At 49.5% G+C, this 144,179-nt stretch overlaps 2 protein-coding genes across 4 annotated transcripts; both read left to right on the forward strand.

Moving 5' to 3' along the window:
- The first annotated feature begins 3,997 nt into the window (after positions 1-3,997).
- Positions 3,998-46,487, forward strand: LOC149340755 (uncharacterized). Its single transcript, XM_089551176.1, has 5 exons — positions 3,998-5,135; positions 23,419-23,577; positions 25,439-27,765; positions 28,448-28,632; positions 46,425-46,487. The coding sequence occupies exons 2-5, from the start codon at positions 23,429-23,431 to the stop codon at positions 46,485-46,487; spliced, it is 2,724 nt and encodes a 907-aa protein (XP_089407302.1). The 5' UTR covers positions 3,998-5,135; positions 23,419-23,428.
- A 4,130-nt stretch (positions 46,488-50,617) lies between these two features.
- On the forward strand, positions 50,618-120,808 carry LOC149340756 (dixin-A-like). 3 transcript variants are annotated; one of them, XR_016283646.1, is made up of 11 exons: positions 50,618-50,830; positions 100,920-101,009; positions 101,784-101,849; positions 102,376-102,456; positions 108,805-108,858; positions 109,732-109,815; positions 112,868-113,041; positions 116,008-116,084; positions 117,029-117,152; positions 119,216-119,324; positions 119,557-120,808. XR_016283646.1 is itself a non-coding variant. In XM_089549604.1 (11 exons), the coding sequence occupies exons 1-11, from the start codon at positions 50,819-50,821 to the stop codon at positions 119,626-119,628; spliced, it is 951 nt and encodes a 316-aa protein (XP_089405730.1). In that variant the 5' UTR covers positions 50,618-50,818; the 3' UTR covers positions 119,629-120,808. The 3 variants fall into 3 exon arrangements, 2 of the variants coding, with proteins under 2 accessions (XP_089405730.1, XP_089405731.1); XM_089549604.1 differs by having other exon boundaries at positions 116,008-116,092; XM_089549605.1 differs by having other exon boundaries at positions 112,871-113,041; positions 116,008-116,092.
- Positions 120,809-144,179: the final 23,371 nt, after the last annotated feature.

The raw sequence follows: 144,179 nt of genomic DNA on the forward strand, positions 1-144,179 counted from the left end.
TGGGCGGCCAGCGAAGCGAACCCTGCCACATCCGCCACCAGTTCCGCGCGCACGGCACGTGGGTCGAGGCACGGCGAAGGCACGGCGACCGTCGCGTGCGGAGTCGCCGATAAGGCACCCGCACAGCTTCTTGCGCTTGCAACACGGCGAGTTGCACAATGGCCATCCGTTTTGGGCGTAGTCAGGCTTAGGCCGAGGGCATTATCCCCCGGCAACTGTGAGAAGAAAAAAAGCAATCGATGTCAAGGACATTAAAGGGACTGCGAACAAACCTCCTAAGCATTTCCCCCCTTTTTTTTTTTGCCAGCACAGATCATATCAATTGTTTCCTCGTCTGTTTGGTGTTCCCTTGAACACAAAATTGCGCCCAGCGTGCGTCCAAAAGGATAGCTTGGCCCAAGAGAAGAGAACGAAAAATTTTGGCATTCGAGAGAACAGCTCAGATGCAAAATTGCGCCCAAGCTGTTAAGTTCTAGACGGACTCAAAATATGCGGCTCAATGAACAAGTTCCTATATCCCTCCGGAGGGCGGGGAGGGGGGAGGAGATTGTGTTCTTATTATATTCCCCAGATGGCGAGCGGCTTTTGAAAAAATGACGGTAGCTGTCTTTTTTTTCTCTCCCTCTCTCTGATTTTATGCTTGCGATTTTAGACGGTGGGCCAAGACTGTTCCGCTAAAATCTAGACAGCAGCCATGGCATAGATCTTCCGGCTCCCTTTTGGCACCATAGTCATTTTTAAACTGATGTCCCAGTAACGATGGGAGGAACTGGAACATATCGTGCCGCATTCGAGGTTGAACCGACAACCAGCAGCCCGCACGGAGATCTGGACCTCCTTGTGAAGCATTAGACTGGTGGCAACCATGGGCAAGAAATACCAGTGTTGAAATCGTAAAGCCTTCTCTTGCGTATCTCTGCCTGCCAGGGTAATGGAGGCGCAGCTGATTCTGAGCATTCTGAGCGTAAGTATAGCCGGCAGCAAAATCTTTAGCTGGCGTGCGCAACGGCCACATTTTCCGTGCTCCTGCCGCTTATGACGGAGGAAACTTGCGAAAATATCAACTCTAAGCACAGGCTCACTAAGCCCGTGCTTAATACTGAGCTTTCCGCAAGTTTTCTTCGTCGCAAAGCGCAACAGCGCAGAAAAAGCGGCCGTCACGCACGCCAGCTAAAGATTTGGCCGGCTGTACTGCGACATGTGAGGAATTGACTCGCGATTTGATCACGTCCATTCGCCAGGCGAAATGGTACAGGGAGAACGTGCCCTTTTTAATGATGCGCATGCAGCTAAGAGATTAAGAGATTACCGTACAGCAGTGTGAGCAAGCTAACCAATGAAAGCAACAGAGTTGGAAGTACAAAGCGTTCTTGCCGGAGCGATTTAAGATTCACCTCAGATTCTGCTCCTCTACTGAGGTCCCATGAGCCAGCCATCGTAGCTGGGATACCCGAGCTCATGAGGAACCTTTTATGATACAACGAGGACAAAAGCCGACCTCCACCAATTATTTTGTTTAAACTAAAATCGTGGTCGTCGTTACAGCGTTCTGGTTACACATTGTTGGTATTTATTCAACTTAAGTACTTTTTCCCTGGTTAAAATGCAGAATATAGATTAAACCAAGCGCAGTGTAAACGGTAGTCCAAAAGCAAGAGCCTCCCACAAACACATCCAACTTGGCCTTTGGCTCCAGACGTCTCGGCTTCCCAGACATAAATCTCACAAACGGGCCGGCAGCACCTGCTGACCGTCAGCCCACGCTATCACGGAGGGCAAACTGCACTGCGTGCCGACGCAACACTGCAGGTAGCGTTTGGCTTCCTGAGCTCGCTAACACAGGCGCAGCGAGACCAAGAGAATCAGCCTCTCCAGCACGTTGGCGAGAAAGCCAAGATCCGCCGCATTGGACACACGTGCACGCACGCGCAGCACGTGAGCGCACACGTAAATACGTAAAGGGAAGCTCGGAAGACGCTGGTGGAGTAGAGGCACAGAAAAGGGGGGAGGGGGTGCCTCCGCGCAGCTTATGTATGTACGTACGCTTCTGGTGTGCCGTGCATGTATATACATAAACGAATGCACGCCTCGAAACAGCTCAGGAGAGCGTTTTATCGCTGCGTGCGCTTCGTGCTCCCCGGCAATTAGGGCGCGCTTCGCTCTTCTAGAATGCCCCAACTGCCCCCCTCCCCTGCTGTCCTGAAGCTTCGGGGGGCATCGGGAGTGCCCTCACTTTTACCCCCCTCCCACTTTCATCTCCTCCGCCCAACCCCTGTGCCCACCACCCGGGGAGGCACCTGTAGCATGGCCGAGGCAGCCTAATCGCGGCTTCCCCTGGTGTAGGGGGGCAGACTGGGGGGATCCGATCCGCGACAGGTGCCCTAATTATGGCCTTGGACCCCCCCGTCCTGACCCCTTCCCCCTCCCTTCGGGACCCCACCTTTTCGGACAGCGTGCAGCTTCCTTCCTGGCCTTTAAGAAAACTTTCTGTGGACCTGATCCCCCCGGAGCTCCGGCACTCCGACAGCGGCTCGACTGTTGATTTCTACGCTTTAGCTCTCTCTTCAGTCTTTGCGCAAGTCTTTTGTTCTTGACATTTTGTCGCTCTTTTGTTTGGGGGACTCAACTCGCGAAGTGTACCCCGTCTAAGCGGCTCATTTTGTCTGGTTTTACATTAAACGGAATCAGATGAAGAGATGTGCTTGCGTCATAGAGCTCCGTGAAGTGAGGAACAGATCCACAAATTGCGACAGTGAAATTGAGTGTAGGCAGTATGCAAGCTCTCAATGCCTTCTCTGAACTGTGACGTCAGGACTGGAAGAGTCAGCAGTCCAATAATCGAAAACCTTTACCTAGTATCCCATTGGGCAACATTCAGGTCACAATCTTCCGGCATCACAAAAGCGCCGATCTAGAAGGCGGGTTTCTCTTTTCAGAAGTCACAATGGCAGGAAGTTTCCTCAAATCAAAATTTCAGAAACTAATGTCCCGCACTTTAACAAGCCTTTTTTAACCGACTAGGCCTAATCTTCGAAGTATCTTATCTAAAGGAAATAAAGAAAGATAATGTGTCCAGAGGAGAAGAGAGCTGAGCGAAGACACAAAGGCCATCCATCCCTACGTCTTCTATGGCGTCTAGCGTTAAACTCGCAACCCGTTTAAAAGCCGTGCGGGCAAAGCAAAGGCTATATACCTAACATGATGTACGATGCCTTGCTTCAAACGAGCACCTTCTTAAAAACATCTCCGACGGTCTGCTGCGCGCAAGCATCTACGAAGCTCGTTAGAAGTTCACTTTTTTCTCTCGCTTTTTTTCTGCTCCTTCCTGTTCGTCTACAATGGAAATGAAGTCGTCGTAACGTCCGTGGCATCCTTAGTTCGGACGCTTTTCCTTTCGTTGTTTGCTTCATTTCCTACTCCGCTTCATCAACGCCGCTTTCGTTTGCCTTGCATACAGAACCACAATTAGGAAAGGAACACTTTCGTTCATACATCTCTCGGGAACCATAAATAGCCAAACATCCGTGAACCGGAGGACAAAGAAAAAGAGAGAATAACAGCAACGAGTGTGAGGAAGACGGGTCTTCGTTGTCCAGAGCCGACATGGAAACTCGCATGCGAACTCTGCCGCCTGGAGAGAACGAGAGGGAAAAGAAAAAGGAAAGCCAGAGGCTGCTAATGAACAGATAGAGAGAGATTCTCGTAAAATGATGTAAAAAAAAAATGAGAAGAAGAAAAAGGCGAGATTTCCTCAGGCAGGCAGACAGCAGCAACACCAGCAGGTGGACGCAGCCACGCGAAGGAGAGGCTGAGCGAGAATGAAGGAGAGGAGGAGAGCAACAAAAGAGCGGCCGACGACGCGGCAGCCTCCGCGTTGCACGCGGGTGGCGCAGCGCCGAGGAGTGGACACGACGCCCCGCTGCTGCCGCTGGCGCACGGGGCACCGTCATCATCCGCCACCCGAAAGAAACAGAAGAGAACAGAGAGTAGCCGAGAGAGAGTGGGTCTTCCTCCTCTCCCGCCCTGGTACAGCTTCCTCTCTCCCCTTCCGATGAAGAGGAGAGGGGCGTCTCCTCGGAGGACGGCTCGTTGGCTGCCTGCCCCTCAAAGGAAGCTCCACGGGAATCACGTGCAAATCGTGAGAACGCCGGACGAAGACGACGGCCGCTGGTGTGTTGCGCCGGCAGCGCTTGGACGTCGCCTCTGCCGTCGCCCTGAGCAGCGCCGACGACAGTGACCGATATAGACGCCGCCGACGCAGGACCCACGAGGAGTGCGCCGGAGGACCTCTCCTGAGAAGAGGCACAGCGTGTCAGTGAGGACAGCGATCGAATCGCTTGCTTGCCGTGTGACGTTGTCTTGGTCGAGCGACGAGGACATCTTACTTGACATGCTGAGGAGTGGGTGATTGTTAGTTCCGTTGTATTGTGTGCCCGCTTTAAGCACTGACATTTTCTGCCCTGCGCATACCTAAGTAGAAGGAAATGACTCTTTGAGAGCGGTTGCTATCAGTGGAAACCTATGTGGCGGCGTCCGTAACAACTGCCAGTATCTTAGCCTTGAGATAGTCAGACCCAGCGTGCCATTGATCATCACCCACCTATTCAACCGTTTGTCTGGAGATATGGAAATGTTGACCTATCAGCTTTATTACGCTGTTGCTGAAACCACGAGCGACGGGTGTGCTGCAAAGCTCAGCTTTTATCGCCACTTCCTCCGCTGTTTTTTCTCGATCACTGCAATGACGCAGCGCTGCTTCTGACGTCAAGAACGGGAGAAAACGTCTTTCGCCTGTTCGCCGAAGCAATTTTGCGAGTGAAGACAAACACTCTTGCGAAGTCACAAAGAACAGAAGCTCATTGTCTTTGGTTGATTTCCTTAACCGAGGCTTCCGTCGAGAGTAAATGCTCGAGCATAGTCACTTGCTTGTGCAAGATTACTGGTTGCCAGTTTGTCGCCTTGTGAACTGTGTACTGGTAGACCTAATTGAAGGCAAGGCTGAAGGACTCTTTGGTCATTTGTTGTGCGCTGAAGAAAGTCCCGGCGGCACCTGATCGAGAGAAGCAAGTCGTGCAGCTTTTGTGCAGTGACGACATGTGAAACAATGGGACTCAACGAGCTTTCCGTCAAGAAGGGTAAGTTATCTTCCTGGGTACAAACAATTTACGTATGAAGTGGAGGCTATATGTAGTCAGGCAAGCGCGTCTTTTCATATGTACTATCAGCGTCAAATGAAATGCGAACAAAACACCTGAAAGGCGAGCCCAAAAAATCAAGCATATTAGCGGTTGGAGGTGAAATACAGGCGTGGCCTATTAACATTTCAGAAGAGCGGTCTTTTCGGCTTCGATGGGGAAATCAACTGCTCATGTATTTTGCCTCCCTAGTATAATATCTGCGAATTGTGCTGTTCGCGTTTCAATTGGCTTGTTCGCGTTTCAATTGACGCTGATAGTACACACTTTACTTATGCGTGTGATATTCTTTAAAACAAAAAGCTAGAGTTATTGCGCCAAAATTGCTACCGCGAATATTATTGAGTCTCTTCGTTTCATTCACGTTGGACTGCACGGTTCCTGAGGTCTACGATATGCGAAGAACTATTTGTGCGAATTTTTTCGGGATTTCTCAACAAGCATCCTTCCTTCCCTAAATGGGTAATAACTTCATATCTGAAATTACAACTTACACCAGTGTTCTATCAGGCGCATGCAACTGATAACTAATCACAGCTGCGTAGTGGAGGCCGGTGTTAATATGAAACTGCTTTAAAAGCAGCTGCAAGTAGACACTACCTATGATCATTAAGAGTGTTTGAATTGGGTTAGTTGGTTATCATCACGGTTTTGCACTGTTGGGCTTCTGAAAAAACTTTTTCAAAAGCTCAATAATGCAAGACCTTGACTGGCTATGATGAATGCGCAAACGACATCTTTCTGAAGCTAGTTTATTTTTTATCGTCCTTGCTTAAAAATACTGCCATGATCATGATCAATGCGCAAGCACGCCAAAGACGTCTAATGAACAAAAGAATACATTCATGTTTTTGGGTGATCGTGGAGGCCGAGGTAAATCCGTCACATCCTGGCCTGCTTGCTGCGTCGAATACATTCTTCCTATTTCTTAAAGCAAAGAATGCTGGGTGGAACGAAGGCAGTTTTGTCTTATCTGTTTTATTAAATCATAGTCAACGGCACCATTCGGGTAGTGTTCGCTGAAATAGATGCAATTTGTTCTTTTTTGGTGAACGCTGACGCGAGTTTTGAGGAGGGTCGCTAAACAACGTAGGAGATGCCACTGCAGCACACATACGGCGCCTTGCGAAATAAACGTACAAAACAAATAGTCTGCTCCAAACCGGCGTGCTTTACGACCTTCTTATCTATAAAAGAAACGAACACGTGAACTGTTTGTTTAAACGTTGTCCGTCATGGCTGGTCGCCAGATGACGCCGTATCTTTGCCGAAACGTCTCCGTAGTATATGCCCTCCCCCAGCATTCTTTTCTGCTCTTCGCTCCGGATGCCAGACAGCACGCGTCATAGTAGTTCCACCTGGTGGTGAGCGTGAAACATCTGCCGCGCTGTGAAGGTAGCAGATGCCTCCATCGCCCAGCAGGGGGGAAGAGGCCCCGCATACACCGCAAAAGCAGTTTCTTCGCCGGGCGCGCTCACCTCCAAGGAACTACGTATTCCAGGACAAACGTTGAATCACAGCACGTAGAAAGCGTACCTGTACATGTAATGCTTAAACAGCGACTTGGCACCAGGGACCTTAGTGGCAGGAAGTGGCGGCAGGCTTTCTTTTGTGGTGACGGCCACCGTCGTAGTAACTAAAAAAAATAAATAGGGGAGTTCGCGCTTCTCACGCGCGGCGAGAGTAGTCAAGGCAAATGAGGAAATAATACGTATCCTCGCGCCAACGATGTAATGACAGCTAAGCGAGTACTGAGGACAAAAAAGCAGCAGCGCAACGCATTGAGTGCGGTCTACCGTATCCAAAAATTTTGGACAAAAACATTTTTCAGTGGGAAACCGTCTATATGCACAATTTTTTCATATAATGTAAGATTTCACTATAACAATCATTATATCCGCAGATCACCTGACGGCATTCGAATTTTTTTTTCTATTACTGTTCTTGCTATCTTCAAAAGCGTTCGCCATTGGTTTTCTATTAGAGACTTAACTGTTTTTTTTGTTTTTTTTTTAATGCGATGTTTATTGCCTCAGGGCATAAAACGGCATGTAATGATAAATGAGGATGCCTAAATAAATGAGTAAAGGTTCGCTGATCTAATGAAATCGAGCAGTGAACGATGATGAGGTCCTTGTGTCCAAGCGGTGTATGACGCACTGTTCTCGGGCGAAAGACCCGCTGCCGCCAGGTGCCGAATTCTTGTAGGCTTCAGCGCCGGGCAAACCCACAGCAGGTGGTGAATGTCGGCCTCAAGATTTCTGTTCTTGCAGACTGGACACCCGGGGCGGGGAAATACACCTTCAAATTGCGGCCACTTTCGTGTAACGGCTGGAGTTAGGGCAACCCCGGCCCGGATCCTCCGAAGCGCAACCTCCTCTGCACGGGTAAGACCACGGGGGAGGGTTACCGCACACGGAGACTTAACTGTTCGATGCGGTTGATGAAAACACTATAAAATTAAGATTTTGATACATATCAGAAGAATGACCATTACCTTGAATGTATCCGCAACAGTACCTTAAAATTTTCTAATTTTAAAATGTTTGCCCGAGAATGTGGGACATGTATGAAACCGACCGCTCACCTTTCTCCTGTTTTAAACTATAATTAATGTTTGCTTGGGTGTAGAAGAAAAAGAAACGGGTTCTTAACCGCTGTCTGGTCACACTGCGAGCTGTATGAGATCGTCGACGTCGGCTCGTCGGAGTCAAACACATAGTCTAACGCGATTTGGAGATGATCACTTCAGGCTTAACCTTTTCCATTAAACTGCTGTAACGTGGTTTATTTTCGCAAGAACGCTTCGTCGAATACATGAGCTTAGTTAGCCGAAGGATTCCTATATTTTGCACCGTCTTGTTTGTAGCGGACTGAGTGACCGTCACTACAGGAAAAATTTCTTCGTCCGTTACAGCCGGGACGAACGTGATAACCTTCACATCGCGCTAGACTGTACTTTAGAACGCGAACTCCTCAAATGAGAGGAAAGTGCCCTCTACAAACATGACTGAGCTTTCCTTCATTGATGCGCAACTTCCACGGTGGGCAAACTCGTGGCGGCTCTATGGTCGTGGCTTAAGACAGGGCCATCGTATTTTCAGTAATCCTATTCAAACAGCTGCTCTTTGTTCTTTCTGTTTGTACCAGGTACTCATCTTCGCCTTAGTTGTTTGTCACGAGCCTCATGGGCGGCAGGTTCCCAGGCAACACACCTGCTGTCTCGTGCACCGCTTCCTTGCACGCCGCGCGGCAAGAGGATTCATTTACCCCGGTCGGTCAGGAGTACGGAGATACGCCGGCACCCCACGGTGAGGCGGTAGTACGCGTGTGCGGCATGGGAACGGAGGAGCAACGTGCTCTGCTCGCCAATCGGGGAGTCCCCCCCCAAACCTTGCGAGAACATCGCACGGGGCGATCTGACTAAAATGCAATGCACTACGTGTGTGTGCTCCGGTCTTGCGCGAGGCGTATGAAACATGCAACGAGAACCAGGATGATTAACGTTCCTCGGCGGTTTCTCTTTCCTGTGCTTCCGCTGGAACAGCGTGTACGTGAAAGTTTAGGAGAAAGCGAGCAGCCTTTGAAGATGGGGAAGCAGCGAGGACTATCCTGAATTCTCGACTTGTTGAAGTGCTATCCTCAATGACGCTGCACACAGTTTCTTCCATATATAGCCGCTTTATTGTCTGTGAGAAGAAAATGGCTGGCATAATTATATTGCTTCCTGTGGTCCTGCTGTTGTACTGCTGTTTTATCCTGAACGCTCTTGCACAAGTGTGAAGTCACGAAGAAACAACTGATGGTACCAACAAACCCCTCATCGTCAAAAATAGAGGAATGTCTGGGGTCATCGAAAAAAAAAAAAGAAACAGAACCTGAAAGTGAGAAGAAAGCGCCAATGCCCTTTGATGAATGGTAACATAACTATGATGGATATTTATCGCGATTCTGATGCCCTAGATAAGCACCATCGACACTTCTGGGAAGCGAAGCCAAACGTTGACAGATGTCCAGCAGCGTTCATTCGCTTGACTCAAGCAATTACGCATTTCAGGAGCATATATCCCTGAACAGCATTATCACTTCACGGAGTTAATCTTTAATAGTTAATTCTTAATGAGTTTCTACTCGTTAGTGCAACACAGTGGTAAGAGGCATGTCATACAGTATAATGGAGAACTCATCACTTTTACAGACGACCTGGGGTTCTTCAGCGTTAACGGAAATTTGGGCCACACGGGTGTCTTCGCATTTCGCTTCCACCGAAATGCGGATGCCGCCGCCAGGACTGGTCCCACGAACTCGTACCCAAAAGCCGAACGCCATAAGACGCCGAGCCACCGCGGCGGGTCAGAACCATTCCGCTTGTCAAACCGGCCGGTTGCTCCGTTCGCTCGTGAAGTCGTTACACCTCGTTTCGCGGCGAAACAGCGGCGTGGAAGGCGCCGAATGGAGTCCGCATAACGTGAAGCGGGACACCTGGTAACAACGCGACCGTTTCCGCGCCGTTATTACGCGTCCAGGGCACATGCCGCGCCGCGTCGCTTCCTTCCGCGAGGCGTTCGGTCACGACTCGCGGCGACGGCGGGGCGCGTTATGGAAATCATTTCCCCCATACGAGAGCGAGAACCCCGCGCGGTCTTTTTTTACCACACGCACTCGAGTCGTGCGCGGACACGAGCAGCAAGCTGCACTCGCGTGTGCGAAGCCACATTGGGTGCGCCTCGAATTTATGCGTGTATAAGGGGCGAGTCGCAACGCCTCAACACTGGGCCGCAGACCACGGAAAGAGACCGTAGTTGCATGCCGATATAACGGAATTGCTCACCCCATGGTCACGGAATGCCCCACGACTAGATGTTGAGAATGTCAATTTGCTAATGACGAGGTATATTTATATTTGCCAAGCCACTCAGGCAGAACTCTCGCTACACAAGACACTATGGCCTCTACACCCTGCAGGAGTCTCAAACTACGAGAACCGCATCAGCAACCTTTCTGCCTCACGTGGGCCCACAGACAGAAAGAACAGAAGAAGGCAATGGGGAAAGGACAGCGCACCCATCACGTCGCATATATGACCACTGCAATTCTTCTGACGCCTTGGAAGTAGAGGAACTCAAACGATGACTCACAGGCGGGGATAATACGAAGGAAATAATCCACGACCCTTCATTTACACACTTTGTATGCTTAGTTGGTGACTTGGAAGACACGGTGATCAATCGGCATTCGTAAAACCCTGAACAACGATAAAGAGATGGAGCACGGATGGAAAGGAAACCGCGATGTTCCTGGCACCACGCTTCCTAAACAGAGGTTAAAATATTTAGGGTTTGCGGGCCCCAAGTATAGGAGTAACAGATCGGAAGCGCCCCAGGCAACGTTGCATTCGACGATGGCGCCCATCCAACTAAACACCATGCAGACAGTATTAGTGTAGATACCGAGAGCCCTCTTAGGCGAAAAGAACTAAACGTGTCGCAGGGTTACTCTGGAAACTACCTGTGTTGACACAGCCAATAGTCCCTGAAAGGACTAACCGTTACTCCCTTAAAAGCTAACCCCCGCTGTATGTACATTAGCCGCAGTGAGTCTTCCTGCTGACTAACAGTTCTTCGCGAGGACTAAGTGTTGCAGTTAGGGCCACTTTTTACGGTTTCGACTCACAGGAAACCGTCATCGCGGCTCATCGACCTGCTGCAAACACATGGCGCCGTCTGATTGGAAGTCAGTGAGAGCCGCCTCTGTCTTGCAGTAGGCTTCACACGGCTGCTGCTGATGATGATGTTTCGGGAATAATGGAGATGATAATGACAACGACGAAGATAATGTCAGCAGGAATGAGTACAACAGCTGCGGCGGCAATTATGCGCACTCGGAGCTTTCTCTCAACAAACGTTCTCGATTACCAGCAATAACACTGTCCTTCCATATGGAGTTTTCAAAATCTGCCTCGATATGATATCAGTTAAAAGCTACGTTTCGTCAATGTCTTCGTTCGCTTGTGTTAACATGCTTTGCTTGAAAAATTATTCGGCCGCAAGCAAATGGTGGTATACAAAGTTTTTGCTGCTTTCTGTGCGCCTTTGTGTTTATACCTGTGTGTACAGGTATATCTTACATAAAATGGAATAAAGTGCGAGCCTTCAACCAATTGTTAGTAAAAAAATAGGAGTGACACGCACGCTTCTTTTTGTTTGCTAAGTATTTTTCCGCTGGTGTTAAAATAACCACAAGACAGTTTCAACTTTGCAGAAATAAGAACAACCACGTTCTTGTGCGCCAACTGAGCGTTCCCTTTAATACTGGAGCAGACTGTACGCGCGTGAGCGCACAGCCATGTATGCGGCATGCGTGCTACCTGCTTTTCTTAACGCTGGACAAGCACTATCTCGCTTAGTTTTTTGCACTTGTGCACTGCGAATGATACCTCGCTCGTAATGACTGGTATGGAGGCGGCAAACAGGTTAAAATATCGCGCATAAATCGCGCAAAAAAAAAAAAACTGTGGTGACATTAAAGCGTTTCGATCGAGCTTTAAGTCGTATATATCTCTGCGCATTACTGCGTTTTGAGGAAAGATTATTATGACGACTTTTGCCAAAGGACAACATACCACGCTCAGCTCAGCAAGTATGCGAACTCCTCAGGTTAAACTTCCTGGGTGGATGCGAAGGAGGCTGTAAAGAAAGCAAATGCCCGGTATCTGTCTCGCTCTGGATAAACACCTTAAGAGACTATTCATAAGACACACTTTTCATGTTTCAAAGGTTGCGGACGAAGCCAATGTTATAAGGTGCGAGGCAGGTAAACTGCGCCCTTTTCATTCCTGCCTTTTACTTAACAGCCAAACTTGCATATTTTTGCTTCTGGCGTATATATGATTTCATTCTAATGGCGTTTATAGGGTGTAAATTATGCTATTATGCTTGTTCTTTAACAGTTGTAAATTTTTTAGAAGTCTAGCTACCCTAAAACCACATGCAGAAACTTTGCGAACAAAATCTCAACACGTCCAAAGTGCCGGTTTGCAAGTACTTCAGGCAGCGATTGAAACGACAATAAGAGAAAAAAAAATATGCTTTTTTTTGTGTGTAGAATATATGTAAGCTTGTGGAAAAAAAAAACAGCGCAGAATTAAAAAGCAGGGTTGGCCCATTTGCAGCGCCTCCTATTTGGAAGGCAACAGCTGCATCTCAGGATCATGGGGATGTGCGCAAGCTATTTTATTTCTTTTTGTTGAATGTAAGCAGTAGCTTTACTCTCACGATAATGTTATAAGGTTTCTCTTTTTTTATTATTATTTCTGGGACAAGGATATATTGCTGGTGATTCCAAGATCACAGCTGTGGTGTATGTCCTTTGCGCGCCCCATTAAGATGGTTGCGAAGTGCAAAACCGCCCGTATACTCCCATTTCATTGCGCGTTAAATAACCCGCCATGGTGGTCCAATATGGCCGTCCTAATGGTACCTCGGCTTGCACAAGACGACATGGCCCATAGAAATGTAACTACTCATGTGGAATAAAAAATAGCCCTATAGAGCTAAGCCGCTGTACGTAACGCATAGCGGGATCAGGCAGAAACACAATAAATACATACCAAAACGGCCGTCCGGCGTGAGTCGCACATAAAAAGCAATTGGCGGCCGCCGTTCAGGACGGCGCGAACCCCATTGGCACCGGTCGTTCTCTCTGTCGGTCAATCCCCGTGCCCAGCGACATGGTCCGCCTCTGCTGCGGACTATTACACTTGAAATCGATGATGATACCACTCACTCCCTCCTCCCAGAACCATGTACAGTCTGCCACGCGCTCGTTCTCAAAGTCATGCCGGTCCGATTCGTGCTCGCGAGTACGCAGACGCATACTGCGCCTTATTAAAATGGTGCAGCGCTTTCGAAGCCACAGCTAGCCATAGCCAGTCAAGGGCCGGATGCGCATATCAGCTGGCGAGTTAGAAGGGGTCATGATTGGTCGGCGCACTGACTAATGTGTAACACTGGTTTTCTACGCCGTGGCCAGCTCACCAGCGCGGGTTAACCACGACTAGCTGTTAAGTGTGAACGGCTCTGTAAATTCGGCGCCTGGTTAGCGAGGCCGGCTGTGGCTTCAACACCGCTGCATGGATTTGTTGAGGCGTTTGGACACAACTGCACAGGCGGAGTGTGGCATCTTAGTGTGGGTAACGATCTGGCGTGCATTTTTGGCCTACCCTTGCGTCGTGAATTGCTGATATATACGATACAAGTGAGAGGGTGTGGTGTGTGACGAATGACGACTGCTTCAGGTTAGTTTCTCACGACCTCTGGAGATCGGCGGGGGTGACTTTCCTGAGGCACCTTCGCGCCGCTGTCACTACTGCAGTGAAGGAGCGGAAAGGTGTTCAGCGAACACGTGTGCTCCGGGAACACCTCCACTCGACCTTTTTCGGTGGCAAACGCTGCGATTGCCCGATTGTTTACATTTATTCGTTGCATCATGCAGTAAGCTACTTTCCACGCGCCTAGATGTCCTCTCCGGTTGTTTCCCTTCTCTTCCAAATGGTTTTCTTGAGGTAATTCATATATAAAAGAAACGCCGATCACTGACTCCTCACATAATAATGATCTGTGAGAGCGGGCCATGCGTTCAAATGCAATTTAATGACTTTCAGACTGCTTATCTGGCGCCGGATGATAAAGTGATATCCTACGAGCAAAAAAAAAATGAAAATGACAACAGGGGCTGTTTTTAAGCTGAGTAAGCTCTCGAATGTGATTCCTATCAAGCCTAGTTGCAATGCTATTACTTCAAATGGGCGAGAACGCTGCTTGCAAGTCCAGTGTTTCGCCACAAACTTGTGATTTTCATAAATAATTCTAGTACGGTACAAATATTTTCTTGTTGTTCCGCTCTGTGGCTCTGCCGGTTCCCTTACTATCATTGCAACCTTAAGAAACAACACGCAACTAATATTTTAGAAGCTGGCGACTTTTTAACTTCACGAAAAAAAAAAGTTAGAAATGCGAGGATTAGAATACCACGCCTTAGGGGTGCGCTCCCGAACCCGACCTTCAAATCAGCTAGCGTTGTTTCGGCCAACATAGAGAGTTAAAGCTGCCCGCCGAGTTTTAATGGTGAATTTCATGAATCGTCTAGACTAAATTCTCGACTCAAGGAGAACGTTGTGTGCGATGTGTACTTGACAGCTAGTTCCTACAATCTCGCCAGGTCTTAGTCAGGCGCCTAGTTCGCACTGTACGCTTAGACACTTCTCTATTTTGACAGCGATGCACATTCATTGTGTGGGCTCATCAAACTGGTAAATAGGTAATTTTTTTTAAAATTAAATTGAGGACAACGCAGCGAGTTATGGAAAGTAAAATGACAGGTATAACGTTAAGAGACAGGAAGAGGTCAGAGTGGGTCAGGGAACAAACGCGGGTTAATGACACCGTGTTCGAAATCAATTTGAAGAAATGGGCCTGGGCAGGGCATGTAATCAGAAGGCAAGATAACATATGGTCCTTATGAGTAACAGAATGAATTCGAAGAGAAGGCAAGCGCAGTAAGGAGCCACAGAACTTTAGTGGGCGGATGAGATTTAAAAGTCTGCAGGGATAAGGTTACATGGCACAGGAGATGGTTAATTGTAGTGGTATGGGAGAGGGTGTTGCTCTACAGTGAGCGTAGTCCCGCTGATAGTGAAAAAGATGATGATGATATAGAGTGCGTACTCTCAGACCACATCCGAAACATGGCTACTCCTGAACACTAAGCTATATATATATATATATATATATATATATATATATATATATATATATATATATATATATATATATATTGCCAAATCCAAATCGCGCGTTACACGCGAACACTGAGAGCGGCTCCTTAGGGTGCGGTTGTGTACACAGCCACTCTGCGGCCGGCGATCTGAATTCCAAGATCGCAGCGAGCGCGCCGCTGCTTGCGTGTCACCGTACACTGCATATACATCCGAGAAGGGGAGGACGTCAGCCCGGGCGCCGCGTACAACAATGGCATATCTCGTACGCACGCCGCGCCGCTGCCACCGCCCCGCCCAACGGCCCGCATCCATGCGAGGAGCAGGGCTGCCTTTCATTCCGTACGGTGGCAGCCCGCGCGACGTCTCGTTCGCGCCCCTTTTATTTCCTATCTCGCTTTGTTTCTTTCGTCTCAGCCTTATCTCGGCGGTGGTGGCGTTGATGATCCACGCACGCTGCGTCGCGTCGCCGTTTATAGACGGAGGAGGCGGCGGCGTTTTCTGGATGCACGTTGAAGATTGCGCTGCGCGTCGAGGGCATTGTGTACGCCCTTCGTTCGTTCCCCCAAGCACGGCTCCGTTATGTTGAAGGGACGGTGAAAGAAACGATGGCCAGAGAAAGGGGTCGGTGCCACGGACCGCCTCGTTTTTATTCGTCGGATTTCATTAATGGTGAGCTCGATGCTATGAAAAGCACTACTACGATCTCGGTGGTCCGTGAAGGCAACAGCTTCGAAAAGACAATCGTGGATGCGGTGTTTATACAGTTGCAAAATTCGTTTGGTTCATGCCCAGGATCTTCAGAGGATGGAGGTGGGAGCCGAGTGTTTTTGCAGAGAATAAAAAGCTGTTTTACACGAACAATTCAGTGAAATGCTGTCCTCGCGTTGGCTTTCCCGCTGCTGTTCGACGCCTGCATAACGGCCGCGGCTTCCAAAGGCCGACCAGAACCCGCTGCCTTCTTCGCACGGAAGAAATTAGAAGAGGAGCGATGAACAACAGTGACCCCTACTAAATTCGGCAAATCAGGTTCAAACCACGACCAAGAGTGCTCATTACAGCGGCAAAGAGTGACTGCAGCTCTAAACATTATCGCTTGATTTAGCACAGCGTTCACATGGTAACAGCGGGATTTTGGCGCCCAAGTGAAGAGGCGCATTTAGCGCAGTCAGCTGCTCTGCAGTGCCAGCCCACATCCTCCTGACCAGCACGTTCAAGGAACATACACTCTGAGGCGCGCCGGTAGCGGCGTCGGCTAGCGGACCGCAAATGAGCCAGTAGCAGCCGCAGAGTAACGCGCGGTGTCTCGTCCTGTTCGCCGAGGCTGCCTGTTCCTCCCGTATTAGGGAAGTAAGGAGGAGTGCTCTGAAACGAAGGCCCCTAAACATTCGAGCCTCCCTCAGCGAGAGGATGGGGAGCGCGGGGGATACGGAAGCACGCCGGCCTGGCCGATGCCACGACTGCGGCTAATTTATACCGAAAGCCTGTGTCGCAGTGTCGGTTCCTGCGACATCCATCCCCTCTCTTTTGCAGTTGGCAGTTCGCGCCAAAGGCGCGCGGAATGGCAGGGTGAGCGCGCCTGTGACGGGACCGAACTTCCGTCGTAGGTGAGCTCCCTAAAGCAGCTTTTCGCTGTATATACGAGTAGGTGCCGAAGAAAGTCGAAGACATACCGTTCTCTAGTTGATCGCTAGCTGGGATTTTCAAATAGGACATCATTCCGACTGTTGCCCAGAACGCGTACGATGATGTTACGAAGTTACAAATAGAACCAATATATCTGCTCTCTATTTCACCCCAAAGCCTATAGGTGTGCGCATAAACTGCTTTGCAAGACCGGCTCTACATATTCTAGGACTTGCTGCACTCTCTGAGTACTGCACTCTCTGAGGCTACACCCTCTGAGTATTGGCTATACTGTCTGATTAAAGTCACTACAACTGTGCCTTTATTTTTGAATAGGCCTCGGCCAGGTCGAATACGTGTTTAACAGCGTTTGCTAAGTTTTCTTCTCTTCTTCGACCTTAGCGGCGCGTTCGCCCGCCCTGACTGACTTCACACGCAGCCGCGTAAATCTTCCCTATGCGAATCAGTTCGGCGCTTTTCTGCGCCGGTACCGAACGCATGCAGCCTCACAGCCACTACTAGCCTAGCGGGGCGCCATATCAGTGTGCCCACTTAGTTCCTATCTAGTGGCGTGTCCAGACACAAGTGCGCGTACCATAGTTTCGATTGCAAAGTGGCCTAAGGGGTCAGGTCAGTTGCTCGCTCCATGCCAGTGTTGGTTCTAGAGTGCTCCACTTGTTCGCCCCAGCTTCCGTGCGCACATCGACTCCCAAACAAACAAGCAAGCAAACCTTGTACTCTCTTCTTTCTCTCTTGTGAACTGTAGGGTAGTACTGACCTTTCTGTGCGACGCGGACATGTTTGTTTCGATGCTCATATTTCTACAAACATGTCACCGTTGACAAACGAACAACAGAACATAAAACGACAAGGACGTGCGCTGACTCAAATTTAAGGACCGTGATCACCCTTCTTGAGTGGCACCAAGAAGGCTCTACAAGTCAAAACAAGATATAGTCTTCAAGCAGAATCATCTTTGTATCAAGACAGAAGGAAAGGATTCGGCAGTAACATGCATTGACGGGGAAGAGGTTGATGTCGATACAGCAGAGTTGCGCTTGGACTGGAAAACAAAGAAATAGCCTATTGTAGCAGAAATCTCGCGATACAGGAGTCTAGAGTTGCTTTTTATTTGCGCCGCAGCTTTTCCCAGTTGAGATGAACCAGTTTTCCAAATACATACTCCTGCTTCAGCGTACTTCTACACTGGACTCTTTCCTTGCTCTCCAATCCAAGTACATCTGTGCCGACGCCTGTGTCAACCTCATTGTCATCAAGACATGCCTCCGGGGTCCTCTCCTGTCAGGGAAGAAGTGGCTTTCAAATAGCAAGAAATGGCCAAAAATTCGATTTTCCAAAAGGAAAAGTATCCGCTTGCATGACTCATTTTCTATGCGGTACCAAAGTTTCTTCGCTGTGGTGAACTGGAAACTAAAATAATATATATTATTTTATCGACCTCGGGGGTGCTGCATAACTTCAAGCGGTCTAAAATCGTCATTTCCCGAACCACGATATCTATGTGGTGCTTCGACCGAGTGTCGCTACATATTGGACTTGGCGGAAATCTTGTTTCGTCTAGAAATCTAGCGCTTCAGCCCGATTCCACTTGCAGAAGCAAACACACAAAAAGCAAACGTTTCAAGGTCTCGCTAGTGACCGTCATGCCCCAATGTTGTCCTTCTCCTCGGTTGCCCCTAGGCAACCGGTGTAGTTGGAGCAGGAGCCAACGCAGCGACGTCTAATCTTGCGCGCGGTTAGCTACATGCTTGATAGTCACGCGTTACTTTGTTTTATGTTCGGACTTCTACGATCGTGGGCCGACGCTCCCCAAAACGAAGTACAAAATGGTACATTTTTACGGTGGTCGCAAGTGAAAGCCGGCAACAGCCAAGCCTGTTATGAAGACCTCTTTGCGGGCTGCAGCGCGTGAATTTGTCGCGGAGAATGTCTTGGACTCGCGTCCGAGCACTTCAGGCTGTACTGGTAGTGCATATGCAGAAAGTGACTCGGTGGCGGCGATGCAAACCGCACTATGGATGCGCAGCCTCGCTCTTCGGAAGCTGTCTCTACACTCTAAACACGAATACACCTATATGGGAGTAAAAAGGGAGTAGTAAGTTGTCCACTAGTTGCAAATCCCTTTTAAAGAAGGGTGTTTTTTACTCCGTTCTGTTTAGACTGTAAGCACGCATCAGCCGAATACAACTAATTCAAGAGGGGCGCCATGCACAGAAAGAGGAAGCTAAAAAACTTCGTTCAGAAAGACAACGACTGCCATCCTGGAGCCTTCTAGGGGAGTAAATGTGATCCTCAACTTTGAATGCGGTTCTCTCAAATATTGTTTTTCTGGCATGTGGCTGACAATGTGAAACCGATTTCTTCGTCCAGGTTCGTTTTTTTTTTATCGCGTTCATTTTATTGCCCTTTTAGAAGCACACTTCAGGTGAATGCGTTCTATATATTTCGGTTTTGAGAATTATAAATTCCTCGTATAAAATTTTGTTTTCATTCTAGAGATGCCTGCAGGAACTATACACCACATCAAGTGAAAACTAAGAATCAGTTTTGTTACCGAAAGAAGAATTAAGCATGTCGTACCCTGTGCATGCAGAAATCCACTAAATGTTAATCCAATTTTCTAACATATTCTGTCAGTCTGCAGGCTTTGAGCAAGGTTCAGGCTAAGAAAAAGTCGAAAAAATTTCCAAGAATTTTATTCATACATAATACGGAAATCGTGTATAAATAGTCATAAAAGCATTACTAACCAGCCTGGGAATTTTTTTTTGTCTAAATTCATCCGAAAACAAAAACATGTTTCCTGAAAGCTAATGATGTACTGGCGTCGCACTGACGATTTATAGTAAGGGAGTAATTACTCATTGACGTCCACCCAAGCGTAGCCATACGGCTACAAACACGGCTACAAACACTGACGATTTAAGTTTCACTATTAACCATTTAGTTCCCTCAAAAAACAAATAATTAAGTGCGAATTATGGTGATGGCAGTTAAAGAATCGAGATGTAATATCTGGACGTCTCAGGAAGTGTTGGTGGGCTAGTGCTTTAGGATGAAGGTTCGAGCTGTGTCATTTAAGTTGCTCATGCATACTGTACAAGGCATGCCCTTTCTGAGCATGCGTGATTGCAGAAACCAATGGCCGTTGCGGTGCATGCGACTAGCAAAATCCGCAGAAGCAAGAAGACCCGATCGAAATCGTCATGGATATCCTGTCACTCAATCAAACGGTACCTCGTCAACGTGAATTAAAGGCATTCAAAATTACTTTTGCACAAGATTTTGCACAGTGCTCCCGACCTGCAGAGACACCTGATAATAGAGCATGTTTGTGGCGGAGGTAAACATGGCTAAGAAAGGGACAGCCAACGGGTAAAGGAGGGGAGGGAACAAGGCGCGTAACAAAAGGTCCGAGCGGTGAGAAGCTATTCTAAAATGTGTCGATACTGAAAGCGATAACCGAAGGAAGAGATAACAACACGAAAAGCGCTAGGAAAACTTGGAGAAAGAAAGGAGGGACAAACGTTCCCAGACACAGTAAAGCCTTGCCTGAAAGAGAGAGAGAGAGAGAGGCGTGGCGGAGGTGTCTTTCTTGGCTGAGGAGGAGGAGGATGAAGGAAAGGAGTGTCCCGGCTGGTCATGCGGCAACGACGGCTCGCTGGGCGCGTGGGAAAACCTCCTCCCTGATGAACTTCGGCCGCCACTGCCGCCGTCATTTTCGCTCTCTTTGCAAACGTGCGTGAGTATGCAGGCAAGCAGCAGCCCGTTTTCTTTTATGGGGCGCAAAATCCACTGGGGCGCGAGCGACGTGGGAACAGAAAGAGAGCACACGCGGAGGAGGGCTGCGCCGAAGCTGCCGGACAAGGCGTCCCTGTGGGCGCATCCTTTGTTTCACCTTTCTCCAAGAGCTGACCATTCACGAAGTTCACCGGGCTCCTGTCTATTCCTCTTTTTATTTGCATCCTTTGCCTATTTTTTTACGAAGCCCCCTGAGAGCCTCGCACGCAGTCACTCAGCCAGGTCTCAGCTTGGACGTTAACCCACATGTCAGACGCGGCGTGGCTGGCTCGCACCTGCCGCGGGGCTACGGCACGCTCAACTGTCGGAAAAAAAGGCGCCGAACAGGGTCTGTCGTTCAAACTAGAGCACGTCGCTGTTGCCGGGTGAAGAGCCGGGGTTTGTGAGCCGTAGTGCAGTCTGCACGGATTGATCACGACGAGCTGGCTTCGTCGGTGGCGCTCCGTTGGTCGAACACCGGGCTCTGCCTTCGCAGTGGTGAGTCTCATGGTACGTCGTTGTTCTGTCCTCGTATACGTGTCAATAGATCTTCGAGCAGTGAGTACGCTTCGTTGTCTGCTGGTCATCTTCGCCGCTCAGAGGATAACGTTCGGTGAGTTATGGCTCCTTGTATGTCTGTCAGGGTGTTAGGGGTTCGGGTGATGTAGGTTTCCGGGTCCTGGGGATCTAGGACGTCCAGATGGGTCACCGTGGCTTCCGGAAGGCGTGCAGGTTCTCACAGTCTGTGTGTTTCGTTGGTGTAGTCTCCTTTTTGTGCTGGTTTGACTGAACATGGTGCTTTTTGGAGGGGGAGGGGAGGGGGGCTTTTTGGGGACCACCCACGGCGTATCGTCTCCGCTCTTTTTTCTATTTGTGAACGACAGCGCCTTTTATGTTTCAGCGCAGTTCTGCATGCTTGTGTTTGTATTCGATGACTACAGCATACTGCTACGTTGCGTTCATACAGAATGCCTCATGACGTCCCCAAGCGGCGCTCCTGTATTGCTTGAAGGAAATACAATGCCTATATGATACACGCATCCTGATAACAGCTGCGAGCCCCCGCAATGAGTGAATAAATCAGCCGCCGTCTTAGCGGAAAACAGCTCCCACGTCGCGTCTCTGGAGAATCTGGGTCGAATTTATCCTACTGAGAGGACTGGCCTGTATTTTCCAGCTTTTTTTTTTATCAGCTGAGAAGCGATCCCACGCTATTTATAAGGCTACGTCTAGTTTACTCGCTTTACCTGCAAGCGTACGGAGATTTCTGGCTAACGTGCACAAATGAAGAAGTGCTTGGTCTATGCTTATGGGTTAGCATTGTGCTATTTAGAACCAACAGATGGTTAAGGACTGAACATAAGGTGTCCATGACAAATATGAGCTAATTATAACGTTCTCGGCATTCTGTGTGACTCATTGACATCATAGTCGTCGGGAAACAAGAAAGGACGTACAAAGGGCATAAGACTATGCCTGCATTCATAACGGGTGACCCAAAAATGACTGACGGATTTTGAAAATCAATAAAAAAAAAAGACGAAATGAGATAGAATTGTATTGTTTGCGGCCTTACGCTTAAGAAATCAGGGAATTTTGTCCCTTCAAAATTCAAATTTAGTTTACATTTCCACCAACAGGTGGCGGGTATTTTCTTTGGAAACTGCGCCTCATTTCAACAAAACTGTCTTCCAGGCGGTGGAACTCTAACACAATAAACACCCACTGCTCAACGGAATAAACCATTTTGGAACAGCGGAATTGCAATCTCAATAGCACACGCTATCAGCTTGACCACGAACAACGGAATGACGAGCTCAAATATGCTCCGTTTTAGCTATACCTGTTCCAGATCGCCTGCAGCGCACCTGTTGGTGGAAATGTACACTAAATTTGAATTTTGAAGGGATAAAATTCCACGATTTCTTAAGCGTAAGGCCGCAAACAATACAATTCTATCTCATTCCGTCTTTTTTTTATTGATTTTAAAAATCCATCAGTCATTTTTGGGACACATGGTAAGATGTCCAGTGCTAGCCACGCCTTCAACGACGCCAGTACGTTTGTGAGCGATGCAAGGCGATCCACGATAGGCGTATGAGTTAGCGGCAATTGTAACAACATCCAGTCGCCCCAGTGGAACATACTGGATATATTAATAATCGCCTGACTGAGCGCTGCTGAGAGCATATGCACTCTCGTTCGCAGACATCATGCATGCTGAGTGGCTGGGTTCGATGTGAGCTGTTCTTGTCTGCGCACCTCGTAAATTTCTATGCGACTGCACTCGCGAGCAGACATTGCCCCCCAGACTCAGCAGCTGGGGACAGAGTTTCCTTTATTTGTAACCAGGAAACCATTACAACGCTCTGGACAGGTGTGATTGGGTCCGTCTGTCCTTGTGATGTTTTGACACGCAGAAGAAATGCTATAGTATACGACCGGCTTTTCTATTGACCTTTAATACTTCTTTGAAGAACTGATGATCTAAATCTTTCGGGCTATGCTGGCGGCGTTTTTCCGGCAGCAATTGCAACATTTATAGCCGAGAAAATTATTTTAAAAATCCTCCCTCCATTCGATTCATGCTCGTGACGCCCTGAGCAAGAAGGACGGGTTGCCACAGTCTTGAATTGAACGTTGGTGTAGCGTAGGCTCTGAGATCCGCAACGAAAAATCAATGTCGACTTAAGCATTTTAGTTGCGAAATGTACCGGTGGGGGCGACACCTGTATTTCGTTTTTTGTTCCCTTTTAGCTTATAAAAACTCCGTGTTCGATGAAAGCAGTCTCTTTGCGATTATAACGCGGTAACCTATTTATAAAGGACAACACCTAATTGTCCTCGATGTCTCTAATATATTTACCATCCTTTTTCGATGAAATATATATGCATAATATTCTTGAAAGAAAATCCGTCAGTGTACGCTCTCTTCGTATTAGGGATTGTACTCCCATTAGGGACGTTTCACTGTGTTTATTCTGTTGCGCCTAATATTTTCGCTGTACTTTTCATTCGCAGGGCCAATAGAATGAAGTCCGTCAAGCAGTTCCTGCACTCGTTCGGAGCCAACGGGAAGAGCCCAGAACGGCTCAAGTTTCCCGGCGAAGATGGCCCTGTCACCACGTTGGACGTGCGGCCAGATATCTTGGTGTCTACCAAGAAGGACTTTTCCATCAGGTTAGAAGATTTACCACCCTACTTCTAACCGCATCAGAAATCTCATTTAGTTATTTGCCCGTTTCCTCACAATAGGGATTCTCTTTAATCCGAGCTGATCGTTCCAGTAATGAACTTAATTACAAAAGTGGCAGAGAACAGGTATTGCTTTGGATTAGAGAAGGAAGGCAACGGCGTTTTGCTATGCTACATATACATGCAGAAGAATTCCTCGTGTTATATTCGTTAAAACGACGGTATTTGAGGTTTAACTGTGCGTTGTGTCACGTCAGAAAGCAGTGCTTAGCACTATAAGTCTTTTTGCCAACGTACAGGGCTCGGGTTATTGTCGTATCTAGGGGACCAGCCACTGCATGGAGCGCCACCCTCAACCACGTCTGAAAAATTGTCAATAACTTCTACCTTGCTTCGCTGTTGAAATGCTAATGTCTGCCAAGAAAAAAAACAAATAAACAAATAAATAAACAAACAAACCGACTTAAGCATTTTCCCCAAAAATTCCACTGGAGAATATAATTTGATATATATGTCCTCTATGTTCACTTCATCGATTGAGGTAGATATCGTTGTGAGAAAAGTGGCTAATGCGAATTTTTTTCTTACGAAGAATTGAGACTGTAGCGCTATATTGAACTCTGAATTATCAAATTAGGCAATTGATAAATCAATCTATGAGTGAGATTGCTTTTATAGCGGGGTCCATGTCGAATAACACAAATTTTCCTGCCGTCACAACAGATAATCATATGATATTTTGGGACGTGTCCTTCCAGCAACAACAAAAATTCTTGTAATAACAACAGTGTTTGCAGTTGTACTGCGAGGTCTTCCATTGTCGCGAGCCAGTTTTGTCGCGACAGCAGGCGACCTTGCATTACTAGAAAAAAATCTATCGTGATGACGGTGATGACGGAAGTTTTGTTGTATTTTTTCAACTGACTCTGTCGTATCCTGCAACTGGAGTACACACTAAGATAGACCAATATCAATTTGTGACGTAAGCAAGATGCGGCAGCGCTGCCGTTGCCGGCTGGTTGCGGCTTTGGGTAGCAGTTAGGACTGCATCCCGCAGAAATACATGCAAACAAAAGATTAAAACGCAGTTTTCTGATTTCAAGTGGCACTATATGATGCCGTCCCTTTGTGAAGAAAAACCGAGTACATCCTAGGACAGATCTCGAAAGTATGAAACCTAACTTACATGGCAATGTATTTTTAAAACACCGTGAAACGTGCGAGGAGTAGTCACCCTCGGCTGCGGGTACTCGGCGGGAGCGCAGCCCACTCAAACACTTGTAAACAAAAAGTTACCAAAATCTTTTTCTCTCTTCACAATGTGCCCATCCAAGCTGCCGCTCGTTGCTACAAGTACTTTGAAGAAGAGCACCACAAAGTGCGAAAAAATTTTTTTTCGAAGCTGATACCTATTAAAGCATCGCAATAAATGCGTGTTATGGGGCAGGACATTTCCCATCAGGCCTTCTATTAGCTGTGCGTTTCTTCGATTTACTCAAGCTTTCCGTGGAGCCCGACTTGCTGTCGCGTGCGCGATATTTGCTAATACAGTCGTTCAATTTAGACAGCCTACACTGCTCTGCATGAAAAGCAGCTTTAAATGGGGCGGTAAGCAAACGAAATTGAACCACGCCCTGTAGCAGGCGACGGCGCAGGCAATGCCCCTGCCGCCTCCGGGACCGCGAACGCCCCCTATGTTTGTAAACGCTGTGCAGATCTGAGATAGACATTTTTTTTATCCATGCCTTGTTACTGAGCACGAATAAAGAAGTTACATAGCAGCCACTACAGCCGTCAGTTTTTTTTTTTTTTTTTGCTTCCCCCCCTCCCCTTTTTTTTATTTTAGGAATGGCTGCCGACCAGATGCTCCCGACATCAGGATGGCCACAAACGCCAGCGGCAAGCCTTTCCCCGTCATCTGCAATGTACGGACCAAGGACCTCAAGGCTTCGAAGCCTGGAACCAGGAATGAAACCTCTCCCCCTCGTTCTGGCGGCGTTAAGACTTTCAGGAAGTTCCCTTCAACCGCCGACACCGGTACCGTGCCGAGCGACAGTCAAGAAAGAACGTGTGGCCAAGCGTCAAAGCGTCCGCCCCTCACCTTGCGCGTATCCTCTGTGCCTTCGAGGCCAGACGAGTGTGGTCCCACTCGTTCCATGCTTCCGCCACCGACGGTAACAGCAGCGCTTACAAAAAGGCGCTTCGACGAACCCAAGCCTGATTCCGAAAAGAGGGAGCGACAGGATGGCTGCGTTAAGAGCCAAACCTCCTCCTCTGGATTACGGACGATGAAGAGGTCCATCACTGAGCGCACGCCCCTTAACGAGGGCGTAACACGGGGGGACCACAATGTTAATGGCCTGCCTCAGTTGGACGGGCATGCCCTGACGAGGATACCGCGGTTCACCGCGGCTCCCGTGCCAGCTGCGCCACCTCGTGTGCAAAAGCCAGTCCCCCAAAAGCCAAGTACCCTGCGCCGTAGCACCAGCGACATCTCGCAAAACGGCTGCGCCTCAAGCGGTGGCGCCCTCGGCAGTGAGCGAGTGAACGGAAGGCCCCCAGTTCCCGGTGCAGGGGCTAAGAGTCTCCTGAAGCCAGTTGCAAGTTTCAGCGCTTCCCAGACAAATGAGAGAGTGGCAGTGGGATCGGCGGGGCAGACAGCGTTAACGTCCGAACACGGAAGCAGTGAAACAGCCAGCTCTCATTCAGGGGCGGGGAACGCGGCAGAATTGGAAGAATCCCCGGCGGCCGCGAAAACGGGAGGGAGCAAGGGTAAGTCGAAAAGTCGTTGCCAAAGGCGCATCTGGAGCTTCAGCCTTCCGCGTTTCATGCGTTCCCATTCTTCGCCCAAGCTTAATACCGAATCCGTTCCGGGCGAAGAATCGCGAAGCTCCACTCTCCCACGGCTCAAGTCGGCGGAAGACGCTGACCTCTCGGCAGCAAACGGCGGCGAAGGACACCTCTTCAAGATCACGTCCCTCACATCGCTGCACGACTTGCCGGCTCAGGCGCCTCCGAAGACGTGCTTCAGTCAGGGCGATCTCAACCAGGTCACCACGAAGACGACTCAGTGCCAACGCGTTGTAATTCGGGAGCCACCGGGTGTAAGCTGCCGGTCAGGTCAGCTGGAGAGGGACGCGGACGGGAATGTGACAGAAACCAAGACGTCCAATTCGCTGGCTGACAGCCACTCCAGTTCCGACAACGGAACAGATCACAGTGTCACCGAAAGGCCCTACGTGATGCCTCCGAGAGCACTCCGGAAGTACATCAAAACAAATTTTCGCAGGTTGAATATGCAAGAGGGGGAAGCCGACGTCGAAAAGAAGGACGGTGGCGATCTTTTAAAGGTCGTTGTCAAGGCAGAGCCACTTGCGCAGGAAGAGTTGTCGACGACGTCACAGAAAAGCGCCGAATCCATCGCTGCCAGCAGTTCTTTGCTGTCCTCTTCCAGCAGTATTACAAGAGAATCGAGTGGAAGTCCAAAGTCAGAGCACTACCTCAAGGAACCAGAAGTTTCTCTATCGACTCTCTCCGAATTTACAGAAAAGGTCGTCACAGACCACACTCATACCGCTAGTTACACCAAAGAAACAGAAAACGACGTAGACTGCGCTTCAAACACGCAGCAGTCATCGTCTCTCAATATCCAAAGACTCTCACCCCCTATGACCTGTTTTGACGTGGACGCAGAACTCTTTTCAGAACACACGGGTATTCACAGAGCCATACCCGCGACGGTTAGTATAATAGGCGCCGTAAACAAGTTATCTATATCAGAGACTCCAGGGCCACGCGCCACGCCCGCTGCGCCGGAAATGGACACCGAAATTCCCTGTACACTCAGCGATACTCCCGTGAGAGTTCTCGGCACCTCTCCGGGAGCGCCGTCCGTGCAATCGCTCGACGTGAGTGAAGGCAGCACGCAAGGGTCCTCTGAAAAAACAGTTACGGGTAACGACGGAGGCGGCTGTCCGTCGACGGAGCTTGCGCTGCCGGCAAAAGGCGAGAAGGTGCCCGAGGAATTGGACAGGCAGGTGGACGGTGCCAGCTGCACCGACAGCCTCTCATCTTTCGAGTCGGAGGTGACGCTGCCCGAAAAGCAGGAGAGGAGGGCGCACGCTGGCATCTCCAGGAAGCTCAGGGTGCTGGACAGGCCTTCGTACGGCGCAGGTAGGCGTGCGCTTTTTTGTCTTCTTGCTTTTGTATTGTCTCTACTATGCGTGTAGTATGACAGACGGTGTCACTTGATGACATTCTTATAGAGCACCGCGTCTGAAGTCATGTCTTCCAAATTTAGGCACTAGCTCTTCTTGTGCAGAGCAACAAAGGACATGGGTTCTCGTCTTTCTTCCTGCTTTTAAAGCGGCGTGCCCTCTTACCCTCTTTATACTTGCGTCTAAAATCAGCTTTGTTAGATGTTTGCATGACACGCGTGAACTTCTTGAAGCCCAACTGCATGATCGTAAAGTTCATATAACGTCTCAGTTTGAGATCGCTAGCTGGTTCAGTCTAATTGCCCGAGTAGAGCTCGCTCGCTCGCTCACTCACTCACTCACATAGTCACATAGTTGTCCAAAACTGCTCACACTGCCGCAGCCTTGCATACTAACCCCGGAACGACGTTGCTTCGCTAACGTGAGCGTTCCTTCTCATCGGGTCTCGTCCTCACCGGACGGTGGACGATAAAAGGACAGCCGCACGCGGCGAGACGAACGACTTCCGCCCAGCTCGTACAAAATGAGTGGCGGGGACATCTTTCACGCTCGCGGCGTCCACTCCGTGTACACCACGGTCTCGTGCGGCCGCCGTGCCATTAGCGCGGCGCCGGACCGTGAACTCCCCTCTCCCGCAGGCGCTGCCCCGGCCCGCAAGCCCGGAGCGGGGACGGGCCCGGGCTGCTGCTCGGCCGGCGCGGGTGCATCGGCCTGCTGCCGCCGGACGGCCAACAGCAAGAGGCAGTCGTGCGGCGACCGCGTCCGTCAGCTGGAGAACGAGGTGTGGCAGACCGAGCGGGAACTGCTGCTGCTCAAGGAAAAGGTGCGTGCACAACACGCGCAACACACTGCTTCCGCAGGAGCAGGCGCTGATGCCCAGGGAATGCGCAAACCTTTCCGGTTTCATCCGCGGTCATTTGGAAGATTCATCACGTTTCGCTCAGCTCCACGTGTGTCTTCGTTTTGGCGCCGGGACACGGTGTTGCACGTTGATGATGCATCCAAGTTGCAAGGCGATATGCTTTGTTGGTGTTCTTTTCTTTGAAGCTGTTTTCGCGAGGATGTGATTGCAGGCCAGGATGTGAAAGAAGCAATATATGGGATGCGTTTCTTGAAGCATCATGGGCGGTACACATTGGTGATGCCTACCAGGCTCCGTGGTGGTCTGATTTCTTGTATGCCGTGTGTGTATGCCATAAACAATGAGGAGCGCAGGTAGATTGAAAATGTCAGGCACCAAGTTTCCGACTATATGCTAAAGCTTACAGGGCCAAGCAATTCTGCAAAGGAGGCGCGCCAACGGTAAGCCGCTCAGTTCTTCAAATAAACAATGTTCACCCGCTGGGGATGCATCCAGACAAAGCTCAGGACATCCGAAAGCTGGGTTTTAGAGCGAGAGTTCTTCCGATGTCGATGTGGATGAGACAATGGCCTTCAATTCCTCACAAGGTCGAACCAAACTTAACTGCGCGGTGGTATGGGTCAAGCTATGGCAATATGGCTGCGTGATCATATGACCATTGGGTACCCGACCTTGATCTTTGACCTTGACTTTTGATTTTAGACAGTGGGAACCACATCGACAGTGACCTTCAATGCCTCAGAAGGTCAAACCGAGCTGAACTGCTTGGTGGTACGGCCAAAGTTATGGTAGTATAACCTCGTGATCATATGACTATGACCGCTGGACACCAACCTTGACTTTTGACCTTGACCTTTGACCTTGGCATTTGATTTGAGATATTGGAGACCATGTTTAACAGAGCTTTCTCTCCTATAATCAGGCTCAAGCCACGTTGAACACCAGCCATTTTTTTATCTACTGTAATGTGGCAGACTTCTGCAAGTGTTATAAAAATTATATAGCAGCGCACCCATCGCAAAAGTGTCGTTCATGCATAAAAAACTGCTGTCGTGCTTTATTGTATTTACTTTATTCAGGAACCAAGCTTTCTATTCCTCCATATCAGCAATGGGGTTCAGTTCAAGTGCATCAAAAAAGAATTATACACCGTTTAGCTACGCTCAGGATGCCGGAAGTTCAGAGTGGCTGGAGTGAGTTAGGCTCGAACTAAAATGTCATGACTTTGAGTGGAAGCCGAAGTGAATACAACTCCGCGTTTTCGTGTTTGCTTTCCGGATGAAATGGAGCTATCCACGGAACAAAAAACGTGTCTTGCAGTCGCGGAAGTAAGGACATTTGTTTATAGCGTAAGATTCCCCCCTTAATCCCACCGCGTTGATGTAGCCTTCCCGGTGGTCTAACTTGCCGTGAGGAGGCAGCGCTGCGGAGAATTCGAGCGGGCGCTGTGCTGACCCCGGCGGTCAGGGTGGGCTGGACATCGCATGTCCATGTCCATTCTCGTGTCCCTTATGCCCCGCTTCCGCCACGGGGGCAACGCTCGCCGGTCACCCTCGGCACTGTTGCCCAACAAATTTTGGCTGCGTCGCGCCAAAATACATGCGCTTTCGAGAAGCTTAAAGGCAAAGCAACCTCTCCAGTGCACGTAACTCGTCGAAATAGCCATTTTTTTTTTTTTTTGGCCAGAGCACCGAGGGTAACTGTGTTTTCGAAATTCAAAAAACTGATATTGATATTACTTAGGGTGAGATGATTATGTTTTTTTTTTTGCTTTTGGTGGAATGCATGCCTCGCAATAATTAAGGCCCCTAACAGTAATAGTTGAAAAGTTGACTGTTCAGTATTAGTTGACCAGCCTGCTAGTTAGCACGCCTTAGCAGTATTATGATGATCTACACCACTGACAATGCTATGCCGAAAAAAGCACGCTTCTCACTCAAAAAACGTATTTATAAAATCTGCGCAAAGTCTTAGGTTAAACATCCCGTACATATGCTTAATTTTGCCTTCGAAAAGGAAAAGTGGCTTTGTGCCAGCCCTGCCAACATGGGCACACGAATCAAGGTGCACAATTACATTTTACTGGCACAGGTGGCAACATATTGTTACGTGACGGCAAACCCATGAACACAGGACTACATGACACATGAGGATGGAATGATTTAATGGAGGCGGGCCTACCGCGAGCGCCACTGCCACGCCACTGCCCACTTTGTCTCTTCTAGTACGTGGCAATAATTTGCTAGTCTAAAAAGTTATTCATTTTCAGTCTAACGTAAGAAGTGAGATGACGGAAGCACCCGTGGCTGGTGTCGGTATTTCTTTTTTACAAAGGCTAGGCTTCTTTAGAAGAACTGCAGGTTGGGATAGTTGGTGTTGATTCATAATGGGGGTTCAACGGCGCATAAAAAGATATCTTGCATTAATTACCTTTTTGGCGCATTTGTCAGCGCTGCAGACAATACATGCGACAAAAAAAAATCGAAATGGTACGGAAGTTCGAGCAGTCAGCTAGGCTATAGCTGTTTGATGGCTGACAATTATTTGCAGGCAAACATACCATTTCAGCGCACGACTAGGTTGCACTTACGATAACACTGTTAATCCGCTCTTTGAAAGTCAATCTTGCTGCTGCGAGAGCTGAAATATTAAAAGTGCGGAAGGGATAGTCGCTCTGCATTTTGAAGTCGCGCTTTTGACACCTTGCTTGAAGCCTTGACCTATACCGCTTGAAAAATGTCCCAGGAAAATTAAACCGCCATTGCTCTGAAATACAACCCCTTTGCATGTCGACCCTTCCTCTTCAATGATTACCTCCGTTTGAAGCAGTACACCAAATATAAAAAGTATGCGCCAAACTTTTTTTGTCTGCATGTAAGTAGTAGTGAAAATTAACTATTCGCAGCATCTTTATTTTGTTCCTTCTACACAGCAAATTGCTGTTGGTATGGTTTCAGTTGTGTCATTTGCTACCTGGACTGCTTTATTTAGCGCCATCGTTTCTTTGAGCAACCGCACTAAGTAGAATAACCGAGCACAGTATTCCTCTAAAGCCTGAACGGCCTTCGAAAGCAGCTTCAGCACCCAATTTATTGTTCGTAATTGGTTAATGCCCTTCTTTACCCTGGTTCGAGCGTCAGTGCCATTACACTTCTTGCCGGCACCCCTAGGTGCAGTTACCAACAGCACCCGGTGAGCAAACAAATGCACTGTACATTATGGCAAAGCGTATAAATTTTTTGCGCAAGTTTGAGAGTTCGCGCACATCATTTGAAAGGCATTCCACAGCGAAGTCGTAATTGCAGCAGTGCGTTTCCGCACATGTGTTTACTACTATGTTACCATTTCGATAGGTGTTTGCCCGCGTCTTTTATTTCCGCATCTTTTATTTTTGTAGTTGTTGCTCTCTATGGAACTCTGCCTGGGAGAAACAGCGTCGTGGTCTTATATCAAGAGCGAAAATGCAAATTCTTACCTGCTGGCTAATCATAATGTTATCCGCGTGTACTTGCGCCACAGCGAACTGGAATAGACAGTGTAGAGGGCGAGGTTCTCCGCATGACCCCAGCGGAGTCGTCACTAGCCTCCCGTTTTCAAGAGTCTCTGATCGAAACGCCACCATAAACGAGTGGATCACCACGGTGTTCGAGTGTTTTCGAGTGCATTAGGCGGGCCATGACAGCGAAAGCTGTCTGGCGTCCGGCGCCAGCGTTTGTGTGAAGCCTCCGCCTGATAACCATAGCAGGTAACGTTTCGGGGGAGCTCTCGTTCTCCGTCTACCTTCTGACTCCTCTCCACCTGTCATCTGGTATAACACTGGCTAGAACGAAGCACCGGTTATCACAACACACTGGATGGAACGAAACATCGGCTATAAGGACACACTGGCTCTAACAAAACACCGGTGAAAGCAAACTGGTAAGGACATTTCACTGACAGGTGTTAGTAATTGGGTTCTAGGGATGACGGTCACCTCAAGTTCGTGTAGCGGTAGTGGTCGTAGTGATACAGTTCGTCCGCCAGGCTGCAAAACGCAAGCACAAGATAGAGGAGAATGTCCTAGCCTTTCCTCCGCACCAATCCAATTGATCGTCCCTCATTTTTTTTGGCCTAAAACACCGTAGCAGTACTGGCTGCGCAACTGAAAAGAAATATTTCGTCGTTTTATGCACCAGGCGCGCTGACCAACGCAGGTTACTAATTCTGCTTGCAGACGAACTGAGCGGTGCCTTAGCAAGGCGTTCAAGAGCGGTGACTGCTGCGCCGCCGCTTCATTCGTCAGTGGTGGGGTCAAGGCCCAAAGCGTTATCTCATTCGCACGCTACACTTCGTCTTCTAGGACATGGTACTCGCGCCAAAATAGCTATGTCGACTTGCGAGTGATTGCTCTAGAGAACTCGCCACTTGTGGTCATGCGCACCATTAACTCTCCTGACGGTTACAGATATAGTCTATCCAGTTTTTTGACCGCGCAGTTTGGCATCATTCTTGATGTTGAATTCAGGTTGTCCTGGCTGGAGAACAAGTCCGCGTGACCACGAAAATTAATGCCCTCAGGGAGAGTAGGGGGCGCAATACAGACACTGCCAATTCCTCTTCGGGTGCGGCGGCGATGTCTGGAAGTTTCTTTGTCTCGACTGTCATGCACGTCACAGTTACATCGCTTGGAACAAGCATGCGGTCCCCTCTGAATGCAATAGCATTAGAGGGGTCATGATCAATCATCCTAAATCAATCATCATCCTAATCAGTTTCCACTCATTCTGCGTTTCAGCTGCAATAAGGTATAAGATTTGGTTACGCAGAAAATCCTCCGAACAAGCTCCAGACATAGCTGCGTATCGTTCCGTAAGCAAAGCTGCTTAAATGACCAAGATGTTTCTCCAGGAAATAGAAAAAAAAATACATTACAAAAGTACAGGGCTGCGGTCCCCGCGGAAACTTATCCATTCATGAACGTAGGCGTGCAGCTAAAACTTCATTGTCTTAATGCTCACAAAACAGCAGATCATAGCAGCCGTTTTCGCTGGGGTATCAGACAGGATGAATAAAGTTATTCACTGCTGCGGTCCACTCCGCTGAAGAACTCCATAAACTGAGCGTCAACAAAAATAACTATCGGGCTCCCATCGAAGAAAGCATGCCGTGAAACTACGGGTGTATTTCCTCGCAGCGCAGTAAAAGAAACACAACTCGGCATAATGAAAAGAAAGGTTACAAATCCTGAAATGAAAGAAAGAACCTGCGAACGACGCACGCTTACAACGACAGGTCATAAACTACATATTTCCCACTACACGCACTTCTCCTAAAGCGGCTGTAACACCGTGGGAACAGGAAAGGGTACAACTGCTCTCAGAGCTGATACAACACGAAATAGGAAGCCTGGCCAAACACTTTCCACCTTTACTATACTTGGCCCTGTACGTGAGCGCTTTGGCAAAGCTCTACACCACGCAGATGTCCAAGCGATCGCTTATCTCTTATTTTTAGGGGCCACGCGAACCTTCTAACTCTCAATACACGAGTGGTAGGTGGCGCTGGCTTTTGGCAATTACCGAGCGCTGGCTCATGTTTTTTTATGCGGCATTTTTTCCAGACCGCAAAGTGACTCGCGCCGATGCCTCGAAACAGCACTCTCGACATCGTCGCGAAAGCCGATTTCGCGAGCTCTCCTAATAGAAGTTTTCGATATGGAGAGCATATATAAAGGCGCGAGGAAGATGTCATCTTAAAAAGAGGAGCCGGCGGCTGTGGGTTAAAGTGCGCGGGAACGGACGGGCTCTGTGCTGTGTGCATACCGGAAGGGGAAACGTAGCGAGCTTCGTCGAAGAGGAGGCAATAAAAACCGAGTCGTGATTTCCCCCCGAGGAATTTCGTGCCGCCCATTAAAGTATACCAACGAGGAAAAACGCGGGTGGCGTGCTCCAGATAGGGGCATCTAGTACTAGAGCAAAATTGAATGCCTCCAGGCGATATGTACAAATGCGGCGCATTACGGCTCCAGTCGGGCTTGTACGTCCGTGTGCTGAAGATGTGCGGGCTGTCTTGCTACAGTAGCACCGCAATGCGCATCGATGGCTCTGCCGTTGTCGCGACGCATAAAGCTGGGCTTCTCGTGGCACTGGGTACATGATATACTCGGAGTAATATCGACGTCTATAAACTGCGATGGAGCCCAAAGCATGAAGACACAACCATGTCGCGGTTTCATTTGCAGTATACTCGGTGGTTTCCCGAACCAATTTTGAGGAAATAAAGTCGTAAATTATATACAAGATGTTTCACCTAATGCAAGAAACTGTTTTTAAAAACAGGCTTTTTGAACTAGAACAATTTTTTCGCCATAGCACTGTCAGCAGTGCACTACATCAGAATACAGCTAAGACGCGCTCACTACCGGGCTGGTTAACTAATATTAAATAGTAAACTTTATAACTATTATTTTAGGCCCCTAATTACTGAGAGGTGTGTCCCCCACCGTAATATCCATATCAATTTTTAGAATTTCGAAAACGTGGTTGCCCTCGGCGCTATGGCCCAACAAATTTTGGCTACATCAGGCCAAAATGCATGCGCTTTAGAAAAGCTTGCAGGCAAAGCAACCTCTCCAGTGCACGTAACTCGTCAGAATAGCCAAAATAAAAATAAACTCCATTGGCACCAAAGGATGATCTCGCCGCTTGCCACGATTCGTCCAAATCGAGCTAAGGTCCTCTTTATTACCGGCGCCGCCATGACGCTGATAGTGGCCGAAGCTACCAGCATCATCCTTAATACCCTCGCTGAATTTCAGCGGTGATATAGGACGACATAAGGCGGTACTCGCCTACAGGAAAGAAGCACTTCACTGTCTCGTTTTTTTTTTTTTCATTCCTCATTGGCGTTCATGCCAAGCGTTTAAGCAATTCGGCTAATTAACGTCTCGTGCTGTGCACCTTACCTAAAATACAGCACGTTAGCACGCTTATTTTTTAGGCTTGTAACACGTCTTTATGCTCCAGCACACCACTTCGCATTCGCCACTCAAGTTACCATTCCGGTTGATAGTTTGAAAGTTGTGCACTCACTTACAGCAGTGGGGTAGCGCATTATCGTAAATGCGAAATTGTAATAGGACCATTTTACCGGCGCCTGGAGGGAATTGAAAAGACAGGAGGAGGTTTAGTGGAAATATATAAGGAAAAGTGGGGTCACGTTGTAGGTACACATACGCATCTTCACTGCTTCCACCGGCAGTCTTTAAACCCAGTCAAATGTGATTGTTAAGCACCTACGCTTCAACACTATACTGATTAGCTTCCTTAAACGCCATTAATAATGTGATTCCCGGTATCCATGCGTAGCTTTCAGGTCGAGGGTTGAAATGGTCATCGGTCAGTGAAATATCACTAAGGTTGCGCGATCAGCACAAATGCCGACCGCATTATGATTTAGTTGTTATCCTGTCATACCTGAACCGCAGTAAGTCGGCCATGGGACGAAATCTTACCAGGTCGATATCTGGTTAGTGGAAGTTCTTGCTGTGGCCGTTACCGCGTAATCTGGTTCGTTTGGGAAACCATTGCTGACACGCACTGTGTAGGGTATAAGACTTTTGAGAGCCATGGGGGCTACCGCGCGTTCGCCCAGGCTATCCTCTTTATACTTTTGTAGCGAGAGCTACATTACCCATAGTCTCGCCGTTTCGCTGTGGGCCTTCGGCGCCACTTGTGCGCATGCGCCAGGAGCCGAGTGACGTCACAGCCGCGCAGCTGGTGCGCCGCGCCGCTCGTCTCCGACCGAGAGGAGCAGCTGAGTGACGTCACAGCTGCCGTCGCCGCGCGCCGACGCCGCTCACCTCCAACCTGACGGCCGCGTGTTACTTTACAGGTCATCGGGCCGTCTTTCCGGCAGTCAATAAAGTTGAATAACACGTGCCGACTTCACCACGTGTCTCATCTTTAATGTCTAACACGTAGCCATGACGATAAGCAAAGCAACTAATCGTAACCAGGGATATACCGTACCACTCGCTACGTATATCCTGGCATAGCTTAGCTAAGCCACTGCCATTTTTTTTTACCTCCTGAACCATCGCCTGCTACTCTGCGGTGCTTTTAAGACTCGCTGCTCCCGCTCCGCTCTTCACGAAAACCAGAAAAAAAGGCATCGTTTCTGATGCGTCGCTGCAAGAGCATAATTGGAAAGTGAACAGGTTTTAGAATAAAACAACTTTAAAGGGATCGAATGTATGAAACTATGAAACCGGAAGAGGAAACATGCCAAATTTTTTGGAGCTAGCATTTGAGAAATTGACGCCACCGCCGATTGAGGTTACCATAACGGTCGCAGTGCACTTACAGCGCAGAAACGTTTGCTGGAAAGATTCAAACGAACGCGACCGAAGTTGAAGCTCGCACTGCATTGCTTCGCGGCATTCGAGGGCGGCGTCAGGGCGCGTGCCGAAGCAACGGAAAACTGTCCACATATTGCGTCACAAGTGCGCTTGTCCGCACAGCTCAACGCTGTGAGGAGAAGCCTCATGTCCTTGCGACTTTAATAACCTTTTTAAATGTTAGCAACCAAAAAAAAAAAAACCTAGAAGGCTTTAAATACAAGATTGATACGTTCTACCCCTTGAATCAAGTTCAATTCTCAAAAAAAAAAAAAAAAGGTTCAGCTTTTTTTTTTAAATAAACACTGCTGACTTCATTGTCGATCGCTTATTTTTTTTCCTAATTTTTCTGTGCATTAAAGAACACAAACGCTTAGAACAACAGCGGCACGCAGTCTAGAATGCTACGGATCGCTCTAGCCGTATCTAAGTGACAAAAAGTAGAATATTGCACTGCACGGTCTTGGAGTCGGCGTTGCCCTTGCCACGCCGGGGAAGAGAGGGGAAATGATAAAAAAGAACAGAAGTCGAGTCGTGCCCTGGTTTTTAGCGGCATCGTTTTAGCGTGCTTCTTCTGCGCCCCGAGAGATGGCGTCGGTGCGGCTTTACAGGGTGCGGAAAACGGGGCGCTCAGGGTAGGTGCGTGACCGCTTCTCCGTCCAGTTCGCAGGTACTCAACCGCTGAAGCTGATGACATTACTGGAACAAAGTAAAAAAAAAAATTAAAGAAACGACACAGGGGCGGGGTGATAAAATTTTGATGCGGAAACCGCGCCGACTATTTTTTAATGAAGAAAGAAGTGGACAGCCTTCACCGTCCGTGCGGGCACCAATTCACAGTTGACACCGACAATGCTTTAGTGCAGTAGATCTATAGGGCGCGTTTTCCGATTTCAGGCAGACGTACTTGCCTGAAATTGTATGTCCCTGACGTATGTCCATGATACCTGCTTTATGGCAGGCGGCACGTCTTTCCGCCGGGTTGTGGGCAACCGCCCTTCTGACAGGCTTTCACCTGGATGAAGGCCTTTATGCATTTACCTAGGTCTTTGCCCAAAGGCCTTTAGGGTAAAGACCTGATTGTAAAGGCCTTTAGGAGGAGGCCGTTCATTGTAAATGCCTTCCGTGCCTTTAGGTCAGATGCCTTTAGCCCGTAAAGACCTTTAATTCCTACCTAACTAGTGCTACTGCACGATGTTTCGCGCTTGGTCATTCTAAACCGTCTCCGATTTTTTTTACTGAACCACACATCCGCCCTTGCGATGTTTGAAGGCTACCTCTGGTGCGCAGAATTGCAGGCTGCCGCAATGGGGGCACGGCACAAAATACTGCTTTATCGATGAGGCATCTCGTCGACAAACACAAAATGGCGCATGGGTTTTAACGTCATGAAGCTCCATCTGGGGCTATGGGAGACGCCTTATAGCGAAGGGTGCCGGTTTTAATTTCGGCCAACTGGGGGATATTTCATGCGCACTGACATTGCACAGCTCTAAGACATTGTTGCATGCCGTCTCCACCATAATGCGGCCGCAGCATCACAGTGGCCAGTATTCGTTCTTAGGAACTCGTGTTCAGTGGTCGAAGGTAATGAAAATAGAATCGTTAGCCTGTGAGAGGGTATAAGATCGTGGTGCAGGTGTAGTTTGAGACGGACGGGGTTCTGTTACGGTTTTTGCTGAGCTTTTCAGAATGTTGGGTGCTTTCGGTTAATTAGGCCGAAAATTGTTTTTATTTGCCGATAAATTGCTCGAAACGAGTGCTTGTGTTTTGAGGTTTAAGAAACGCCGCTTCATATTTACGATATCAAAGCTTGCCCTTAAGCAAGTTATAAACTGTTCAAGACGGCACTTGACATGGTATTTAATGGCTGCACGACCCTATAAATTAGTGTAATAGAGGTTATATCTGCGTATAGGCATCGTAGCTCTTTAAAGGCAATTTTTTAAACTCAATCCATGAACAGACGGTGTATTTACATGCGCATTGTTCGCATTCTGTTTTTTTTTTTAATAAAAAGAAAAGGTTGCTGCCTGCAACTACGCAATACGGTAAATTACCTTCACTTTTCTGTTAAATTTTGTTCAACTGGGTGTGCGTATGCACAGGAGTCGACTTTCATCCAATTGCTTAGCATTTTTATCATTTCGTTTTCCCCGCTTACAATCTTACTACATACCACCTGCACAGGCGTTTTTCTCTCTCTCTCTCTCTGTCTCGGTATGCCAGTCACTCCAGCTTTCTTGTCTTAAATTAGATTCCTTTTTACTTTCTTACTCAGCCTGCACCAATTTCCCTCCCTCTTAAGCTGCCCTTCTGGTGTTTGTGCAAGTACTTACTTTTCGTAGATGGAGGAGATTAGCTTTCCCCACGCGAGAATATGCATGCTGGCTCTCTGGGGCCGCAGAGAGATTACGTTAATGATGGTTAAGTTACCGGCGGATTCTTTTCTCTTTTTTTTTCGTCTCCGCCCTTCCTTGCGCATTTTCTCTGCAGCCGTACACAGCAGCCTTCGTCGCGGTGCTTTTGTAACTTGTGGCAAGTTTTCCTCTTGCACTGACGCCAGCCGGCGTAACGTCGCCCTTGCGTGAACGCCGCTTCCGTTCGCGCCGTAGTTAACGCTCGGAAGCCCTCCTTGCCTGCTCAGCGATAATCACCCGGGGCAGCGGCCTCCACTTGGGGGGCTGAGCTGTTCTTTTAGCTTCCCGCAGCCCCTCTCTCTGGCCACTCCCGAGCGAGCAGGTGGAGCGGCCTCGGAGTCATTGTCGTTTTCATGCCCGCTGCCTGCCCCGACTTCGCGGCCTAGCTTTCCTCTCCGCTGCAGGATTAGGAGTCGCTTCCTCCTCGGTTGTTTTGCAGTCGGGGAAAGAAACAAGCCGACTGTTTCCGTGATTTATACCGTCCTTTAGCTCCTTGTGAAGAAAGTGCACTAATCGGATACACTGCGTACTGCGCGTGGGTAGCGTATTTACAGAAAATATCAAGGATACGGATTGGCCTCAAAGATTATCTCCTAACCCGAGCACACTCAAGGCATCCTGCATAGGAATTTCAAGAATTTTTAGTAAATAAACGCGTTAAGGTTTCGGGTGCATGAAGATTCGTTAACGTAGGAGACGAAAATCACTCCTTATATTCTTGTCAGACCCGGGTGCATTATAATGCACATCTCTATTTTGCGGAGTTTTAAGAAATGCATTAGTTCGGCAACTGGGGTACCACTAGAAATTAGAGAGTAAATACGGTGCTTCTGTGAAGGCATATTTTTAAAAAAATTGCGCGACAATAGGGGCGCTCTGAGCAGCCTTCCAGTTTGGTTGCTTTGTCTATATGAGCTTCCTGCTCCTAGCGTCCAAATAACGGCCAAGTTTGTCGCCCTTTACCAGAATATTATGAATATTTTCTTGAAAATTTATTGTGCCGCATATTATTGTGCCGTATTTTAGGCAGTTAGTATAGGCGAGCCTCATAATAACAAAGTTTAAGCGGCTACTTCGTTATGGCGCGTGTTGACCGAGCTTCCAAAGGGAATCGCCATTCCCTCCTTGTATACATTATTTCGCTATAACAACGTTAGACTATATATACTTATATATTTGAAAAAAGTCATACGCGGTGAAAGAGCAATGTATTCGACAGTTCCGTCCGCGGGAGCAGCCTTCGTCCCGCCGGAACGTCAAATACATTGTGTCTTCACCACGTCTCTTTTTTCAAGTGTCTTACGCACGCACGCACGCACGCACGCACGCACACACGCACACGCACGCACGCACGCACGCACGCGCACACACACACACACACACACACACACACACACACACGCGCACACGCACACGCACACACACACACACACACACACACACACAGGGCCAGCCCAAACGTCGTGAATTAAATCCTGTTATGTTATTCAATTTCTGGTGACTATTTGACACGCAAAACACAGGGAGAACGGACAGGACAAGCCCAACTTTCTGCTTTACTGAACTCTGTTTCTCTACCATTGGGCTCTTTTTTGTGATTGATTAATCAGCTGCCAAAAAATCAATTTGATATATATATATATCGGATCCCACCGGCGGCATGTGGTTGTTTTTTCTTCTGCTTTTCTAATCAATTATCTTTAAGCGATAACATATTCAGTAATATTCTAAATTGATCAACACCACAAAATAAATAAATTAATTAAAAAAATCCCCTGTGCCCCTTGGTTTCTGTGGCTGTTGGCTTCTGTCATATTTATAACGAGCCCCTCATCCCCTTCTCTTGTTTGCTAGATTGCTTAGCGAGGGCGTCGATTCTGGCAGCCTTGTGACGCCATAGGAAGCATAAGAGGGTTCTCACGCAGCTTCCACCCTCTCCGTTCGATGACGTTCTACGTCACACCTGCGGTAACTCAGGACGTTCTACGTCCGCCGCTTATGAACGTGGGTGGCTCTGATGAACACTCTCAAGGTTAGGTTACTTGTAAACATAAATACCCCCGAAAGCAGAAGAATTGACAACCGTCGCCGTAGCTCAGAGGTAGAGCACCGGACGCGTAATTCGGAGGTCGTGGGTTCGGATCCCACCGGCGGCATGTGGTTGTTTTTTCTTCTGCTTTTCTAATCAATTATCTTTAAGCGATAACATATTCAGTAATATTCTAAATTGATCAACACCACAAAATAAATAAATAAATTAAAAAATCCCCTGTGCCCCTTGGTTTCTGTGGCTGTTGGCTTCTGTCATATATATATATATATATATATATATATATATATATATATATATATATATATATATATATATACATATATATATATATATATATATATATATATATATATACACGAAGTGTTGGTCAATGTAAAATTCTTGATGTAATTACTTAATGGGTGAAGGATAATTGATCACTCAGGAAAACCGATGCCACCGTAGGGGTCCGAACTCCCGACCTCTAAATTTCTCATCTGGGGTCGGTTCCCACCAGCAGGATCTGAACCAGTTTTTCGTCTAATTGTTTGCTATTTCTATTTTCTTCTTTGTAATTAATTATCTTTCAACCACCGAGTAAATACTCTAATAATTTGATCAGCACCACACAGTGGCATCCCCTGTGCTTTTTTTTGGTTTCGGCGGCTGTTTTCTTCCTTGATATATATACATATAATGTGCGTGTGTGCGGTTTCTTTTGGTTGATTGTGAAGGCGTTTGAAAAAAAGACGTGGGGAAGGAACAATGTACCTGACGTTTCAGCCACTGGACCGGCATATACAGGGTGTTTCACCTAAGACTTTCTGCAATTTTTAAAAATAAGCTATTTGATTTAGATGCGCTCTTTTTCTGGCATAGCATTGTCAGTGGTGTAGTACATCATAATGCAGCTAAGACGTGCTAACTAGCAGGCTTGTTAACCAATATTTAATCGTTAACTTTTAAACTATTACCGTTGGGCTCCTTAATTATTGAGAGGCATGTAGCTCACCGTAAGTTATGTCCATATCCGTTTTTAGAATTTCGAGAACGCGATTATCCTCGGCGCTGTGGCCCAACAAATTTCGCCTACATCACGCCAAAATACATGCGTTTTGAGAAGCTTGCAGGCAAAGCAACCTCTCCAGTGAACGTAACTCGTCGAGATAGCCAAAATTTGTTGGGCCACAGCGCCGAGGATAATCGCGTTCTCGAAATTCTAAAAACGGATATGGACATTACCTACTGTGGGCTACATGCCTCTCAATAATTAAGGAGCCCAACGGTAATAGTTTGAAAGTTAACTATTAAATATTGGTTAACAAGCCTGCTAGTTAGCACGTCTTAGCTGCATTATGATGTACTACAGCACTGACAATGCTATGCCAGAAAAAGCGCGCATCTAATTCAAATAGCTTATTTTTAAAAATTGCAGAAACTCTTAGGTGAAACACCCTGTATATGTATCCCAATCAATCACCCTATCTTTAAATTCCTCTACCTCTTCATCTCTTCCTCTCTTTCCTGCTGGTGAGAAGGGCCCAGAGTGAACCGCCAGGCGGCGCGGCTGGAAGGAGGCCCGTCTCTCGTGCACCACGAGCGAGCGCGGGTGTCCTCCCCCCGCCGGGTCTAGCAAGTGTACGCGTCCCATCAGCGTCAGTACGACGACGACGAGTGAGTGAAACAGAGCAGCCGTCAGCGCCGCGCGCTTGTCGGCGGCTGCGACCACGGGGCATTACCTCGCGTCGCGACGCTTCTTCCACCAAAAATAAGTCGCGCTGCTCTATCGAGAGGCGGGCGGCTGAGCTGCCAGCACGTGATTCCTCTGCCCGGATGAGGGCAACGTCCTGCGCTTCCAAGCATGCGTTTCCCGTCCTTTTTTTTTTTTTCGAAGTGTTCTCTTCTGAAACCGAGAGACACCGGAATATATCCACTAGAAGGATGCCTGTTTTTAAGTCGTCCAGATGGAGACGACGCACTTTTGAAGGTTATGGATGGGCTTAAGGAACGAAGGGTTGTTGATGAAGACGACAACCAAGGAAGAAATACGCGCTTTTGACTGGCCCCAACGATAGAACTGAGGAGAAAGTTGTCTTCTTCATGGTCGATGTCAGGAACACTTCTGTCTTCGTCGCACTCCATCCTCAACGGTACTCGAGAGAGCTGCTAAGGAAGAAGGTGCTGCTCAATGCGCTTGTTAACAGATGCTCTCCGCGCTGTGACTTCTATAGTTCCTGCCTTTGACCGCCTCGGATGAACCCACGCAGCGCAACGGGGGTGGCGCCCGTGAAACTTTGCGGTAACTCCAACGAGGGAATCTTAACTGCTTTGCAGGCTGAGTCGGTCGCAGGGCGTAATGACCTCTGTCTCTCTGATGGGTGGTGTCGAGCTTCGTATTTCTGCTTTTCAGCAGTCCCATGCCTTTACCAACGCCATTCCACCAAAGTGCCTTTGATATTTCATTGCAATCTCTGCCATTCAGGTCCGTGCGCATATCAATTGCAACTTCGACTTTTCGCGGCAATATTTCAGCTTTATTTCACAAAATTCAAATGGAAATTTGATTCTGATTCATGGCTTAAGCCGACTTAAATGTTAAAACATATAATTCCGTGTTCTTTGTCGATATAAAGGTTATTATTATTATTATTATTATTATTATTAATTTCAACGCCGCAATGACCGCCTTTGCGAAAGAACAGCAAGGCACAAGGTATTTTCGTTGCACAAAACAGTATCAAAGAGCTATTTTCAAGCATTTCATCTCGCAGAAACCAAGCACCAAGCCAGGGGAAAGCTCGTACTCATCATATCACCGGTGGGTGCCCTGCGGCACCGGGGATCGAATCCCGCGCCTCCCACATGCGACGCGGATGCTTGAAACACTAGGTCACCGCTGCGGTGCTTATCTGCAACCGAGCTGGACAGCAATGGCTGGCACATCGCTCGCACTTACGTACGTTGTTTGCGTCTTTGGAGAATGGCAAATACTTAAGCACGTGTCCTGTTCCTAGGTACAAGATGATGAAAGCATTATGACCAACTATATTATTATACTGTTTCACAGCAATCGCGCGGATTGGATTAGTACGCATAGTACCACAAAAGAAAATGCTCGCGACACATCTCTGTTAGCTGAGGTTTTACGCGCAAGATTTGCCCTTCAGTTTGTGTCACCTTGGTTCCTTTTTTTTCGCTTCGTCTTTCTTTACGGCGCACGTCCGCAGTGACTAATTTGTGGAGAGCATCAGGAATGCTACCGGATCCGGAAAGACGCACAAGCTAAAAATAAAGAAAATAAGCCACCTATTGGCATACCACGTGAACACCTACGACCCATCTGAATAGTTGCGAGCAGTACAGCTGAAGCTATGGTATACTGGTTAGACCAGTTAGGAGAGCGAACAGCCGCGAAGGCAATGGGTTACTTCGTCTCCTTGCATATATTTGTCTTGGTTTTCTTCCTCGTTCTATTACATTGCATTACTTCGCATTTTGTTTCCATTTTCGGGAAAACAAGGAAGTTGAGGTAGAACCTGCAGTAAGCAGTTAGAGGGCCCTCAGTCTACTCCCCGGTGCGCCCTCCTGTTACTGCACCGGGGCGAGAGGTATGTGTGAAAGTGTACACGTGCAGTTTCTCGTGTACCGTGACGCAAAAAAAAAACAAAAAAAACTAACGATTTGCTTTTGAACTCCTGCCATTCTGACTTCATGCATAGAACAGTGAAATCAACTTATCAAACCGTGCGGCAGCTCGATCTGAACATCCCTGGAGCGTGTACATGGGCTTGCAAACGTGCCAGACCTTTTCTACCAACCTGAGCGTCTACAGTGCTGCACAGAACTAAAGAAGGTGCACTGCAGCGCTGCAACAACCTGTCGATGATGATTTCTTGCCCCCATAGTTTTCAGATTTCCTTCACTTCATTTATTTCTTTTGCTTTACTTTGTAGTTGCTCCCGTACGCCGCACTGAGGACACGAAAAACTCGACCTGTAAGAAAAGAAGAAAAAAAAAGGCGTTAAGAAGCGAATAGAACAGAACAAAGAACAACCTGAGCGCGACGCTCCAAGAAGATGAATCAGGTGCCCCGGGCGCACATAACCCGGCCACCCGACCGCGTTCATTAACGGGTGGGTGTGGAATTGGGGTCCGCTGCAGGGGCAGCCTTAGTGCCGCCCGCTTCCGCGTAGGCAGTTCTTCCACGGTGCTAGTCCTGCAACGCTCTTCGCGTACGCATCACGCCCCGTGGTGTGCGTGTGTTTGTAGGCAGTGTACGCGTGTCCGCCGCTGTTCGTCGTGACGTGAGCAGCCGGTGCCGAGTTTTATGACTCTGTCCCACGTTCGCGCCGTTTCTGTTCGTCGGTTTCAACGCGAGATCGCTGTGCACCGATCCGCTCGCTCGTATGTATACCGCGCAGAACGATAGCATCGTCTCTGTGACCAAGTTATATACGTGATGCATGGAGTATGGGTTGGCGGAAGTGTTTAAATGATCCTTCGGTTGTGGGTCGTAAATGACGCATGGCTTCAATCGACTGCAGCCGCTAGAGTGGAGTGTTGATGGGTGATGCGATAGCGAATGCCTGGTTTGTGGCCTCGACTGGTATATGTATACCGTCCGGTTTTTGGCACCCCCTTGTTGTGTCGGTGAGCGGAACGTTACTTTATGTAACAGTCATTGATGACGTCGAGCTGATAACAGTGTTTACTTGGGAGCTGTTGTGAAATATAAACTTTAAGACGGTGCAATTGAATATCTAACCTGGGCAAAACCCGAGTGAAAAGAAGCGCTCGTCTGTTGTGTCATAGAAGCGATGCAAACAACGACTTCAGGATTAGTAAAGCCTTGTAAGTTAACCGCCCCGTGGCACGCCCATATACAAAGCACAAGGTGAAAACAAGCCATTATTTTTTCTTGCAGTCAGGTGCTTACTACCAGAAGGACAACCAGTCAGTTACGCCGTCAAGCATGGCTCTGCGCTAACCGCGCTCCGCTGTCCATGACAATAAGAATTTATTAATAATGGTTTTGTTTGGTTTACGGGGTTTAACGAGCCAAGGCGACACAGGATACGAGGGACGCCGTAGTGGAGGGCTCCGGAAGTTTCAACCACCTGAGGTTCTTTAACGTGCTCTGACATCACACAATGCACGAGCCTCTAGCATTTCGCCTCCATCGAAATGCTTCCCGCGTGGCCGGAATCGAGCCCGCGCCCTTTGGGTCAGCTGCCGAGCACTATAACCACTGAACCATAGCGGTACGTGGCGATTAATGAATCGTCGCTGGTTATCGAGCGATTAATGAATAGTGTATAGCACTAATTTTCGACATGCCGCTGGATATCGCTATGGCCTTTCGCTTCTCCCGCAGCGAAACAATAAGCTGCTCGGAAACATTGAAGCTTTATCCATTCATAAAGGAAGTAGGTGATGACGATGCGATGAAATTAATCACTGCAATATCCTTTTAAAGCCTAATTACATCTACAATATGCCAGGCTAATAACTTCGAAGCCATCAATAGAGATGTCTGCTATGGCGACATAACATCGCCATAAGTGCGGCTTCTTCGTCCAGTATTCATACATTACAAAATATAAGATCTCGATCGCAGCATGTGTCCCACAGAACGCCGCAGCGCTGCAACCGTAACGGTCCTTTCTCCGCATACCACAACCGAATTATTTTCTGATATTCCTTAACAGGGCGCTCTTGCTATGAATGGCTTGGCTACTTTGCCCTGTCAAACTTGCAACAAATCGGGCACCAGTGTAAGCTGGATTCTTTACGTGTCAGTTTTTTTTTTTCAGTGCGAGCATGATCTCTGTCTCTAATTCAGTATTGGGATGACGCGGATGATGATGATGATGGTGATAGAGATGGCGATGGTGCTCTGTGCCTCTGAAACATGCGGTCGCATTCAATGCGTCCCCGCAAAATGGGGAAAACAAAGAAGATAGAAGAAACTGGAAGGAGAAAGGAATCAGAGGAAAGAGAAAAAAAGAAGAGGAGATGGCGATTTTTACGGTATGTGAGTGTCGTAAGCTATAACTGCCTCCTGCTGCACCAAATGAACGCTATATGGCACATGTGAGCTGCGGGCTGGTCATGAGATTCAATCCAATGCGATCCCAACCAACAGGTATCTTCCATTCGGGGAACTTTGCCATTTACAGGGAATCTGTGGGGAAAAAATTGACAGAAAAGAAATTTTTGCGGAGTTCCAGAAAATTTTTTTAACCGAAGTTGTCAAACTTTTTCTTAATTGACCGAGTGTTCAAGCTGCTGCCGGTGGAAATAGTCTGAAAAGGGATTTTTGCGTCTAAGTGAGGGAATTTTAGGTTACTGGTTATGGGACATCACTGCAGATCCAGTATATTTTATACACTTCATAAAAAAACGAAGTTTACCACTGTGACAATTGCGTCAGACAGTGACAATTGCGTCAGCAAGCCTTCAATTGACAATTGCGTCAGCAAGCCTTCCATCACGCTAACACAAAAAGAAATTGACTATCTTAGCAGTTAAGTACGCTAGTGTAGGGTGCGATTGTGTGCTTTGTTTGTTGTGTTTCTTGACAATCATCACTGATGCCGTATCTGTTGATTGTGCTCCTTTTTCGCCTATTTATTGCGTGAGAGCAATAAAGCATTTTAGTCGCAAGTCAGCGCTGTGTTTGTCCCTTCCTTAGTCCTGTCTTCCGTGCGGTGTGCCTTCAGTTTTAACAATGTACCGACTAGCCCAAACAAATACCTTAGTGCTTTACCACTGTGATCCAGCTAGGTCAGGGAATGGCAGCATTAAAGAAGATAAGGGCGAGCGCAGGAGCTCACTATACCAGTCGCTATTGTTGTTGCTTTTTCATCCTTCCCACAAAGCCCTGTCCAATCCAAAAGGAATCGTATTCAGCCCTCAGTGTTCTCTTTAGTCACAGTACCCCCGCTCGCACAGCATGGGGGACGATGCTAGGGTAGGTGTATGACTGAGGTAGATCATCATCATCATCATCATCATCATCAGCCGGACTACGCCCACCGCGGTGCAAAGGCCGCTCCCATGCCTTTCCAATTAACCCTGTCCTTCGCCAGTTGCGGCCACCGTATCCCCGCAAACTTATTAAACACATCCGCCCACCTAACTTTCTGCCGCCCCCTACTACGCTTGCCTTCACTTGGAATGCGAAGTCAAGATATTAAGGACCATCTAATATCTTGCCTTCGCATTACATGCCCTGCCCAAGCCCATTTCTTTCTCTTGATTTCGGCTAGGAGGTCACTAACCCGCGCTTGTTCCCTCACCCACTCTGTCCGCCCCCGGTCTCTTAACGTCACACTTATCATTTTTCTTTCCGTAGCTCGCTGCGTTGTCCTTAACCTAACCTAGCCTCCACGTTTCTGCCTCATAGGATAGTCGGTAAGATACAGCTGTTGCATACTCTCAGGTAGACAACCCCTTAAAGGAAGAGCTCACGAAAACAAAACAGCCACAGCGCTTGTACGGCCTTTTCTTTTCTAATCCTTTCTTTTTTCACAGCTATTGTCCAACGCACGTCCTCCGCCTCGGTGCAGGAGTTCTGTCCGAGTATTCGCCCTCATGCATACCCAAAACCGACACCAGGAATACTACGACCACCTGCCCTTAACGAACAGGCAGGCTGCCAAGCTCCTCTCTCTCGAAATGACTGATTGGACAGCCACTCAGCGAAGCCGGCAGGCAGACAGCTTGTATACACTTCGCTTATAGCCCGCTTCTGTGACGCAGGAAATGAGTGTCAGGAGTTAAATAAGTACCTAAACATAGAACAGACTGAGGCAGCAAAGGCTGCTGCGACTTGTAGAGGCTCGCGACCTCTCGCCACCAATACGACGTAAGTGTGACACCTCCCATTATCAGTGAACTAGTTTAAAACTTTCATTAAAACGGATACCCTTTAACCACCAATACGGCCTACGAGTGACTCCATCCATTATCAGTAAACTAGATCAATTTTTTTCATCAATACGAGTACGAAAGGAGAGGTCTGTTAGCGGCACCGGCTGTTTGATCTAATACAAAAACTGAAAAATGCACAAGATAGATGGTAAAACACACAACGCAGCCCAGAAAACTGCGTTACTGCAGGCACAGAGCGATATCAAACGTGAACAGTATTACCAAGCGATTACTTTTTAGCTGAACCTACTATTCGCTCATGTCTTTTGAGCGCAACATGAACCACCCGATTAAAGCCTTTACATCTCCACAAACCCTCAGAAGCGGTGGGCCGTATTCGGCCAGTCGATAGAACACATTAGGCTATACAACAGTTGCGTAGATAGTGTAGCTAATCTTCGCACCGAAATGTGTTGGCTTAGGGAGGCATTTAAATGCATCCGTGGTTGTTCGTGAGGACGCGTATTTATCTGTCCCGTAGAATAAAGAGCCTTTCACGTCTCCGCTCTATATAACCCCTATATCCTAACCCAAATATTTAGTAACACGGAGGTGTGCGGAGACCAGTTACGCGCGGCAAGGTACCACATAACAAAAACAGGAAGATAAAGAAAGCGCAGGTGACCCGGCAACTGGATTCAGCGTATTCGCGCCGAAAAGATATAAAAACAGCTTCGCGCGCTCCGAAACGTGACCTGTCTCGAGCGACCCCCGACGCTTAGCAAAAGCCTCGCGGAGCCGAGGCTATCGCTGTGGTGACAAAGGCCGCAACGTGCGCGAGCTGCGGGAGTGTAACAACAGCACGCGGGCACGCGTAACTATCCGAACGCCCGAACAACACGCACGCGCCGCGGTGCCTATCTATCTGCGGACAAAACGGCTCTCCGCACAGACGCCAGAATGGAAACCAAAAAGAGCCGCGAAGGGGGCACGCGTCGCCCGTGGTGTAGCCGGAGTCTGTCGGGCGGCAAAGAAGTCTTCGAGAGCAGCTGGCGCGACGCGTTCAACTTGTGGCACGGCTGCTGCTGCTGCTCCTCTCTGCCCTGTCCCGCCGCCGTCGCGGCAACACAACGTCGGCGACCCTTTCTTTCTTCTCGCACGTGGAGGGGAAGAGCGGAGGGAGAGATGGGTGTACACTTCTCCTCGCCTGTCCTCCCCACCCCCTCGTCCCTCCGTCGTAGCCCTTGCCGGCGCCGCCAAAGCCGAACGGCGGCTGCCGCGCGCGGCAACGACGGCGAGTCCGGCGTCGCCAGCGGGCCGCTAAGGAAGCAGAGGCTCTCTCCTTCACCGGCAGTCTTTTAGCGCGTGTCTGTTCTGCGTGCATCCCCCCTTTCGGTTCGTCGAGGCGGCTGGGCAGCGCGATTGGAATACCGGCGGCGAGGCATGTTCTTTAAGGTAGGTGTGCGCAGCAGCTCGACGCCGCGCTTTCCGTACAGCTGGTTGTCGCCGCCGCGTTTCTCGCTAGGTGAGCTGCGATGCAGCGTGCATGCGACGAGAGCGCGTGGCTGCTACTTCGGTCTTTGCGCGGTTCGGTTGGGAGCCGCTGTATTGCGTAGGTTTGTGTTGTCTGTGTACTTTGGGCCCTATCAGACTCTAGGCAAAGGGTTCTGTTGGCGTTAAATGCATTAAGTTTCACCTTAAACTTTTTCTGCCTGATATGATTGCACCTGACTGTCTCCTCCATCCGAACTATGGCACCCTAGCATCTCTTATGCCGACGCACAGAGCGATGGCATTGGAAACCCTGTGAGCAGGATCGTTGTCATGGTTTTCACGCTGTAGCAACCAGGGGGGGGGGGGGGGGGGGGGGGGGGGGGGGGGGGGGGGGGGGGGGTTGTTTTAGGATTGTAATTTCCAGCCTCAGTGAATGTTTTGCAGTAAACTTTTGACGTTTACGTCATGACTGAAAGAGCGTTACTGAGCTGCAAGACGTTTACATAACGCGACAAGGACAGGACATGCGAACTGCGTGTAAAAAAGCACAGGAACGTGCTTTCAGTGATGAGCCATCACCAACTATGACCCAACTTACTGCTTTATCACAGCATGAGCCAACTCTTACTGTGTGAGCACTCGTTAGAGTGTTTGTTTCGCTGATCCGCTCAGTGATTGTTCACGTATTTTGGAATTGGATTCTTTTGGAAAGGGGAATGCACACTTAGTCATAGGAACACAAGACGAGCTTTTATTCCTTTACTGAACGAATTTTCTCTTGGCGCCAGAAACATCTCCCTAAGCATGTTACAAGTAGCCATAACATGCTCTTTTAGCGCTTACTTAAGCATGGACCGTGTGGTCTCTAATACCACTCAGCAGCTACGACGATGGCCGGAAATCCTCTGCTCCACGCGCAGTTTTCTAATGATAGATTAATGTATCTTTTTAAATAGCACTTGTATTTTCTCTTAGGTTTGACTGGTACCTCCTTATGAGAACCTGCCTTTATAGTTGAGGCAATAACATTCACGCCAGAGATCGCGAGTTCGTGTGTTGTTTTCCAGATGGAGGGGAGGCGAAACTGTTTAACCTAAGCAAGCGAGGCGTTCTTTTTGGGCCGTCATAAAAGTGAATGCGGAGTTTTCAGGTGAACAAATTGCACACATTTACTTTGTTTCTGTTTTTGCAAGAAAGGGTGTAAAAACTCAATTCAAATGCGCGTCTATTCGTTCAATTGTGTACACGTTCCTGCTGTGACGAAGACACGTCTCTATTGAACTCGCTATCTTGCTTTCGGTTTCTTGAGCTGTGTCTGTGACCGGAAGAATGCCAAAAATGGTATTATGAAAGTAGCGGCAGTTATCCGAAGTCTGAAGTATACAGCCTGTCGTTGTTGTAATAAGGAAAGCAAGAAATTCCGAGCAAGAATTCTGAAGAAGGAAGACTCAATAAAGTCTAGGAGAAGTATACGGCTTAACTTGTGCGATAAATTATTATTATTGTTTTTTTTTTTCAAGAAACGGAACTTATTTTATTTTTTATTTATTCATACTGTTAACCCTCTGCATGAGGGTCATGAATTATTACATCATAGCGCGCACCGTGTCAGTCCTACGTTTTCATCAAGCAGCGAACAGCTTTGGGTATGACCCGTCCTAAACATACGCTCAAATAATAACTATATGCAGAACAAAACATCATAAAAGAATGAACATTCAAAGCTTATGCTCGTTACAGTTGCAAATTTCTTCGCAATCGCTCCTGCCTTGCTGAAACGAGCCGATCTGCGTGAATTAGACGTCCACGTTCGATAAGGCTGTTTGCAGAATTTATTCCCTAGAAAACCGTAAACTCCACACCGCGGGGACAAAGGATTACAAAGTGTTGTGTGCGGCGGGTCTCGAGTCAGCCGCGATCAGCGACCGTCGCGTCTTCATCGGAGAAAAGAAAAGCTTCTCGCAGACCAGCTGTCTGCCGCCCGCGGCCTCAGTGATGGCCAGAGAAGCGTGTCGGTGACGCCAGCCTCAGCGAAGCAAACAGGGCAAGGAGAAGAAAAGGGGAGAAAAGAAGAACACAAGTAAATAAGAGTCATGGTGGGGTGAAACGAGGCGAGGACGTAAACGCAATGTGTAGCCAGGTGGAACCGAGGAGCGGAAGCGTTGCGTCACGCGGCCCAAGTCTCTTCTTCTTCAACGCTCTCTCTCTCTCACACAGTGAGTACTCCGGACTCAATGCGTACTCCGCTCGAGATTACCGCCTTCGTGCGCGCAGCCTCTCCGCCCGATGTGGAAGTCAGCACTCGCGTGTGTGCGTGCGATTTTTGTGTACACACACATGGGCGCGTGTGCCGAGCGCCGCGGATCGGAAGGGATGGGCCCACGGCACACACCCCCCTTCGACCCGGAGTGTCTTCCGCTGTAAGGAACGGTCGTTAAAAGCAGTTTTACGCCTCGCGTTCTCTCTTCCGCTCTCTTTTACGTTTTCTTCTTGTTATTGTTTGAAGAAGCTCTCGGCGTGTTGCTGCTTTTTATAGTCGTTGCAGTGGTAAGAGTCTCCGGTCGTAAACAGGAAGCGGCGCATGGGTTTTGCTCCTGAAATATTTTCTTGTTTCTCTCTTCGACACGCTCGTTATTCCTGTGCACATGCTGATGGTCGCCCAGCAAGTAGTTCATTTGACAGACAGTTCTGGCTGATTGACTCCAAGTACGTCCAGGAGAGAACGGGCGCTGCATGGGACAATTTTCGTTCAGTGCATTCATTTCTCTTTTCTTCCCCTAAAGATTTCTGGTTCAATGATTTGCCGTATCGTCCAGCAATTACGCATAGGGCAGGAAGACGTGAAACTGCCGTGTGTCGTGCCAGTCTGCATCAAGCTGCAAGCAGGCGTTACTGCCTGATGTGTGCAAGTCGTTATTCTCTGTTATTATCTCGACATCTGTGACGCAAGCAACGCGTGCACACAGAGTTCCGACGGAAAGGGTCTTTCTTTGGGAGCAGTGCTGTCGCAGGGTGGGAAAGCGTAGCAACAGTAACCGCATTGTGAACTACCTAATTTACGTATATGATGTCGAACTTCGTTATAACGAAACTGATTATAAGGAAATAATGGATATAACGAAGGAGTGACGATTCACCATGGAAGCTCGGTCAACACGAGCTGTAACGAAGCTACGGCTATAACGAAGTAATCGTCGGACCCCTTCAGTATTGTTATAACAAGGTTCAACTGTATTACAAAATGGATGGCGATATTTTTCTTGACTTTGGGTCGCAGTGGTTCCCCAAAGAGAGAACAGGGGAAGGGGGGGGGGGGGTATAATCTTCTTGTCGCAGAAGCGCATAAAGATGCATACCTAGCATATTAGATGGGAAAACACAAAACAACGCAACGCCGTGAGAGAGTCAAAGGCTAGATCTGCATACCTCGAGTACGACCGCCCGCTCCTCAGGCAGCCCGCAATAAAACGGCCTTTGTCATCTGGCTAACGCTTTCTGGGTCTCTGGCCGTCAGCCAGGAGGTTGTTAATGTAGTAAAGACACGCTGAGGGGCGCTTAAACTCCACCCGTCGTCACGTATACCTTCAAGTGCTAACGACGACGACTCGACGAGAAACACGAGCCATGCATGCAAGGGCAGTCGCCGTCCCAGCGACGTTCAAGGAAGCCAGCTCTCAGCCGTTCTTCGCGCTAGAAGACTAGCCGGGCTGGAACAAAGACCCGCTACTGATTGCCCTCTACGCGCTGAATGGCTAATTATCCGCCGAGATCAAATACGGCCCTGAGCGGACGGGTCGTCAACTCTTCCTGCAAAGATTCCCATGGCAGCGTGCATGCACGTTGCGCGCTCTGCCCTCATACATGTAACTCGACGTTCGCAGAACCAGTTCCTATTCGTCTTTCACGTGAGCTGCCTACAAATGCGAGATAAAGCGCGAGCCAGCGAACGCACACTGCTGCGGCAAGCTGGAAAACGTACATAACCGCGCTGCGGGCAGCCTGCGAGTAAAAAAAGATATTGGCCGGTAATCTCTCTCTGTCCATCCACTCGCGGAGTAGGGGTGATAGCCTTTGCCGGAGACCACACGCAAGCAGCCACGACAGGTCTAAAGTATGGTATCAGCATAAGAAGGACGACCAGAAAAGGACAGCATGTCTTTACCCAGGAGGAAAAAGAAAAAAAGAACTAGGAATGTGATTCCGTGCTCACATACGGCGCTTATATCTCTTGTACACATCGCCCGAGCCAAGGTTAATCGCGATGCGAAAACAGTTTTCTACAGCTGTTGTACAGTCGTCGTCATCGTCGTCCGGTGACTTAATTCACGGGCGCGCGCCAAGGATTCGCTGGACTGAGCGCGGTAAATGTCTTCGTCGCATTCCGGCCGGACTAGAAGGCTGCGTGTGTGTAGAGCATGCTGATAAGCAAAGTACGCTTTGGAGGAAGCGCGCGAGGATAACTAAAAGCGCGCTATAGCGCGACGTTCGGCTATTTACTGCGGCTCACGACTAGCTTTAGATATATACCGCTCTACCGAGGTCGAGCGGAAAATGGTTTGTTGCGTTCGTTTCGAAACTCGGTAAACATGCAAAACCACTCGAGCACGGAGCAGTGGTGCCCAAATATAGCGGAACGTTATCGCCGGTCATGCGTGATGCTGGGTGCTGTGAAGAGCTCACGGCAATTTTTACGGATCCTTTTCGTGAACTCGAATCTCACTTCGGGTCATTTCGACCGGGTAGATAAACTGTTGCTGTGTGGGTTCCTAGGCGTAAAAATGCGGGCTTGGATCGCACTATAGACCTTTCCACATTTGCCTTTTCGAGCGCAGCCATATTTCCATTGGAGCTGTGCCAGCAGCATTCTGAATTGCGCAGTTCATGCAAGAATCTACTGCGCATGCCCAACACAGTGCAATGTCCCCTCATGTAATGTCCCGAAAGGGACCTTTGAGGAATAATAAATAAATAAATAAATGCGTACGCGCGCACAGTCAAGCTGTAAAGAGTGATAAGGTCTATACATCGGCACTGTTAGGGGCAAGGTCACCGTAAATGAAACGGGTGGCCGCTTATGCGTGGTACGGCTTTGATCGATACTTCCAAGTCGTGTCTGTCCAGTGGATTTTCACAGCACTAAAAAGCGGAAGAACGGCAAATTAAGTTCTCATTTCGAAGGAAAAGGAGGAAGGGATAAAAACGGCGCAGTGTTCTTCCTGCGTATAGCGACATCATAGCATCAATATTAGGCTTAATATCAGAATACGATAGTCTGAGTACTTGGGCTAACCGCATGCAGGACGAGAATAGCGCGCCATTGCTCAAGGAAAACCGCGGCCATAAATCAAGCTGATCGATTATTGCCTGTCAACACATGTTGGAGCACTACAACGCCTCAGGAAGAGGAATAAGGGTGCCCGAAAAGATGTAGTAATATCGAGTGCAAAAGAACTAAATATACTTTGAACAGTGTTTACCGAAGCCCTGAGAGGCTCGGTCAAACGCCTCAATCGCATCAGGCTGCTTTGCGGGCACCCATTAGGACCGCTTCGATCTCTCAGGGATATTTCGTTGAATCTTGGCGCTCTTGATAACAAGGCGCGGCCCGAGCTTTCTCTGGGAGGCATTTGCACCTGCGTGCGTTGAATACGCTATGCTGCAATCCAGCTATCTCTGTATGGGGCTGGGTAGTCGTAAACACCTATAGCGGCGTTAGAAGGGGCGGATTTCGTGGCTGGCTTGTTTTGCGCACTTCAGTACTAAAGCAGCCCTTTATCATTTTTTTTTTTTAAGGAGAGGTTACCCAGAATGGGGGCGGCGGGAACTTACAAAGAACTAATCTCCCACAGCTGTAAAGGGTGCGGGTGTACATTACTGACTTGGTGAGGAGGCCATGGGTTTGATTTTGAGTTTAAAAGGACCTTGAGGACAAATTGAAGTCGGTCTGTGTAATAGGGTACTTCCTTCGAATCACAAAGAGGCCACTCTCACCCAAAACGGAGTTTTTATAAGATAGAAAACAAAAAAAAATATGAAATACAGGTGTCTCCATCACTGGCTGATTTCGCATGTAAACTGGATGCACTCTGATCAGAAAGGAGTAGGAAGGGAGCACACTCCTTTTTATAACTGGGAGTGAGGTGCTTAGATGACAGCTGGCTCCCTTTTTACTCCCGTTTAGGCGTATTTGTGCTTAGTGTCGTCGGCACCTACGCGGATCTCAGAGGCTAGGCTACACCGCTATCTGCTTCAAAACGGTGGCAACTAATCCCCTTCGGTGCCGAATTCTATATTCGACTCCATACCTCCACCTGCGGAAGCAAGACGAGGATTCACTCGAAGTCATCCTCCGCAAAATTATTAAGCGAGCTCTGGGCCTCCCCGTGAACACCTCCAACAAGCGCATGGTGAACACATTTCGGGAGCTCCGGGAAGCCCACTTGACCAACCAATACACACGTCTCTCAAAGACATCGTCGGGTCGCCGCCTGCTTGCCCGACTGCACATCCAACACACCACTCTTATGGAAGAGCGCGTACGTATTCCATCCCAGTGGAGATGCGCCCTCCACGTGCGCCCTCTTCCCGCGAACATGAACCGTGAAGACCATAATGGCCGGCGCCTGGCGCGGGCGGAAGCCCTGGCCCGCCACTATGGATCGAAACCCGGCGTATTCTACGTGGATGCCTCCGGCCCCCACCACGGGGGATGGTACACGGCCGCTGTCACCCACCAATCCAAAACAGTGAACGGCCTTACTTTCCGAGCCCGTGACATAACACACGCGGAGGAGGTCGCCATTGCGTTGGCTGCATCTGATTCCAATTCAAAAACAATTATTTCCGACTCGCGAGGGGCATGTCGGAACGTCGAGCAGGGCTGGGTACCATATCTAGCCTACCGCATTCTCCAAAACAGCGTCTACACCGGGGACCCCGCGCACCGGCGTATCGTTTGGGCTCCTGCTCACATGGGCCTTGAGGGAAATGAGGCAGCTGACGCCGCCGCCCGCGCGCTCTCTCACCGGACATTCCCCTCCGACCCCGACGATCAGGAACTCGAATTCATTCCCGCTTACTCCTTTAAAGACATTGTTTTACATTATCAATCTGGCCATGGTCTTTATCCCCGCCCTTGTAAAGGTCTCTCAAAGGCGGAGGAGCGGCTTTTGCTTCGCCTGTATACCAATACTTTGCTGTGCCCGGCAGCTCTCAAACACTTCGACCCTTCTTTCTCGGGCAGCTGTCCGCACTGTGCGGAGAAGTCTTCGGACATTTACCACATGGTGTGGGCCTGCCCCTCCAACCCTGCTATCCCCCCTCACCCCAACCCAACCCGGGAGGACTGGGAGGCGACCCTGCTCGGCTGCTCTGACCTGCAGGCCCAACGGGCCTTGGTCGCGCGAGCCCGGGCGGCGGCCGACGCCACTGGGGTCCCGAACTAGGGACCTCCACCTAGTACTTGTAAGGGCTGGCCCCCTCTGGGTCAGCTCATGCAATACCTCCAGTAGTGCATGTGTAAATAAATGTTTTCCACCACCACCACACCACCACGAGTTTGAATCTACTGTCGGGAAAATTTTAAGCTCAGTTTTCTGTCAGAAATGCATGTTCTGCTGAAAGACTCAACCTCTCCCTGGTATCCCTTTAAACTGTCGCTGTGGTTTGTGGAGTAACTTCAGCGCGCATTTGAAACGCTTTTTTGACGTCCTAAATGCACTTTCACCGCACTGTTTATCACGGTATATATAGATATATATCCTAACGTGACATAATATATCGCCTTTTGTTTCTGCCACGATACTGCGCCGGAAGGATATTGTAAGCGTTCTCCCCACGCATTATTTTGCCTGATCGCTATTCGCCAGGGCTGTTTTGAAACCGAAGCCGGCGAGTGGCTTCGTTTGTTGGTATCAGCCGTGGCTTCACAGACTGTAGCCACTATTTTTAGAAGTATTCAAAAATGGATCACGATAAGAATCGTTATACTCACTACACTTGCAGTAATGTATCCTACAGCAGAACTGTCTTGTTTCTTACAGTACATGAAGCCCAATGTGGCTACCATTTCCGCACAATTCGCGACGATATTGGAAAAGAGGAAATGACGTGAAATACGCCGATCGCACCGTGTCAGGACGCCGCTTGACTTCTTGAACGTCGGGGCCTGATAAAGAACGTAAAATTGACTAGCACGACATACCGTTACCAGTTGATTACCGAATTCCTTCTGTTATCAGTGGTACGTATTACTTGGGTTGGAGAATTTGGTGTTCTCGTTTGGATTTACGGGGTTTAATGTCCCGAAGCGACACAGGCCAAGAGGGACGCCGTATAGTGAAGGGCTGCAGGTAATTTCGACCACCTGGGGTTCTCTAACGTGCACTGACATCGTACAGCACACGGGCCTCTAGCATATCGCTTCCATCAAAATGCGACCGCGCGCCGCGACCGAGATAGAACCCACGTCCATCGGGTCAGCAGCCGAGCACCATAACCACTGAGCCACTGCGGCTTTTGAATTTGTGTTCTAAATGCATAGACAGTCCAAGGGGCGCGGCATTCGACGACTTCCTCACCCCAACATTCCTTCTGTTTCTTTATTATTATTATTTTGTTTTCCTCGGCCCTCCAAGCGTTTCCACGCCAGCGGTATTGATGAGGCTTCGCACCGTCCTTGGGTGTAGTACAGGAAATTTACTGCCATCCTTCCCACTTCCTGGGGCGGAATCGCAATTGCACAGTTCATTGGTGGGAGGTATTAATTGTTCCTAGGGGCGTATTCCCCGACCAAAACACAAGGGGGGAGGGGGGGGGGGGCTGAAGCAAAATATATAAAGCGGCAGCAGGAAAACCGCAACGCAGGGAGGAAGCAGTGAAGAGTGTATATACCGCTCGAGTTGAGTGCGGCACGGCGCGGCAACAAGATGCCCGAGTGTGAAGGACCCGCCTATTCTCGCGGCGCTAGGAGTCCGTAGACACGCGTCCGCCCTCCTCTTTGCGAAGGCAGCGCTCGGGGAGACCGCAGCTGGGCGTCCGCTCTGTACAAGAGCGGCCGCGCGAAGCGCGTTGTGCGCCACTGACGGCTGCGGCGGCGCCTGTTAATCAAGGCGCCTTTCATTAGGCATGGGATGGGCTGCCGTCGAGGGGTCTCTGTGCCGTGTTTTCCGGTCTACAGCTCTACTCGCCTTAGCTAGGAGCCCCTAGGGTCAAGTAGGATTCAGCTAATGGACAAGGAGAAAAACACCTGTGTAAAATTTTATACAAAGATTCTATTATTGGTGACTGATTGATTATCGATGGATGGATCGGTGGATTGATTGATCCTTACGTGCTGAAGCAACTTGAGCCTTGCCGTGACGGAAGGCTTCGGAGGGATAACTTCAACCAGCTAATCTTTGTCGAGCTGGTGTTGTCAGAGTGGTCTTATTTTTTCGCCCTGAAATGTGAGTTTATTCTATATTAAAATTGGCCTGCAGTTTGATGCTCTCCGAAATTTGCCATCGTAGACTTCGTCGAAATGCGGCCGCTGCGGCTAGGATCGAATCGGCGTTCTTGTCATCAGCAAAGGTTATGACCGCTCAGCCACATCTGCAGTCCATTTTATTCGAATTGTCCTCCATTGTGATAGGCTTCTTCACCCTTTGTTGTCGAGTCGAACACTGCTGTAATTGACCACTGGGCTCGGTGGACGGCAGAAATAGGACAAAACTAAATTAGGTGGATTATTGTGGAAAGCCAACATGTACCAAAACAGAGTCATGATATGGCCGCTGTTCCGTTTCATTAACCGTTGACGGATTTCACATTGCAACGGCAGTAATGCCCACATTGACAGTGTCGGCGATTATTGAATGACTGGCAGATTGAAGAGCTTTGTGACCGCTAGCTAGCTCCACTGAAGTCTGTGCGATTGCAGCAGCGAGAAATATATTGAGAGGAGAAGGACAAATATTCTTAAAACTTTATCTCACAAATCACACTGAGGGAAGTTGAATGCTAAGTTGTTGAAAAGTAAAAGCTTGTTGGTGGTTCTTTATCGAGCACGGCCAAAGAAAAAAAAATGCACATAGGAGAGCATGTTGCAAGGCAGCTGAAAGTGGCGAGGGGAACCATCACATGACAGAGATCCAACGCATCAGCACCATTGAAAACGGGGCAGTTAGAAAAAGCACATGCCGATGACACTGGACTGAATGCGATTTACCGTTTCTTTGACATCTCTGTAGCCAAGGCCGACGAAGCAAAACATCAGGCGATTCTCGTTGCGATGTGAAAAACACGGTTGTTCGCCCACGAGCGCCCCCTTTGGGCAACAACTTACGTCTCGATCCGCGAGACAAACCACACGCCGGGAAAACGAAGAACCTGTCTTAGGTCGTAAAGTATACCGCTTGAAGGACAGGGTAGAGGCTAGGGAGAAAGGGGGGGGGGGGGGGGATGTTCTGCAGGATGTGGCATGCGTCATGTCGCACGGGATAAAAAAAGAAAAAGCTGCTCGGTATAGCGCTTCACAGTGGCGCAGCAAACACCCACACACCACACGCGCCCGTGGTCCTCAGCTTGCTGGGCCTGCACGGTTTCGCTGCAGTTCACGGTCGCTAACAGCTCGGAAACCCCGCGTCGGTGCAAGCTACAGGGCTCAGAGGTATGAGCGCCATCCGTCTGTTTACACCGACGCCAAGAAGACAGGTTCTCCTACAAGGCCCTGCCGCCGCCTTTCTCTCTCACCTCCGCTGCTTCGTCGATATGTGTCTGTAGCAGCGGGGCATCTATCCAAGGTCCCTCCCTTTTCGCTTGCGACGCACGCCTCGTACGCGGGCGCCTTGCTGCGCCTACTTTTGCATACCATCTGGTGCTCCTTCCGACCTCTGTGTTTGCTGGCCTTCGTCCCCGCAGAGACGCATTCATGACTACATGCTCGTCAAGTATTAGAAGCACGTGTCTGAAGACATTAACGGCCTCAAACAGCGTGCATCATGTCGATGCTTAGCAGCGTGTTCCGGGGCTTTGATGAAGAAACGATGAGGAATGTAACACGTACAACGCGGAATGTGCCGTATGCGCGTGATGAGTTCCATGCCCCGCTCAGATGGAATACATTAACAGTCATGCGAGAACTTTAAAACATAACCGCTACCACAATAGTGTGTTCGTTGATGGTGCAGATGGTTTCTCTGCAACACGATTAATATGAGGTGCGAACCATAAGTTTGATCCTGTTTGCAGCTAATTAGTTGTTAGTTTACTCATTAGCGTCGAAAGATGATTCGTATGAACCAGTGAAATATGGATGCAATACGTGTTGTATGAGGTACATGGGTTATTTACGGAGCCGATTTGTTTTAGAGAAAGCACAAGCTAAAGGGAAGAGCTTAGCTAACTCATACTGGAGGGCAATGATTTTTCGGTCTGCGGCGGAAGGATGCAGAAGTTAAATGCAGAGCAGCTGAGCTCGCTGATGTTCCAACAGCTGGCGAAATGCTGCATGGCCACTGCGAGTAAAAATTTAACTGATCTGCGAACGCGATCAATCGAGGAGCAAAGATATGCGATGTCACATCATTCAGTTGTGTCTGTGAGTGTCTGCTTATTTTCTTAAAAACAAAGCATGCAAGCAATCGCCGCTTGTTGTTAAATGAGGTCGACAGATACATGTACAGACGTGAGCAGGCTTGTCTGGAGCGCTGGAGCGCTGGAGCTGTGGTCGGCGGAGCTAAAGATGCAAAATTTTTAGCCACATAGTGCTTTTCACACGCAACCCACGGGCTCAGGGACTGCCGCGTAGCTACACTAAGCATAAAATCACAAGCGCAGTGCCCGCGACATAGCACCTACGGCAAGGATCCATGTTATTTGTCTCGCAACACACCTCTCCAGGGTTCTAGACAAGCCTGCTCACCTCTGTACAAGCTAGGGCGAACGTAGACTACTGCAGTGTTCTTTATGCAGGACAAGAATTTCGCGGCGAACAGTAAAAATATCTAAAGGAAAGTGTAGAGAAAAGGAAAGAAAACGACAGCAAGTTCTATCCATAGTCGGAATGTTGGATCGAACGCTGTACAGATAGCAAAATACCAACGTTCAAGAAATTAGGGTATAGCAGTAAAGGCTTTAATTATAACAGGAAACCATGGGCTCCCTCCCCCGTATGAAGTAAGCCACAGACGGATCGTGAGAACGGAGCGTGCTTATCGACATCCAACAACACCCTTATCTGAAACGTCAGAACATTAATTGCTGCAGCGTACGATTATCATCGAAGCTGCAGGAGCAAGCCAGTTAGCGCTAAGGCGGACGTATGTGAGGTCGCACCCCGGCTTCAGATAAGAAAGCAAGAGGCGCGTCGCTGTGTCGCTAAGCCAACGGCGACAGGGCACAATGGGGCACACGAAACCGTGAGAAAGTCACCACGAGCGGCAGCAACGACTGGCGAGAAAACTGGTCTCCACGGTCCGGGTGTGTCCACTTGCTCTGTCGTTTCTTTGGGTGGCGTTCTGGCTCATACGTATAGGCGTTCTTTTTTTTTCTGCTTCATTTTTCATTCCATGTCAGCTCCTCCTGTTTCCCCCAAGGCCCCACGCACAGCCCCGTTGTGGCAAGCGTGAGACAAAAGAGAAGTGCACGTCGTGCCGTGTGATTACCGGTGGCCTGCCGAACACGGGGCACCTAGCTGTGATCGTGTCATTGCCGCGGCGGCAACATTTCGATATAAAGGCGAAATACAAAGACACCCCTGTGCTGCGATTTCGGAGCACGTTATCTTTAAGAGCCTTCGAGGGCTCAGACTGACCCGAAGCCCCCCACTGTACTGCACTGGCGCATAGCCCATTGTGTTGCTGCGCCGCGTCAAAAATAAACAAGCGAGCCAACTCGCGTATTACCCCTGGGAACTGGTGAGCGCGTCCGTCCGCCATCAGGCCGGAATAGCACTCAACTGTTTCGCGGTTTAGAAACGCGCGCCCGCAAGTGTGAGCCCGCTTCTGAGTCGACGTTTTATTTATTGATTGATTGATTGATTGATTGATTGATTGATTGATTGATTGATTGATTGATTGATTGATTGATTGATTGATTGATTGGTATAGCTGAGTATTTGCTAAAGAACGTCCTTTAATAAGGTTTTCCATCTATATTCGCAGAAAGTGCTCGCTAACACGTGTGCGCTCCTAAACAAACTGATCGAGACGCCTGCGCTGCTATCAGGGAGTACCTTACGTCTCGCCTCTCGTATATGCGACGTGCACGGAGAAGAACTTATCCAGGTGACAGCTAGCCCGTTCGTAAAGAGCTCGCAACCCGTCCTCCGTCCGAGATTGCGTCCTCCGATGCCGCAATGCCCGGGGAACGTGATCCAAGCGTCGCGCACGATGGCAGGCATGGACACCGCTACTGCCGCGCCATTTCTACAATCGCTGCCGGTCCTATATCGGCCCCGAAACGCTGTGGTGTTCTTTCTCGCGGATAGAGGGGATGCCCTGCGGCACCGGGTGCCAAGCGCGCTCTCTTCCTCTTCTCTCTCTATTGCCTTTCTGGCCTGGCGCACCACGCCAAGTGCTCGTCCGGAGCGGAGAATTTCATTAGGAGCCGGCTTCGACGGGGCCGTTAGCTCGGCGACGAGCATTGTCTTTCTGAGCACGTATACCTGCTCGGTTGCAGTAACGTCAGCCTACATTCCTGTCTGCTATTGGGCTCTCCTTCGACACGTCGAAAGATACCGGAGAGAAAGTGTCCGAGATGTAGGTCGGATGATCCGGGAGAAAAAACAAAAAAACTCATCAGCGTCTGCTAAGTGGTGCAGATATAGGCACTGTGCATGCAGCCCGTGGGGGCCGTGAGACGCTAATTGACCCTGAAATTGGGTTCTGAGGTACGAGGCATATGCATTGTAATGACTGCGATGCATAATTAAGTGTGAATGATCGGCACAGATCGGCACGCAAAGTCCTAAAGATAACGATGAGATCCAGCGCTGCTTTTGCACTGACGTGTGCTATCGCGGGCTTCTAGAACATAGCTCGTAATTTTCCGGTAAGCCCTGTTCCCAGCTTTTTATGGCTACGCGAGGTCGACGGGGTTCTATATCATGGAACCCTCAGACGGAATCTGACCGACTTTCCTGCCGATAGCTATTGCAGTCTACACTAGTGTCCTTTTCCATTCTCCTATGGCATACTGTTTTGGGACGATGAGTTAGTAGCTCGGTAACAAAATAGACAAATCGGAACTATGCCCGCCCAAGCAAGGACTACACAATCACAATGACTGACACAAAAACGAAAAAATCATCTCTCATTTCCGCATTAGACTTTCCTATTTAGGCCTTCAGAAGTCCACAGGGGCCTTTTTAAGGAGCACGTCCAAGTTTTTCAAACATTACTCCATGGAAGGGTAGAGTGCGAAAGCAGATGGGAACATCGACGTCTTGCCTACTTTTGCTGGATCTTCAAGCCCGCTAAGACGTCCCCACTCTGTTGGCACAGCTTTCCACCAGCGCCTCTTCGACGTCGCTTGTGTCACCTGCTGCACTTTGCGGCCTTGTTTGAGTCAGCTGCTTTATCCCATGTTGACCTCCTTCTAGAATCAAACATTTCAGCCGCTAACTGGCTCGAGTTCGAGTCAAACGATTCCCTCCGAGAGGTTGTCTCGGCGCGCCACTGACCTATAAGCCCGAACCGAGGACCCTTTCGTCAAACTCTTCAAGAACCACACGATCCGAAGCACGCACACGAACGTACAGTGAAGAGGCCGAAACCGGGCAGGGAAGCAAGCCCCCAGGGGGGAATGTATAACGGGGCAGCAGCAGCAGGATGAAGAAGAGAACGTGCCTGTGCCCGCAGAACGAGGGTCGACACGGATAAATTGCCGTTAATAGCGGCCGAGTCTCGATGCATGCATGACCCGAGGCACGCCTAATCGAGTTTTCGAGTGTGTTCGCAGCGATTGAGTGGCGGCGCCGCCACGTGGTCGTGTGCGTCTCCTCCCCGTGGGAGCGCAAGTGCTGAGTTGACCAGAGTGCTGTTGTGAAGGTTCTCTTTCTCTCTGTGCAGAGCAGCTTGTGAGCCGTCGGACAAGGCGGGTTTTAGGGAATATTTGAGAACAGTCCACAGTGCTTACTGCTGCGCACAGCACGTCGTAGTGGTTTCTGTTTTCAGCACAATGACAGCGAGCCCCCCCAACCCCCGTTTTTTTTTTGTTCTTCTAAGAAAGTACAAATAAGAAAGGCAGAAAAGGCTTACTCAGCCGGTTATAGTTTTTCGCACCCATACGTAGTCCGAAATACAGGGCTGTGTTCGTAAGCCTACATCAACAGCGGAAAGTAAATGCACGTCATTTCCTTGAGCGCTGCCAGAATAATAAAATTTGTCGGGGAAGGTGCCCTTAAGTGTTCATATTAGGACCAGAAATATGTGACGTCGGTCCGCGGCTAAAATTTTCCATTGCTCTAAATTTGGCGCCACACTAACCAAACGTAGCCTGCAGATGCAAAAATTAATATGAGAAGCTGCGCTCTCATATTTATATAGTTCACCACAAGAAAAACAAAACTGAGCCTAGATCATCACCCGGCACTGAAGTGGCACTGAGTACTGGCACATTCAGATGCGTGACATTCACCACGACCTATTCTTAAACAGGCCACACGCCGAAATGTAGGATTAGCGAGCCACTGCTGCTGAGAGGGATGATGGCGGTGATAAGCTGGAGATGGGGCGTTGCCCAGGCAATCCGGCTGCTTCGTATCTGTGGCGGTCGCGTCGCAGAAAAAGCCTTCGTGAGTGAAGATCGAACATACTCCTGTATTTCTGTACAACCCACGCCCTTCCCTTCATTTTCTTCTTTCTCTCGTTATACTATGAACGTATAATATGAGCTCTGCTTTCCGCTCATACTAAACTCAGTGCCGCAGCCTAATGTGTATACCTCTCCGAAATTTCCCGCGTGCACATGGCGCCCCTCTTCTCTCGCTTTTTTCCATTTACGGGACCACCTCGTTGCGTCAAGCTCAAACACCTTCAATGCGTCTCGTCTCGCGTGGAGAGCGAGACAGCCCGTAGCTGCAGGTGTAGATAACATCTACTTGTCCGCGAAGCGATCAGCATCAATTACCGCTGCTCCCTCACACGTCGTCCACACTTTTCCTTCACTTCGTGGGCGAACCGCTTAGCACGTCCCCGCAAGGACTTAGCAGCCGCAGGTCAGAAATGTAACGTGTGCCACGCTAGTTTGGTGCTTGTCTGTTCTCCAATCGTGTGGTGGTCCTGGAATAATAATAATAATAGTAATGAAAGAAAAAGCACGGCCTGCAGCGATCAGACATTTTTGCGTTCTCAAAGAGAAGCCCTGCACGATCTGGTGGTGGTATCACACCGTGCCCGAAGCGCATTCGCGAGAGATGACCGGGAAAGAGGAAGGGAGGGCAGAGTTCTCGCGCGCGTAATAGCCCCTGGCGAGTCGTGAATGCCGTGGCCATCTCGAACGCAAACAGGAGTCGGCTGTCCATAATTTGCCTCTGCGTGCTACAGACGAGCCGACAGGCAGAGCAGCCAGTAGCCGTGTTTGGCTTCGGCTGCTGGATTGGCTTGGATCCTCCCATCGACGCATTAGCTGCGGTGAAGCGCCGGTTAACGCCTCGGTGCTTCTATTTAGTTGGATGCCGCGGGAACTTTGAGGTTTGTTGCTTCTTTCTGCGCGCAAGGAACAAACCGAGGAGAGAGCGTGTCCTTACGATGGGAGGCCCTCGGGGTCAGAGTCCCGAAACGAATGCATAATTGCTTTATCGGGGTCGCTTGCAGCGCGTGTTTGCAGAGTTTCTCTTGACCATTAGAAATGGTTACCTCATAAGTAATACTCGTTGCGTGACTGGGTTACCAATATCAGCGCTGGTTATTTTCAACTTCGAATCGAGACAGCACGGCTAAAGAATTGTTCTTTTTTTTTTACTTCTCTTTAACCGTGTCAGCCGTGAGGTTACCTAGAGGGCCCGTGCCTCATAATCATGGGCGTTAATTTCCCTAAACGTTCAGGGTTACCTGAATGTAGCGCCGTTTGTGTCTTTCAAAGCAGCTACTCACAAGGGCCGCTCAAACATGGAGGAATGGAAGCTGGGTGCCACCGACAGCTGTCTGCAAAGCTCATAGGTGGCGCGTCAGTCTCTTTCAGAAGCTTTCTGTCACTTGTATTCAGAGGCCTTACCTATTTCCGGAAAGAATTCGTAGACTACGCGCAGAATTTCTTTACCATTTTCGTAACTCTATCAGAAAGTGCGATTTTGGTCGTCTTCCATGTTCTTTGAAGTGGACAGACCAGAAGCCAAGTTCCTAAACCTTCTCTTTGTTATACTTTGAGCGCTACTCGATTTTAAGGTGTGCGATCGCCGACCAGTCGCGACAGCCGTAAAGAACGAAGTCGACCAGTGACGCATCTCAGTTTCTGAAGAAAATTATGCGAATATTATTGCTGACTGAATTAAGTGTTTTCCTTGTTTTTTTTTTATAGCGTATACACTGAAAAAAAAAATTACCACCACTTACACAACGCTTAAATAAGCTAACAAAGGAACAAAGCCGTTTTCTTCACGCGCACAAATTCACTTAAGGAATGCCTACATTCAGAGAAGCGGCGCATTAAAAAAAAAATGAACGCAAAAAGCAGTCAGCTCGAGAACTCCGCAACCGCAATGTGTGCGTAGCGAAATGAAAATGTTTGCCGTTCCGCTCAGCGCGAACACTCCGGGGCGGCGTGACGACCCACATACGCTGTCCACGCGCAGGTGATGCACCGAATCATTACGCAGTTCGAAATGCCAGTAATCATGCGCGAGCAAGCCATTTGTCGTCCGCTGCCGAGCACAATTGCGCTACAGGGGGCCGATGACGCGAAGGGGCAAGGAAGCAAAAAAAAAAAAAGATGAAAAAACGAAAGTAGCTCACACGATGGTGTGCAGCACAAAGCAAGTACGTCTGAACCGCGTAACGCCGCACAAAAAGTGCAGTCCAAACGAGTTACGATGCGGACAAAACGACTCTGCAGGTCGTACTCACAGCAGCGGCCGAGACGACGCAGGCAGCAGGGAAGGGAGGGAGGGTGTGATGGGAAGGAAAAAATTATTAAGTTGTAGACAAAGGGCAACGGCAAGGTCGTGTTGACGGCAGTGGAGTATAATGACAGTGATTCAGAGATGCTCCTATACAGCCGCGCGCATTCGCGTCCCTCGCGTCAGCGCGCACTATTAAGAGCGCATCTGTCGTCGTCTTGCTTTGTCTTTCTCAATGACCGCCGCAGGGCGCTGCTGGTGCTCTCAACTTTTTCGCTGTGAAACTCTCTTTTTGTATTTCACGATGAACACCGTTGGTCGCCATTGACCTAATGTTGGGGCGGTGGTACCTGCGTACCGAACTCGCGTTCGTGTGCGGACAACGAGTTCTATCGCAAAAATTCAGTACATATAAGCAGAGGCTGCTCTACATAGCGAGCGCGAAGGTTGGTGTTGCTGCAAGAGGCCAGGCCATTTGGATGCGAGTTTGATCAGAGTGGATGGTGTAAATGAGCATTCTTAAGTGCCTTCTCAGGAGTTTGTCTTCGCTGCCGCATGACATCTTTGTCCAGGCGGCAGCACACATACACACGTACACACACACACGCACGCACGCACGTACAGCCTTTGTCAAAAGTAACCAGGCTGCATGGTTTGCTTCTAGTTTGTACAGTGGAGCCCTTGTGACCTTCCTAAACATCACAATTTGTTTGAAGGTAAGAAGACCCCCAGTCCTTACCTTTAACAACCATTGCAGCTTTACAAAAGCTGTAAGGGCTACACTGTACGAGCTAGAAGCAAACCATGCAGCCTGGTTACTTTTGACAAAGACTGTACACTCACGCACACACACACACACACACACACACACACACACACACACACACACACAAACACACACACACACACACACACACACACACACACACACACACACACACACACATGCACACACACTCACGCGCACACACACACTCACGCACGCACACGCCAAAAAAAATTGATGAAATGGGGACATAAGTGGAAGTTGTACACTTGGCGATTAGATAAACTTGATCAATTTTAGAGCATGGGTTGGAGGGTGAACTAGCATACCTCACCCCCTTCCGTCTTCGCTACGCCCCTGGTAACAAACAGCTTACGTTCGGAGGAACGCAACAGGGTGGACCTGTTCCCGTGGTCATCATTCGCCTGGGATCTTACGATGCGCTCAGAGTCCCTTCCTTTTATTGACTCTCTCTATCTCTCCTCAGATAACGTGCAGCAGTGTGCCCATCCTAGAAAAGACAACACCGAAACTAGTTTCGAACTGCGACACCTGCTACCTGTATATCAACTTTTCGCTGAAGTCGCTGAAAACACTCTTTTCTCAACTCCGCTGTTTTAGGGTTGCCTTCGACGGTAGTCACAGCAACGTCGCGTCCACGTGGAACATCTGCATGGAAATTCCTGAAGAAAGCCCCCCAAGGCCACCTGTGTGTCGCATGAATATGAAACCATCTGCTCGAAGCGAGGAGCGAAATTGCACCACCTCATGTCCGCGCGCTGTTTCCTCGTAGAACCGCATGTCGCCCGCTACGTTTTCTGCGGATGATTTCATTCAAATCCGTTAGCCCTTTTAGGCCAACTCATTCACCTCAAAGGGGCGCATCTAAGTGCACTCCCTATCCTTAACTAAGGAGACGTTATCTGAAATGACACAACGTGAGCTGACTCATCAGGGTTGCTGCCTTACACGAAACTTCTATAATCCTCTTTTATTCTTTTATCCGCATCATTGCGCTCTAGGGATTTCCTGGTCCCAGTGCGCGTCTGACATGGCGTCGTCTTTCTTTCTTTTCTTTCTTTCTCACTGACAGGGCGATTCATTACTCGCTACCCTTATAACCTGCCTTGCGAATAACTAGCCGTGCTACAAGACTAGCTTTGCGAGGCCGGCAGTGCCTTCAACCCAGACGACCCGAGTCCATCGCGGTAGCCCTGAAACCGCACTCGTTCCGTTCCCGTGCGCCGCTGCGCGACTCCATTGCGGTTGTCCGTCCGTGCGTCGCCTTCGCTACGGGGGCAACCAGTTCACGCAGCAGCGCAGGCAACAACGGTCGCTACCGGACAGCAGTATGAGCGACCGCGACGCTAAGGTAAAAAGACCTCGCCGAGCGAGTCAGCGGCGGGGCTTCCAAAGCGGTGCGGACGTCGTGGGCGTCACTGCAGCTCGCTCTTCCTGCGCGACGTCCTTGCGGCCTTCGGGCGAGGGTGAGGCGGAGGGAAAGGGGGGGACGGCATTCCCCAGCGCGAACGTCGTCGGCCGACCGGAATCACCCTTGCGCAAGCCGCCGCCGCGATGAATTCCAGTTCTCGCTGCAGCGCGCTCGCGTCGCTTTCCCCGGCGAGAATGAATAGGAGCACTCACGCTCAACCTCGCCAGTACCGTGCAACACTGCGGAAGCGGCAGAGCTGGCGTCATCTAAGCGAAGGCCGTACATGGGAGCCGGATATGGGAGTCGGATATGGGGCCGGATATCGGGGGGCGGATTTAGGGGTAGGTTATCGTATCACCGGAACAGCTGACTGACCGGGACAGGTGTGTGTTCTGGTTACTGGCTCAAACAGCTCAGCGAACGATAAAATAACCAGTTCTGGGAACCACGACACTGCACTGTTCTACAGGGACGCAACACGGAGTGGCTGCGCCAGCGGCAGCACGCTCTGATATTAGCGAGGCCGACAGGGGCCTCGGCTTCTACCTGTTCCCTCCCTTTGAGTCTCAAACGCCATGCGTTATAACGCGTGTGTGCGCGTTCATATGCATGTGCGTACGTGAGCGCGCGCTGGCCATGCTTGCTGTGGTGCAGCCACCAGGGCGACGCTGCTCTTGCTGCTTTCGTGGTGTCTGTCTGTACGGCATCGTGGTATTACGGACTCAATGGGCGGCTGCCGATTACGCATTAATGGGGGGGCTGCATTAAAAGCTGAATGCGAGATCCATTAGCTGCCGGTACCGTATCGCCGCGTGCCTCTCGGAAACTCTGCAAGTTGTGATATGTTGGCTCGATAATAATGTTGACGGCCAGCGTTCGACAGCACACGCGTGCGCTGTCTAATGGTCCTAGCTGTGCAACCTCGATGCACGTTTGGAAGTAGGTTTTTGGATGGAGCGAGTCGATCAGGTGACTCCTGAGTATCTTTTTTGTTGTTGTTGTTGTCTTATGAAAGAGGCAAGCGTTAGAAACTTCCTGTATAACGCTGGAGTGGGGTAATGTTTTGGTTTCTCAGCTCGAAACGGTACCTCAGAGTCTACACGATGGACAATAAAAACGATTTCATGCGCAGTATTTGAAATTCGGCGCCTCGGGGCACTTTTCAGTGCTTTATGCGCAGCTGTTAGCATATTTCTTTCTAGCGCTTCCAAGTCTGTCGTTTGTATTTCCCGCACTCTCGAAGCAGTCGATGGCGTCATATATGAAATTGTGAAATTGTCAAAAACTGTTTCAAGGACCGAATCCTAAACTACTTGATAAAGTGATGCCGCTGCTTTTTTTTCCACAAGTAAATGCTCTTCAAAGTGACGCACACATGCAGGTAAGAGAATAATAATTTTGGGAATAACATTGCGGAAATTGCCATAATGGTGCCAACCGTCATGCGTGGTAAAGTGGTAAACCTCAGCACATTGTTCATGTCACTGGCGTGAGAGATGATACGGGTCACGAGAATTAATCACGCGAAGCCTGGGTTGGCTCGCCAAAATTGCCAGGCGTCTTCTATGTACCTGCGTTTTATAAATAGATAACGACTGCTGAGCTGTGATAAAAGACAAAACAGTGACCTAAGGATCTACTCTGCCGATTTTTGTTGTGTTAATTCGTCTGCGCATTGCCTGTTTACCATTAGCAGCACTACGCGCTTGGTGTAGTGATTATGCAAACTGCAAATGGGTTACGAGGATAGGGTATGCGTTCAGTAATTTCCGCTCTCTTGGTGCGCACCTGAGCAGTTAGGAAGGGATAAGGAGGAAGTGAAAGGTTTGGTTTGGTTTTATGGGGTTTAACGTCCGAAAGCGACTAAGGCTATGAGAGACGCCGTAGTGAAGGGCTCCGGAAATTTCGACAACCTGGGGTTCTTTAACGTGCACTGACATCGCACAGTACACGGGCCTCTAGAATTTCTCCTCCAAAGAAATTCAACCGCCGCGGCCGGGATCAAGCCCGCGTCTTTCGGGTCAGCAGCCGAGCACCATAACCACTGAGCCACCTCGGCGGCGGAAGTGAAAGGGGACGAAACAAAAGAGGTGCCACATAGTGGACGGTTGCAGATTAATTTCGACCGCCTGGAGTTCCTTGACATGCGCTGGGATCCTAGAGTACACGGACGTTTATGAGTCTGGGCTCCATCGAAACGTGACACACTGCGCCGGGATTCGATACTGCGACCTCATGCTCCGTAACCGGGCGCCGTAACCACCGAGTCAGCGAGGCGAGTTCAAAATCACTGAGAGGACAAGCGGACCAGCACGGAAGAAGAGCCTCTTGAGCAAATATAGTCGCCTCCGTTCACAACGCCCCTGCTATCAATCACGGCGCCTGACCATGCGGTATTCTCAGCAGCTCTGTCAACTTCCGGCGATTGTCCGCTTCAATTTCAGCCTCGCGCCTAACGATCTAGCAGAACCGGTGCGGTGTTCTCGCGCGCGCTGGTAATTGCAGAATGCAATTATACGGCTATGGGCGTCGTTCTCATGACCCATAAAGACCGAACTGAGGACACTGAGCTTAGCAAACTACCTGCTTGATTTCTTGCTGCGTGAGCTGCGGTACGTCGAACAATGCTTCATTAACGAACCAATGAAATAGCCGATGGGGAGCGAGGGCCTTGTAACAAACGAGCGATAAGAAAATGCCGAGATCACCTTGTTTATCACATCTAGTCTGGCGTAATTATAGTGCGTAAAATGGTCATTCCGTTTCAATTAGCAACAGCGGAGAAAGAAAGAGAGATTGAAGACTGAGAAAACTGCAGGGAATACTGCAGAGTTTTGGGTTGCTTCGTGCAGTCGATTTAAACGTAATGCGCTTTGAAACTTGTGTTGCTTAAAATAAGCAGTTATGGATGCTTTATTTTAGTAGCCCTTTTACGTAGCCTATATGAAGGTGAAGAGGAAACTCTTGGTGAAGAGGAAATGGAAGGCGAAGAGGAAACTAGGCATAGGCGAAAATCAGATGTTGGCATTAAGAGACTGAGAGGGCAATGTCATTAGTAATATGGATAATATATTTCAAGTAGCCGAACAGTTCTACAAAAATTTATATAGTAGCCGCTGCAGTCAGAGCGTTAATGAGAGAGGCAATAATGCACAGCAATGGGACATCCCACCAGTAGAGAAAGAGAAAGTAAGAAAGCCTTAGGAGCGATGCGAAGGGGGAAAACACCTGGTGAGTGTTTGGTAACAGCATAGCTAGCATAGCTATTAAAGAACGGTGGGGAGAATGTGCTAGAAAAACAAGCCACCCTCTATACGCAATGCCTTGTGACCTCGAGCGTGCCAGAAGCTTGGAAGAACGCTAACATTATCTTAATTCATAAGAAAGGAAACGTCAAGGACCCGAAAAATTACAGATTGATCAGCTTACTGTCCGTTGCCTACAAGGTAACAACTAAGGTAATCTCTAATAGAGTTAGGACGACCTTAAACTTCAGTCAACCAAATGATCAGGCAGGCTTTCGTAAAGGATACTCGACAATAGATCACAGACGTCCACACTATTAATCAAGTTAAAGAGAAATGCGCTGAGTATAGCCAAACCCTCTATATAACTGTCGTGGATTGCGAGAAAGCATTTGACTCAGTGAAAACCTCAGCAGTCATGCAGGCATTGCGTAATCAGAGGGCAGAAGAGTCATGTGAAAATACTGGAAGATCTCTATAACGAATGCACGGCCACCGTAGACCTCCATAAAGTCAGCAATAAAGTTCCATTAAAGAAGGGTCTCGGGCAGGGAGACACGATCTCGCCAGTGCTATTCACCGCCTGTTTACAGGAGGTATTCAGAGGCCTGGAATGGGAACAGTGGGGATAAGAGTTAATGGCGAATACCTTAGTAATCTGCGATTCGCTGATTACATCGCCATTATATATGCAGAAAACCAAAGTAATGTTCAACTGTCTCGGAGGGGAACAGCTGTTTACAATTGGTAGCGAGGTATTGGAAGTGGTTAGCGAATACGTCTACCAATGGCAGGTGGTGACCGCTAATCCGGGTCATGAGAGGGAAATAACTAGAAGAATAAAAATCAGGAGGTGGAAGCGCATCTTGGAGGTTCTATCGGATCATGAGTGGCAGTTTGTCAATATCCCCCACAAGAAAAGTATACAACATCGGTATCTTACCGGTACTCACTAAGGTGTCAGAAACGTGGAGGCCTCCCGCCTCGGTTCGAGGATCTAATTCGTGAAATGACGTTCAGTTGCACGCAATTTGTAACAATTTAGCGACGGCTGCGCATCCAACAAAGTGACTATCTATAGCCTGCAGCTACCTGTCCACCAGCTATCTAGTCCACACACTGCTCAGATAACGAGCGTGGAGATATGTAGCCTGCAGCTACCGTCCCGCAGCTATCTAGTTCGCAAGACCTCTGCGTAATGAGGACAGTGCATGCGGTCTGATTCACAAATACCCGGGGTGAAGATTTACGGTGCCTTCACCGTCCCGTATACGTGTGCGTGTTCAACGACGACAACATCGCGGGGTCACGAGCTATTTGTTTGTGTGACGCTGCACCGGTTCTGAGGAGTAGGCCCTTATGTATGGGCTCGAATCGGGTGAACCTTGTAGATGGGCCGAAAGATACATGTGCCGATAGCAACAAGCAGGCAGGAATGAGCGCAACAGCGAGACGCATGCGAAACTCCTTACTGCGCAACGCCCCTCCAGTTTTACAGCCAAGCACTTGTTTTTGTCTTTTTATTCCTATTTCTAATAACCGTGAGTACGAGTCACTGGCCTTGGTGGAGCGGAGGTTTGCTCTGACCGGCATTCACCAGCAGCTCACATATCCCGGGCCCACTACAGTTTGCGTGGCGAAATACAGGCTGTTGAGCTGTAGGTAACTTTCCAATACGGACAAAATGGCTGTGACATCACCGTATTCTCAGATGGTGCGTTTAGCCAGGCAGGAGACGCGAGATGACGATGGAGCCATAGGACCTGTAGAATACCATACGACACAGCTCTTATTTAAGCTTACGCTGTTCTCGATAAGCCTCACGCGGCTTCGCAGTGACGCAATCGCTGTCGTAAGATGCGACATTGTTGCAACAACCTATTCGCGCTTGATGGAAGGGACAGGCAGCGCGAACAGTAAATAGCAATTGCAGCTAAAAGGCGTAGCAAGCTGCGTGTTTGATTGCAATGGCGCAGGAAAGTACTGTATCCTGTACGTATACCGCCTGCTATGCCCACACCGTGTAGACCAAGCTGTATACCGACAAAGCTTGCAGCTTTGAGCTCACATCCACCCATCTCTCCGCTCGTTTCATTCTGAAATAGTCTAATCTTAGAACAAAGCAGCTGCTTGCCTCATTTCCGTGGGTTTGATCCCGGCCGCGGTGGTCGAATTTCGACGGAGGTGAAATTCTAGACGCCCGTGTACTGGGCGATGTCAGTGCGCGTTAAAGAACCCTAGGTGGTCGAAATTTCCGGAGCCCTCAACTACGGCGTCCCTCATAGCCTGAGTCGCTTTGGAACTTTAGATCCCTATTACCCATTAGCTCACCTCATTTCCTTGTGAAAAAAGATGTGGGCAACATTGACTCATACAGTATGCTTATCACCGTCCATTTTGTAGCACATGACTGAGTAAAAAATAAAGGACACAAATAAATGCGCTCCTGTGGAAGAAAGAATTACTTTCCTGTCGTCCAGTTTACAGGAATCGCTGGGCACTCCATCTACTCGGACACTGTTCATGGAGTACTGTAAGGCGGGCACTGTGTCCAAACTTTCGCCTAGCTACATTACCACTGCCGACGATTTTAACCTGGCCTTTCCTGGCTAATATCAGCGAGCGTATTATTTTTTCTCTGCGGTTCATTCATGACTGGCTCTTCATGGCATAAGCATTGCGCTACCAAGCTGCACAACCTGTACAGAACACGCTTTCTCTATTCGTTAAAAAAAAAAGTTATCGGTGTGTACGTGACCAGAATTCTGTGCCCGCTGCGACGGCGCTATATTTGTCTTCGTGTTACGACGATAGGGGGCAGGGGCGAATGTGCTGAGGGGGTCTTAATTCAAAGAAGAAACGAAAAATAAAGAGAAGAGAATGGTCTAAATTTAGGAAAGGAATGAAAAAAATCCAGGGAATGTCAGAAGGAAAACGAAGCAGAGAAGAATAACGAGACCGGAGAGGCACTTCCCACACCTTTCCGCGGCGATAAATTTCGGGGACACCGGAGCGCGTGCGATATCGGCAGGAAATCGGGGTGGTGCGCGCTCTGAGGGGCTTCGCGACCCGGAAAGGAAGAAGATGAGCACCATAGAGGAAGAGGAGGAGGAGGAGAGAGCGGGGTTATCGAATTGATTACGGCGACGTGCGCGCTCGAGCGTGCGTCTTTGAGAGCAGCTGCGCCGCGCGGCGAGGTCGCTCGTTCGAATGGGGAGGAGCAACGTAGGTATATAAATACCCGTCGTTGTGAGTACGCCCATTGTGGCTATCGATGCATAATACTAAACTCCGCGCGCAGTGTTGGGCTGTACTTGTTCCCGTTAATACAATGCAGCGTTGGAAACTGTGTACTCCGCCTCACAATTTGTTGACAGCGCGTTGGAAGCTGCTGCCGCCGTCGGCAAACCGGACGCCGCATTCTCAAACCTGTTAAAGCGTTATCACGGCTGGTTGGCATTTTATTATCGCTCACCTCACTATCATGAGAGCCGCAGATGTGGGCTCGTGCCAGTCACAAAGCATTCTTGAGTGCGAGTTGCTTTGGGTATTGGGCCGTCGATTTTCGTGCTGCCGGTTCTTGCTTCCACCTCAGTGCGAGCAATTTGTAAAGCACAATGCAGAGCTGATGTCAAGTGTGGCCGAATGTGGGCACCATCTGTGAAGCTGTGCTCCCAATACAGCTGAGTTGCACACAAAGTTCTGTCATAATTTGCTCCACGTGTAACTTGTGTACACAGACAGAGAGAGAGAGAGGTTTAATGCCAGGAAAGGTGGAGAGGTCACGCAGAAGGACGTGTCCCTAGCCTACTTCTCTGCATTAAAGAAAGGAAAGAGGAAGAACAGAAGGAGGGAGATTGTTCAGACAGGTTCAGATGGGGACTCAATGCCCTGGCTGCTCGTTCACTGTTGCACGCAAACTCAGTATATAAGAGAATAAAATTTTTTTAAATTGCCAATTGTTTTCGCTCAGCTGAGTAACTCGCTGCACTGGGCCCGCGATGCTGGCTGTCTCTTGCAAATTCCCAAGAGGTGTACTAAATCCAAGACAGGCAGACTTCGTGGCAACCTGGGCTATCACAGTGACCCCAAAGGGCCCATGGTCATGTGCCTGACGCTGGTTAGGTTACAGCGCGTGACCGTGGATTTGTGACGGCGACGTGGATGGAAGGTGATGGTCTACGCACAGACTGTCAACATCACTCGAGGAGGGATCCGTATATAACAGCTTTCGCCACAAAAGCAGAAGTTAAAAACCACCCATGGCTTGCAGTGCCCTCTATTAGCCCGCTAATCACTCACAGCCGTAAACGAAATGAACATATTAATGTCTAACTCTATTAATCAAGTCACAGTCATCTAAAGTTCTTGAGCTCATAATTTCATCTCGCTACTAAATTTATCTTGAAATAATAAGAACAGCTTTAACAAATGACTGTATGCGCATCGGGGAGGGACACTGGGCAGCGCTCACAGATGTGTGGGAACTTCAGTGGAGGCTTAAATTGTACCCGGTTATGGCATATATTTCCTTCAAAGCCTTCACATATGTCCCAGGAAGATGGTTTATGGAGGTTTAACGTCCCGAGGCGAATCAGGCCATGCGGGACGCCATAGTGGAGGGCTGCAAATAATTTCGACGACTTGGGCTTCTTTAACGTGCACTGGCATCGCACTGTACACGGGCCTCAAGATGTTGGAGAGGAGGAATAACTGCGAACTTGGACAGGACTGAAGAACGAGAAGAGGACAGGACGAGCGGTTCTTCAGTCCTGTCCAAGTTCGCGGTTATTCCTCCTCTCCAACATGTCAGACCAACTGGCCCAAAGCTTCCCCTTGTTGGGCCTCAAGAATTTTGTCTCCATCGAAATTCGACCACCGCACCCGGAATCGAACCGGCACCTTTCGTGTCAGCAGCCGAGCCTCATAACCACTCAACCACCGCGGCGGCTTCCAGGAAGAGGTGACCGAGTTGGTCTAGCAGGCGGCGTTTAAAAGCACGTGCTGCCAGATTTCGCAGAATGCCCTGAGCTTACACCTTTAGCAGCATTCGTTCCCGCGTTGTGTTCCCCGCAGCACCTGAAGCGGCATTGCGCGCGTCTATACGGTGATGTCGTCCATCGTCGACTGCAAAGGCCTACCCGCATCGCAGGCACGCTGCGGGCTGCATTCCTGAATACAGCGAGCGACACTCGGCGTCCAATTCGCACGCAACCTAAATTCCAGCTGACCCTAACAAGCGGCTCATTCGCCCGCCGCCTCTGCAGGGGCGCATACGCACGCCCACGGCATCGGCGCGCTATGCGTGCGACCGCTAAGGACCTGTCATGCCGCGGCGGCCCTGTTTGACTGACGCCCCGAGAAAGTGGTGGCCGCAGATATTTCCCCTCCATCCTCCTCTCTCATATTGTCATCTCCCCCACGCGGCTTGCGTGACCCGTTGCCGCCCGGTACTAAGGTGTCCACAAAGGCTTCAAGGATTTTAGTGGTCCGTCACAGCGAAGAAGTGGTAGCAATATAGGTGCACCGAATTATTTTCGACCGTCTCAGTACAGTTTGTCCCAGTATAGTTGGTCCAGTGTTTCTGGGGGCACCCGCATGGTGGGGTAGAGCGGCTGCCCTTGGCAGGCGGTGGTCTCGCCCTTACAAAAATTTTTTAGACAGTCTATAGACTGTCGATAGAAATCTGCCTATGAAGTGTATAGACTGTCTATAGATAAATCCTAGAGAACGGTCTATAGGCAAAACAAATGTTATAGACAGTCTATAGAATATCTATAAATTTATGGCCGTAGTTTTAGTATGCTTTTGTCTGTAGACTATGAACATACGAAAAACAATATCTATAGGAAGTCAGTAGAGTCTGTAAGAAGTCTATAGACTGTCTTAGACCCTTTTATAAGGGCGGATCCTTACTCTGGACAAGGACGAATTTTTGTGCAACTATGACGTTTCTGTGAAAGCTGTATAGCTTTCCTTTGTAGCCATATGGCTGCGCCTGTGTGTATGCTAATGAGTAATTACTGCCCTCATTACAAATCTCAGTACATGGCCAGTTTTGTATAATATGAGTTATTTATACCCAATAAATGTACGGAGTGTATCGGAGGAGAACAGAAAAAGGTCTCGTAGCGGAAGCTTGGCCATGCGGCAAGCTCCCAAACAACAATTTTAGCTTCATAGTTGTGGTACAGAGCAAAGGACGAAATGCGTTCTTGTAAATCTACGATAAGAAAGACGAATTTGCAGTGAATGGCACACCATGCAAATGGAATGAGATGCTTCACAAAAGCAGAAAAAAATAAACGGAAAAGAGATGTTATTAATGAACTAGTCGCAACAGTCCAGGCAGGAAAAAGTTAAAGGACGCACATCCTGGAGGTAAAGGAATAATATTAACATGCAGTGCACCCGCCGGCCAGATCAAACCCGCGACCTCCGTTTCAGCTGCCGGACGCCATGGACACTGAGCCATCGGTGCGGGCTGTCAAGGGAATTAAAACAAAAACAAAGTAGCATTTAAGAAAAATAGGAGAATCTTGTTAATTATCATGGGAAAGTTGTTATGTTAACAGATTTGGTCAGGTTACAGTATACGTATATAAAGAACTCAAGCGTAGAAGTCTCTGCTTTACAGCTAATATGGCACTTACCGAAGTTGTGGTGCGGACAAAACAGAGGAAATTAGGAATAACTTTAATAGACTAGGAAGACACTGACCTGCGCAGTCTCCCGAAGAAGGGTTGTAGTAAAGAAAAACGCAACTTTTTATTTTTTTCCGCAACGTGTAAGTTTTGCTCGGCTATGAAGCTTTGTGCGGGGTCAAAGGCTAACGACTTTTCGTGTATCTCTCTTTTTTTCTCTCTCATAGGCACGGTTAACGGGACAGTGCGCGGCAACTTGTTATTTCTGGTCGTATGTATATACCAGTCTGGAGCGCATGCAGGTTACGTCTGATCTGCTGACCTTCACGTGTACGGCATACTGTGTTGTCGTGTACGCGTGCTTCGCCCGTTGTTGAGTCGAGATGTTCTTGAACGACGCGTGCCGACAGCGGTCAGCAAGAACGAGGCATTGTTTTCTGCGTTGATAGCGAAGAACGCGTGCATGCGTGTAGTCAGTCGACCACGGAGAAAGCTTCGGCGTGCCCGTTGCGGTGTTGTTACTCCTTGTTCCTTTTGCAAGGAGAGCGGCGGTCACGAAGAAGTGACCCAGCCTCGGCAAGGTCAGTCGTGACTCGGTTCGACGCGTGTCGTTAATGAGCTTTTTGCCGGCTGCATCAGCGCATAAGAGCCGGACCCGTATACGGACGAGCAAATGAAGTGTGAAGGAGCGCTAACATCGATGACGCTGCCGGCGTCGTTTTAGACAATTGCTGCTCTTCAAAAGAAAAAAGCTTGGTGTTTCTCCAGTAAAACGAGTTTTTGGTCAAGTTGGTGACTTTCTTGGGACACATGGAGGAAGGAAAGCTCGGGAGAGGCCCACTCCAAAAAGTGTGCCGGAAGTGACGCGCTTTCGCAAGGTCTACTGGGAGTATTTGGTCGAAGGCGCAGCCAACAATTCTAACGCTGGTTGGAGCGGCGTCGTCTGCTGCAATGCGTGCTGCACATGCGCAAGCGCGCTGAAGCGGCGGCCAGGGGGGGGGGGGGGGGGGGGCGGCTTCAAAAAATGTGACGTAAGCACCTCTCTTGAGTTCTTTCCTTCCTCCATGTTGAGGCATAACTGCAGCGTGTTTGTGGTTTTTACGCTGCAGTTATGCGCTTTTTCTGCTCCCTCTGTGCTATCGGCCACACATAAAACTCGAAAGAACAAACTCAAGCGCGGACCGGAGAAAATGGGGAATTCCTTTCAGGAAGATTAATTACTTGCGGGATTTACGATCCCTTCCTAATTTAGATTATAGCTCCTATAGAAAGTGAAAACAAACGCAGTTTATATTTCTTTCTCTTCAGATATTTTTCTTGTGTCCTTTAAGAGTTCTCGTTTGCGTTTTCCCGACATCTGAGTCAGTTCGCTTTGTCACTGAAGTGAGTGCGCTCTTTAAGGAATAAAGTTAGTGCTATGGCCTCAGATAGGTGCTTACCTGTAGGCTAACAATAGCCATAAACGGTTCAACATTCAGATCGAGTGGTGTCTTTTGGCGCTGCAGTCAAGAGAAAGTTGCGAAGTATAGTTGATTTCGGCGGCTCTATGAAGATTATGCCAGCTTTGCCCCTCAAATGTGTGTCATATATGTGTATGTATATGTTCGTGTTCGCGAGTTCATGAGTTCGCGTGGTCGGTTAAAGACTTGTCGAAACTCTGAAGCTAATGCTATGTGATTTAAAGCTAAACAAAGCAAGCAATACCCGTGCATATAGTTCCAGGTAACAAGCGTCCAGGGATGCTCGCGTGCAGTGGTTAATGCTCTGCGAACTTCTTAGGCCAATGCACGGAGCTCGTAGATCACAAGCGTTCTGATATGGGCACGTACTGTGTGAAGCCGCTAAGAGGACCCAACCACAACGGCGATTGTGGTATATCAAGCCGACCGTTTTCTGTACTAAATCTGCGACCGCGGCCTCGGTCTACTTTTGATCTCCATATAGATAAAACGGCCGATATAATGCGTGATTACCCGGAGTAATAACAATAATAATAATAATGAAGAAAAACGCGTTGTTGTGGTCAGTTTCAGAGTCCCCGCCCCCAATTTCGTCTCTAGGCCGGCTTTGTCTCTCACGCCGCGCACGCTCAAGAACGACGAGCGCCTCATCGCTTCTTAGGGAGTGTAAAAAAAAAATGATGACTTCATACAGCCCTGCGAGCGTTTTTCAATCATTTGCATTCCGCGGCTCGATCAAGTGCTGCCCTCTGCTGACCCCGTTCGCAGCCCATACGTCATAATTTCGCCCGTCAAGAAAGAACGAGAGACTGCGCGGGCGGCACAAAGAGGGCACCGCTTGCTTGCTTACGCTTTGAGAACAAAAGTGCGAAGGTTATCCCACAGCGGAGTAGCCGAAATATAAACAAAAAACAAAAATAATAAAAAAGTGAGACAAATTTTTGTGACGGACCGTCCCGAAATCAGGAAAAGAAAAAAGAAAAGAGCGGCCCGGAGTGGTCTTTCAATTACTACTTTCTTCCTTCTTTCTCTCTTCTATCAACTCTCGGTGGCATGACCTTCACGCCGTAGCGTCCAGTGCAGTAAGAAAAGTGGGCGGGGCACAACCACATAGCGGTATACCGCCACTTGACCCACCGTCAGGCGAGAGGCTTCGTATAGTGGCCTCAGCTCGAGCAGCGGCAGAACTCGAAAACAACGATGGGGAAAGCCTACTTCACCACAACTGCTCCTACACTGGCGCTGCTGCGAAGGCGCCTGCAATGATGGCCTCGCTATACTATTGTAGTGACGCTACAAAACCGTGCTCGCCTCACGTCACTCCCTTTGCGCACCTGTGTACCAACTCCTTCACGGCGGTCCTCTGTCTCCTCGAGTAGTATCCCACCCCCGCCGCGGCCATTCCCTTGTTCTTCCTCCCACCGTATTTATAGCCCTACGCCTGTATCAGCGGTGGCGGCATCAACAGCGCATCGCGATCGCGTGCGACCGTCCGTGGCATGCACGTCGTGTGACCCGGGCAAGAGCTGCAAGCGCCCTCTTCCCCTCGCCTCCGTTGCGCCCCCTTTTATATAGGAGAACCCGATCTTGGGTCGAGACAATGGGAGAGCGTGTGAGAGGTCTAGCCTGTATCGTATATGAGGAGCTTCGCCTTGCGCACCGCCCGCGGCTATGGCGCTGCTGTTGCTTACGGACGGCAAGCGGAGACTGTCGGGATCTCCACCGTGTATGTATGCCTGCTAGGCGGGGGGGAAAATGCAAAAAATAAATACGTGCGTGGAATGCGAACAAGTCAATATACGTGCCTTCTATTTGTCGCTAGCGTAAGGTGCGCAGTATGGGGGCTGGACCGATTTGGACCCTTAATATATATATATATATATATAAATATTGTCAGCGTTCCACGTGTAAGTGGTTCTATGGGGAAAAAGCCAGCGGGGAGTATGCGGGCCACAATGAGACAGTCCATGTGCGACGCAGCTCTCAGTTTGTGCGAACGATAGACAAGGAGCGCGCGCATGTTTCTGGGCTTAGAACAAGGCGGGTTTTGGTACGTCAAATGCTGTCAATGCTTCTTTGTAAAAATGTCCGATCCGCCGACTAAACGGTTTGTTGTATACGTCATAGAAGTGAATTTTATGCTAGAAACTGAGGCGCTTTCCGCTTCACTTTCTTGCCGGTTTGTTCATCCTTTTTGAAAAAAAGCGGCGAATATCAAGTGGAATAAGTGTGCAGAGCAAGCTGCATTCCACTGATATTCCGCATACAAAGAACACATTCGTTCGATATTATAACACTGTAAGCACGTCCATGTTTCCTCAAAGTTAGGCCTGCCCGAACAGAAAGAGAGCTATCAATTACGGTAGCTACTTCAATAAAAAGCAGTCGTCTACAAAAAACTTCCGTATAATAAAAGTTGGAAGAAGCGCGTACATTCATGACCATTTATCCTTGCTCTTTATACCATGACGTGCACGAACCCCTCGAGCGTTTATATTTTTTTCCCGATTGAAATGTCCAAGTGATGGCAACGAAAAGTCTTTCTTTTTCTAATTATTTTCCTCTCTTGCCCACGTAATGACGCCACGCACACGACATTGATGCTTGAATCGTTTGTTAAAAAAAACGCTTGCCCTTCGCAAACATCATCAAGACTCTCGGGCATACGCATGCAGTGTCCACATTACGACGAAACACGCAAGCGCGGAATACCGTGAACGGGTGTAACGCTTAGGCATAATGGAAGCCCACAAAACCTCGCCGCGCCGTTTCTGCACCATTTGAGCGTCGTGTCTTCGGAAGCGTGCGCTTGGTGTCTGAGGGGCGGTGCCCGGCCCATCGCGAAGCCCCGCGAGCGAGACCGCATTGCCAAGCGTTCGGAGGAGACGATTATTGGCGGCGCGCGGCTCGAAGACGAGCGTTGTTACCTTCGGGGGCATTGCGAAAGAAAGTGGCGCCGTCGCCTGTTCAACCCCTACCCCCCTTTTCCTTCGCGTGTTTTATGACCAGTTCGCATCCTTACGAAGCTGCACCACGTGGGATGCCATTACATGCCGATGGTACGCAGCGTAAAAATTCCTCTTGTGCCTCGTGGCGTCCAGGCGCTCTCGCACCACCGATGTACGGCTGTATAAGCCAGCTTTTCCAGCGTCCAGTTTGTTGGAATTAAGGACGATGTTTTTCACGTTGTCTCATTCTACAGCGGGACATCTGCCATTGTACTTAATAATCGTTTTATTAATATATTCGCAGCTGGGCGCTGAAGTGATGAACGTGACGGATTTAGTGCGCTGTGGGTGGTACGATACGACTGCGGTAGAATGGCGAAAAAATACATGAAAGCAAAAATGTCCCGACCCATACCGCAAAGTATGACGGGCTAATGTGATTGGGCAGGCACTATGGTAGGACGACCAAAATATTTGAAAATACTGATGTTCCAGCCGATGCCGCTAAAGTACGATTAGACAGGCGTATAATCTGGTGTTCTATGGATCTGTGCACTGTTGTCATCACCGTCCAGTCACGTGTACTCCGTGGGGCGGAAGGACACACATCGCGCGCGAACGCCATGTAAGTTGTCGAGATATAACTGTGTAAGAGCCAGCTTGTGTTTAGAGCATCTAACGAGTATAAGACATAATTTTATACTCTTGAATTTATTAGGGATTGATTAGGACTAGGAATCGATTAGGAACGCGACAACTGTTCCTTTTTCCCACGCAAACATGTATACTGTTTCCTCTTTCACAATCACAGTCATTATGTCAAAGGCCGCTCGACATACATATAACGCCCCTCTTTAAACAAGCCGTGAGAACGTGTCTGCATGGCGTAGCGGTAGCGTGTCTGACTCAATCCGAGGTCACGAGGGTGCAAGAGTTTCCGATGCTCCGCTGGTGTGGCTGGCGCCATCTACGGGAGCCTCTTGTAATCGACTAGTCCTAACTTTTCAGTCACGCCGACGGCCACGCCGACACCGACTTTTCTGCGACCTAGAGCAATAGAGTAAGAGCTGAAGTAGACGCTTCCGTTTCGAGATTTTACTCTGTGCGCAGAGTCACCAGCGCCCTCTGTTACCAATTTTGTGCGTGAGTAAAAGACAACGGCGTCGAACTTTTGCTGTGCGTCTTTTCTGATCGTATTCGTCACTGAGCGTTCATAGTGAGCTAGCAAATTCGAGTTCTAGTTCGAGAGCGAGAGTTGGAGTTCGCTCTGAGTACGCGAGAATCACGTCTAACCTGCGGAACGGGTGCGTGATTACCGAACGACCCTCATTTCCGTTGACTGAGGCAGAACAGACATGCAAGCCAACCGTTTTGAACTGCACCAACAAAAACTACCGTTCCGCTGTTCGAGAAACCGTCTCGGTAATTGGTTCCGGCCACGGCGTTTTGACTGCCGCACGCCAGTGCACCACGTTCACTGAGCTCGCGCAAAGGTTTTGACATGGATGTCTGTCCCACTCTCGCATGGTCACAGGTGCACGGAACGGCTAAACACGCACAGTCGCTGCCCGCCCGGACATACTCTGAGCAGTGTGTTATCGGTGTCGTGGGGTTATTGTTCTCTTCACACAAAGGTAGGTCAGGTGTCAGATGGTGCAGAGCTCATGCTTTATGTGACAGTTCAGTTGAGACACGCAACGAGTATTGCGAACTAGATCACTAGATTAAAGAACATTACCCTTTGGGCATACCGCGTTCTCCAAGATAGACAGTCACTCGGAGAGCTTGTGTCGGATATAAAAGAGTATTTTCAAAGGGAACAATAACTTGCTTGGTGAAAGTTTTATTTTGCGTTCATCGACTAACTACGCGTCGGTCCAAGCCTATTTATGGTCCAAGCGTGTTTGATGTTAATGTCACTTGGGCGCCAAGGACCGGCTGTGCAGGTTTGGGCTGATTCGTTCACTGCTCTGTACACAGTAAACCGAATAAAAAGGGAGAAGCCGTTGCTGACAAATTAGGGCGCGGAAACACAGCAAAAACAGCAGTAGACAATGCTTGATCAGGCTAACTGTAACATCGCTACGGTTTGCACAAGCGCTCTGTATATATTACTCCGAAGCCCTTGAAAAAGGTCGATGAGTGCGAAGCGACGTGGCGGGGTTGATGGCACGCAAGAATAACAGGAGTTGTTGTTGATGATGACTATGACAATGGTGATTATGAGGATAAATTTTTTCATGGCGCAAGATCTTTTCGTCTACACAAGACTGGGTCAAAGACCCAACAACAAAGGTTTATGAAAAGGTACAAGCAACCGCGCATTTTTTAAAGTGGCATGCGTTCGTGTTCAAATAGCGAAGACGAATTCATCATTTTAAAATGTTATGTCTGGTAAAGCTGTGATTAAAGAATATACGTATCTAGTAAACATAGCTACTCCGTGTGTCTTTATGCTTTCGGCAAAATAGTGGACATAGTGTGGCAACGCTAGGCAGCAAAGTTGTGGACGACTCCAAAAAAAAAATGAGTTTCCTATGCACGGATGCTGGCTTTGTAGTTGAATTCTTAAGGAAAGTCCGTCTGCACAAAGGCGAGTGCTTTTATTGGTGACCCCATACTGAACGCACAGTAAAGCCTTTCTAGTAAGAGGGTATACAGTTCAGCCTCGATATAACGAAGTTGGAGGGGCCTGGAGACTAGTTCGTTATAGCCGTCACTTCGTTACAGCCCACGCTGAACAAGCTTTCAAGGGGAACCGTCATTCCTTCGTTATATCTATTATTTAATTATGAACCGTTTCCTTATAACGAGGTTCGAATGTAGTTGTAAATATTTGATTGCGATGACTCCGTTATGTGCGGGCTCTGCCCGCTTTTATTTTCTTCTCGGAGGGCCCTAAGAAAGCGAGGAAATATAAGCGAGGTAAGGTTATAGGTGCTCAAGTCCCCCCCCCCCCCCCCTTCCCCCCCCCCCTATTTTTTTCTTTTTGTTTTCTCTTGGCTCGCGGAGCTTTTAAGGCGGGAAACGGATGTACTGAACCTCCATGAATATTGAACAAACACGTCGTAGTGCGGGTGGGGCTGACTTCATAATCCGGAAGTTGACGTTTTACTCGCGCGTGAAATCGCCTGAAGTTCGAACGTCTTGCCATTGGGTACGCGGCAGCGCCGAGGCAAAAGCCCTGTAGTGACGCCGATCGATACCGCGGCCCTGCGCTTTGGGCCTTTTCCCACGAACGCTATGTAGTGTACGCTTCGGGCAATACAAATCTGCATAAGTATAGAGGTACGCATATGACGAGGCGTGACGGCCGCACTTCCTTACTCAGTTTCGATGGCGCGTACCTCTCCCTGAACAGAAAGGAATTATACGGGTTTCTATAGGCTTGCACGCATTCACAATAGTTTTAGTATAGAGTACAAGCGCTTACGTACGTTATACGCAAGCAATTTGCGGGACGTTACACTGCGTGCCGCACAGGCGCTTTAATTTCTAAGTTTGCAATAACGACATCTAGTGTCGAAATAAAAAACTATGTTCCGTCTTTTTTTTTAAACAAGTAAGCTAAAACCATTCAAGTCGTACAGGGCCGGTAGCCAGTTCAGCCTGGCATTGCTTGCGCGTTCCTCTCCCGACGGAGCGCTAAACCATCCACGAATACACAACGATGACGAGGAGCGGGGTTTCTCTGCGCTGTTGTCGCGTAGGCTGCCGACTTGCAAAGACCGAATTGTCCTAAGCGGAGCCCAAACACCGAGAAAACGGCAACCACAGAGACGGCGAGATGGGCACAACTTTTCTTCACGACCACATGGGTGTAAGAATCCAAGCCAAGCCGATCCACTTGAATACGACACATCTTGTTAGGTTTCGCCGAACAGAATGAAAAAACGGGATAAACTCATAGCTAATTCTTTGCGCCGTAGGTGAGATGAGGCAAAGCAAAAGCCCCATGTGATATTTATAGGCATGAGCAGAGAGAGAAGGAGAGCTCTTAATGAAAAACATAGATTTTAGCCGGCGTGAATATACGCTGACATGCTACTCTGCGTAGGGGAGGGAATAGGGGAGTAAAGTTGGAAAAAGGGTGGTACTAGAGCACCAACGACGAATTCGCTCTGAAGCGCGCTATCTGAACGCCGCCATCTTGTCAGCGCTAATCTCCTAGCGTATGTTAGCGCCAGGCATGCTAAACTCAAATTTTAGGGTACGCTAGCCTAATATACGTAAAGACTCGATCTTAGTTACCATTCAGCATTTGCACACTGGGCATCACTATATTTTAGCGCTTGGCATTCCGTTGCATATGTCTGCGTACGTTGCACTAAAACTGCCTTTGTCTTCTTGATCTGACACAACTCAGCAGGGGTCATCGGCTGCTTTGGAACAGGAGTAAGTACGTAACGCTGCTTCGAAAGTAACGCGTAGCAGACAAAGTTTGCCACCGGAAGAGTAACTGCCTTGAATTCATTCGGCCTCACGCAGGATCAGATGCAGAGTTGACCGCATGCCTCAATGCGTCAGGAACCTTAGCCTTCTTCGTTTAGCCGCTCTTCTGCAAAGGCACTATATTCGATCCAGAGCCAACGCCTTTCGAGGGTCACAATGACGACAAGGACGTCCGCTGGGCTCCGCCAGGAACAGTGCATCCGGTTTGCGGCACAGCGGGCCTTTCTCCTCCGAAGTTTTCTCTTGTCGCTTTTACCCGTGGCTTGTGGCGGCCTCCCAGTGACAGCCGGAAGTGAGGCCCCGCTCGCCGCTAATACAGACGTATAGTCGAACAACAATCGTGCACCGCGTGGTCGTTTCTTTGCCGCCCCCCTCCTCCCCTCCCCACCTCAACGCACACACAGACACATACACATATACCCAGTCTGCCTTTGGCCCACTGACTGATCTACGCTGGCGCCCCCGTAATCACGATCATTTAGGAGGCCCTCCTAGTCAACGGCGAGGCTCGGTGGCGTGCCGGGATGCATGCAGCAGCGCTTTGAAGAAACGTTTTCTTCGGCTCTCGCTTTCGAACGCGCTCTTGCCGCCACTCCCTGCACTGAACCCCCGATGGAAACGTAAGGGAGTGCGCGGAGCGCTGGCTCCCTCATCAAGGCTGCTCCTGCTGCCCGCAATGTCCCCCCCCCCCCCCCCCCTTTCAGCCCCCTCCCCCCTTCTGCCCATCCTCCCTTCCACCTCTTCTGCTAATACACATACATACTACACACTTGCTGTAGTCAACCGCCGCTTTTCGCAAAGCTGGACCACCCAGGTTGAACGCTTTTCCGCACGAAGTTTCTGCAGCTTCTTCGCTTTTATGCAGAGCCGAAGGTGTGTGTGCGCGCCACGGGACTCCGCAACTTCGCGGGGCTTGCTGCCGCTCTGGTGTTCGTACTAGCGCTGTAGGCGTCCGTGCTACGCCTCGACAGCGGGAAACTTTGGAAGGCAGATACATAAAGCGCGATTGTTTCTTTCTTTCTCTTGTTTTCTTTTCCTTCTTTTCTTTTTCTATCGAGAGCGTGAGGGCGTGCCCTCGGCGCCTTTTAATTTGTACGTTGTAAGGTAAGTCTGTGAGGGCAAGGAATGTCCCAAGGACGAAACTGGGAGCCCGTGGTGTTCGGACGGGGAGGCAATCTTGCGGAGCCATGAATGCCCATTGCGCGCACTGTGGGGTACTGTAGGGGACCTGCAGGGACGATGAAACACTAACGCGTGCTTTTCGGGGTATGTGTTTGAAACACAGTAATGATCGTTTATGCGCTCGCTTTATGCAAGTCACTCTGCACTAGGGTGATTTTGTGTATGCTTCCTTCGATTACTTTGAATCGCTTTTTATCCGGTCGGTCTTGGGCCATCCAGGTTCTTAACTTTAGATCAGTTGTACTTGAGGAGGAACTGCGGTCGTCCGATGTCGTGCCGATATATAATCTCGGATCAATTAGGTACCTTTTGCCATTTTTTTATTTTCCTTCTTTGTGAGTTCTTCTGCGCCATCATGTTTTCCTGCATCCAAGCACATAACGATAGCTTCCTTCAGTATTTTCCCTCTGGTTTCCTTTAGAAACTGCGGGGCTTAAAGCACGGTTGCTCTCAGTACGCATTAGCTATTAAAATAAGGCAAGAAACAATCTTGTCAGAAGATAGCGTGTTATTTAGCGTTCATTAAAATAATCGCCCCTTCCTGTCTGTGCAAGTTCACGACGTTGTTGGTTACTTCCTTCTTGCACATTAATTTATTAGAGCCAGGACTTTCTCAGCATACCATTAGGTATGCCCTAGATGTATGAAGCCACAAGAGGCGCATACCTTGCGTAATTGTAATTGCAGATTTTGATGTGCGTTTTCTTAATGGCTACAGGGCAGAAAATTGAGCGAGTTCATTGTGGGAAACTTCAAGCGCTTGCAAACAACGACACAGAAGGGAACACTGCTTAAGGGGCAGCGCTGTGTCCCCTTATGTGTCACTGTTTGTTAGCGCTTTAACTGTTACTGCCTCAAACTCATGCATTAGCAATAACTAGAAAAACTAGTGCGGTTATACGATTACGACCACAGTATCAACACGTCTTTAGACCATGCTGGTACTGTTGTGACACGTTTAGATACAGTACTGACAATGTTTAGATGCTGTGCTTATACGTGTTGATGGCGAAGCGGGGCTGGTGCGACTTCACAATATGGTTCACGTTCTTATTTTTTAACTAATGTAACTTTACTTGCCAAAGCTCCACTTTACTCAGTCAGGCGGGCCGCAGTATAGGGTACCTGATTTGTTTCAACCACACTTTCTAACGCGCACCGTCAGATACAGCTCGAGAGCATAGTGGCAAACAGCTCTCAAATGAGGTCCTCCGGCGTCGACTGATATCTTTTACGTAGTGATTAATCCATGGTCAACCCCCGTCACGCTAGCTTGACAGGAAATTAACCTAGCGTTGCTTGAGATTCACTACGTATTAACCGCTGCGTCATGAGAATCGGTCAACGCTGTTGGCTGGAGAACCTCCTTTGATGGGCATTTGCCGCTTCGTTCTTGAGTTGTATGCGCCTATCACCCTAAACAGAAAAGAGCAAAAACGAGGTAAGCTGTCCTCTTGCGCACTAACTTTTACAAAAAGGAGTGCATTTGAGGACAACTTGCTCCCTTTTTACTCCCATATAGGCGTATTCGTGTTGAAGTGTATAGCTAGCCCAAGTTGTACCTTAGTTCGTGAAAAGCTTTGCACAGTTCGGTTAACCACGCTACTTCTCTCGTACCAGAGGTAAATTTGCGGAAGCCGCGACGTTTGACGAAGAACGAGGTCCGCGAGTCAAAGGCGGCGAGAGAGAGAGGGGGGAAGAGAGCGGGCGCGTGCAGAGAAGGACGCGCACCGCGTGGCGCGAAGAACACAGGGCGACCGTGTGCGGAGACACAAAGCGAGCTCGTTGATCGGCGGCCACGCCGTCTCGAGAGGAGGCGGACCGTTCCCACGCGCCGCACACAAAGGAACGACCGCTGGCCCGCACAATGCCGCCTCCGCAACGCTGCTGCCCCCGCCGCGTCGCATCCATCGCGGCGACAAAGCGGCCGCGGTTGTACGCCTCCGCCACGCAGCACACACGCGGCGACGTCCCCCCGCCGCCGGCACTCGGAAGGCAATTAAACAGGACGCTGAGACGACGACTGTGCTCGCTCGAATGAGCTCGGACTCAGCCGAGCTTCAAGTGAGCTGTGGGCATAAGCGTCAATGGTTCCGTCAGCTAGTCGGGTTGAAGTCACATGGCCATATCCGCTGTTGTACCGTGGAAAATAGTCCGTTCTGTCGGCACAACAAGTGTAAGGAACTGACGAATTGGTTCAAGTATGGACGCACATCTCCTTGGACAAGGGGAAACGAAGTGTATGGCTGCCTTCTTTCTCGCGATAACATAGGTAGAGTATGAATGAGGGCGTATTCGTTTTAATTTTTCCCGATCACCATATTCACCACCACCACCACTGTATCCACGTTTGTACCGTGCGCAGTTCTCTGGCGCATGCACAACCGAAAGTAAATGGAATTGAGGCTTTGGCCGGTGTCTAAATGCAGATCTCGGTGGATACTAGGAAGCCCGGTGGGCTCGCGATTTCAATCATAGCGTCCTGTGATGTGATGACGCGCAAAAAAAAAAGTACGCGTCTCTAATTCTTTATTGTCCCGCAGTGGTGCACCAACATCGGTGGAGCTTGTGACATTTCCTTACAAATATGTCACCACACCAACTAGGCCATAGCGCAACGTTAACAAAATCACACACCCCTATTTGTTATTGAGGCCCATGGATGTAGTGTGCGATCGTATTCTGCTCGCTAAAGTGAAGGATACATCGGAAGTTCCTCGCTATCTTCCTTTTTTTATGGCCCAAATAACACGACGATTCTTGCGAGTTCGCTGTTGTAAATTACTCTGTGAACTGGCACATTCGCCATAGATGGCGCTATTTCGAAGCGATGCATGCGGTTGTGCCAATAAAGCTTGCTGAGCATTTCGGGAGCATTTAAAACTGATCAGCCTTTATAGTTTCCAGCGTGTCGGAACCGGGGAACCTCGTCAATTCACTCTTTTTAAACTCGGCTTTAAGCCATCACCGCGCAACAAACTGCGTGTGCGGAAACGAAGCAACACCACAGGGAAATTTAGGGTCAGCATAGCCGGAACAAAGAACATCAGCTATAGCTCTTCGATTAGAGAGAGTCAAGGTAACAGGTTAATGCGACAGCTGTAACGCGGAAGTGTAATACGCCGCAGACGACTTTATAAACAGCAGCCGATGAGCGAAACAGCGCAAACTAGTCTTCCTTTACATTTCATTGCTGAGGTCTCAGTATGAATTGTATAGCTCCCGTTTTGTATCTCACTTTCGCCGAGATAAGAATCGGAAAGGGGGGGGGGGGGGGGGGGGGATCCGCAGTCACTCCCAGAAGGAAGCCTAATTATAGGCGCCGTACGCAGGGAAGCACACACTTGGTATACGAATAGAGCACGCGCAACTTACTGGCTTGTTTGCTGTTCTACTAGGTGTAAACGCCGACTAGCGCTCACTCTGATCACTGACTCTGAGAGTCGTGCGAGAGAGAGAGAGAGAAGCGTAACCGATTAAATGGCTTACACTAGAGAGGAAGAGCCAGCCCCGGCCCAGTGTTGCTTGAGCGTGAAGTTTAACGCATGAAAATCGATGCCAACAGCCTACATACGTTTCAGGACTTATGCACGTGCTTTCCAACGGCAGGAAATGAGTTGATGGGCGCGATAACGTCGCAACGATTTATGACCGAAACTACGCGGCGCTTACGTTGCTGTGCTGGTGGAAATAAAGAAAGACAAAAAAAAAAAAACAGAGATGGAGCGAACTTGTTTCTTCGAGGGAAAGTACTGTTATTGAGCTTGGACCTTGCGTACGTAACATGCTTCGACTCTGTACGGTGAGATAAGATCAAACTGGTTTCGGCCTCGGCTTCGTGGCCTCCTAAACGAAATATGAAAACGGGGCGCAGCTTTCTCGATGTGTTCCTCGGCGCTTGCTGATATACGCTGCAGTTGGCAATACCGAACAAGCGTAGCCTTATTGCGCTTGAGAAGTAGCAGTATCGGCGTTGAGAGTGCTTGGGAAATAAGGTGGGCTTCGTCAACTTTAGTCGTACCTCAGCGGTATAACGAACTGAACGGAATAAAAACCAGCGAGTCCGTGGGAACATGCTTTGCATGCAGTCTATGTTTGCAGGACCATGCACCTAAGCTATGTTCTATAACATTTTTGAATTTTACACCCTCAATATAGGAGACGCGTTGTCCACTGTTTTCGAAAGTACAAGTTTGAGGCGAGATTCGATTCGTTTTTATTCAAGCAATCCAAGATGTTAACATGTGCGTGCGTGCGTGCGCGCGTGTCACTCTTTTGCTTGTAAAGCGTTCACTACAGCACCATAGTTATGGCGAGATTGTGTACACAGCAGCACCTTTTTGCAGACTTTTCTCAGAGAATTCTGAAACCCTGCCTCATGGAAATTGTCCAACTGCATAACTAAAAACATTTGCGCACGGGTTAAGCCGAAGGCAGAGCTTAGCTTTTTTTTCTCTCTCTCTCGAATAAGGATGCTTCAAATATAGCCTCATGTATGCTTAGTTTCTCGAAAGCGGACACGATTCTTCCGACAGTGGAACCGTGTACATCAAAGGCGTTCCCCTTACCCCGCCACTTCCTCCTATTCGGCATAAGAAAAATGTCCCTCTCGCACCACGTACAATACAGCGCAAGGTACGACGCAGCGAGTCTTGCGCTGAATGTCTCTCTAAAAAGTGACATTTACATCTACTTCGTCGTTCTCTTGGACACAAGTCGCTGCTCTTTATATCTCTCGCGTTATTTTTTTTCTCCCATTTAATCTTCTTTTCTCGCATATAATACACTCGCGCGTAGAATACCTATGCCTGTATACTCTAAGCTAAGCGCATTCCTTCCCCCAAATTTTTTTCTCCTTTTTCTTGCGCATTTCTGGAACGTTTCACACGCGTATACACTCGAAAGACATTTCCTCTCCAACGCCTCGCCTCATCACGGGCTGCTGCCGCTGCATTCTGCGCTCGGCTCGGCCGCATACATTAATACGCGTAACCTACATTACGGGCGAGAAAGCGCGCACGTTTCGGAGTCCGCGCCATCGCAGGAGTGAAGCCGTGTGGCAGGCAGGCAGGCGTGGTGCTTCCTTCTCGTGACTCGGGAGTTAGCGGTTCGTTTGCACAGCGTTCGCTTTTTTTTTCGCACAGCACGAGTGCTTTGTACACACGGATAGAGAACGGCGTGCTCCTCGGCGAAGCGAATCCGGAATTTCAAGAGTGCTCGGGAAAAGAGAAAGAGCTATGGCTTCGCTCTCTGAATTTGCAGGTCGCGTTCGTTGGACTTCGCAGCTCACTTGGGCCGCTGCTTGTGGAGCGTCATGTGCGGCGCATTTAAGAGTTGAAACTGCGTTGGCTAAAGAATGCGCAAACACAGGTTCACTGCGAGGGAAGGGTGTACCGCTGCACAGCACTTAAATCTACACAACGAGTCTTCACGACATTCTTTTTAAGCTTCTGCCAATCTCCTTCCTGTCGCCCCCCCCCCCCCCCCCCCCCCTCCTCCGCTGCTCCGTTCCAGGCATAGAATTCAAAATGTAATGAGAAGAATCAAATTCATACCTGGAATCTTCGTTTTTTTCTTCTCCCCTTTTCTCACTAACTCACTGGGTCGCAAACTCACTCCGTCGCTAACTCACTCCGTCGCTAACTCACTCACTCACTCACTCACTCACTCACTCACTCACTCACTCACTCACTCACTCACTCACTCACTCACTCACTCACTCACTCACTCACTCACTCAGTGAATCGATAGATCAATCAATCAATGAGTCGATCGATCAATGAACTGATTGAGTCTATCATGGTCCCATTTTTACCAAATTTACGCGACCTCTAGGAGAGCAAGCTGGGCTTTCTAATAGAGACGCTAAATGCCAAGGCTACACAACACGCTCTCCACGCATGGAGTTTCATTCGGGGACAATTTGTCGGGACAAGCGAATGCCGATGATTCGGGAGCAAAGCTGCAGTTTCGCATTCATCGTCAACCAGATCAGTTGACGAACAGAGCGAGCAAACCAGCCGTTCGAGAGAAGAAGCTAACAAGGTCATTGTGCCGCGTCCTCACCTCCTTGCGCGCCAACGCCCCCAAGTAGAAAACGGACGGTGCTCGCAAACGCACACCTGTCGCCGCACGCACCACGCTCGGAGTCCGCGTCGGCGCGCCACTTTCAGCGGCTGCTGGTGCACGCACACAGCCCGCCCGCGACACGCAACTTCCCACGATGGCAGCGGCCTCGCGTTGCCCCCCCCCTACCTACTGCCGTTCTAAAAAGTCTCTCCCGGAACTTAAGTGCAGCGCGGATTTTCAGTGCCGTGTCACCACGCTTCGAGATTGTCTCGACGGCACACTACCTGAGAAAGACTTGTTGAAATTTCCACGCGACCATCAAAGATGCGTCGAATTTCATGGTGTGCCTGTCGCTCAACACCCTCTTCCTATGATGTTACTGGTGAATCAGGCGGTTAAGCCTAAAGCTACCAGTGAAATTCGCCGTGACCCTGAGAGTCTGCCGCTGACCGAACACGCCAAGCAGAAATGATTGGCTCGAATGAAAACGTTCGACAAAGGTCTGTCTGGATGGGAATTCACATTTAATTGAGAAATGAAATGAACGCGCCGCCGCGGTGGCTCAGTGGTTATGGTGCTCGGCTGCTGACCCAAAAGACGCGGGTTCGATCCCGGCCGCGCAGGCTAGAATTTTTTTGGAGGAGAAATTCTAGAGGCCCGTGTACTGTGCGATGTCAGTGCACGTTAAAGAACCCCAGGTGGTCGAAATTTCCGGAGCCCTCCACTACGGCGTCTCTCATAGCCTTAGTCGCTTTGGGATGTTAAACCCCATAAACCAAACCGAAATGAACGCAAAACAAAGTCCTTGCAAGAAAAACGATGTTTCGAAACATGCTTGGTTTCTTCATCAAGGGGCGATTGCGGGCGAGTTGAAGCTTGGTTTTTAAAACACACTTATTGTTGATCACCGCGATCACAGGTTCATTTTGTTTCTCGCTTGAAGAAAGGGTTAGGCGTTTAAGGGATGTTAAAACGCCTCCGTGGCACCATCGTGGCTCGCCTGTCTCTCGCATCCGGCGGTTTCGGCTGGGCGGGCGCGCACTTCCTGGTCCTGACGCCGCTGTCGCATCTTCTCGGCCCCGCCTGCTTGCACTTCAGCATCCTCTCGCCGTTGACGCCCTCGCGACGCTCTCACGGGCCGCGACTTCGGACCATTTCGTAGTCGTCGACGGCGCTTGCGTTCAAGAATACGCTCGCGACAGCTACACCCTTAACAAACACGAGTTAAAAAGGAGTAAACTCTACTCCAGCGCACTCCCTCTCATAAAAGGGAGTGCGCTAGAGGACAGCTTACTACCTGTTTGCTCCCATGTAGGAGTATTCGTGTTCAGAGTGTAGTACAGTGATGTTCCGTGGCGTAACCAAAAATTTATTCAATTAGACCCCAAGCTCCTTATCTCGGGCTCTTTTTTTTCCCCTGCAGCACCTTAAAGACTGTCAATTTAGAAAAAGATAGACAGTTTCGGATCTTGAAATTGGCTGAAACTGTATAAAAATTCCCTTTCGGCCAAATTTTACCCTTGCAAGTTAGCTGAAAGAGACAAAAAATTCCCCATATGGAACCTCACTGACTGTTCAGTAAGCGACTCCGCGAAGAGTTTTGGGCGCTCGCTTCTTTTTTTACGATTACTGGATGCATTTCGCTGCTCGTATCCGTGGTTGTCGTTTTGCGACAGATGCGTTTTTCATTTTTACTTATTTGCCTTTTCTGGCGGACTGATTCTATAAGGGATAGGAGCGAGGGGGAAGCAGATGTGGATTTGCTCACTAGCTATCCCTCGGCTATATAAAATACATCGTTTTCATGTGCCGCTGATTACTAAGATGTCGCAAGGGTGTCTTCCTGTTACACAACTGTGATTCTGTGAGAAACTGCAGTAACTTTTAGTCGAACTTTTTTGCGTCGTCCGAGCTTGAATAGGGTGCATATGGGAGCGCAATGCTGTAGAATTTGGTAATGTCCCGCACTGGTCGACATCTATGCTATTGTAAATTATGCACAGCTCGGGCAGTGAAGTGCGGTAGCTGTTCAGGTGTAAGCACAAACGGCGACCGCAACTACAGCAGCTTACATCGAAGTCAGGCCTTGACTACCGTAGCATTCCGATCGAATCGAATTTTCTTGACAGCAGCGGAATTTAACGCCTCGTGTCAAGTCAATTCGTTTATTCATATCATAGATGTAAAGCAGGTAGTCGGGCTATGCGTGCCTAAATAGCGGAGGATACCTGGTTCCACTGTCTATAAGAAGTGAACGTGCATTAGAATTTTGTTACAGGATGTTTGCATTTCACTCTGATAGTTAAGGCGCCATTCTGAATGAGGATAGGAGGCCCCACCTGAGGCATATCAGAAAAGAGACTGATAAGCATCGCCAGTAGTACCCTGTGGTATTCACATTGAAGCAGTGCCGCAGATATTGATTCAGTTGCAAATTCTGTTTTTGGTGCAGGTTAACGAAAACAAAAGTGGGGAAGAACTGTCTTACTAGCCTCCGCATCGACGTTTCTTAGAGCGTTTCTTTTACTTGATGAACTTAAAGCTCAAGACATTAGAATCATTAATACTGGCTACAAGGCCTCTCGTCCCAACTTTCGCCAGCGGGCAAGATGAGGCTATTGTACAATAGCGCCTGGACCTTTTTCCTTGAGGCTCTCACCTTCCACCGTACTGCACGCAATTAACTCCGGGACGCGACGGTGGCTGACGCAACGCAAGAAACGCCCCGCGTGTCGCGCTCCACTGCCCAAATTGCGGCCGTCACAACGCAGGACACGCCGCTTTCTCCGGTCGGCCGACGCAAGGCAGCGCCGAAGAAGACCCCGCCGCTGCCAGAGAGACGGGGAGAGGAACGACGCGCTTAACAAGGCGGCCCCGCGAAACGCGTTGGTTTAGCTGTCGCGGGCTACTTCACTTTCGCGGGCAGAACAAAAGCAAAATAAAAAGGAGCAGAAAGTGGTCTCAGACACCCTCGGCGGAAAGACGATAGGAAAAGAGTCTTGCGGCGTCGGCCGGTGTGTACGTGTCTATCTACCCGGTCGACGTCCACCCGGGCACGAGACGAAGCGGAGTCATTAAAGGAGAGGAGCTCTTTAAATGCATCACCGGCGGCGTCCGCTTCATCGTGAGGCTGTGCCTGCCTGTGTTGCCGTTGCTGCTGGTGTATTTTATCATCTGCTTTGACATTAGTACCACTTGTCTTTTTCCCTCATTCGTTGCAACGAGAGAAAAAGGTGCTTTTGATTACGGGATAAGAGGCAGGAAGCTCTCCGGATGAAGAGAGTTTTTTTTTTTTTTCTCATTACTATACTTACTCTCCTTCTCAAGTGTAAGCGAAGAAAGAAGGGAGCGCTTGAACACGGAATAAGAGGCAGGAAGGACGTTACGTAGTCGGCGAGCCCCGCCGCTCTTACCGCCCCTTTATTTCGATTTCTTCTCTTGCTTTCACGACGGCTACATAGAAATCCTCTTTTCTTTCTTTTTTCGTCATGAAAGAGGTCGAAGCCCTCCCCTTAATGCGGTGTCTCGGCGGCATATCAAACGACAGCCATTTTTTAAGCATGGGAAGTCTTAACAAGATGCTCGCTGCACTGTTTATAAGGCCAGATCTCGCGACCAGCGTCTTTTGATTACATGTGCTCTCGTGTATGAAGTGTGTCTAAAATCTGAAGAGCAATAAAGAGAAAATGTTTAGTTTTGGAACAGCGAGGCGTTGAGATAACAACTCAGCCCGGACGGGTCTTGGCGCTTTTGAACCGTAGGCTGAGCAGCTGAGGATGAAGATGTCAACGTTGCATGTTTTCGTTCCTTTCCAGTTACTCAGGGGCCATGGCCGACACAGTTCGAGGCCCCCGGACAAGTCGAAGAGCGAACGGGACAAAGGCGGCGGCGGTCATCGTGCGAATGTAAGTACGGCTGGAAGCGTGGACCCTTGCATGATCGCTAATCTTTGTGCGAGATGGTTCCAAGTGACAAATAGGGTTTGGTGTCTTTCGGGTCGTCGTATCCCAACAGCTGCGGCATAGCACGGTTACTGACGACTCCGCAGGTAGTGTTAGGACTGGAGGCTGCATTTTGGTGGAGCTCCACTGTGCCGGGTGGCCAGTTCGACACGGGGAAAGCGGAGGAATTGCTCACCCGTTGTAGAAATCGCCTGAGCAACGGTGTTATTATGCTCGTGATATATATGGAAGCTGATGTAAACACCAAAGAGCCGCCAGGGGGCGTCAGTCTCGAGCTTTTGTTGAGTGATACGTTTTACTCTCTATCACTTTCTACAAATACATATTTTTACTACAGTCATATAGTTAATCTACGCCGTCTAGACTTCAGTGGTATATCAAAGTGCGCTGTATGCCTTGAGCGCTGCTGGTTCAAAGAACAGAATGGTGATGTGCACTATGCGCAGCTCTTTGCATAACTTCGTGTAACTTGGCCGAGAAGTACCGCTGAGAAACGGCACTTTTCTTCATAGGCTAGCAGGCGAACTAAGTAATTTGATTTTAATCGAAGTGAACTACGGTCCGATGTGGCCCTTTCGCACGCAGCGCATTTGTGAACTTTCTTTGAGCCCCACTTCCTCTCTTCCTTTCTAAGTAAGTATTCGTCACCTTCATGGGCTGCAATGTCATGAATTTTCCCTATTTATCTTTGTTTTTTTTTTGTTTTTACCAATGCAGGGAACTGCGAAAGTTACTACGGAGTCAACGGAGGTCCAGTGCGACGCAACTTCAAACCCAGAATCTGTGAGTGACTTTTGCATGGTTACAGTTATTTTGGAACGGCTAGTGCAAAAATAGCCTGCAAGCTGAAGCGCTGCTTGTCTCTTTTCTTTTCTGCGTTCGCCATTAAATAGAAAGCGTGAATTCAATCGCGTTTTTTTTTTTTTAGTGAATATAAACAGCCAGTTTAAAAACCGTTGGCTTTTGTACACCCGTCGGCGGGCAGCAATCTTTTTGGCGCTTTATTTTTTCTTAAATTACTAATTATGGGACCGCGAATTCCTACGTCATTGTTTAAAAATTAAAAATCCCCCACCCCCCTCGTTTTTAGCCAGATTGGGCGCCAGGCTAGGGGCGTTTTTGAGTGAGCTAAATTTTTTTTTCGCGGACACGTTATTTACAAGAGAAGATATAAAAGCGCCGCAAATTTTTATTTCGTCATTAAGGGGGCGACGGCGTGACAGTATTGCCTCGAGATTTTTTTGCCTTTACTTTTTAGACAGTTTTGTGCTAACACCTATGGTTCCAATGCCCGTTTCTTGTTTTACAGAGTCTCTATCTTCAGGATGAAGTGCTCTCGAAAGTTTCAGGGGCCGAATGCGACACGACGAGACGGGTCCATGAAGAAAACGTAAGCACCCTTAGGGCGTCTTCCGCGTTGAGCTTCTCTTCAAAGCCATTAAATTCAAAATGCAATCGCATTGACCTTCAATCCAAAATTTCATACTTCCTAACTGTTCGCGAAGCATTGCTCTACTACCTACGAAAGGTGTGTTGGTCGCATGTTTAGGACGCGCAGTCTGTTTTGAGAAGAATTTTTAGCGACGCAATAATTTGGAGATTGTGGGTTCCTACGTGGACACAGGCCACCACCCACCGCGGGTTCGAGCTTCGCGCGAGCCAAGGGCCCCGATCAGCCGTCACCACACACACACTGGGACACCGTTGCAGCGCACTCAACCTCCGCTGGGAGGAGAGCGATTCGCCGCAAAAGTGGACACAGGCCACCACCCACCGCGGGTTCGAGCTTCGCGCGAGCCAAGGGCCCCGATCAGCCGTCACCACACACACACTGGGACACCGCTGCAGCGCACTCAACCTCCGCTGGGAGGAGAGCCAGTTGTGGGTTTCTAAGTGGACACAGGCCACCACCCACCGCGGGTTCGAGCTTCGCGCGAGCCAAGGGCCCCGATCAGCCGTCACCACACACACACTGGGACACCGCTGCAGCGCACTCAACCTCCGCTGGGAGGAGAGCGATTCGCCGCAAAGAAATAAGCCTCCAAGTTCACAAAGGAGACGTTTATTCACGTCGTCCTCCAGCTGTACACACGCACTCAATCGTCACCCCGTCCCGGGGGCGCGCGAGGAGCAAGGCTCCGCTGCGCGCACGAAGCGACTCGAGCAATGCGCGCCGCTAACACGCCGCTGCAGGAGAATGTCCCCGCGGCAGTGCTGTGATCTCTCTCTCGTGTCGACCGTTGGGCCGGTTGCGAGAGAGAGTGGGCAATCAACACAAGGTACGCCTGTCAGAGGTCGCTGGACCCCGCTGGACAGGCTCGAGCCGCTGCAGGTCAGAGGACACGTGCGGGCGAGCTCGAGTAAGCACTGGTCCGAGCGGCAAAGCCGGCACGGACAAACAGTAACGTACGCACCTTACGCTGTCTCGGAGGGATCTCTCTCTCTGGGCCCCGCTCGGACGGTCGCGCGGCGCGCGGCCGCCCAAAGCGGGGTCCCGAATTCCCGCCAAAAGACGCCAATGGCAAAGGCCCTTGGGGAGCCGGGGCGGAGCTGTGGCTAAATGACAGTGATTAGTCACCCAGCCGCCTCTCCACCGCCTGAGGCGGGAGCAAGGGAAAGAGGAGAAACGACGCGGTAGGCCGGCACAGCCGCGCTAAGGCGACGGCGGAAAGCCAGATTCCCACATCCCCCTCTCCTTAAATGCCCTCCTACCCATCGGCAAAGCACGCGGCCAAAATAAAGAAATCAATATACAAAAAAAAATAAGCTACACTTCAGTTCCAAAATAAAGAAATGAATACACACAAAAAAAACTAGCTACCCTTCAGTTCCAGCCAGAACAACGTAAGAAAACAAAGGGAAAACAAGGCAAACACTGGCATACGCTTCAGTAAATCAAAACAGCTTGCAGATTATATACACGGTACACAAGGAGATGTGAATACAACTGTACAGCTGTGTTACAGGTGGATGCCAGCCTCAAAGTTCGATGGCGCGGCAAATTGGGCCGGTCGGCGACTCACCGCTCGCAGACTTCAAGTTGAACGGGTTGGGAGGGCCGACGACTGATGGCGGTCTTCTTTCCGTTGATGTATGGTGCGTTGATGACGACGGGGCCGCGGTAGAGCACTGACCTCGCGCCCTTGGACACGACATCACTTTCGGGCACAAGAAAGTTAGTGCACCCCTTTCACGCCGGCTGAAACGGGCGAGGACGTTCGGCGGCGTCCTGATGTGTAACCTTGGCCACAGCGAGGGTTCCTTCTCATCGTCGCGCTCACGCAGAAGCACAGCGGCACAACTCACAGGCGTCGCCTCGGCTCATGGTTCCGCGCACACACAGCCACAAACACAAACACACGTACACCAGCACGTGCGCGGACACCGGTCGGCGACAACGATCCCCTCATCAGAAGCGTCCAGAGGCGCCGCGGCGAGGGTCAAAGGGTGCACTTTCCGCCCCCATCGCCCCAAACGCCCCGCCAACTTCCCCTTCATACGGGCCGCACAAAACCCGCACCGCGGCACACGGCTCCTTAACGAGCCAACCACCCACAGTCGGGCCGGAAATGAGAAAAGGCGCGCTGTACAAACGACACCTAATCCAATCTATTCCTTCTAGAAGATAAGAGCAAACATGAGCGGGCTGAAGTTTGCCTATGTACACCTGGGTACGTTAGAACAAAACAGACGAGCAAGCGGGGAAACGAAAGTGGCTAGAAACTGACTCAAACAAAACAAATAAATAAATAGATAAACACGCAAGGCTGGAACTGACCATGCTGCAAAAACAAAAAAAAAAATAACACACCGTGCTTCGCCTAGGTAGGGCCTGACGAGAAAGCTCGCCAGCTAGCTGAGGCTGCGTGCCTTCGGTTGCGGAAAAGTCCGCCGTCCGGCATCAATCACACCGGTGACCGTCGCCTCAGATTGTACCGGTGCTCCGTACGCTTGCGTTCCGCAGCACCAGTTGTGCCTTTGCGCTTGCCTTTGATACCAATGGGTACTGGCGCAAGCTCGTCAGACCGTGACGCGTAGGCCTTCAGATCTGCGATGTGGGCACGGCTGGTTTTCCCCGTAAGGGAATCCTCCAGCAGGTACGCGAGTGGCGACCAGACTCTGACCACTCGGTACGGACCAAGCCACTTAGGAGCGAGCGAGGCTGAGAACCCCTTGCTGGCATCGCTAAGAACGTGGTTGCGCTTCAGGACAAGGTCACCCACCTGAAAAGTCAGGCGGCGGTGCTTGCGGTCATATTGAGCCTTCTGTTGGGCTCTGGCTGCCGCCAAACTCTGCCTTGCTCTGTTGAGAGCCCGACCAAGCCGGTCCCGAAGCGTCGACGCATAAGCAGAGCAGTCTGCCCGCGTCTGCTCATCCCCGAGCTGGCTCTGCACGACGTTTGACATCGGATTCGCCAGCTCCCTCCCGAAATTGAGGAAGGCGGGAGAGAAACCAGTTGAGCGATTCTCAGCTGTTCGGATGGCGAACGCAAACTCGCTCAAATGGTCTGCCCAATCCTTTTGACACTCGGCAAAGGCCGCCAGCATTAGCTTGAGCGTTCGGTTGATTCGCTCGGTCAAATTGGACTGGGGGTGGTAGGGTGAAGTGGTGTAGTGCTCGATTCCGAGGGAACGGCACGTGTTACCGAACACCCGAGCGGTGAAATAGGACGCATTGTCCGTGATCAGTCTTTCCGGAAAGCCGAACCGACAGAACACTTCCTGGAGTTTATCCAGCACCGCTCGTGCTGACACTTTCCGAAGGGGGTACAACTCAACCCATTTGGAAAAGTGGTCAGCGACTACCATCAGGTAAATGAACCCCTGCTTGCTCCTGGGGAAAGGCCCCATCAAATCGCAGGTGGCCATCTGCCACGGACGCACACTGTCAATCGGTTTCATCATTCCAGGCGGCTTGCCGCCCCGTGACTTCACCGCTTGACAGACATGGCAGGAACGGCAATAGCGGAAAATGTCACGCTTCATGCCGGGCCACGTCACCGATTGACTCAGTTTTGCAAAAACTTTGGAGCCACTCAGATGACCGGCCAGTGGTTCGTCATGAGAGAATCTCAACAGTGCGCCTCTCAGACTTTTGGGGATAACCACCTTGAACGGGTCGATGGACTCGTCCTCGGTGGCTATGTACTTCAGCACGAGCCCGTCATTGTCCAGCAAATATGAATCCCCGGGGTTCGCCGCGACACACGCTGGCTTCTGCCCCCCTGCGCCCGCTACAATACCAGTAGCGTCACGGCGCTCCGTCTCCCTGAGACCGTCGCTCATTACGCGACAAAAGGGGTCATTTTGCTGGGCTTTCAGTAGCTCTTTACGGCTGAAAACGATTCCAGTCATCCCAGAGGGGAGCGTGGTCTCGTCCCCACTCAGGTTTGCAGCCAAAATTTCCGTTCGCGTCGGCAACTCCGAGGCGCTCACGAAGAGCTTCGCCTCTCGTCCTCTTTGCGAAGCGCTGCTCGCCTGGTTAGCGGAATGGGTTAACCCGTTTGCGGGTTCCCCCTCCTTGCCGCCCAGCGGCTCGTCCGCTGTTTCGCCCCCTCCGCCTACAGGCGTCAAGGCGCCGCTGGCGAGTGGGGCACGGGATAGCGCGTCAGCTACCACGTTTGTGCTCCCCCTTTCGACACTGCACGGAAAAGTCGTAATGCTGTATCAGGAGAGCCCAGCGCGCCAGCCGACCCGCAGGCTCGCGGAGCCGCATCAGCCAACTGAGCGCACTGCACCCCTGCCTCAGTGGAGGCTTGGGCGGGCTACACGAACGAGGGAGGCAAGGCTCCTATTTCGATGAGCGGCGTGGTTTCCACAGGGAACCGGGCCAGCGCCTCGCCGTTCCCAGAGCAGAATTGACTGCTCGCGGGGCACGGCTGCTGCTGTTCGAAACTGCCGGTTGCGGCAGCGTGACACGAACTGCTTTCGCACTGGGCGGAAAGCTTGCACAGCTGAGGCATGCGACCAGCGGATGCACCGCAGGGTGCTTCCGATACAGCTCCAATGGGAGCCGCGTGGTCGACATTTTGGGTTGTCTCGCCGTGAACCCCAATGGGGGCCGCGGCCAACCACGGTGTCTAGCTATTCGAAGGAACAGCAGCCAGCGGATCAAACGACGCTACAACTCCGTAGGGAGCCGACATGTAGCTGACGAGTGCCGCGCTGGGGGTGGTAGACACGGTGCGCAAGCGTGATCGTCAAGGCGACCTGCTCGGCTAATGTGCCATCAAAGGCGTAAGCGCCAATGACTTAGCACGTTGGGCGCCAGTTGTGGGTTCCTACGTGGACACAGGCCACCACCCACCGCGGGTTCGAGCTTCGCGCGAGCCAAGGGCCCCGATCAGCCGTCACCACACACACACTGGGACACCGTTGCAGCGCACTCAACCTCCGCTGGGAGGAGAGCGATTCGCCGCAAAAGTGGACACAGGCCACCACCCACCGCGGGTTCGAGCTTCGCGCGAGCCAAGGGCCCCGATCAGCCGTCACCACACACACACTGGGACACCGCTGCAGCGCACTCAACCTCCGCTGGGAGGAGAGCCAGTTGTGGGTTTCTAAGTGGACACAGGCCACCACCCACCGCGGGTTCGAGCTTCGCGCGAGCCAAGGGCCCCGATCAGCCGTCACCACACACACACTGGGACACCGCTGCAGCGCACTCAACCTCCGCTGGGAGGAGAGCGATTCGCCGCAAAGAAATAAGCCTCCAAGTTCACAAAGGAGACGTTTATTCACGTCGTCCTCCAGCTGTACACACGCACTCAATCGTCACCCCGTCCCGGGGGCGCGCGAGGAGCAAGGCTCCGCTGCGCGCACGAAGCGACTCGAGCAATGCGCGCCGCTAACACGCCGCTGCAGGAGAATGTCCCCGCGGCAGTGCTGTGATCTCTCTCTCGTGTCGACCGTTGGGCCGGTTGCGAGAGAGAGTGGGCAATCAACACAAGGTACGCCTGTCAGAGGTCGCTGGACCCCGCTGGACAGGCTCGAGCCGCTGCAGGTCAGAGGACACGTGCGGGCGAGCTCGAGTAAGCACTGGTCCGAGCGGCAAAGCCGGCACGGACAAACAGTAACGTACGCACCTTACGCTGTCTCGGAGGGATCTCTCTCTCTGGGCCCCGCTCGGACGGTCGCGCGGCGCGCGGCCGCCCAAAGCGGGGTCCCGAATTCCCGCCAAAAGGCGCCAATGGCAAAGGCCCTTGGGGAGCCGGGGCGGAGCTGTGGCTAAATGACAGTGATTAGTCACCCAGCCGCCTCTCCACCGCCTGAGGCGGGAGCAAGGGAAAGAGGAGAAACGACGCGGTAGGCCGGCACAGCCGCGCAAAGGCGACGGCGGAAAGCCAGATTCCCACAAGATACACCTTCATAACTGTGTCACCTTCAAGTGTGTTCAGATAGCTGTCAAAATTTTCAGATGCAGCGAAGGGCTATAATCCTTTTTGTAGCCTAACTGGAGTTTGTGAGCATATATGATCATCGCTCTGTGTGCAGCAGGCAGTTTGATTACACCAGAGTTTCTCCACGAAATACTCATATTACCAAAAATGCCTGACAGCAGTTTGCGAACCAGCTATCAACCATATGATATTAAAAACAAAAATAAGCTGTGGACATGCAGTCACGCTCACTAATGTTGGAAACCCGCCTATGGTATACCTACCACTCATGGTTTATCCATTTCTTTTACATGTGCGCACACGTGTGGTATATTTTTTTTTTCACTGAAACGCTTTCAGTTGCTGCTTCAACAAGAGCTCAAGGAGAAATGCGACTTGCTTTCTAAACTTGAGGTAAGTAAAGTCAAGAGTCCAATTTCGTTTGCTTGCACAAGTAAGAACCACCTAACAAAATGAAGCATAATCCATGAAAAACAAGCAGCTTACATCTGGCAGTATGGTTGTATGGATAGAAAAAAATTTATTCATCATTTAGCTCCTTGCTGGGGGATTTTAGTACCGGGCAGCAGACATGGGCTTTGAAGTGGAAGAAACGGTAACGTCAACGGCTAGGAGACTAAGTAGCAACTACATACAAGTTTAACGTCGGGGCAACGCCCTAACTGCGCAGAAAGGCTAACCTTTGCCAAGTCGTCAAGAAACGGATCTTACGGAAGCATGACACGATTTTCTTATATTGTTCAAAATCTCACAGTGACACGAAATGTAGTTATCCAGTGTGATACGCCAGAAAGTGTTTCCTGATTGTTCCCTTTTCCCTTGTCCGCCATTCCAATCTTCGTTCATCTATCCTACACTTTCCTAGGGCATATACTTGACAACGACCAGGAAGTGGCCTTTGCATGGCCAGTATCAAAATCGGGCCCAGAGAGGGTCAATCTCGTAAACATTCTACGCGGACACACCCTCAGTGGAAACCTGGGTCGCGGACACCCGGAGACCAAACCGGATGCCCGTCTCGGTAATCCTATCTCTCGTCATCAGGCCCGCTATCTGCGCCGCAAGCTATCGAACGTTCCACGAGCTATGCCGCTGGCGGTCGCCCAGACGTTCCAACGTGGGAGGATAATTGCGCAATAAGTTGCGCTGCCGCGACAGCGTACAGAGCGGCGGTCGAGCGACTGAAATTACGCGCCCGCCGCCGTACCGCCATCCGCGCGCGCGAGCTTGCGCGCGTGTGTGTGATATTGTAATTAATGACCGCAGGAGGAACTGGACCATCGCGACGACGCGACCGCGCTGGAGCCACTGGACCGGACGACGCCCCTGCCGCTCAACCACCGTCCGCAGGTGCGTGTCCTGTATACACACTACCGCCCTTTCCTTCGCCAAGCTTTGGTCCGCAGGGGTGCAAATATTCACGTTCCTGTATGTTCGCAATTCTGTATCCATGGTAAAAGTGGTCTATAGACTGTCTATAGCCTTCTCATAGTCTCTATTGCCTTCCTGTAGGTAGTTATTCTTGTCTATTCAAAGTCTATAGACTGTATACAGATGAAAGTTGACTACTCCAACTTTCCTTCCTTCCCTTACGGCGCGGTTCAGGTGTCCACCGAGATATATGAGACAGATACTGCACCATTTCCTTTCCTCAAAAACCAATATACCTATATACGACTAAAAGTGTATGGCCATAAATCTATAGATCTGTCTATAGGAAGTGTATAGAATTTATAGACAAAAGTCTGTGGACAGTCTACAGACTGGATAAAGAAATTTTTGCAAGTGCATGACACGTTCCTGTATATACGCGCATTCTCTTCAGTCTCTTAACATACCCCCCCACCCACACACACTTCCTTTTCACCTACACGCAAGGTTTTTATTTGACTTTTTTTCGGGCACCGCAGCTACTGTTCATCGACTGAGTAGGCGCAGTGGATGCAGTGTAACTCAACAATTCGTTCTTCTGTGACCCTTCCTGACTACTCTTGCGTTGAAGCGGCGTATTCAAGCATTTCTCTGTATACTTGCACTATAGAGCGACCATGAAGGCCTTGATGAGGTTCTGCCCAGTTGGCAGCCGATGTGCTATAGACCGTTTTCAGGCTACATCACTCTGTGTGTGCGTTTTAGCTCTAACGGCAGTAATGCTTTATCAAAAACTAAAGAAAATGTAAGGTCTCGCAGGACACCCTCAAGCCTGGAAGAGATAACACGTGAACAAAGGTACTGCAGAGTAGACGAAAAAGGCAGTCAGAGCACAACCAGGAATGTCAGGAAAGACAGAGTGCAGCCTAAAGTAAAAAGATAAGAGAAACCGGAAACAGGAGATGGGTAAGGCTGACTTGTGGGGATAACAGCTGCAAAGAGTTAGGAGATTTGGGATGAGCGTTTTGTCCTCTAAGGACGTGGTAGGCTTTGGTGCTGATTATTACGATAGTATTACAAATGATAGGTGGTGATCCCGTAGTGCTTAGCCTCAAGAGAGAAAAAGAGCACGGCGTAGTGAGGCATGCTGAATAAACAAATTGTATATGTAGAATACTTAATCCTCCAGTGTCAGATGCAGCTGCGGCACTTGGTTCGTTCAACCTTCACAGAAAGATCAGTAGGGCACGAACACTTGTTTGAACGCAAGTACGATGCAGGCACTGAAAAATAAGTTGGCGGATGCTTGAGATTTTGGTGGCGGGTTCGACCGTTCGACACTTTGCTTCGGCGGGATGTGAAACTGGTTCTATTGATCTCGAGCAAAGCTGATAACGGCTACGCCTGCATAAAATGAACCAGCACCCATTTTTTTTTCTACATCTTGGGCAACTTTCTTTGCTACTATTTTATTTTAATGCAGTCACTCTCTGCAGCACCTCATGAATCACTATACGAAGACCGTGAGGCCAGCCTTGATAGAATGTCCGCGTGTAGCTTTAGCTATAGACAGTTCGCGCTGTCGCCACGATCGCAATGCATTTGATCTGAGCACATCTTTCTTGAATCGCGGACTCGTGTGTAGACATTCGCTTCGGCGCGGCGGGAAGCCGCCTGGGCGGACCATTATTTTACGTACGAAGTTGTTGGCGACCATGCTTGCTTGTACATTGTTCCTGCTGGGTGACTAACGATTCGACGATGCGCCGTTTGCGTGACTCGGCGTCTTCCCCGAAACCCCTCGGAGCAGTCGTGAGCCGACCTCCCAGGAATCGGGTTCGCGTAACGAGAGAAAAAAGAATCGGTTCGGAATCGAGACCAGGACGCTGTTCATAGATATAAGGAAAAGAATACGGGCTCGGTGCAGGTGACTAGGATTTCTTTTTTCTTGTTGTATAAGACAGCAAATCGCACTGTACTGGTGATAAGTAATCGCTGTTGTTCTTTCTTTGTACCATGGCATCTTCAGGCGGCTAAACTTTTGCGCCTAACTTAGAGAGGCTTTTTTTGTCACGATCCATTCATTTGCTTGCTCGTTCTCTCTCCTCTTTCATGAATGGCAGCTATTCCCTGTGACGTTTGGGTTGATATCCTGTAAGAATTGCAGTTAGCATGAGAGGTTGGCTCGCCAGACTAAAAAGGCGAAATAATGAATCGGGAAAAAAAGAGAGAGAGAAGGAAGGAAACGCAGAGAGGTTAAACAGGCAATGCATAGTTGGCTACCCTACACAGAAGGAGGGGGATAGAGGGAGCAAACCGCAAAAAACTTAAGAAAAAACAGTTCAGTTCGTAGAATATAACGTGTGAAACATTGTCCTTTGTTGTATCTTGGTCTGTAAGAACAACCGGCGCCCACAGTTCGTCTAGAGTATGTCGTTAACTCCTGTGGATTTTAAATATTTGAGGAGTGCCTTTATGCCTTTCCTTGCTTAATTCGGGAAAAAAAATCCTGGAAAAAAACACAGCCCCTGAAGTCATTAATTTCTGTGAGTGAACATCGCGCTTTGCCTCTAAAGAAATGGAGCTTCAAGTCAATGACGTCAAACAGAAATACTGGCTTCGAATCTCTCTGATATGCAGCATTTCCACCATCTAGGCTAGGAAGAAGCTAAAACAACACATGGTTCTTCAAATGAGCGCTAGATCTTTCAAGTATATCTTTACTCTACTCATAATAGAACGATGTGTCTCAGATGTATAATTGAGCTCTCATGACACCGGCCTATACCTTTGGGCAGCGATAAAGATATTCCAACTTAACCCCATAATATTCGGTAATGAAAGCGTGTTTTTCTCCAAAACAAAGTGCCACTTAGTCAAGAAAGCAGCCCGACTCTTCGTTGCTACAGTAAGAACGAAGGCCTGACGGAATTTTGCTCAATGTTCACTTAACTTTGTCACAGACTTAAGTGTAACGAAGTTCTCCTTAAGCGGAGTCCGTTGTAACGTGTGCCCACTCTGTTGCGTGCAGCAGCGGGAGGAGCTTCGCGTGACGCAGGAGGCCCTGAGCAGCCTGCGCCAGTGCTTCCGGCTGGACGACCCGTACCAGCACACGCTGGACACCATCGAGCAGTCGCTGTGCACGCTACTGGAGCGCGTCACCTGCATGGAGAAGATGGCCGCCGCCGCAGGATGCTCCTCCACGGTACGCGCAAGCGACGCGATCGTTCACGCGACGTTTCTGTCACTCGAGCTACCCCTGACGTCATCACTGTGCGTTCTAGAGTGCCGTGATACGAATTTCTTCACGCACTCACTCAGCGTGTGGCTCGACAGGGCACTGGGCGCTAGCGTAGTTGAGCGCGTAATCTATTGTTGCAGTCGATCCTGGACATATGCAAGCGAATATACCGAAATATTGCTTATATCAAACAATCACAATGTCTCCTTTAAAAAAAAGCATGCAAAGGTTTAGTTCTATGGTTATCTGTTATCGTACTTCCATTCATGGGAGAATTCCATACACCTCGAACGGCGCGCCGTTCCCCTAAAAGTGGGCTTCTCCTGAAAACATTATGTGATAATTTATGGCGTGCGGGGCCGTGTAGGTCACGCGGCCTTGGGAACCAGCTGTCAAGGAACGCTAGCTACGCGAAGATGCTGGGGGACACAGGGTATGGTAACGGGTAGCCTTCGGTCTGCCGTACGGTTTTTTTCACGAGGCACTGATGTCGTGCGAAGAAGCTAGCTTTCAATACTTTGATGCCATGCAGTGAAGTCAACCTAGTTGACTAAAGGCTGCCGGTGGCTTTCGCCTAGTATGGTTCTCTGTCGAGGCCTTGGGGAAACAACCGGTAGCTTAATTTTAATGATATTGTGTACTTGCAATAGGATTAAATATCTGATTAGTTCTAAAGCACATCCGGATCCGTCTTTGGTATAAAGCAGGCTAGGCCTGGCTAGGCCTCGTGACATCCAGCGAGCGCCGCTCTGCAAGTACGCCAGCCGGTGGCAAGTTGCTGCAGTAAGAGCGCCACTAGCATATGTGCCCCATATTCTTGCTTCCGCGTTACACATTCACGAACGTTCTTTTGCTATGTTTTATACTTCGAACACTCAATATATTGAACTATTTCGCGGTCCCCTTCGTTTTCGATGTACCCAGAATCGACTTTAATGGCAAACTTCTGTCGTTATGACTGAGTGTCCCTAAATATGTCAGAAACTCCTGGTATATAGTCGCTGGCTATCGCGGCGGCGGTTCTTTTTTTTTTTTTTTACTATGCGGTAGCAATGCATAGGGGACAAACATTTCCTGAACACAGGTGCCACGAAAAAGTTCAATTTTCTCGTTGCCTGTGGCCGTGGCCTGGAGAGAGAGAGAGAGAGAGAGAGAGAGAGAGAGAGACTCTAATGAAATACAGAGAATTTAGCCTAGCTTTGAGAGGGGCGCACCCTGCGTAGGTCGCGCAGAGAACTGCAAAGCACATCAATCAGTTTGTGGTTACAGGCATAGTCTGTCAAGCAGTTAAGCTTTTCCACCCTCTGGGGCGGCAGCATTTCGATCGATAAGGGTTGCAAAGCACTCGCGTGTGCTGTGCGATGTCTGTCAGTGCAAATTATGAAAAAGCGCCTGTTGGTCAAAATTGGAGACCTCCGCTCTATGGCGTCTCTCACTGTGCATGTTTAGATTTTCAGCGTCAAAGCCAGACGCCATAACTATTTAGCTTTTCCATGCATATCGTGTTCAGGAAATCCTTGTGAGCTCCTCTGAGTACAGGGAGTGAAAATGTTCGCTTTGGTGAGTTGATGTGTTGTCGCGGTCAGAATTAGCGCCAGTAAGCGTGGAATTCGAAGCGCTAATAGGAGAATGGAAAAGGATTGGGATGGAATTTGCATTACCAGTAAATACATAAAAAGTACTGGCACCCAACACTACGATCATTTTTTAAGCAGCCGTGTCCCTCTCTTGCTGCTTGTGAAATCTGCTATGCAACTGCGGCGATGTCTAAACTGTTTTGACGCCACGAGCGATCCTTTCATTCGATACTGTCGATTACTGCAGCTCCGTCTATAGTGTCGCCGAATGAAGTTTGTTTTGGTAGCGATGCATGTGTATCTCGACTGCTGGCTTAATGACGCTTTGCGTAGCAGCTTCTTCTTCAGCCAGTCGGTGGTCGCTTCTAGGGTTCCAATATGGGTTTTGGAATAAGAGCCCTGGTCTTGTGAAGCGTACGCGTGCATGGTATACCAGGTGATTCTGGTTAAGCTTTATAAAAAAATGAAACTGTTGGTTTCGTGGATGCTGTCTTCGCCGAGTTTGTGTTGGGCTCGGCGGACACTAAACGAACTTATGGTACTTGCCAAAGTGCAATAGATCTTGTGATAATAATTAATCAGTCCCCTGCTTTTTCGCACTTCATTCCGAAACTTAGTGCTCAAAGCGCACCGAAAATGGGCACAGGCTGAGAGAAAGCAGGGAATAGACTGATGAATATCTCAGGACCTATTACACTTTGGCAAGTACCGCAAGTTGATTAGCCTGGAATCAATACTGTCTTCAAGATTGCTATTGCAACATGCAGCATAAAGTGAATAATTAAATAGTTAATTACCAAGCTTCGTTAATTAGTAGCATAACCGTGACCGCTATCTCGTTGTCTTGTGTCCGCTGAGCCCAACACGCTCTCTGGGAAGGCAAGATTTTCGTAACCCTGCCCAGCCCAGTAAGATAACTTTCCCGTTGACGGATTGGCCAACGCAGAAGATTTAGGTTACCGCATGCACATAGATATTTGGCTCTGACATACGCCAACGGCGGGCATTTGCCAATCACCCAAACGAACTTTCTACTTTCAAGGATCGGTCTAAAAACATACGCATTTACTTTTACATTTAGTTCAGAGTGCTGAGAATGGGTAGTGCTCCTGAGAGGCATACATTCCGTGTTTAAATCTTACTTGCATTGGTAAAAATAGAAAAAAAATCTGCTAAAAAGGGAAGTAAAAAGAAAAAATACGACATTTAACCAAGTACTTCTTGCCGGGACTGCTTCCTTGGTACTGTTTAGTTCGGCTTCGTTTACTTATCGAGTGTCGTTGGTGGCGCTACAATGGCGTGTAACTGGTTCTAGCCCTCACTTTGCTTATTTTTACTTTGCTCTCCTTTCAGGGATCCTTGAGGGACGGTGCTGCACGCCGGCTCAACTTCGACTCGACGGGTGACCCCCGGCGGCTACCAATCACAACGTTAGAAGGTTCTTAGAAGTCTATGCATGTCTTCCTGCTATGCGCGCCCCCCTGTGGGGCGCACCGAGTGCCGTCCTGTGTCAACATGCGTCGGGTGCATACACTGCCTGCACGAGTTAGCAGCATGGCACTAACAGAACGAATGGCACACACGTACTACGTGCATTGTACCATACCTTGCTGCATGCCTTTGGCACCACCAAAACAAACAACAAAAAAGTGCCTGCTAGTTTGGATGCAGGCTGGCAAAGTGCGGTGATTTCTGAGAAAGTGTTAACGATAGGACCGAAAAGACGTTTGTACTCCCGTGAGTGGCAAGAGCAGAAACTAGCATGATTTTACAGAGCTTGCATCTGACAGAAGTAGTTGAAGGACAGCAGCCTGCCTGTACTGGCATTTGCTCAGTTTTTTTTTTTTTTTTTGCTTCCAGAGTAAATAAAGCTGATAAGATGAAAGGAAACCGATCAATATTTTTTTAAATAAGTAGCATTCAAAAAAAGTAATTCTGCATGCTGTGGCTTCTTGTGCGCCATTCTGCTTTTCCAGCCCATGTACCTTTGAAAAATTAAGGCAGAAATAACGACGCAACATCTAGGAGATGGATAACCAGACATACTATCGACTATAAAAGTTTGCAGGATGAGGTATGTGGGGAAAAAAGTATTTCGAAGTAGTCAGGCATGCAAATCACTCGAAATGTTTGAAGGTATGTGGAAACAGATATGCTCCATCAGCTGGTACCATTACCAGCCGGCTGGGTCGCGAGGCGACACAATAGTAATTTTTTTCCGAGAACATGTATCCCGTATGGTTTTGTAGCCGATAATACTTGCCCAACATGAGCCACTGCTTCAATTTTTTTCCTCCTTGTTGACGCGTACTGTGTCTAACATCGTGGTCGCTGACGGGTCGTCGCTCTGTCTTTCGTCATCGCGCATGTGCAGAGTATCCCGGCTACCGCATCGAGTCTCCAGCATCCCTCGCCCACTGCTCCCAACCGCAGAGCACCAAGGTGATCTACTACACCGAGCGGTCGGTCACGCCGTTCCTGTCGTCCATACCCAAAAGGCAAGTATCTGCGCCACGCTGCCCTGCCTTATTAATTGCAATCATTCCATCGTCTGAACTCCACTCCATCCGGTAGTTCTCCCCTGAACCGTACGGGGTCCCTGCATCGAATAACCCAATGGGCGCTGGATCTCTCTCGGACGTCCTGCGGACGTCTTGGGAAATATTCGATTCAGTCTCTCCCTTAGTTCGTAGAGTGAGCACTCCAGTGTGGCGTTGTAATCGGATTCAGGCACTGGACGTGGGCGGATTTTTTTTTTCCGGTGCCAAGTTTAGAGGAAGCTGTACAGACTCACTATGTAGTCCTGGTTTGGTTTGGTTTATGGGGTTTAACGTCCCAAAGCGACTAAGGCTATGAGAGACGCCGTAGTGGAGGGCTCCGGAAATTTCGACCACCTGGGGTTCTTTAACGTGCACTGACATCGCACAGTCCTATGGCTGTGTTAAGGTGAGTGCTAAGTAGGAAAATTCGCCCCTTCTCAACTCTACTTTACCTGTGGGTTTGCCCTTAACCGCTGGACTAAATTTTAACTGCACCGTGCAATGCGAACCGGCAGGATTTGTATGACGCGGAAGCTGCACTCCTGGGATTCACTACGCTCGAACAAGGCTGAACACCGCTACAATATACAGATGCGCTAGTGACCTCCGCAGATGAAACGCTGTAAAGCGGAAGTCATTCTTATAAAGTATAATTGTCAGATATTTCAAACAGCAAATTACGGTTATTCAGAAGTATTAACCGAAGACAAAAAATTACTAAACAATACTTCGTGCATCATTAATGAAATACAAGCCCAAGGTTTTAAGTGTAAATGAAAATAATAGAGAACCAATAAAACTATGAGGCTAGCTGATAAAATTAGTGGTCATCAGTAGAGCAAACTTGAATGCAAAAACAACAAAAATGAAATGGTGGAGCTTTGTAACATGCTTCAGTTCTAATTTTGTCGCCATGTTGGTCGAAGCTGTTTGCTGTTTTATCGAAATAGAACGACCATTAACAAAATGACCTGGAAGAGTTGATTGTAAACTCTAGAGAAATTTCATAAAGTAGGTTCTGGACATCAATTTTTCATTTGTAATATTGTTTCAAAGGAACAACCTATTTTGCAGCGGTTGTTTCCCTCTTAATTTTTGTTATCGCCTCCGCTTATAACGGGAACGGGGGGGGGGGGGGGTCACATAGCTTGCTAGGCTTTACAGACAATAGCAATTAGTGATAGAGAGCGGCAGAACAATGATTTGAAAGATGAATCTTTAGAAAATTTTATTATATCATCATCGTCGTCGTTGACGTCGTCATCGTCATCCGCTCCAATTATTTCTGTTTTGCGCCAGCCGCCGCCACGTCATGCCACAACAAATTTTCCAGTCTTCTCACTCTTTCTGGCTCATGACTGCCCCGCACCATGTTTAACTACCATTAGTATCCATTTCATCACTAACAAACTACCGGTTGCAAATTTGTGCTCACTACCTAACCTGCCCACGTGGATTTCCATAGTTGAATTTCAGCTGGCTTATCCTCAATGTGCATTCGACAGTGCTGCAAACGATGGAAAGGAAAGCGATAGGTTTAACATCGAGTGCCAGAAAAAAAGTAGCGCGAATTAGAGAGCATCCTGACTGCTTTCTTTGCCTCCCATCGTTACATGCTGTTTTCTCTCTGCTGCTGTGCTCCTTTTATTATGACGTCTAGCCTATAAACTGCATGCCTGCTTATTTTGTGCCTTAAGGAAGTTTTTCTTCGGTTCATGGCGTCAACCTTGTAGCACATTGTAAATCCCATGGCCACCTGGTGCCCTAAAACAATGTTGGCCAATTCGACCTCAACTTAGGGAGCAAGTGGGCATAGGAGTAGGGGCTCCGAGGATGTGACGTCTTAATCATGTGGTACAAGAGGGGTCTGCAAGTGAGCGCACTCATGGGACGAGGTTGCTCTGTGGTACAGATATATTGCGGTTACTTCGTGGTGAAAACTGAGTTGTTTTTTTTTCTCCGACTAGTGACTAAGTCCTTCTTTTGTGTCTCGCTCTTTCTGCCTGTATCACTCCCAACAGGCTCAGCGACATCCGACTTCGAGACTTCAAAGTAGTGTTTGACCGTCCCGGCCAGTACAGGTTTCACTTCAAGACGCTCGATCCCGAGTTTGGAATGGTCAAAGAGGAGGTGAGTATGAAAGCCACCACCAGGCGATGTGTAATGATTCTATTTCAATTCTAACCAATTTTTATTTTCGTCACCCTTCGTATATGGCTCAAGTGACGCCACACCTCGTCCACCCCTACCTTAGCTTAAATAAAGAACTCAGTTTAAAGAGGGGATGAAAAAAATTTCACGGGAAATAACATCATGTGCAAATAATTCTGGAAGTTTACCATCTCCTTTTTCACCTCGTCAGGTCCTTCACGATGACGACCATGTGCCTGGATGGGACGGCAAGATCGTGGCTTGGATAGAGGAGGACATATGAGGAACTCGGCTACTGCCGCTTTCCTCCTTCGCTCAGGCATCACGTCCATTCACCTGTACATAGTCGCATCATTGTGTCCCAAGTGTGTGCCTACCGAGTCCCGCCATTGATATGCCTGACTTGCACAGTTTGATAACTTATTTGAAGTGCGAGCCCACTTGTTAACCAGTTTAAGTCATACGAGTACAGGCCGAGTGGCTTCTTTTTGTTTTGTTTTTTGTCGTTGCGGTTTGAGGCCCGTGTTGAGACACTGCCCGAGTTCAAACGAGAACGGAGATAGCGGGTAGTGGCGCAAAGGCGAGAAGCGAAGCCATGTTCACCACTGCTCGGCTGTGGTGAACATGTAAAGCAGTACGGTTCATCTTTTTCAACGAAATTAACCATCTCTCACACGCGTTCTCTTGAACATTAAGTCGAACAGCCAATGTACTGAGTCGATGTGAAAACGTTTTTGTGACGCATGAATTTAAGCATAGAGAATTTAGTGCCAGTTTGTTGCAGAAAAAGCAGTAAATAATGCGTACGTTGACAATGATTTATTGCGAAGGGACAGCGACTGGCGGAAACAATTCCGGAAACGAAAATAAAACACGGCTTAACGCGAAATGATGTGAAGCAGCATTGTGTTGACAAAGCCACTAGCAAAAACGCATCCCAGCCCTTATTTTTCTGGTGATGTTACCACGAAAAGAGGTTCTCGTGTCGGAAGTGTGATTATGCAGCTTTCTTGAAGTGCCTGCTTCAAACAAAGTATGGCAACCACACACGACTACCACGACGACTACCGGTTTCCAGTCCACAATCTCTTGGCGTTCGCCGATACAAAGCCACAATTATCTACGTGTCATTTCATGCGGTGTCTGCTCGAGAATAATTTTGTGGCTCCTGTTCAAAACGTAAACGCATCTACATCGAGAAAAACTCTGTTCATGGCAACTTCAAAATCGTGTCACTGAATGATGAAACCATAAACCATACTTTTTCGAACCATCTATTATCCTTTTAACTCTTACGCCTTAACTTAAGAACTTCCTTTCAACATTTAAAAGTGTGGCGCTCAGTTTCATCAGAACTGTTTTATTTATCGCCAAGGAAGACGTGCTTTTAACAAAGCCAAGTGCAATTCACTGATGTTACTGAATGAATGGATAATAAAAGTGTTCATCTACAGATGCCGAAAGTGCCCTTTTCATTCTACACAGATAATATTTCGTGAGGTACTGATGTTTCCTTGCAGCAAACTGCTTCAAGTTCATAGTTTGTGCACCACTGTTGACAACAGATGTGCAGAGTGGCTTAAAAAGCTCTGTGTGCCTCACTAGAAAAGTTCTGGTATTCTTATACGCATGTAAAGGTAAGACGAATGATCGTACTGATTCGGCATTCTTTTATTATTTAATTCATTTACAAATACTGCTGTATCTTCTGTTGACGACATAGCAGGGGTGGGTTACAGGGCACTTGAAAACGGCAATGTCGAGCGAGATGTTTAGGCAGTCCTGTCTGAAATTTATTAGTTGGCAGTTAACACTGAGAACCGTCTAGGAGAGAAAGAGAGAAATGGGCGGAAAGGCAGGGAGGTTAACCAGGCGATGCCCCGTAGGCTACCCTACAGTGACGGTCTCTGAAAAAATGTGACGTCATTCATAAGGAAAGGAAAGGAATAAGAGATGGCCCTGCCCAAACGGAGCACATTGCGAAGTTACGGCGGAATATTGCGGTATTTCCTTTGTTTTTTACTATATATCCACCTGATATGGAGAAGCATAGCAACTGGATCATTGTTGTAAGGTGTCATGGCCTTGCAAGACATGGGGCAAAGACAGGAGGACAAGGTAAGGAAGAGGTTGCAAAGGATGAGGAGAAGGTGTTTTGGTAAGATGTCTGGAGGAAAGAAAAGCGAAGAGGCAGCTTAGAGTGATTTTCTTTTTTTAAACGTGGACGGTAGGAATACAAATGCCAAGCAAGAACAAAAAATGGCTGAGGCTTAGCTAAGGTTAAGCCTAGTCAGATGCGAAGCATATTGATGGCTAGGCTTGGTAAAGTTCCTCGCTTTGTTCTTCAGTTGTTGTAGAACGTTGTCGCCGAGCCGCATATTGAGCACGCCGCTTAGCCAGACGTTCATCCCGCTCTTCATCGGTCTCTGTGGCACGCTGAAGCTTTCGCTTCTCGTTCAAATCAGCCCTGCTTCTAGGCGGCATCCCAACACCTGGCCGCCTCGTAAGTGCCCGGAGAGCGAGGCAAGCTCAGCTTTATACCGCTGCTGTAGCGTCACGTGGTCAGCTGCCGCGCCTCTGATGTGGAGCCTCCACCGCCGCGGCCGACCGCGCGAGCCGGCAGCCCATCTATCCTCTGCTGTGACGTCATGTTGTCACGTGGTCAGCCGCCGCGCCTCTGATGTGGAGCCTCCACCGTCGCGGCCGACCGCGCGAGCCGGCAGCCCATCTCTCCTCTGCTGTGACGTCATGTTGTCACGTGGTGTCACGTGGTCACGCTAAAGGTCAATGGTAGCTCCACCGCCGCGCTCGACGGGCTGTAGTGTAGCTCTAGTAATATGCTTCGCATAAAAACTGCCCAGTGCGCTATCACGTCGTTCGAGCGGTAGTCACGTCCATTTCGGCTCCGGAACGATACAATTCATAGAATCTTCTTTTTTTCCCTTCATGAAGGTTTTCATTCGCCTGTTTGATACGCTACATCGTCGGCGCGTCATTGTCTACATTTATTAAGAAGTTCCTTGCTTTTCTAACTAACATTACTTGTGCGCACTTCAACGTTCTTCGCATGCATATTCGTAACCGGATGTCTTTCGCTTTTAATATGATCATAGTGCACTCGCAATTTATAAATAGCGTCTGTGCCTTCGCCACTTATGCAATCACTAAAGCATAATGAGAGGAAAAATATAACGTGTTTCAGGGAAGCCCTCCAATATGTTTTAAAAGTAAGTTTTTTTACGGTAACAATATGGTTTTTGCGGTATAGCAATACCAGTGTTGGTAGACACCAAAAAGCCCGTGAATCATGTTGGCTAGTAAGCTGGGTAACTAATTTCTAATAGTCCTCTTTTTAACTACTGGAGTAAGGCTCCTGGTTTCAGAGATTTGTAGCTGGCTGTTAGTAATAGGCATATAACTTTTTAGAATCTCGAAAACGGGATTATCGTCGGTGATGTGGCCGAAAAAAAAATTGAGCCATTTGCTGCGCAATTCAAAAACCGCGCGCCCGCGGGCAACGCTCAACGACGCCCACTAATTGGCGTCACTCTGTGGCGCACGTGCCACGTGACCTTCCCTATGCCGCCCTCGCTGCGGTACTCGCCGCCGTTGGCTTCGCCACAATGAAAAAAACAACGTCATGTCCGGTTAGGTTTTTCTCGCACCGCTCTCTACTGGTGCATGCACAGAAACGTAAGAAAATTTCGAAGAACTTACGGTGGGCACTTAGGTGCTGTGAATGCGAAAACATCTTGTGGCCTAAAGGCCTTCACCATAAAGGCATTTCACTTCAAGGCCTTCAGTCTAAAGGCTTTTACCATAAAGGTATTTGACCTGGAGGCTGTTAACCTGCTTAATGCGCCCTAGAGGCCTTTGATCTAAAGGTTTAACCATAAAGACTAAAGGCCATTATCATTTCCATTAACGATACTCATCATTATTTACTAATGTCCTTTATCATTCCAAAACTACCACTATGACTAGCTACTACTGTCTCGTCTAATGTCTGCTTCATTGCCTATGATCGCCCAATACTATCTTATGGTCTACTGCTGACATCATGTCAGACCATGGTGATGTCATCGGGGTTTTCGGACCACAGCTGCTTGACAACAACGTCGGGTTTCGTTGCCGTTGAGCCATAGGCTGCTTACGCATTAATAAGAAATGTCTGAAGATACGTCCGACGAGCACCGCTGTCACTCGCCCCACTTGTATGCAGGCAGTGGCGGCAGACGACGCGGCGTTCGCCAGCAGACACTGTTGTGATTGTACTTCTGGCCACGTGGGCCCGATCAAGCAGCAACCGTGAACAGTCGACAAGGTCGACAACCTCGCGACGGCGGCGGTGTGGTGTGGTGCTTGTGATGCCCCCCTCCGAGCCTAAGTGGGCACCCTGGACTGCAGTGGGCACCCCCCGCTAGCACGGTGGAAGCGGCGAAACGCCTCCTCTCTGGACTGCTAGAAACCGGTTCCGCCGCCGGAAACAATATGGCAGCGCCCAGGTTGGAAAGGTGCCGCCACGTCGCCTCCGGTTCCGCTGTGGTTAAGGACAGAGGGGTGCTACGCACAGTCAGGCTGGCTGTTAATTGAAGGCGGCTGTGTCCTCGACAAAGGTCTCGTGTTCTGGACATCCGGCGGGGAAGCACGTTCGTTCACGTGCTGGTAGACTGCGGGAGATTCCTTTCCAGACGTGTTGGATTAGTCAGCATCTACCCCTTCCCATCGACCGAGCTGCGAGAGAGCGGAACAGCCCGCACCGCCCCTGCCGTATGTGGTAACACTAGCGTCCACTTCGGTCCATCCGATTGGACAGTGCTCTTCGAACTTTATTCCCCAGCCAGGGATCTGGGGAATCCGAACCCTATTTAACTCGGCTGTGAGTGTGGCCGAGGGAAGCCTGCTAACTCCTGTCGACTACGGTTGACGAAGACGTTCCCTTCCACTGAGAGTCATTCTCAGTCGCTCTTTGTAAATAATGTAAATAATTGTATGAAGTTTTCTTTGCCTTCCTCCTAACCCAGTCTCCCATCCTCCTCGTCCCATCACCGGTATGGCCATACTACCCGGGTCGCAACAACACGCATTAGTTCGGTGGCTTCGCTTCGCACTTAGTAAATAGTCTCGGAGCTTATCCGCTCGATCTGGTCGTAATTTAAGCAAGTTATCACTGCTATTCGCGCCGCCCGCGATTGCCCGTATCCGGCAGAACACGCATCTCACCGTGCAGAACACGTACTACACTTCTATAATGCATAATAATCCGTGAGAAATGTCGCGCTAAATCTTCTTTGGCGAAAAAAAAAAACAGAAAATGGCATGCACGTTATTAGAATGATTATATCCTACCTCAGAGCCATCCCATAACAAGGCATGTCGAATCTCTTTGAGGGCTATGCTGATATAGCGGCGATGACCGAGCCACCGAATCAGCCGAGGAATAGACATGCACCTCCGCAATGCACGGGGGAGCATCTGGTAAGCCGGAAGCGTGGTTGATCCGATGGATGGATGCAAGATAGGAGCGTCCTCATTGAAACGAGGTGTTGGCCGTTGCCACCATACAGCGGCTTTTGTGCGAAAACACTACTTCACTAGCAAAGCTGAAAAACCAGAGGTACGGGTGAAGCCTCAACCTTTGATGTAGCGCCAGTGGCAGAGGCCTTGCGCAGCAGCGCCGTCAACGCGCGGAACCGGCACGCCCTACGCCTACGTGCGAGGGAACCCATTGGAAACGTATAGAGTAGCTTCTGCTGTGAAAATTATGCACCAAGTGTGGAGAGCTAAGAGACGGCCTTTAAGACAGAATCCGCGCTCTAACCTTTTAAGTGCAGATTTCGAATCGGTTAGGATGACAAGAGACTGAGCCGGAAGAATTTAGATTTCGTAAGGGCGCCTTAGTGGCCACGCTTTCAGCCGCTGTGTAGGATTCGACTGCAATAAGGCGGGCAGACCAGGAAATATTCAAAGATGGAATATGACACAGGCTAAACAGAAGCTTGGGCCAGCTGGCAAACCACTGAGGAGAAAAAGAAACTGGGCCGAAGGAAGACACACAAGGACTAGCGCTGATTTCCAACTGAATATTGCTTGGTCTGCGGAAATATATAGCTCAATCAACGAAAGAAAACATATCGACAATCAAATAAGATACATGCTAGCAACTGCTCTTGGCGATAACGGTGCCGCCTTTTAGCTGTGGCTAAAAACCTTAGTGTACTTGCTGTTATCGCCACAGAGGGACTGCTGACACATGCTTCCTTTACCCTAGCGATTTCTGTAGCCTCAAGAATTTCGTGAGTTAGCTGATTGTTACGTGTATTTATCGCTTTCCTTTCCGTGAAGTGTGGCCGGCAGAGTCGCCTTCCTTCTACTTATGACTGCGGGTGTACATTGTTATGATTCTCCTTCAGGCGTTCATCGAGGCATCTTCCTGTTTGTCTTGAATATTGTTTACCGCATTTCCTCGCATTATTACGTGGCAATTTCACTATTGTTCGGGTCCCATTAAACCAGCCAGAACTGAGTTGGACACTTCACAGGATTTATGCGATTTCAAGCTCTCTTCAACACTCTGTTGATTTTCTATTCAAGAACAAAAATTAAGGCCGCTGAAACACGGCTTTTCTTAGTCCGTTTCATCAGACGTCGCTCCATATTCGACAAACAGGAGGCGACTAGCCCTAACGCTGCCACAGCGAAGGGCGCTCGCCTGTTAAGATTATACGTACACCTCCCGCAGGAGCAGCGTAAAATATTCTGTTAACACAGAGTCCGCAGTGGCAGCTGTAGTTGCACAAGTCCACCACTGTCATGTCTGTGTCACCACTATTAGCAAATTAATTACTTCAATGTTTCTCAAACCATAAGTTCTGTCCTGAATTGCTTATCGCGTTGGTTCCGCTTAACGCCTTGGAAAAATCGAATGCAAACGGTTGGCTCACGACATACTATACTTGTGATGGCCCATACAAACGCCATATATGTACAAACACTTTAGTAACTACCTTTCGTAAAACTTTTCTTGTCGCAAAAAACTTTGCATAGAGTAAAATGAAACTAAGAAGTGGCAAAAAATATCAGCGGCTAGAGTCTCTCTTCACCCTCCACCTCGCATCCGGAGAGGTCCGGCAAAGTCTGGCACTTGTCAAGCAAGAGGCCTCCAAACATGGCCGCCACAGAATCGACTCGTCGGCGGCGAAGTGAGCTACCTTCCTTTGAAGCGGATTTGGCGGCTGATTCGCTTCGACCCCTTCCGTTGGCTTCAGGCGTGGCATCGTCGATACGGCAGTTGTCGAACGCATAGTAGAGGAGGAAAAGAGAGTCGCTGTTGAGGACAGTACCGGGAATAACCACGGCTTCGCCTACGCGGGCACGGTACGCCTGTATCGACAGGTAGAACGACGTCAGCTCTTCCAAGTCAAGCCGGAAGTCGATGTACCTAAAGCCGTCGGTTGAATTTGAATGTGGGCGCAACCTGCCGTCGGGGCTCGATGCACGGTGGCCCAAGAGCCGTTGAGAAGAGCTCGCTTGACTCGAGATGCATCGAAGAAAGCGGGTTCGGCTGAGATCTTGCGAGAGCGGACGGAGGCGGAGGAGGGTCCTGAGGACTCGAGGACCGGTTCTCGCTAGGCTGAGGTCGTTAAGCCAACGATCACGGCCCGCAGATAAAGTAAACACGGTGGCAGGAACTTCCATAGTGCGCGAGTGCTTGAAAAATGTCGGCAAGGCTGACAGGGATGGAATTTTGGATATAAACTGCCCGGTCCAGCGCTTCCAAGTTGCTGCCTCGAGGAATGTTCTCAGTCTGGTAACGTTATTTGTCGGAGTCTTGTAGATATCTTCAGAGTTTCTGTAGGACGAAGCATTTGCCACTCCGGACGCCAAGAAAGATAGTGTTATCGTGGCAGCGCTCGGTATGCTTTTCTCTAAGAGCGCTTTCAGATGCTTCAGTGCGTTACGGGCATCAGCCTCGACCCATGGAGCAAGGTATGTGGTGATAAGGTATGGTATTAAGTCCGGGTCGTACCTGTCTATAAACCGAATACATTTGGTGGATTGCTCGTCTTCGAGTGGATGAGTCAAGCGTAGGGAAGAAAACATTTCGATGCCTTTCTTAACCTCCTTGAGGTATGCCGGCAGGTCATCGAACAGCGTCGCGTTGTCGATTGTTAAGTGCGCCTCAGAAGCGGAGCGAAACCTCCGGTTTGCCCATGGTGAAGATTCGTGAGATACCAGGCTCAAGACGCACGACATGTCAGGAATGGACATCTGGACGACGTAGTGGCACATATGGCGTTCCAGGCTTTGAAGGAATGCTGTGCTGTCGAAGTCTTCGCCTGTGAACGAACCAGCAAAAGAGTCTGTCGGGCTTTCAGGGGACTGACCGGCCGATTTTTCTTCGTGGCCATTAACGCACAGATCGTTCTGCTCCTCAGAGTCGGTAGCAACGAATGCCACATAGACTGTACCGTTCACAGCTCGTACTGAGACTTGGAAGGATGGTAACAGGCCTATCCGAGCCATCTGGACGACGACCTGCGCGAAGGAATCCGGCGTCCAGCCTCCGTCCGGAGTAACGAGATCCTTTGCGATATCCTCAAGGTCCTCCTCGCTCAGTAGGCTTCCAGAGACGCAGTCGGCATACAAGGAACGCTGTCCCGGCAGTGGTATGTCTGGGCTGGTCAGGAGGCGAGCCAGTTCGCGCTCATAGGCCCCCAGAACAGCGTGGTCGCCGTCGTAGCGTGCTTGCAACTCCTTCGGCCTATCGCTGCTGGGAGCCCACGAAGAGCATACGCGGTCGTACAGACTCCCGCACACATCGCTACCGGCGCCGAAGAGACCTTCCAGGAAGTAGACCATACCCTTGCATGCCTTGGTTCCGCAGAATAAGCTCGCACTGTCGTCGGATGAACTGTGAAGTTCCATTGGACCCCGCTGCTCGTATCTATCCCAGACATCCCCTTGTTCTGGAGCGAAAGACTCTGTGGTCTCGTTGTGCTCTCCTCCTGTTTCATTTTCGCTTTCCCCGTGAACCAGCACTGGGGTGAAAGTGTTGTGTATGACTTGAGTGAACGGAAAGTCCGGGTCCGGAGAGAAGAGCAGCCATCCCGCCATAAATACCAACAGGCAGGTGACAGTGAGGAGGAGTACGCCGCAGACCACGGAGCCCCAGAGGTCGTCCTGTCTCGAAACGGGCTGCACTCTGATCATCCGCGAGAGCGCCATGGCCTTATTATCAACGTCCATGAGACCGACGGCACTTGCAGCTGAGCGCGTAGGTTGGACGGGAAGAGCTGGAGGTTGCAGTGCTGGCTCGTCTTCCAGGTCTTCGTCCTCTAAATATGGGGGTGCAGCATGGGCCATGGTGAACACAGTCGCTTTTTTTTCGCCAGGGGACAAAATGCTTGCACCCCGAAGGCCTCAGGTCCTTCTTCTTCTTCTTTTCTTCATGCTGCTCAAAGTACCTGCAATGTTCCACCCATAATTCCATGCGGCCTCGAGCCATCCGTCATAAAAGATATCTGAATTTAGGTGCCAAGCAAAAATGACCTGGGTTGCCGATTTAAAAAAAATGTGTCAACAGAGTATATATGACGACAGATTTTTCTGGTCAGTGAGCAGCGTTATTGCTCACGTCGTTTTCTTTAACGTATGCGACCGTAACAAAGCGATTTCTTGACCTCTGTCAACAGCAGGCAAGCAAGGCAGTAATCTAAAAATGCCAGCGAAGTAACAGGGCAAAAGGAAACTACCAAAAAATCAGAGTCCAGTCGACAGTCCCGCACTTCGCATGCGGGAGGTATGGGATACGATCCCCAGTGCCGCCGAGTACTGTTGTGTTTCTACCCCCCCCCCCCTTAACTCTCTTTGTGTGTTCCCGTCACACCTGTGTCCACTCGGACCACGTGGGCCCGATCATGCAGCTACCGTGAACATTAATCGAGGTCGACAACCTCGCGACGACCATGGGAAGTTGGATGCTTGGAATGCCCCTCCGAGCCTCAGCGGATTAGTGTGGCAGGAATGCCAGGGGCCATTGTCAGCCAAAACCCCAGCGAAATTCCTTGAACGGAGTGCAGCGGCGACGAAGGCAGGCGAGGCCCAGGAGCTATTGTCCGAGCAACCACCGTGAATGCGGAGGCGACCTGGCGGCGCCGTCACGCTGGCGGATAATTGAAGAATTCTGTGTCCCCGACTCGCGTTCTGGGAAATCGGCGGGGAGGCAAGTTCATTCCCCTGCTGAAAGACTTCAGGAGAATCCTTTCCCGCGGGGCTGGATGAGTCAGCAATCTCCCCCTCTCTTCGACCCAGCTGCGACAGAGTGGACAAGCTCGCACCTGCCCAGCCGTGGGCGGTAACAAGAAGGTCCCCTTCGGTCCATCCGATTGGACCGTGCTCGTCGACCATTTTTCCCCAGCCAGGGATCTGGGGAAACCGGACGATATTTAACTCGGCCGTGAGTGTGGCCGAGAGAAGCCTGCTAGCTCCAGTCGACTACGGTTGACGAAGACGTTCCCCTTCAGCTGAGAGCCATTCTCAGTCCCGCTCTATGTAAATAATGTAAATATGTGAATACAGTTTTTCCTTCACTTCCCCTACTCCCCGTCTCCGGCCCACGTTCCCTTCCTCCTTCGGCACTGCGGCGGTGCTCCTGGACCCGATGCCTGGTGGGACGCGCTTCTAGCATCGACAAATATATCAACTGGTTGGCAGCGGCGGGATCTTCCACGCTTGGTCCTGGCTTCAGCAGTGGTGAGCGCTTGACTTTCTTTGGGAATCTGCCAGGCTGATAACTCTGGAAATTTATCAGTACCTGTAGATTAATCTTCTGCACGTGCTCGCTAAAGCATTTCACGTAGCAGCTTATTGTTGAAAGTCCTCGTTCGGAAGTTGCCATGGATTTGAGCAAACTAAAGAAGCCAGATTTGATTTTGCTGTGTGAAGAGCTGGGTATTGAGGTCGGGAAAGGTCGCAGAAAGCCGCAGCTGATTGAGGCTATTGAGGAATGTGGTGTCAAGGACGACGAAATTGCGGAGTCCTGGGAGATCATTCAAGAGGGGATCAGGAGGGCTAAGGAGGAGGCCGACAGGGTTGAAAGGGAGCGCAAGGAGGAGGCCGACAGGGTAGAAAAGGAACGCCTGTACCAAAAGGAAGCAGCTAAGGAGGAGGCCGACAGGGTAGAAAAGGAACGCCTTTACAAAAAGGAAGCAGCTAAGGAGGAGGCCGACAGGGTTGAAAGGGAGCGCAAGGAGGAGGCCGACAGGGTAGAAAAGGAACGCCTGTACCAAAAGGAAGCAGCTAAGGAGGAGGCCGACAGGGTAGAAAAGGAACGCCTTTACAAAAAGGAAGCAGCTAAGGAGGAGGCCGACAGGGTAGAAAAGGAACGCCTTTACCAAAAGGAATCCGAAGAAAGGCAACTTGCTTTAAAGCGTTTAGAGTTGCAAATTGCGGAGACAAAGCGCACCGAGAATAATTCGACCAATAATCAGGAGGTCTCGACACCTAGAAAAATTAAAATCAAAGATCTTCTACAGCCTTACAAAGCAAATGACGACATCGGGTTGTTCCTCGTAAACTTCGAGAGGGTTTGTGAGAAAGAAGGAGTACAACGAGAGACCTGGCCGCAGAAAATATTGCATGTGCTGCCTTGTGAATCGGCCGAGATTATTGCCAGGTTGTCAAAAGAAGATGCTGATAACTATGACAAAGTAAAAGCAGCGCTTCTCAAGAAATACCGACTGTCAGCGGATGCATTCCGGCGCCGCTTTAGAGATGCCAGGCGGAAACAGGGCGAGACGTTCCAAGATTTCTCATACAAGTTAAAAGCCGATCTCATTGAGTGGCTGAAAGCGGAGGAGGCTTATGAGAGTCGCGACATGGTCATTGAAGCAGTCTGCCTCGAACAGCTTTATGGTTGTCTAGGGGAAGAAATGCGCTTGTGGGTGCAGGACAGGCCAGAAAAGAAAACCGTGGAGCGCGCGGCAGAACTTGCTGATGAGTTTGTGGCCCGTCGGGAATCTGAAAGAGCACGTGTTCGGCCCATGTCTCAATCTGACAAAGATAGTCGGGCGCGTTTTCCAGGAAATGAGAGAATTAAGAAAGCAGCGAGAAACATGTCGTCGAATGGTCCTCCCGCACCCAAAAACAAAGATGCTAGCAACAAGGAAGACGCTAAGAAGGAAAAAGCTTTTGAAGCCAAAAAGCCGATCGTGTGTTTCCGGTGCCGACAGCCCGGACACCTTTCGACCGGCTGCCGTAACACAAAACTTATCTTCTCATTTCTGGATAACGAGGACGACAACTTCCGATTGTTGCAGCCCTATCTACGGGACCTACAGGTTAACGGAAAACCATGCAAGGTTCTCCGCGACTCCGCTGCAACGATGGACGTTGTCCGCCCAGAGTATGTTAAGCCAGGAGAATTTACAGGTGAATGTGCCTGGATACGGCAGGTAGTGGAGGAGAATAGCGTATGCTTGCCCATCGCCCGCGTCGCAATCGAAGGACCATTCGGGGTGCTTCACACCGAAGCAGCAGTGTCACAAAACCTGCCCAAGCAGTATCCTTACATTTTTTCTAATCGTTCGGATATGCTGCTCAGAGAAAAAGGCCTTAGTTTTGGCGATCACGCTGTCCAGGCTCTCACTCGTGCAAAGGCTCGAGAAATCGCAGCGCATGCCAAGCGCCTGGAGGAAGAGGGCAGGAATGAAACTTTGAGTCAAGAGCATGTCCAAAATGACGAGCCAGACCAGGACTTACTCACTACTAGCACAGGGGTAAAGAGTACCGATAGTAGTGTGCAAGCTATAGTGAGTCTTCCAAATCAGGCGCAAGTGATGAGCTGGGGCTAGGAGAGGGATTGAATACGAATCTAGTGTTGCCCCACTCGGATGGCTTTCTCGAACTCCTTCGTGTGGACACAGAAACGTTCGCCGCTGAGCAAGAGAAAGACCAAACTCTACAAAACTTGAGTCACCAAAGCAACATGGGTGTGTCACGGAAGAACCTAACTTTCCAGCGCCGTTCTGGCCTACTATACCGCCAGTATCAGGATAGGAAAGGTATCCAACACGACCAACTTGTTGTCCCGTCTAAGTATCGAGCTCAAATTCTCGGCCTCTCTCATGGAAAAGGTTGGGCCTGTCATTTGGGAATTAAAAAGACCAAAGAAAGATTGTTGAGAGAATTTTATTGGCCCGGATGCTTCAAAGACGCGGAAAAGTTTGTCCAGACTTGCGACACTTGTCAAAGGATTGGGAAGTCACATGAGATCAGAAAAGCACCAATGAAACTGGTTCCCATAATCACCGAGCCTTTCCGTCGTGTTGTTGTTGATGTGGTGGGGCCTTTGCCGGTGACTACGTCTGGTTACAAGTACATTCTCACCATAATTTGCCCGGCTACCAAGTTCCCGGAGGCTGTACCACTGAAACAAATCAACTCGGTTGAGGTAGTTGAGGCACTGCTTTCGGTGTTTGCCCGGGTCGGATTTCCGGCCGAACTGCAGAGTGATCAGGGCAGCGTTTTCACCAGTGCTCTGACGACTACTTTCCTCGAGAGGTGCGGTATTCGCATTGTTCATAGTTCGGTGCGGCACCCGCAAAGCAACAGCGTGGAGGCATGGCATTCTGTGCTAAAAAGAGTGCTGAGGGCTTTGTGTTATGAACACAAAAGAGACTGGGAGGCTTGTTTGCCTGCTACAATGTTTGCATTGAGGTCAGTGCCTCACGAAGCCACCGGTTTCAGCCCAGCAGAGTTGGTATATGGCCGATCCCTGCGGTCCCCGCTACAGATGCTCCGCGAGGCATGGGAAGGGCGCGGAGAGGATCCCACTGTCGTAGAGTACGTCTTGCAGCTGTTAGAACGCCTTCAGTCATGTCGCGAGCTGGTAGAGGTCAACATGAAATCCGCTCAGGGACGAGCAAAACTTTATTACGACCGGAACGCCAGAAAAAGAACTTTCGCCGTTGGAGACAAAGTTCTTTTGCTTAGTGCCTCACGGAAGAACAAACTAGAGGTGCTGTGGGAGGGCCCCGCGGAAGTGATACAGAAGCTTTCCGACACTAACTATGCTGTTAGAATTCCTGGCAGACGCAAAGAGGTACGCATCTATCACACTAATTTAATGAAGCCGTACCGAGAGAGAGAAGCTGTTGTACACCTGGCTCTGAACGCGCCTGAGGAAGTGGAGACCGAGATTTTTTTCCCGGAGTCCGCGTTAGATTCCGCACTCGAAGGGCTTTGTGAGAAGGTTGGCAGTGATACAACGCTAGACGATAATCAGCGAAGGGACCTGGTAGCTATTCTGCGAGAGTTCGGCGACCGTTTTGTAGACCAGCCCGGGAGAACGAGCTTGATGGAACATGACATACAGTTAACTTCTAACGAGCCCGTTCGGTGCAGACCTTACCGTGTCTCGCCTAGGCAGAAAGAGATACTGGCAACAGAGATACAGCGGATGCTAGACTCGGGACTGATAGTGCCATCGGAGAGTGAGTACACATCCCCGATCATATTAGTTGAAGCGCCCGGTAAAGATCCCCGGCCCTGTATCGACTATCGTCGTCTGAATGAAATCACTCGAGATCAGAGCTACCCGATTCCAAACCTGGAGGAGAGGGTCGAGACCATAAGTAGCGCTCAGTATGTCTCTACGCTAGATCTCACTAGAGGGTACTGGCAGGTGCCTCTGACTGAGCAGGCGAGCCGATTTGCCACCTTTATTTCCCCCTTGGGAACGTTTCGCCCTCTTGTCCTTACCTTTGGCCTCAAAAACGCGCCGTTTTGTTTTTCCCGGCTTATGGACCGGGTCCTGCAGGGCATGCATGACTACGCACTTCCGTATTTGGATGACATAGCTGTCTACTCAAAGAGCTGGGAGGAACACCTGTACCATCTAAAAGAAGTGTTGACACGGTTGCGAGAGGCCGGCTTGACCGTCAGGGCTACGAAATGTCAACTGGGGAGAGCGGAAGTTACTTATTTGGGCCATGTCGTCGGACGCGGTTACCGGCGTCCGCTAGAACTAAAAGTAGCGGCGATATCTGAATATCCCAGGCCAGGCACCAAAACAGACATTCGTTCTTTCCTCGGGCTAACCGGATACTACCAACATTATATCCGAAACTTTTCCGAGCTCGCGAGCCCCCTCACGGACAGCTTGCGAAAGAGCGAACCTGTGAAAGTCGTGTGGGACCTCCCCAAGGAACGCTCATTTCTTGCCCTCAAGGCAGCCTTGACTAGCCAGCCCGTTTTACGAGCCCCTGACTACGAACGGTCGTTTGTTCTGCAGTGCGATGCCAGCGACCGCGGTATGGGCGCCGTCCTCAGTCAACAGGCCGAAAACGGAGAGGAACACCCCGTAGTATTTGTTAGCAGGAAGCTAACGCTACGCGAGCAGGCGTACAGTGTGTCGGAGAAGGAATGCGCCTGTCTCGTATGGGCAATCCAGAAGTTACAGTGTTACCTGGCAGGATCTCGGTTTACTGTGGAAACCGACCACTGCCCTTTGACCTGGCTTCGGAACATGTCAGCTAAAAACGGTAGACTCCTTCGTTGGAGCCTGGCGTTACAGGAGCACTCATTTGACGTGCGTTACAAAAAGGGACGAGATAATGGCAACGCTGATGGCCTCAGCCGAAGCTTTCCCGTGTAATGCCCTTTCCTGACTCCCCAGACGTTATTCCGCTATGCAAATTTGTATTTTGTTTTTTGTTTTTTTTGCTTTAGCGGGAATCATTTTTGTCTGTTTTGTATGTGTGTTCAGCAGCTCCACCTTCCCTTTGTGCTCTCACGGGCGGTGGCTTTCTGTGACATAAACCGTGCTACGGCACCCCCCCCAAAATTTTAGAAAATTTTCCTCCCTTTTGGCTAAACAAGCTCTGTGTATTCTGGTTTGGTCAAACATGTCAACTTTCGGAGGAGGACGTAAATTTCACGCTACAGCTCATTTTCTCTAAAGAGATTTTGTTGACCGAAAACAGCTTGGCAGTTCTTGAAGTCAGTTTGGCGCTTTCTGCTTGTTGGGCTTTGGACTTTGCTGGTTGAGCTCGTTACAGCTGTCAACGAAGCAAGAAGAACCTTTGGGCCCAGCTGTGACCAAAGGCCGAACGGACACAACTCCAGGTCTCTGCGCGCAGCAGCGTTGGCTGCAACCACTACGAGACCTCTTCGGGCGGCGGACGTGCTGTTGTGTTTCTACCCCCCCCCCCCCCCCCCCTTAACTCTCTTTGTGTGTTCCCGTCACACCTGTGTCCACTCGGACCACGTGGGCCCGATCATGCAGCTACCGTGAACATTAATCGAGGTCGACAACCTCGCGACGACCATGGGAAGTTGGATGCTTGGAATGCCCCTCCGAGCCTCAGCGGATTAGTGTGGCAGGAATGCCAGGGGCCATTGTCAGCCAAAACCCCAGCGAAATTCCTTGAACGGAGTGCAGCGGCGACGAAGGCAGGCGAGGCCCAGGAGCTATTGTCCGAGCAACCACCGTGAATGCGGAGGCGACCTGGCGGCGCCGTCACGCTGGCGGATAATTGAAGAATTCTGTGTCCCCGACTCGCGTTCTGGGAAATCGGCGGGGAGGCAAGTTCATTCCCCTGCTGAAAGACTTCAGGAGAATCCTTTCCCGCGGGGCTGGATGAGTCAGCAATCTCCCCCTCTCTTCGACCCAGCTGCGACAGAGTGGACAAGCTCGCACCTGCCCAGCCGTGGGCGGTAACAAGAAGGTCCCCTTCGGTCCATCCGATTGGACCGTGCTCGTCGACCATTTTTCCCCAGCCAGGGATCTGGGGAAACCGGACGATATTTAACTCGGCCGTGAGTGTGGCCGAGAGAAGCCTGCTAGCTCCAGTCGACTACGGTTGACGAAGACGTTCCCCTTCAGCTGAGAGCCATTCTCAGTCCCGCTCTATGTAAATAATGTAAATATGTGAATACAGTTTTTCCTTCACTTCCCCTACTCCCCGTCTCCGGCCCACGTTCCCTTCCTCCTTCGGCACTGCGGCGGTGCTCCTGGACCCGATGCCTGGTGGGACGCGCTTCTAGCATCGACAAATATATCAACTGGTTGGCAGCGGCGGGATCTTCCACGCTTGGTCCTGGCTTCAGCAGTGGTGAGCGCTTGACTTTCTTTGGGAATCTGCCAGGCTGATAACTCTGGAAATTTATCAGTACCTGTAGATTAATCTTCTGCACGTGCTCGCTAAAGCATTTCACGTAGCAGCTTATTGTTGAAAGTCCTCGTTCGGAAGTTGCCATGGATTTGAGCAAACTAAAGAAGCCAGATTTGATTTTGCTGTGTGAAGAGCTGGGTATTGAGGTCGGGAAAGGTCGCAGAAAGCCGCAGCTGATTGAGGCTATTGAGGAATGTGGTGTCAAGGACGACGAAATTGCGGAGTCCTGGGAGATCATTCAAGAGGGGATCAGGAGGGCTAAGGAGGAGGCCGACAGGGTTGAAAGGGAGCGCAAGGAGGAGGCCGACAGGGTAGAAAAGGAACGCCTGTACCAAAAGGAAGCAGCTAAGGAGGAGGCCGACAGGGTAGAAAAGGAACGCCTTTACAAAAAGGAAGCAGCTAAGGAGGAGGCCGACAGGGTTGAAAGGGAGCGCAAGGAGGAGGCCGACAGGGTAGAAAAGGAACGCCTGTACCAAAAGGAAGCAGCTAAGGAGGAGGCCGACAGGGTAGAAAAGGAACGCCTTTACAAAAAGGAAGCAGCTAAGGAGGAGGCCGACAGGGTAGAAAAGGAACGCCTTTACCAAAAGGAATCCGAAGAAAGGCAACTTGCTTTAAAGCGTTTAGAGTTGCAAATTGCGGAGACAAAGCGCACCGAGAATAATTCGACCAATAATCAGGAGGTCTCGACACCTAGAAAAATTAAAATCAAAGATCTTCTACAGCCTTACAAAGCAAATGACGACATCGGGTTGTTCCTCGTAAACTTCGAGAGGGTTTGTGAGAAAGAAGGAGTACAACGAGAGACCTGGCCGCAGAAAATATTGCATGTGCTGCCTTGTGAATCGGCCGAGATTATTGCCAGGTTGTCAAAAGAAGATGCTGATAACTATGACAAAGTAAAAGCAGCGCTTCTCAAGAAATACCGACTGTCAGCGGATGCATTCCGGCGCCGCTTTAGAGATGCCAGGCGGAAACAGGGCGAGACGTTCCAAGATTTCTCATACAAGTTAAAAGCCGATCTCATTGAGTGGCTGAAAGCGGAGGAGGCTTATGAGAGTCGCGACATGGTCATTGAAGCAGTCTGCCTCGAACAGCTTTATGGTTGTCTAGGGGAAGAAATGCGCTTGTGGGTGCAGGACAGGCCAGAAAAGAAAACCGTGGAGCGCGCGGCAGAACTTGCTGATGAGTTTGTGGCCCGTCGGGAATCTGAAAGAGCACGTGTTCGGCCCATGTCTCAATCTGACAAAGATAGTCGGGCGCGTTTTCCAGGAAATGAGAGAATTAAGAAAGCAGCGAGAAACATGTCGTCGAATGGTCCTCCCGCACCCAAAAACAAAGATGCTAGCAACAAGGAAGACGCTAAGAAGGAAAAAGCTTTTGAAGCCAAAAAGCCGATCGTGTGTTTCCGGTGCCGACAGCCCGGACACCTTTCGACCGGCTGCCGTAACACAAAACTTATCTTCTCATTTCTGGATAACGAGGACGACAACTTCCGATTGTTGCAGCCCTATCTACGGGACCTACAGGTTAACGGAAAACCATGCAAGGTTCTCCGCGACTCCGCTGCAACGATGGACGTTGTCCGCCCAGAGTATGTTAAGCCAGGAGAATTTACAGGTGAATGTGCCTGGATACGGCAGGTAGTGGAGGAGAATAGCGTATGCTTGCCCATCGCCCGCGTCGCAATCGAAGGACCATTCGGGGTGCTTCACACCGAAGCAGCAGTGTCACAAAACCTGCCCAAGCAGTATCCTTACATTTTTTCTAATCGTTCGGATATGCTGCTCAGAGAAAAAGGCCTTAGTTTTGGCGATCACGCTGTCCAGGCTCTCACTCGTGCAAAGGCTCGAGAAATCGCAGCGCATGCCAAGCGCCTGGAGGAAGAGGGCAGGAATGAAACTTTGAGTCAAGAGCATGTCCAAAATGACGAGCCAGACCAGGACTTACTCACTACTAGCACAGGGGTAAAGAGTACCGATAGTAGTGCAAGCTATAGTGAGTCTTCCAAATCAGGCGCAAGTGATGAGCTGGGGCTAGGAGAGGGATTGAATACGAATCTAGTGTTGCCCCACTCGGATGGCTTTCTCGAACTCCTTCGTGTGGACACAGAAACGTTCGCCGCTGAGCAAGAGAAAGACCAAACTCTACAAAACTTGAGTCACCAAAGCAACATGGGTGTGTCACGGAAGAACCTAACTTTCCAGCGCCGTTCTGGCCTACTATACCGCCAGTATCAGGATAGGAAAGGTATCCAACACGACCAACTTGTTGTCCCGTCTAAGTATCGAGCTCAAATTCTCGGCCTCTCTCATGGAAAAGGTTGGGCCTGTCATTTGGGAATTAAAAAGACCAAAGAAAGATTGTTGAGAGAATTTTATTGGCCCGGATGCTTCAAAGACGCGGAAAAGTTTGTCCAGACTTGCGACACTTGTCAAAGGATTGGGAAGTCACATGAGATCAGAAAAGCACCAATGAAACTGGTTCCCATAATCACCGAGCCTTTCCGTCGTGTTGTTGTTGATGTGGTGGGGCCTTTGCCGGTGACTACGTCTGGTTACAAGTACATTCTCACCATAATTTGCCCGGCTACCAAGTTCCCGGAGGCTGTACCACTGAAACAAATCAACTCGGTTGAGGTAGTTGAGGCACTGCTTTCGGTGTTTGCCCGGGTCGGATTTCCGGCCGAACTGCAGAGTGATCAGGGCAGCGTTTTCACCAGTGCTCTGACGACTACTTTCCTCGAGAGGTGCGGTATTCGCATTGTTCATAGTTCGGTGCGGCACCCGCAAAGCAACAGCGTGGAGGCATGGCATTCTGTGCTAAAAAGAGTGCTGAGGGCTTTGTGTTATGAACACAAAAGAGACTGGGAGGCTTGTTTGCCTGCTACAATGTTTGCATTGAGGTCAGTGCCTCACGAAGCCACCGGTTTCAGCCCAGCAGAGTTGGTATATGGCCGATCCCTGCGGTCCCCGCTACAGATGCTCCGCGAGGCATGGGAAGGGCGCGGAGAGGATCCCACTGTCGTAGAGTACGTCTTGCAGCTGTTAGAACGCCTTCAGTCATGTCGCGAGCTGGTAGAGGTCAACATGAAATCCGCTCAGGGACGAGCAAAACTTTATTACGACCGGAACGCCAGAAAAAGAACTTTCGCCGTTGGAGACAAAGTTCTTTTGCTTAGTGCCTCACGGAAGAACAAACTAGAGGTGCTGTGGGAGGGCCCCGCGGAAGTGATACAGAAGCTTTCCGACACTAACTATGCTGTTAGAATTCCTGGCAGACGCAAAGAGGTACGCATCTATCACACTAATTTAATGAAGCCGTACCGAGAGAGAGAAGCTGTTGTACACCTGGCTCTGAACGCGCCTGAGGAAGTGGAGACCGAGATTTTTTTCCCGGAGTCCGCGTTAGATTCCGCACTCGAAGGGCTTTGTGAGAAGGTTGGCAGTGATACAACGCTAGACGATAATCAGCGAAGGGACCTGGTAGCTATTCTGCGAGAGTTCGGCGACCGTTTTGTAGACCAGCCCGGGAGAACGAGCTTGATGGAACATGACATACAGTTAACTTCTAACGAGCCCGTTCGGTGCAGACCTTACCGTGTCTCGCCTAGGCAGAAAGAGATACTGGCAACAGAGATACAGCGGATGCTAGACTCGGGACTGATAGTGCCATCGGAGAGTGAGTACACATCCCCGATCATATTAGTTGAAGCGCCCGGTAAAGATCCCCGGCCCTGTATCGACTATCGTCGTCTGAATGAAATCACTCGAGATCAGAGCTACCCGATTCCAAACCTGGAGGAGAGGGTCGAGACCATAAGTAGCGCTCAGTATGTCTCTACGCTAGATCTCACTAGAGGGTACTGGCAGGTGCCTCTGACTGAGCAGGCGAGCCGATTTGCCACCTTTATTTCCCCCTTGGGAACGTTTCGCCCTCTTGTCCTTACCTTTGGCCTCAAAAACGCGCCGTTTTGTTTTTCCCGGCTTATGGACCGGGTCCTGCAGGGCATGCATGACTACGCACTTCCGTATTTGGATGACATAGCTGTCTACTCAAAGAGCTGGGAGGAACACCTGTACCATCTAAAAGAAGTGTTGACACGGTTGCGAGAGGCCGGCTTGACCGTCAGGGCTACGAAATGTCAACTGGGGAGAGCGGAAGTTACTTATTTGGGCCATGTCGTCGGACGCGGTTACCGGCGTCCGCTAGAACTAAAAGTAGCGGCGATATCTGAATATCCCAGGCCAGGCACCAAAACAGACATTCGTTCTTTCCTCGGGCTAACCGGATACTACCAACATTATATCCGAAACTTTTCCGAGCTCGCGAGCCCCCTCACGGACAGCTTGCGAAAGAGCGAACCTGTGAAAGTCGTGTGGGACCTCCCCAAGGAACGCTCATTTCTTGCCCTCAAGGCAGCCTTGACTAGCCAGCCCGTTTTACGAGCCCCTGACTACGAACGGTCGTTTGTTCTGCAGTGCGATGCCAGCGACCGCGGTATGGGCGCCGTCCTCAGTCAACAGGCCGAAAACGGAGAGGAACACCCCGTAGTATTTGTTAGCAGGAAGCTAACGCTACGCGAGCAGGCGTACAGTGTGTCGGAGAAGGAATGCGCCTGTCTCGTATGGGCAATCCAGAAGTTACAGTGTTACCTGGCAGGATCTCGGTTTACTGTGGAAACCGACCACTGCCCTTTGACCTGGCTTCGGAACATGTCAGCTAAAAACGGTAGACTCCTTCGTTGGAGCCTGGCGTTACAGGAGCACTCATTTGACGTGCGTTACAAAAAGGGACGAGATAATGGCAACGCTGATGGCCTCAGCCGAAGCTTTCCCGTGTAATGCCCTTTCCTGACTCCCCAGACGTTATTCCGCTATGCAAATTTGTATTTTGTTTTTTGTTTTTTTTGCTTTAGCGGGAATCATTTTTGTCTGTTTTGTATGTGTGTTCAGCAGCTCCACCTTCCCTTTGTGCTCTCACGGGCGGTGGCTTTCTGTGACATAAACCGTGCTACGGCACCCCCCCCAAAATTTTAGAAAATTTTCCTCCCTTTTGGCTAAACAAGCTCTGTGTATTCTGGTTTGGTCAAACATGTCAACTTTCGGAGGAGGACGTAAATTTCACGCTACAGCTCATTTTCTCTAAAGAGATTTTGTTGACCGAAAACAGCTTGGCAGTTCTTGAAGTCAGTTTGGCGCTTTCTGCTTGTTGGGCTTTGGACTTTGCTGGTTGAGCTCGTTACAGCTGTCAACGAAGCAAGAAGAACCTTTGGGCCCAGCTGTGACCAAAGGCCGAACGGACACAACTCCAGGTCTCTGCGCGCAGCAGCGTTGGCTGCAACCACTACGAGACCTCTTCGGGCGGCGGACGTGCTGTTGTGTTTCTACCCCCCCCCCCCCCCCTTAACTCTCTTTGTGTGTTCCCGTCACACCTGTGTCCACTCGGACCACGTGGGCCCGATCATGCAGCTACCGTGAACATTAATCGAGGTCGACAACCTCGCGACGACCATGGGAAGTTGGATGCTTGGAATGCCCCTCCGAGCCTCAGCGGATTAGTGTGGCAGGAATGCCAGGGGCCATTGTCAGCCAAAACCCCAGCGAAATTCCTTGAACGGAGTGCAGCGGCGACGAAGGCAGGCGAGGCCCAGGAGCTATTGTCCGAGCAACCACCGTGAATGCGGAGGCGACCTGGCGGCGCCGTCACGCTGGCGGATAATTGAAGAATTCTGTGTCCCCGACTCGCGTTCTGGGAAATCGGCGGGGAGGCAAGTTCATTCCCCTGCTGAAAGACTTCAGGAGAATCCTTTCCCGCGGGGCTGGATGAGTCAGCAATCTCCCCCTCTCTTCGACCCAGCTGCGACAGAGTGGACAAGCTCGCACCTGCCCAGCCGTGGGCGGTAACAAGAAGGTCCCCTTCGGTCCATCCGATTGGACCGTGCTCGTCGACCATTTTTCCCCAGCCAGGGATCTGGGGAAACCGGACGATATTTAACTCGGCCGTGAGTGTGGCCGAGAGAAGCCTGCTAGCTCCAGTCGACTACGGTTGACGAAGACGTTCCCCTTCAGCTGAGAGCCATTCTCAGTCCCGCTCTATGTAAATAATGTAAATATGTGAATACAGTTTTTCCTTCACTTCCCCTACTCCCCGTCTCCGGCCCACGTTCCCTTCCTCCTTCGGCACTGCGGCGGTGCTCCTGGACCCGATGCCTGGTGGGACGCGCTTCTAGCATCGACAAATATATCAGTACCCAGTGGTGACACAATGAGTACAAGCTTCCCCTGACCTGGCGCTCGGCTTATTCGGAGTGAAATGCTTGGGACATGGGTCTTTGACCCCACCTTCAGCAAACGAAAAAACCTTGTACCTTGGCGCTCTTTGGCCGCAGATGTCCTTGCGTCATAAAAATTCATCATCATCAAACGTACACATCACAGCCAAAAGTTCGTAGAACACAGTGTCGGTGGAAAAACAAAAACACAGCTTCATTGCCTTATTTGCGTGCAGTCCGGAAAAAGTATATGCAGCCTTATTATGAAACTGCAAATTACACGGTGAACTATTGAACCTTAATCATGCAATGCGACCTGGATGCAAATAAATCAAATTTCTTCCCGAAAGGCACGCTCCGTGGATTTTTTACCGCAGGTGTTACAGGACAGGGTTAATTGGAGAGATATTTGAGAGGCCTATCCCCTGCAGTAGGCGTAGTCAGATTGACGATAATGATGATGTACGCGATCCCAGGAAATGCATACAAACGATCCTACACTCTTCAAGATTGCAACCATGAGCCGCGTGGCCTGAAGATTAATTTCGAATGTTCCGCATATCTATGGCCGTCAGAAAAAGTTGGTGTGAGGGCAGGAAGCACTTCATAGGTCAGATTTTGTATCGAGGAAGAAGAATCTGCCTTGATATTCACCATGTTTAGCGCAGTATTTCACGAGATTTTCCGGTTTTCTCAAATTTAGAAGTTTAAAACGTGCGCATTGAGTTACGCGGGATTCACTACAGGCAGCCAACAGATGGCGCTAGTTGCTGAACATCCAGGATATCGGGAATGTGTTACAGAAGCCAGAATACGGATATTATAAACCTCTGCCATAAGATACAGTGTCGGCAAGGTGCATAATATTGAATCAAGCGACCTAGCTCCGCATCTCTTGAAGATAAAATACAAGCCGTTCTGCCTGACAGACTATTGCCGTTGTGGCCAGCAGGTGTCTGAGCCTAATACGGTCGCTGCTTGCGGAGCGCGCACCTACACTGCAGGAAAACTTACCACGTATAACCGGGGGTAACACATATGCGTTATAGGCCTTCCTCACAGGCCGAGCATCACGTATTATTCCAAAAGTGGATAATGAACTTCTCGCCAAGCCTCAAGGCAGGTGATCATATGTGAAGAGGGCATAATATACATATTGCATATTGTATCTTCACTTGGCCACGTCAGATGGCGCAACGTGTTGGGGAGTATTTTCGTTCGTGAGAACTGCGCATAGATTGCGCTTGGCATGGAACTGTGTCTCTGCAGAGCATTGAATGCCGGCCTGACTACAAGATTCGTATTGTTCTTGCTTCTTGTCGCGTGGAGTGTCATTGCCATGTAGACTGGGCTGCCGTAGAGGGCGGATGAAAATGTGTTTTTGCT

This window comes from Amblyomma mixtum, chromosome 6, assembly GCF_055824585.1.
Source record: "Amblyomma mixtum isolate Tamu chromosome 6, ASM5582458v1, whole genome shotgun sequence".
In the NCBI taxonomy this organism is placed as follows: domain Eukaryota; kingdom Metazoa; phylum Arthropoda; class Arachnida; order Ixodida; family Ixodidae; genus Amblyomma; species Amblyomma mixtum.

What these genes read in the sequence shown, in the direction of transcription:
- LOC149340755 (XM_089551176.1), top strand. Translation starts at nt 23,429, where the DNA reads ATGAAGTCCGTCAAGCAGTTCCTGCACTCGTTCGGAGCCAACGGGAAG. An exon ending in AAGAAGGACTTTTCCATCAG is followed by an intron (nt 23,578 to 25,438) that starts GTTAGAAGATTT and finishes TTTTTATTTTAG; the next exon opens with GAATGGCTGCCGACCAGATG. An exon ending in CAGGCCTTCGTACGGCGCAG is followed by an intron (nt 27,766 to 28,447) that starts GTAGGCGTGCGC and finishes CCTCTCCCGCAG; the next exon opens with GCGCTGCCCCGGCCCGCAAG.
- LOC149340756 (XM_089549604.1), top strand. An exon ending in GACGGGTCCATGAAGAAAAC is followed by an intron (nt 102,457 to 108,804) that starts GTAAGCACCCTT and finishes AAACGCTTTCAG; the next exon opens with TTGCTGCTTCAACAAGAGCT. An exon ending in ACCAATCACAACGTTAGAAG is followed by an intron (nt 116,093 to 117,028) that starts GTTCTTAGAAGT and finishes GCGCATGTGCAG; the next exon opens with AGTATCCCGGCTACCGCATC.